We start from the raw sequence: 144,179 nt of genomic DNA on the forward strand, positions 1-144,179 counted from the left end.
CAGTTAACCTGAAGCTCTCTGATTTGACTTAAGACACAGTGAAGACTGGGCGGTGGTGGTGCACGCCTTTAATCCCAGCACTCTGGAGGCAGAGGCAGGCAGATCTTTGTGAGTTCAAGGCCAGCCTGGTCTACAAGAGGTAGTTCCAGGACAGGCTCCAAACTACAGAGAAACACTGTCTCGATAAAAACAACAACAAAAAACAAAACAAAACAAAAGACACAGTGAAGAAGAAAGAAATCATGCCTGGTACTGGAAACCTAGCCAAGTAGCCAGGGCTAATCAAGTTAAGGATCTTGAAGAACCTACAACCACACTTTATTAAACTGGCATAAACCCTAACTACATTACTTATGCTCACAGATAAGTTTCCTCATTACAGAAACTTTTCTTTACAACAGTCAGAGATCATTACAGAAAATATCAACTGATCAAAATGCAGGGTTGTGGAGCCCCGTTCCAACTGACACATCTCCCACGCAACTCCTACACCTGACGCTCAGACATCATCAGCAAAAGTCAGAAAGGTTGTAGGAACCACAAGAGCAGGGGGCTTGCTGTGATGTTGTGCCTCACATAAATATCAGAAGCCACACTCATGCTGTCTCACCAAGATGACTGCCTAAACCTGGACTGAACAAGGGGAACACCAAAAGTCATGCGAATGTGAATGGGGAATCTCACGAGGCTCAATCCTAGAGAGAGAACTATAGGCAGCTAAGAAGTACTGAGAGCAGGAAAATTAGCCTTTCCCCAGGAAAAGCACACAAGCAGTTATCCAAATGGTCAGCCTTAAAAACATGTTGCTGGGCGGTGGTGGCGCACGCCTTTAATCCCAGCACTCGGGAGGCAGAGGCAGGCGGATCTCTGTGAGTTCGAGGCCAGCCTGGTCTACAAGAGCTAGTTCCAGGACAGGCTCTAAAAAAGCTGCAGAGAAACCCTGTCTCGAAAAACCAAAAAAAAAAAAAAAAAAAAAAAAAAAAAAAAAAAAAAAAAAGAAAACATGTGCATACAGGTACCATTATACAGAATGAGCAGGTTGTGTGTTGTGTATGTATTTAGGAAACACACACATATAATAATAACAACAATTAAAAAGAGACCATGAATTTATATAATATATATATATATAAATCATTAAAAATTTTTTGTGTATGTATGTGGGTGTGTGGGTGTGTACATGTGTGTGTGCAGAAAAGGGTGTCAGATGCCACAGAGCTAGAGTCATATATGGTTCTGAGCCACCTGACATGAGGGCTGGGAAGCAAACTCAGGTCCTCTGCAAGGGCAGTCTATGCTTTTAATTGCTGAGCCATCTCTCCAGCACGCCCCCCCCCCATATTTGTCTTTTTATAACTGGTTTGTTTCATTTAGCAGACTGTCCTCAAGGTTTATGCATGTTGCGGCATACACACATTGCACAAGCTCCTTCCTTTTAGAAGCCCAGCAATAGACCACTGTATGCACATACCACAGTTTTGCTTGTCTGTTTGCCTGGTGATGGACAACTAGATTGTTTCATCCTTTTGACTATTGTAAATAGTGCTGCTGTAAATGTAGGGGTAGACCCTGCTTTTGGTTCTCTTGGATGCATACCCTCAAGTAGAACTGCTGAACCATGTGGTACTTTTACTTAAACTTTTTTTTGAGAAGTAGCCTTACTATTTTCTACAGTGGATACAGCATTTGGCTTTCCGCAACAGTGCACACAGCTTCCAGTTTCTCTATATTCTTGCTGGCACTTGTCACTTTCGGGCTATGAGTCTTTGGTTTCATTTTCATGGTGGCCATTCTAATGAGTGTAAGGCACAAGCTCACTGTGGTTTATTTATTATTTATAGCAACTATTTGCTAAAATAGCAAAACATTAAGTATCCTGGATACCACCAACTATTTTTTTTTCTTTTTAATCTTTTGTTTTGTTTTGGTTTGGTTTTTAGAGACAGGGTTTCTCTGTGTAGTCCTAGCTGTCCTGGAACTCGCTCTGTAGGTCAAGCTGGTCTTGAACTCACAGATCTCTGCCTGCCTCTATCTCCCAATGCTGGGATTAAGGACATGTGCCACCTCCCGGCCATCCACTGTTTATAATAGCTCAAGCCATCTAGATTTAAGGCACTTTAGGGTGCATCCTTTTAACATGTATTTGCTATACTCAAATATTTTAGAGCTAGTTGTGAGCACTTGAGAGGCAGAACAAACAGGAGGATCATTCTTCACTGTATATTAAGTCTGGAGCTAGCTTTGGCAACGTAAAACTCTATCTCAAAAACTAAAGAAGAAAAAAAGAACTTTATAACCTTGCTGTAAAGAAGAGACAGATGTAGTCTCAAAAATGATGCACTGCTTAGGTGTTGATAAATGCCTATAATTCCAGCACTTGGGAGGTGGAACCCATGAGTTCAAGGCTAGCCTGCTCTACATAGTGGGTTCTAGACTAGCCAGAGCCAAACAGAGAGATCCTCTTTTTAAAAAATTAGCAAAAGTATTAAAATACCTACCCAATAATATTGATAAGTCATAACAGAAAATGGCAAAATTGTGGTAGGCTGGCTTCATTAGAAAAATGCTGGACAAAAGAACTAGTGCCTAAAACCATTTTGAGAGGGTGTGGGCTTAAATGATCTAAGATGAGAGAGACTGAAATTCTTCATTTGATTTATTAATTTGTACATTATTTCAGGTCCATTTACTGAACTTCATACTGGGCAGTGTGTGGAGTATGGGGGTTGCCTCTCAAAAGCAAGAAAGACATATGGGTTATGTGTAGTGAAAATCTAAGGTGCCGAGTGTATACAAGGTATATTGAACCCCTCCTTCCAGAGCCCTCTGATCTGTTAAGCATGCTATCATCTCCTTTTACAGTGAGTCAAAAAGGGGGAATATAAAACACATTTTCTTCTTGACTACATTTGCACTTAGTCATTCCAAACAGAACACAGCCGGAAGTTCCCTACTGTGTCTTAGAAATTAGGCTGTGTTCAAGAATCTAAGATGCTGGAGATTTAGCTACGAGTCCTCATATCTATCACCTCATTAGAGTTTTTCATTCATATATATGTGCTAGACTTTGGGAAAACAAAGAAAAATGAGTAATACGCAGCTCCTATCCTCCAAGATCTCAAAAACACTATTATATAATAAGGGTTGTGATAGAGTAATAGAAGAAAGAATTTTTTTTTCAAGACAGCGTTTTGCTGTGTAGCTTTGGAGCCTATCCTAAAACCTGCTGTGTAGATCAGACTGGCCCTCTGTCTCCCGAGTGCTGGGACTAAAGGAAGGCGCCACCACCACCTGGCAGAAGGAAAGATTTTTATCCCTTTCTTAAAAATAAGTTTCCTTTGACATCTGCACACATGATATGTTTGGCATGCATTCACACCCACACATCAAGTAAGTGAATAAATGTAAAAATGTTTAAAAATAATTCAAGGTGAAGGTTGGAGGATCATGGTGGTACATGCCTTTAATCCTAGCATTCCAGAAGCAGAGGTAAGTGAGTTCAAAGCCAGCCTGTTTTACAGAGCCAGGTCATTCAGCTTACACAGAGAAACCCTACCCAAGCCTGCTTGTGAGGAGCCTCACTTTATCTTCTGTCAAGGTCAACCCAAAGATGAATTTGATCTTGGCATTATAAAATGTTTTCCATTAATGTTTCAGTGCTTTTCCTCACCAACATTAACCTTTGAAGGCCCCATACAATGAGGTACTCACAGCTAAAATGGGGTAAATAGGTCTAGATTTCTGCGTGGGGTAGAATCACTACCTTACATTTTCAATAGATATATATATATATATAGGTTTTTTGAGACAGGGTTTCTCTGTGTATCTCTGACTGTCCTGGAACTCACTCTGTAGACCAGCCTGGCCTCAAATCCACAGAGATCTACCTCCCTCTGCCTCCTGAGTGCTGGGATCAAGGGCATGTACCACCATGCCCAGCTCCATAATTTCTAAGATGTGTGGGTGATATTTAACTTTTTACTTACTAAGCAAAAAGACAGACTAAAATCCATGTTTTAAATTATTGCTATTGTTATTATTATTATTATTACACACGTGTCATAGTGCACTTGTTGTCAGAGGACAAGTGTCAGGAGTCAGTTTCAGGATTGAACTCAGGGGATTAGTTTGTCAGTGACTTAGGCACTGTTCTATTGTTGTGAGGAGACACCATGACCAAGGCAACTTTTATAACAGAGCATTTAATTCGGGGCTTACAATTGCTAAGATTTAGTCCATTATCATCTTGGTGGGGAGCATGATGGCATGCAGGCAGCACTGGAGCCATAGCTGAGAGCTACAGACTGATCCATAGGCAGAGAGAGAGAGAGAGAGAGAGAGAGAGAGAGAGAGAGAGAGAGAGAGAGAGAGAGAGAGAGAGAGAGAGAGAGAGAGAGGTCATCCTTGAAACAAGAATGCCAATTTATTGCATTCCAGGGAAGCTTATAGGGCTTTCCTTGACTAATGGCCACAACCTAGCTCTAAGGATTTTTCAGCTGCAAGCCCACCAGAAACCACTCCCCTGCCATCAGGAACTCATGAGGGTCTCGTGCTCAGAGCAGCTGCAAGCACAGGAAAACAAGTTGTTTACTCCAGCAGGCAAGGGGTCATAGAAAATTCAGGGTCTGAGGGCCTGCAGGCCCCAACACTGTCACAGCTGCAAGTCATAGTTTCTACAGACCTATTTTGTGTGTTGCATAGCTTTTTCTGGAGAGACATGAACAATGTCTATTCAACCCAAATGGGTACCAATGACAGAACAACGATCCCACAAATCTAGTTTGCTGAATCAATACATTTATTAAAGCAGGAGCATTGATGACTCTCAGGCAGCTAGGTCACTGAAAAGCCCACCCCAAAATGGGTGAGCACTCACAAAAGCTGCATTCCTGGAGCTTCCTAAGGAGCTTGGAGTCAAAGCAAGCTTCATTTCCCTCAAAATTATTCCTTGCTTTTATAACTTTGGGGGAGGGGTTTTGTACCCTGTAGTGCTTTCAGAGACTTACATTTTCCTGGCACTTCTTGAGTCTTATGAACTTCTGCATTCCTCTACAAGGGAATGTTTCAGGTAGGAGAAAATAGATGTACAACATTGGACAACTGAAGAGAATAAGGATTGTCCCAAAGCCATTGAAAACATATACTTTAGGGTTGATTATCACCATTAACTTACATTTAGCTGTTCAGCAGCTAAAGAACTGCAGAGATGCTAGACATAGCATCCGGAGTAAAGAGTCCAGTAGACTACTTCCAGACTTCTCACTACTTTCGTAGAGTCCATAATTTGGCTTCTCTATTTAGAAAATAGAAAAACTATAGTGATTTCCCTCTCAGGTATGAATTGAAAATGACTAAATGTCTTATATGTTTTGATGGACCAAGACCCCCCCAAAAGGTTGCTGTGGACACCCCCAAAAATTACTTTTCCCAACAAAAAGCAGGGAGTGGTATGGAGAACTATGCCCATATTCCCAAATATTGTCTATAAATGTTTGCTTATATTTAAAGGGGGATATGCTATAGAGATTTACACTGTATGGATCTTGGTTTATTGATACAAATTTAAGGTCAATTTTGTTATATGTATATTTCTGCTCTTAAGGTGTTGTGATTGTCCAGCTCATTTAATAATGTAATGTATAATTAAGAAATATGGGTTAATAATCATCTATAGTTGTCAAGCTTGTAGTCATGTTAGTTAGATTTTCTAGACTTACAGAGATGTATTTCAGATAGATAGGTATTCTTCAAATCTTTCAGAGACATTCAGAATATGGCATTTAAATGTTTTAGGAAGTTGGGACTTTTCATGACAGTGAGACACAGCTGCTCCTGGCAGCACCAGTTATTTCAAGAGGATGATGGACATTGAAGAGGCTCCTTATGGAGTTGGCTAGCCATTTGGGCAAGAAACTGCTCTTGCCTGGATTGCTTGATGAACTGAACATACAGGACCCACAGAGAAATGACTGCTGAACTTGCCTAATGGTGAGACGATCCTTTGGGGTTCCTGCTTCATGAACGAATCTGCAAGACATTCTGCAGGGCACAGAAGAAAATGACTAACTGCCAATATAGGCGGAACTGTTTTGAAATTTCCTGCTTCTTGGAAAAGTCTGCTGAATACTATGGGCCTGTAGGCTGAAGGTGGATGTTCCAATGGTACAGAATAATGCTGGGTGACTGTCCAGGCAGCGAGAGGTCTCTGTCAATTCTAGTTTGGGAAGTTTCTTACAATGAACTTATTGTTTACTTAGGTAATATTATATCCTTCTGGAGCCTGTGATGGAGTTGAAGAATAGATATTGTTTTCCTTAGTTATGATAAAAGATAAAGTAGATATAAATATTGTAACTGTAATTCTTGCTTGATAACTGTTTTGTCATATGTAATTTTACTATGTTAAAGTTAAAACCTTCCTTTTTTATTTAAACAGAAAAGGGGAGGTGATGTGGGATTCCCCTCTGTATGCTGTGAACACCATTAGTTAATAACAAAACTGGCTTGGCCTGACAGGGTATAGCAGAACTAGGTGGGAAAAACTAAACTGAATGCTGGGAGAAAGAAGGAGGAGTTGGGAGAAGCCATGTTGCCCCACTGGAGACAGATGCTGAAACTTTAGCCGGTAAGCCACAGCCACGTGGCAATACACAGATTAAAGGAGATGGGTTAAATTAATATGTAAGTGTTAGCCAATAAGAAGCTAGAGCTAATGGGACAAGCAGTGATTTAAATAATATGGCTTCTGTGTTATTATTTTGGGGCTGAGCTGCCAGGAACCAACAAGCGGCTTCCAACAACAGCCACCAGTATCAAATTGTCCTGGGTTCTCTTTTTGTTATCTGTATATAACAGTGGCTATGTTTTTCAATGCTTCATTCAGAAAAAGAGGCTAATAACATATCTCCCTCACTAAATTATAGGCTCCTTCGAGGTCAGGACAGGCTGTGCTTAGATTAGGAATGGATATGCAGCAGGGAGTAACTAATATTTATGGGTTGTCTCAGTTATTATAAGGCAAAAAAGCAGAGAACATTATGGCTCATAATGAGGAGAATAGCCCCGGATAGAGGGGAGGTATCCTGATATTATCATCTAGAGTGTGATGAACTAATAATTCCATAGAATATTGTTTTAATTTGGTTTACTTTAGTAGTTCACAGCAAAAGGATTGGTAACAAGATACTAAGATAATCTTTTTCTTATTCTTTCCTTCTTTCTTTCTTTCTTTTCTTTTCCTTTCTTCTCTTCTCTCTCTCTCTCTCTCTCTCTCTCTCTCTCTCTCTCTCTCTCTCTCTCTATCTTTTCCCCTCTCTCTTTGTCTCTCTTTAAGACAAGATCTTATATAGTCTAGACTGGCCATGAAATTCTGATATTCCTGCCCTTATCTCTCAAGTGCTAGGATGGTAAGTGCCACCACGCCCAGCTCAGACAGACCACTCTGTTATTTCAGTAGACAAGAACAGAGACAAACAGATGCTGTAATCGTGTATGAATTGATGTGGGGTTTCCCTCTGTAGGCTGTGAATACCATTGGTTGATAAAGAAACTGTCTTGAGCAGAATAGAGGTAGGCAGGGAAAACTAGACTGAAGGCTGTGAGAAAGAAAGCGGAGTCAGGGGAACCACTGAAGACAGACACCAGAAGTCACATGGAGATACTCAGATTAACGGAGATGAGTTAGTTTAGGATATAAGAGCCATAAATACGCTTAAGCTACTGGCCAAACAGTATTGCAAATAATACAGTTTCTGTGTGATTATTTCGGGGCTGAGCAGCCAGGAACAAACAAGCAGCCTCCCTCCTACAATAATGAATACAAAAAAATAAAACCAAAAGAACATTAGTGCAAACCACAAAAATAACTAACTATTCCCCATTTTATGTACTACGAGGGGCCTTTTCACCAATCCTCACTTGACTCTTCTTATGCAAGAAGCATTACAACCCTAATAATCACTCCCACCTCTTGATAGTGTCTGCTTACTTGAACCCTCTCCTTAATCACCTGAGAAGTCCAAACAGCTTTCTTTCAGATAGTTTTGCTTTGCTGTTCTTCGTGGTTACAAGCCCGATTTGTCTAACTACAAGGGTAGTCTCCAGGATCTTTGTTTGTTTTTGAGACAGGGTGTCTCTGTGTAAGTATCCTGGCTGGCCTCGAACTCGCGTTGTAGACCAGCCTAGCCTCGAACTCACAGACATCTGCCTGCTCCTGCCTTCCGAGTGCTGGCATAAAAGGCGTATGCCACCACCGCCCGGCTCTCCATGATCTTTGACTGGATAGCGCTGAAGATAGTGGCGGCTGTACCTCCCCAGGGAAATGGGATGATGCATCCAGAATTGTCAAAGACTTCATAAACAAGTAGTCATGCACTATAGAAGGAAGCCTTCGCCAAAAAGAACATATGACCACCGTCGTGTCTTTTCTGGTGTGGTATGAGGCTCGTCAACAAGTTAATTACCTACTCTGCACATTTCTCAACATATCCCCTTCATTAAACAAGTTATGACTGTATTTCGAAGCTTCAGGTCAAAACAGTCGCTTGCTGGGCTGTTTTTCGGTCTACCTCAGGGGAACCAGGGAAGACACTTCTGAAGTAAAAAGTCAGCCGCTCAAGCTTCCCACAAAGTAAAACGTCTTTAATGAGGTGCATGCCTCCGGCTCCCCTAGAATTCCTCGAATACTAGAATACCCCAGGAGCGCGCTGGAAATCAGTCCCTCGGGTTCCTATTAGAGTCTCACTAACCTAACTCCGGAGGAATGACCCCAGACTCACTCGAGCAATCCAGCGCTTTCTGAACCGCCGAGGCAACACATGAAACCGAACCTCCTGACTGAAGCTGAAAAAGTGACTCACTACCTCAGGAACTGCTGCAGTTCAAGCGCGCTCTTCTTCTACGCAAACTACAAGTCCCAGCTTGCCCAGCGCCGAAATGTCGCCTGGTAACTCGCGCCACAAGAAGCACGCGCGGTTGTCTCTGGTGTGCGCCTGCGCAGATCTCGCCAACGCGCAGGCGCACTTCCAACGTTTGAGAGGAGGGCGGGGTGTCGCTCCCTTTCGCTGATGCAAGAGCCTAGCGCGGTGCTGGGAGAGGTATCGGTAGGAGTTGCGCTCACTCCGGGCTCTGAAGCTGACTGGTGTGATTTCCCGTCCGTGCCCAACGCGTTCGAGCCGCAGCCATGTCCGGGGACGAGGTGAGAAACTGAGCACGGACCTAGGGCTGAGGACTGAGGCAGGAAGCCGAACCCACGCCGGTGTGGAAAGCCGGGCCTGCGGCCTAGCGGTCGGCGGCCGCCATGTGGAGCAGCCGGGCCTAGGCGGCCCGGAGTTGTGGAGCCGGCGAGGACTCCGGATCCTCAGATTTGGCCGCACCCAGCTCTCCTCAGAGCGACGGCGTCGAGGCCGGCTTCCTACCGAGATCGGCGTTCCGGAAGGGAAAGCATGTTGGGTCGCCCTCTCCGAAAGGGTTTGGATGGCCACTTAGTTTCCCCGGTTAAACAAAATTAGGGCAGGCGGCCTGGCGCTCTTTTCACTCCCGCCGCAATACTCGTGCTGAGTGCTCCCGGTACTTTCACGCTTCCCTCGGTTCCGGTGGAGCGCCGTGCTGAGAAACTTTGTAGGCTGCCTTTTCCGGGCGAATCGCGCTCCCTTTCCCCAAGCTCGAGACTTTATTCCTTAGGACAGGGAGTGAGGACCAGAGGAAAAGATAATCTTAGTTTCAAAAAGTGACCACCCTTCGAGGAAAGTTTCCGGGCGCGAGTTCCTAAGTTTCTTTTAACGGGCGGGGCGAGGTGAGCAGGGAGTTCCGGACGGCTTCGAAACTGACTGGGTCTTTTCCCACTGGTCTTGGATCTCAGTAAAATTTTCAAGCCCCCTTAGTCGTTTTATTTTATTTTCCTTTTTGCCCTTCCGGGTTTATTCCAGTTAACATAAATGACTTAAAAAGGATTGCAGTTGTCTCAGTTACATGTTGCTTAACATTGGACCTAGAGGCTTCATCTTCCTTCCCCCCAAAAAAGTACTTTATGAAAAAATTTGTGAATTACTTGACCTACAGGGCCTTGGAAAGGATAGGAGGAACAGCTGGAGGCTCACAGTTGTCTTTTGAGTAGACTCCAGAAATGATTAGAATTTTCTCAACTAGTGAGAAAACTGGTTACAAGGCATTTATGATCAAGAAAGGAAGAAAGTGCTTAAAGAAACCGAAGTTTGGTTGAAAGAGATACTGGCTTGTTCATGGGGGGCTTAGAAAACTGCATTAAGGAATTTGAGATTGATCCTGGAGGGAACCAAGTCCTATTCTCAGTTTTTTGTAAGATGAGGTCTTGTTGGTCTGTTTTTAGAGATGAGAAAACTAGAGTTGTACAGCGCTGATAATGTTGTAGAGCCCCGGTCTGTGCAATCCTGCCTCTGTCCAGATGACCAGGAGGCTCTCCCAAGCTTACTGAGTAGTTCAGATTGGTTCTTACTTGAAAGACATTGTAGATATTGCTCTCAGCTACTTCATTATGCATGAGAGGAAGTGTTCCAAACTTCATAACTTAATAATAACCACCTATATACTGTTGTGTCCTGTCTATTGCTTCTGTGGTAAAGTGCTACGGTGTAGTAACAGGTAGTAGCTAACACCTGTAGTGGTTTGAGAGGTCATTTTTGGTAATGAGATCTTTTGAAAGGTGTGGGGTTAGAATTTATTTCTAGAGGATGAACAGGATTTTATCAAGCAGAGATGGTGGAACCAGCGTTCATACCAGCAGTAGTCTCTTGAAAGTCTAAAATATGTAGCTTTGTCTTTAGACCTGTCAGTACAACTTCATCTTATAAATGGAAAATTAGGGCCCAGGGAGGTTAGGCCATGCAGTAAATTGAATGGTACCAGAACCCTAGCCTTTACTCTCAGGTGGAATTTACTGATCCAGGAGAGAGAGCTGAACATGGGGTGTGAATCTGGTTTCCCTAGTACTGTTGACTAGGGAAGTGTTGTAAGGCAAACACTTCCGCCTCCCCTCCTTCCCTGAGTCAGGCTTTCATCTAAGCTTTGGAGCCTGTCCTGGACTAACTAGCTTTTGTAGACCAGGCTGGCCTCGAACTCACAGAGATCCACCTACCTCTGCCTCCCAAGTGCTGGGATTAAAACGCCACCATTGCCCAGCTGTGAACACTTTTTTTTTTCTTTTAAATCTGGTAATTAAGCCCCAAACTCACTAAAACATGACTCCTTTTAATCTGGTAAACCATTATCTTTAAAAAGTGTCTAGGAATGTGGATGCTTTTTGGTAAGGAGGGGAAGAGTCTCAAACATTCAGGTATTCAAAAAATGTTCAGACCATATTAAAAGTTTATTGTTTTGAGACAGTCTTATTGTGTACCTAGTCTGGATCTAAATTTATCATGAAGTTAGACCCCAGCGCCACCTCCGTCCAAGCATGTCAGTATCCAAGCCATTCTTACTCCCAAGTCCCATTCACAAGATGTTGGAGTGTTGGGTTTTCAGATCCAGTGAGGTATTTTGCAAGAGAAACTTAAACATTAAAAATTACAATTATAGCCAGAACATTAATCCCAGAACTCAGGAGTGCACAGAGACAAGTGGATCTTTGAGTATGAGGCCAGGCAGGACAACATAGTGAGACACTAACTGCCCCCCCTCCCCCCCAAACACCAAAGGGGTAAAAAGAAGGTTGAATTCTTTTCAGAGCGCCAAGCACAAGGCCCCAGACCCCAGTATCACTGAAGCTAAACTTAAAAAAAGCTTAAATGGTTTTAATAGTTTAATAGTTTCTTATAAGTACACTGTCAGCAACCATTTTCTTTGCAAATCCAAACCAATCTCAAAACATTTGAAATGCAGTCAGCTGCTAATTTGAAAGTTAGGTATGAACTTTTATTTTTTGGTTTTTCAAGACAGGGTTTTTCTGTTCTAACAGTCTTGGCTGTTCTGGAACTCACAGAGATCCACTTGCCTCTGCCTTCAGAATGCTGGAATTAAAGCTGTATATCACCACCACCTGGGCAGATATGGGATTGTTTTGTTTTGAAGACAGTTTCTCAAGACAGGGTTTCTTTGTAGTCCTGGCTGTACTGGATACTCACTTTGTAGACCAGACTGGCCTCAAACTCACAGAGATCCGCCTGCCTCTGCCTCCCGAGTGCTGGGATTAAAGGCGTGCACCACCACTGCCCAGCCAGATGTGAAACTTTTTAAGTCAAAGTCTCAATGTATATCCCAAACTGGCAAATACAGTCTTGTGATTTGGGGTGTTCTGCTTTGGATGCTGACTTAGGATCCATAAAGATTTTCTTATGTAACTATTTTACAGGGTTTTGTGAACACAATTAATTATTAGTATATTAAACATGTAAGTGGTATGTATTGGGGAAAGTAATTGCAATATGTGTTATTTTGGCATAAGGTACTTTGCCTATTACTACTTGTCTTTACTAGGCTATAGTCTACCTATTATAGACCTAAATCGGAAGTTTCTTCAGGGGTGAAAAGGTAATTGTGGAACTATCATCTGACCACTTTAGGATCTCTCTCATATCTGATCTATCTTGAATAGTATTGATGAAAAGGCAGTTAAGCCAGGTGTTGTAGTGAGTGCCTGTAATCTCAGCACTTCGGTTTCAAGTTCAAGACCAGCCTGTTCTGCATAAGACTACATAAGACTATTCACAAATCACAAACACAAACTCAGAAAAAGCTACTAGTAGGTCAGGCAAACTTAGACTTTGAAGAAAATGAATGGATTGTAAGACTGCCAGTGCCTGGAGTCTTATCTGCCCTTGTGCCAAGTCTTCTAGTTCAAGAACACAGCTCATCTGCTAAAATGGGATGTGATTCTGGTTTGAATTGTAGCATTCCTAATGGTGCACTATGAAAACTTCCAACATGCCTCACAGACACTTGATTCCTGTGAGGACAGCAACCCCAGATAGAGCTTGGTTTCAGTCCTGCTTACTAGTTTCTTTTACTGTACTTGAGACATAAACAAATTACAGTTAATTATTAGAAGCAATTTTGGAATTTCTTTTTACCAGTTTATGTTATGTCTGATAAATGAAATCACCCTAAGTTGAGGATGTTTCAGTGACAGTATTGTGTAAGTTAGAGTTGCAATCAGATATTTAATTCTCCCAGCAGATTTCTTGGCTTCAGTTATCTCCGCTGTACAGGTGAAGCACAGGATGATCCACATAAGAGTCAGAGTCAGGATTGGACTCAAGGTGATTTCAAGAGATCAGTGCAAACAATCTACAGGCTATCATTAATTTTTCACTTGTTCTATAGCTTGTGAACATTTCACGTAACAGAAAATAGTAAAGGATTCGTTAGAAATTCAGGGTTGCTGATAGGTTTCCTTACCAGTTCAGATTGATGTGAACTTCAGCATAAATTTGAATTTTTTTTAAAAATAATTTATTTTTTTTTTGTTGTTGTTGTTTTTTAATTTAATTGTTTTTGTTCTTTGAGACAGGGTTTCTCTGTGTAGTCCTGGCTGTCCTGGAACTTACTCTATAGACCTGGCTGCCCTCGAACTCATAGAGATCCACCTGTGTCTGCCTTTCAAGTACTGGGATTAAAGGAGTGTGCCACCACCAGTTGCCACTCCGACAGTTTCGTACATATATACAATAGATTTTGATTGTATTTACCTCTAACTCCCCCAAACACTCTTCAACTGATAAAAAAATTAAAAACCAAGTCTCAGGTCACCTGGTTTAGCCACTCTAGAGCATAAATCTTTTTTTTTTTTTTTTTTTGGTTTTTCGAGACAGGGTTTCTCTGCAGCTTTAGAGCCTGTCCTGGAACTAGCTCTTGTAGACCAGGCTGGTCTCGAACTCACAGAGATCCGCCTGCCTCCCGAGTGCTGGGATTAAAGGCGTGCTCCACCACCGCCCGGCTAGAGCATAAATCTTAAATAAAACGTTTATCATCTGCTTAGACATTGTTGATCTCACCCATAAATGAGGAATACAACATAGGTTTTCCTAAGGTCCTTTTCTTAAACTTCATGATTCATTCAGATCTAAATTTGCTCAAGAAAATTAAAATGAAGTTATTATAGCTTATGATATAAATTAAAAGGCACATGTGAGGTATTCTCCATGTTTAATAATGTAAAGAAAGTTAGATGGATATTTTTTTGTAAATCTGTTTTGTTTTGTGTTTTTGTTGTGTGTATTTGCCTTTTATTGCATTCCAAAGAGTATGCAATACAAGCAAGTGGTGAGGGAAAGTGCTTTTATACTTTGAGGCATTTCCCAGCCCCTTTTTTGGGTTTTTAGTGTGTCCAATTCTTTAAGAATAGAACATATTTGGAATGTGAGCATCATTAAAAATAATCACTGATCTTTTTAAATTTAAACAGATGATTTTTGATCCTACTATGAGCAAAAAGAAAAAGAAGAAGAAGAAGCCTTTTATGTTAGATGAAGAAGGTGATGCCCAGACAGAAGAAACCCAGCCCTCAGAAACAAAAGAAGTAGAGCCAGAACCAACTGAAGACAAGGATGTGGAGGCTGATGAAGAGGACAGTAGGAAAAAAGGTGAGGAGTTGTGTCAATCACAGTTGTTATGGAAGCCTTAGTTCCTCCACTGGGTTAGTAGAGCTGGAGCCAGAGACTGAAGGGTATGGAGGGTGGAGACCAAGGGGTAGCCAAAAGTAAAGAGATACAATGGATAGTTCCGGAGATTGTGTTAGAGAGCGCTTTCTGACATTGCAGTGTCAGATTATTGAGTTTGTTCTCAGCCAGGACCCCTAACTAGATTTTTCTAGAAAGCTTTGAGTTGGTGTGTTCTTCAGAACCATAATTTTGGTAGTAGTGGTAGGACTACCATAAGAATACATGAAAGGAGTTGGTGTGACTCATCTTAATGGCTTGCCTTCTAATTGTTAATAACTGGAAATCTTTAATCTATTTTTAGATGCTTCTGATGACTTAGATGACTTGAACTTCTTTAATCAAAAGAAAAAGAAGAAAAAAACAAAAAAGATATTTGATATTGATGAAGCTGAAGAAGGTGTAAAGGTAGTATAGCTTTCTTATTGAAGGTAAAATTGGAATTCTGGAAAGGCTGCTAATAGTTGTTTTCTTCCTTCATCTCATCTCTTAGCTTTGGTTGTTTAACATTTAGTCACTACTATTAAGGTAATTTTCTTAGGAATGTATATGACTACATGGTATAAAAGATTATAATAGGAGCCAGGCAGTGGTGGCGTATGCCTTTAATTCTATCACTCAGGAGGTAAGTGTAGGCTGGTCTCATCTCTGGGTACTGATGTGAGAGATTTGAAATAACCAAAAATAGTCCTTTTAGAATAAATCAGTTTTAATAAAAGGAGAAAGAGGGACACTTACAAAGCCAAGGCTCCAGCGAAGCAGAGGGTGACGGGGGGGGGGGGGGGGGGGGTAGATGGGGGGACGGACAGGGCCGTCTATCCCCAGCCGGGTTCTTTTTAAAGGTACCTTTTTCCCCTGGAGCCGCCACGCCCCTGAAAGCAGGGATTGGCCAGCTGCCCCAACAGGGTACCAGGCCAGCCTGGTCTATAGATTGAGTTCCCGAACAGCCAGAGCTACACAAAGAAACCCTGTTATCAATCCCTGTTTTTTTGTTTGTTTGTTTTTTCTAGACAGGGTTTCTCTGTGTAACAGCCCTAGCTGTCCTAAAACTAGCTCTTGTAGACCAGGCTGGCCCTGATCTCAGAGATCTTCCTGCCTCTGCCTCCTATGTGCTTAGATTAAAGATGTGTGCCACCACTGCCTGGCTGGGCATTGTCTTTAATCATGCCAAAATTGTTTGGCTGAGAAAAAGTGTCTCTGTAATTGAGAAATCTTGAGGAACAAATATTAATACAGCTTTTTGTGTTAAACTTTCAGTACCAGCACAGAATATCCCACAGTGTGGCAGCTGGTAGCTGATGGCAGTAATTCTGTAGGAAAGCTAGACTTCTCTGGGTAATTCTGTGGAGGATGCTCTTGATCTTGAAGGGACTTGAAACCTTATGGTTGTCATTCTTTTGTATTGATTTTCAATACAAAAAAATCTGAAAATTATTTGAATAAAACGTAGATAGGTAAGTAGGAAGGTGAATGGGTGGGTAAATGGATGAACAGAGTAGCTAAGAGACTTATTCCTTGCTCAAGAGCTACCATTTTAAAGATGGGCTAGGAAGAGTTCTTGGTGGCTGAGGTGTCTACTGAGCAACCATGAGGACCTGAATTTGGATCACCAGGACTGGTATAAATGCCTGTCTGGCAGCATGCACTTGTAATGCTGACACTGGGCAGGGTGGAAACAGATAGTTCCCTGAACTCACTGACTGTTAGTTCAGACATCAATTAAAATAATGTGGAGAAGCATTTGAGGAAAATATCCAGAAGTCAGTCTTGGGCTTCTACACATAAATATGGGCAAGTGTATATTGGCACACATTATGTACACACATATACATACTCTGCAGAAATGATTTTAACAAAGCCCACATATTATTTATAGTAATTTTGTGTGTGTATAAGTGTCTGTATTCACAAATATATGTTCATAGTGAAAACAGCAATCATATATCAAGGACTCTTGTTTTTTACTATGTACTGAAGTTTCTCTTTAGTAGTTTGTTCAAACACAAATAAGTGATGTGTAGCCTACGTGTAACAGGTAATTTACTCAGTAATCTATTTGGAAACAAGTTCGCAGTTTAGATGACAGTCCATTTAGCAAATTGTATTGGTGATTACTGTAAGTTGGTGTGCTCAATTTATGTTGAAATAAGGTTTGTTTTTTTTTAAGCTGATGGTTTTGCATTGTTTTTTCCCCCAGAGGTATTACAAGGATAATTTAAGAGTATTTAAAAAATATTTTTTGAGATTATTTTATGTGTATGGTGCTTTGTCTGATTGTGCAGCACATGCTGCACAGTGTCCTCAGAGGGCATTAGCTCCCCTAGAACTGGAGTTGGAGATGGTTGGGATTTTGGTTAAATGCTGTGATACTTTTCTCTACTTCTGGAGTTAGAGCCTGAAAGGATGTTACAAGTATCCTAGTTAGGCACAGTGTGGATGACTACAGCTTTGCTGGTGTGTGCTTGCTTATATTTACCATTTCTAAGTTTCGGATTTACTGGTCATCATCATAGACTGGGTCTGTTTGGTCTTTTATTTGTAAGGTATCTAGTTAATACTATAGGTTGATTAATGCGGCACCAAAACTACACAACTATATTTAGGATCTCATATTTGAGTTCCACTTATTCCCACCAATTTCAGTTTATCTGCTATGATCTGTGAAATTATTATAGCCATTATCAACAAGTCATTCAAGACATAACACAGATCGTGTTGGTAATGTACTTGAGTTAGGGAGCAGGATAGGCTGGTGAGAAACTAGAAGCCAAGAAACAGGCTGAGCCTCTGTTTTGTGGACCTTATGATTCAATTCATCTCTTAAGACCTAAGGTGCCGCCGGGCGGTGGTGGCGCACGCCTTTAATCCCAGCACTCGGGAGGCAGAGGCAGGCGGATCTCTGTGAGTTCGAAACCAGCCTGGTCTACAAGAGCTAGTTCCAGGACAGGCTCCAAAGCCACAGAGAAACCCTGTCTCGAAAAACCAAAAAAAAAAAAAAAAAAAAAAAAAAAACCTAAGGTGCCTTTTTCACATTCAAGCCTACAGCAAGTAAACTTGGAGTCAGGCTGTACCATGTCTGTCCATATTCATCACATGACCCTGATTCCCCATAAATTGTTCTTTCCCTGTTTCGTGATGTCATCTATTGAACTGATGCCCAGCAACTTTTTCACAATTTTTTGGTGCTAAGGTGATATGATAACCATAATAAAAATTAATTAGGTCTTTACCTCTGGTACCCCATGTTCAACTCTGCAGTCTTCAAGGGTAATAACCTGTCTTTTGCTCTTGAAATCTGGTGTCCATATAGCTTCTCAGGATAGTTAACCACTAGGAAGATTAAACCATTATTAGGGTTTGGAACATTGAATGACCCCTGCTACCTCTGTGAATGGACAGTGGACACTGAATTCTGTCATCCCTACATGATGCCATTCAAAGAGCTTGTAGGTTGGTTACCTCACAGAAGTGCTGATAGGGTAGCTTGTTTACATAACTTGACTTTCCTTGAGTTCTCTTAACTCCCTATTCCCCATAGCTTGTCCTATGCATTATTTCCATTTGGTTGTTCTTCAGTTAATCTTATATAAGAAACTGATGATAGTAAGTAAAACTTTACTGCGTGCTGTGAGTTTTAGCAAATTAATAAATAGGGGCCAAAGGTCTCTGAGTTGTAGCTTAGTAAAGATGTAGATGAAACTCACCACTTGTGTATGAAATGAAAGCCCTATGAAGTCAAGTTCTTAAACCTGGAGTTTCTGACTAATTATTCCAGGTAATCAGTATTATACCTGATTGGGGAGTTTGAGAACTGTGTAAAATATAACTGTGTATTTGGTGCCAGTAGGAAAATTCCTTCTTTTGACCCATATTTAGAAACTTAAAGGGGATGGTAAGGAGCTGAGGGCAAGTATCAGCAAAGAAAAGTATACCTGAAAATCAGTAATGAAATCCATTACCTTGAAGCAAGAAAGTTTATTAAGGTATAATTCACTTAGCATATAATTCATCCATTTAAAGCAAATGGTTTTTAACATAAAGTTCTGTAACTGTCATCAATTTAAACAATTAAATCCTCTTGAAAACAAAGCCCGTGATCATTGTCGCTCTCCAGTTTTTTTCATTAAGCCCTAACCTTAGGCCTTAACTACTGCTAATCTACTGCACGTTTAATATGAGTAAGATGCAGTACGGGACAAACAGAGAGACTTAAAATACTCTTGAGTTTTGCTCCTGCTAAATTTGGCCATTCAGAAGATTGAAGAAGCTTAAAAGTTTCTCCAGTGATTCAGGTAGAGCCTGGTTTAGAATATAGATAGCAATAACAAGATCCTAAGACTAATAAAGAGGAAGAGCTGCAGAAAGGGAAACAATCCTACAAAATTGTCTTGAAGAATTGTTTAAAGATTTGGAGGCAGTTTGGCTTATCTGAGAGGCATTTCTCATCTATATTTTTAGCTTTGAATATGTGAATATTCTAAAGTGATGCTTGCTCATGTCATTAAAATAGTTCTAGTATCAAAATATTGAAACTTATTTTTAATTTCTTAGGAACTTAAGATTGAAGGTGATGCTCAAGAGCCGGCTGAGCCAGAGGATGACCTGGATATTATGCTTGGCAATAAAAAGAAGAAAAAGAAGAATGTCAAATTCCCAGATGAAGATGAAATACTAGAAAAAGATGAAGGTAATGTTGGGAACTTCAACATCTTGGTTTTAGGTTACATAACCCTTTGATCTGGGTGTCTTCTGCTGGCTTGAGGAACATTTTAAAAACTATTTGTCCTGCTTTTGATTTTCACTACATAATAATGGAATCTGAAAAGAGTGTCTTAACTTGATAATGGTAGACAAAAAATTTCATTTTATTTAAGTATAGGAAGATATTGTAATTGGGTTTTAAATATTTAAAATTTTTAATATAGTTTTATATGCTGTAGGGTTTTTTTTTTTTTAAGAAATTTTTAAAACAAACATGGGTTTTTATAGATAGAAGTTTTTCAAAGATTTGAAAACAGTTGGACTTTCCTTTTGGTACTTAATGCTTTGTCCTGTTTGCCAAGAAACATTTCACTGTTACCATGGACGTCCCATTAAAGATCTTGTGTGAAGCTGTAATATTTCTGTTTATAAAGGAAAGGAGACTTCTCTGTGGTCCCTTTGTACTTGAAGCTATTGCAGCTATCACTGTGACAGGAAAAAGCAATATCTGAAGCTTTCATTCTCTGGATCTGTACCCCCCTTGTTGGATCAAAGCCCATTGCTCATTCGTACTCTTTGTTATCTGTAGCTTTAGAAGATGAAGACAGCAAAAAAGACGATGGCATTTCATTCAGTAACCAGACTGGGCCTGCTTGGGCAGGCTCTGAAAGAGACTACACATATGAGGAGGTGAGACAAACTCTTTTTTGAGTAGGGAGTTAAGTCTATTATTTGAGCTCAGAGAAAAATTGGTATAGATCTCCTGCATTAGAAGAGCCACTGGTGATAAAACAGATTTTAGTAGGCCATGTAGCCAGTGCATGGCAATTCCTGATACCAACTTGTGGGGTGCTCAAAGCTTGGCTGTCACTATAGTATTCATCAGAGGGTGTGGAGCCCTCTGGGAATCAGTGGGGCTTTGGTGACAAGTATCCACTTTGTGGTCAGGGTAGTCTGGAGTTTGCTCACTTACAGTTTCTTCAGTTTTTCCCATGTGTCATATGGTTTCCTGTAAAGTGGTAGAATGATTGGGGCTTATTTTCTTAACTGTTAACAATGAATAACTGAGCATTCTTGATGGTCCAGATCTTGGCAAGTAATGAACTGCTGCCCTCAAGAAGTTCCCAGAACATGTAGAGATTTGTGTGTATATTATAAAAATATAATTTTATGGGCTGGAGAGATGGCTCAGAGGTTAAGAGCACTGGCTATTCTTCCAGAGGTCCTGAGTTCAGTTCCCAGCAACTGCATGATGGCTCACAACCATCTGTAATGAGATCTGGCGCCCTCTTCTGACCTGCAGACAGAACACTGTATACATAATATATAGATTAAAAAAAGAAAAACAAAACCAAATTTTATATATATATATATATATATATATATATACTTTATTTAAACAAGATATCCCAGACGGTAATTTACACTCTTGTTATTACTAAGATTTGCTTCAATTCCCATTCCTTATAGTTGCTGAACCGAGTGTTCAACATCATGAGAGAAAAGAATCCCGATATGGTTGCTGGAGAGAAGAGGAAATTTGTTATGAAACCTCCACAGGTTGTCCGAGTAGGAACCAAGAAAACATCTTTTGTCAATTTTACAGATATCTGTAAACTGTAAGTGGGCTAGTGGGCCACATTTTGTTGTTAAATGTCTTTTAAATGTTTGTTAAAGTAATCTTTTTCTGTAGGTTGAAAAAGTACATAGGGGGATATATAATGACAGACGTCACAGTTCGTGTTTAAGCCAATATTGACTGAGAATAGATCTTAGGGGCTGGAGTGACTCTGGCACCTGCATGGCAGCTCACAACTGTCTCTAACTCTAGTTCCAAGGAATATGATGTGCAGGCAAAACACTCATACACATCGTGAGTAGGGATGAAGTAGATCATAACCAGAGTCAGGAATGAAGAGGCTGGATATAATTCTCCACAAACAAGGATTGTGTCTCAGTCAGGCAGGGGTGGGCCTGCCAAATAAGCTGAACTTAAGCTTCCTTGATTGTCAGGACCCAATGGATGAGGATTTTTAGTTTTTAATCACCTTGCATCCTGTGCTGGGGTCACTTCCAGGTCACTGCCTGAGTCTGGCTTTTCTCAGATTTGTTAAGCTGTGCCCTTTCTGGCAGGTTTTCTCCATCTACTTACTTTATCCTACTGTTTGTTTTTCAATTTCATATGTCATTCTTGCTTGTTATAAAATAAGTAATCCATTCTCATTAGTTTCAGCATTTTTCAAAATATTTTTTGTTTTTGATGACAGCAATAGTATACGTTTACTAGAAATTAGAAAAGTAAGATACAGTAAGAAAATGAAAGGTTATGTGGAAATCCACTCTTAGAAGGTAATCATAGCTTAACTATGATTTTAATGTTTTGTTTTGCTTTCATGCTTTTAGGTATTTACTTGGAAGGTGTGTTGAGAAACAACATGTAATAGTTTATGAGTACCAAACTATAAATATGTAAATATAGTTCATTTTCTGGAAGAGCAGCTAATTTTTTTAACCATTGAGCTGTTTATTCAGCCTATTTGTTTTTGAAACAGGCACTCACTGCCCCAGGCTAGGTTTGAAATTAAGGTTGATTATCCTGCTTCAGCCTCTTGGGTGTTGGGGTTACAGCCAGTGCCTAACTGTGCTACTTCCTTCTGTGCACAAGTGAGCTTACACTGAGTTTCACCTAATAACTGAGTAATCACAGTGAATAATAAAGAGTATGTTTCTGTTTTGTTTTCTAATTTCTATGAAATATTTAAGTTTTTTATTTTCTTTTTAGATTACATCGTCAGCCCAAACATCTCCTTGCATTTTTATTGGCAGAGTTGGGTACAAGGTAAGAAACTGTATGCAAAATGAGTACTATTTGATACTTCAAAAGAACCACTTGTGTAATTTGAACATACTCAGAAAAAAAACATTCATCCTAATTACCAGTGGATTATTACACTCATTGTTTAAGCATAAGGAGGAAAGCTAGCCATGTATTTAACTTCTCAGAATAATCTGCACTTGGTATAGAAAAAATGAAATTTATGCCCTGGCAATGCAGAAGTATCCATGGACAAGCCCGTATGTGGTAGTTCTGTTGAACTTCTCCATATTGGGTTTCATGGTCTAAGTTGTTAACTGACCAGGTGTCTTCCTCACTTGATATAGAGGTGAGGTAAATTCTAGCAAGTTGTAACTAGCGAATTTATGATCAGTGAGTTAAATATTTCAGAGTTGTTGGGAAAATTCCCATTTGTTTTCCTTTTCTTTTTGGATGGTGAAAAATGCCCTAGGAATCAGGGTAGCCTAGGTAGGGAGGAATCACATGTTACAATTCATGGTATGTGATATTAGATCCTCAAAGGAAAATCAGTTTCAGCAAAAGTCCGCTTTATGTTGCAAACAAAAATAAATTTAACTCTACTAGACTTTAGTTTTACTTTGCAATTTATCTTTTTTGTTTTACACTGTAATTTATTATTTTTCGTGGCAGGGTTTCTCTGTAGCTTTGGAGCCTGTCCTGGAACTAGCTCTTGTAAACCAGGCTGGCCTCGAACTCACAGAGATCCACCTGCCTCTGCTTCCCAAGTGCTAGGATTAAAGGTATGCACCACCACCACTTGGCGTGATTCCTTTTTAGAAAGCAATAATGTCTATCTAACAAGGATCTTTATCAAGTGTTTGTCAGCCGCTTTTAAGTTTATCACTGACAGTTTGTGGCATGGAATTTCAGTTTTACTTTTTTGGTGACAGTTTTTTGACATACGACTCTCAATTTGAGTATATTTTCAGTTGTACCATCATATGATTCTGTCAAACTGTAGTGCTTTGATTTTTATTTTGTGATAGGGTCTTACTGTGTTCCCAGGCTGGTTCTGAACTCCTAGGCTCATGTAGTGATCCTCTTGTCTAAGCTAGTGGATGACTGGGATTACTGGTTCGGAACACTGTATCTGGCTTAGCTTATTTAAATATTGACATTTTGAGAAGAGTCACAGTGGAGCCCATGCTTGCCTTAAACCTGTAGCAGCCCTCCTGTTTCTGCCTCCCACATGCTGGGAGTACATGTGTGTACCTTCATGCTTGGCTTCAGAAATTTAAAAATAACATACAACCTTTTTTATGTTTATACTTTTCTCATATTTGCAGTTAGTTTGCATTCAGTAAATGTTTTTTTCTTATGTTGAACAGGCAATCAAACCCACACAATTAAGAGCTCAGTTTGTTTCAACATAGTCAATTATAAATCTTATTGTTACTAGAAATAGCTGAAGTTGGATTAAATGTTAGGAAGTTATTAATTTTGAGGGCTGGAGAGATGATTTCAGAGGTTAAGAGCACTGGCTGCTCTTCCAGAGGTCCCGAGTTCAAATCCCAGCAACCATAAGGTAGCTGACAACCACCCGTAATGAGATTTGGTGCCCTCTTTTGGTCTGCAGAGGACACCAGAACATGCAGGCAGAAAACACTGTATACATAAATAAATTTTATAAAAATGAAAATAATTTTGAGTAGATTGGCAGTGATAGCACACATCTTTAATTCCATCATTCAGGAAGCAGAGGTAGGTGGATCTCAGAATTCAAGGCCAACCTGGTCTACAGAGCAAGTTCCAGGACAGCCAGGACTACATAAAGGAACCTTATCTAGAAATAATAATTGTGAGGGGCTGGAGAGCTAACAGCTAAAAGCAGATAACTGCTCTTGCAGAGGACTTGAGTGAGTTAAGGTTTCCAACACTCTTTTTGGGTAGCTCACAACCACCTTATAGGAGATCCAATACCTGGCCTCCAGGAACCAGCACTCACACGCACAAAACCCTACAGAGACGTACACGTAATTAAGAATAAAATTTTCCTGGGCGGTGGTGGCGCACACCTTTAACCCCAGCACTTGGGAGGCAGAAACAGGTGGATCTCAATTTTGAGGCCAGCCTGGTCTACAGAGGGAGTTCCAGGACAGGCTCTAAAGCTACACAAAAAAACCAAAATGAATGAATGAATAAAATCTTTGTGGAAGATAAAACTCTTAAAAAATTTTTGAGGCCAAGTATGGCAGGGCCTACAAGTAATGCTAGCACCTGGAAGGCCAAGGAGTTTCAAGGAGCTCAAGGGCTCGTCTGGGACACATAAGTTCCTATCACAAAAAAACAAATAAAATTTGAGTAACAGGATAGTATAACACACCTGAAAAACGATCATTATTGAATATATTTTAAGTTCATTAAGTATGCTGGAATTGAACTCCTTCAGGAAAACAAAAATAATGGGATATTTATGCTTTCTTTCATAGTGGCTCTATAGATGGTAATAACCAACTTGTAATCAAAGGAAGATTCCAACAGAAACAGATAGAAAATGTCTTGAGAAGATATATCAGTAAGTGTATAACTGGATTTTATCGTATTATTTTGAAATATTCTCTTTTGGCTGTGGCGTTTTGAGGAGATCCATTTGTAATGAACCTGGGAAAAAGTAAGCCTTAAAAAGATGTAAAATGGGCCGGGCGGTGGTGGCGCACGCCTTTAATCCCAGCACTTGGGAGGCAGAGGCAGGCGGATCTCTTGAGTTCGAGACCAGCCTGGACAGGCTCTAAAGCTGCAGAGAAACCCTGTCTCGAAAAACCAAAAAGATGTAAAATGGAGCTGGGCATGGTAGCACACACAGTACCAGTACTTGAGGGATCTTTGAGTCTGATGCCAGCCTGATACACATAGAGAAACCCTGTCTCAAACCTCTCCTCTCCACCTGTACCCCACCGCCCCACAAAGTGGGGAGAAGATGGAAAATGATAGTAAAGTGGTAGAAAGCCTCTGCTGGCTGATTCTGGCTTGGCTTGCCTCGACCCTCTTGTGTTACCTAATCGTTTAAAATTGGCATTTCCTGCCTTTTCTCACCTAAGGCAAAAGTGGATCATCCATAAATGGCACCAAGAATACCCATCTGGCAAACTTCCCTAACTGGGGCATTTGAAGTTCTTTTAATATGTATTTTACTACACCAAAAGCATTATAGCAGACAGCTAATAGCCATTAGCTAGACTTCCCTGTCTGGTACGGTAAACTGTACTCTCTGGTCTTCAGCTTATGAGGTAGATGCATTTCTGTGGGCAAGCAGGAGCTTCTGCCTTACTTTACCTAACAGATAATACTGTGTTGCTTTTTCCACAGAGGAATACGTCACTTGTCACACATGCCGATCACCGGACACAATCCTACAGAAAGACACCCGACTCTATTTCTTACAGTGTGAAACTTGTCATTCTCGATGCTCTGTTGCCAGTATCAAAACTGGTTTCCAGGCTGTCACAGGCAAGCGAGCACAGCTCCGTGCCAAAGCTAACTAATTTGCTAATCATCATTGATTTTTTCCAAAATGTGTGGTGGAGATTTGGCTGGACAGGTTACCATCAGAGTGGACGTACCATTGAGTTAAAAACAAGATAGAAAATCTGCCAAGTTCTTTGGTGAGTGATTGATCTGAAATCCTTGCAAGATGCTGATACTCAAGCTGTTGACATACTCGTTGCCTACTTTAACAACTGTCAGAGAAACGTGATGGGGTAAGGAGGTGCTTTTTAAAATCGTTCATAGACTTCTGTAAAGTGCAAGATAAATTAAAGTTATTATAACAGTGATTCTTTCAATTTGATCTGTCCTTTAGTTTTCTTTTCTATAATAAAATGCTCATTGAATTTAGCAAAAAACAAAACAACAAACTTGGTTCCTGGACTTTGGCAAGTTCTCTCTGTCCTCAGAAACTGAATATTGGCAGATACTAGAGCTGGGCAGCCATCTTCCCTTTCAGCTTCTCTTGAGCTACATGGCTAGAATAGGTATGACTTGAGTGGTTGGAACGTAAGACATGGCAGAGCAGCCTGTTTTAGTATCCACAGAGTGAAGGTTTTATTTCCTTTTGTGAGGATTGTTGCTACTACCTCACTGCCAATTCCTCATTTCCCTGGTGTGACAGCAGTTGAAACTGACTCAACTTATTGCACAAGGGAACTATCAGGTGCTAGACCTTGGAATTCTTGTTACAGGCCTGTCTGTCCTATTCCTGGCATACTAATGATGTTAGGCTTTTTGTTGTTGAGAAAGCATGCACAGTACAAACAAGTCTTCTTAGGGTCTAAAATAGCACTTAAGGAAGCTTCTCCAACCTGTGTTCTAGGTCAGTAAAAGAACCCCCCCCCCCATGCTTTTCTGTACTAAACTAACTTGAATGTGGCCGAGAAACCAAGAGATACTGCTGCGTGTGTGGTCTTGCTGTTACCTCCAGCTTTGCTTCTGAGGACTGAGCTAGCGAGGTATTCTCCATCGGTGCACAGGAGGGTCCATCTTGTGGGTCTGTGCTATATTCTGCCTTACTTGCACCCACCAGGATAAGGACCTACACGATACTCCTCACTTTCCTGCTACCAGACTGTTAATCTTGCTAAGTGGCCCAAGAACAGTCAGTTAGCCAGCCCTATGTCTTGGCTATGTTGTTTTTAATTACTGTGACCCTGAATTTTCAAGTATAGGCCAAGTGTTACCAAATAACTTGGCTGTGAAGTGGTAGAGGGAACCTTCCCTAGACCAAGTAGGTCAAGAGATGGGCCATACACTGGCTGACATGCCACCACTCACTGCCATGTTGATCACAATTGTTTATTGACTACAATTTTTCTTTTTTTCTTTTTTGTACTTCTGCCCCAAATTCCCAATGTTGGCTATTATTGCGTGAATAAAGCAAGGATCGGTGCCTCTTGTATAACTAGTGCTCCATTGCTTTTGTGTGTTGTATGTATGTTTTGTACAGTTCTTTTCTTGGTGGGACTCCTTAGGGGATGACATGGGACAGTTTATCTGCTAGTGACGTCAACCACAATTTTCAACTTCATAACAGTGAACATTAAGGGACTGGTAAAAGCTGGGTTTGGTAGCACACACCTTAATTCCCAGTACTTTGGAGGCCTAGGCAGTACCAACAAGAGCTCATATAGATGGGATAGACAGACAAGTATCTAAGATCTCAAAAAAAGGAGGGAGAGCAGCAGAGGCCTCGTACAAAGTAAATATGGAGACCAGGTTATTGTAAAAAGAGTCTAGGGCTGGAAAGGTGGCTCAGTGCTCTCTGAGAGGACTCAAGTTTGATTCCCAGTACTAACTCACATGGCAGCTCATAACTATTTAACTCCAGTTCCCAATGCTCTCTTTTGTATGTGATGTGATAAGGTCTACACAGGTCATACACCTAAAAACAAACTAAACTCTTAAAAATCTAATATGAAAAAGGACCGAAGCCGGGCGGTGGTGGCGCACGCCTTTAATCCCAGCACTCGGGAGGCAGAGGCAGGTGGATCTCTGAGTTCGAGGCCAGCCTGGGCTACAAGAACTAGTTCCAGGACAGGCTCAGAAACTACAGGGAAACCCTGTCTCGAGGAAAAAAAGAAAAAGGACCGAGGTGTGTTTAACCTGTGACCAGCAAGCAGGCCAGTAAAACATAACCATGAATGTTGGTATAGCACAAAAATTACAAGCTTGCTTTTAAAACATGACATTTTGTCTTATGCAACTGAATCACATGGTTCTTTATAGATGGTTACCTCTTGTTGGAATGTCAAGAAATGGAACGTGTCTGAAACTTAATGAGTTAAGGTCCAGACTACAATGGGAAAATTAGAGTGGAGGACGCGAACTGGGGCTGGACGTGTGATACTGAAGTCATTGCAGTCTGATGTCATAGGTTAGGTTCCATAAAGGAAAAAGGTAGAGGTATAGGCATTAGAGGGAGTCGGCAAAGGACACTGGGAATATACAGAGGAGGAAAGCCCAAGAGACTCAAAAATCAGGAGCAGTAGTACTTCCGAGTCATTTTAAGCAACAAGTGGAGATTTGCATCATGGCTCCCAAGTGACATGAGCTTCTACAAATAACTCAGTTCCAAATAAGCTAAGAGGATGACTCCACTTCTGGGAGAAGATACCTATAAAGAATTTAGCAGAATACTCACAAAATCTCTAGCCTGTTTTTCAACACACACATTCCTACAGAGCCAATACTACAAAAGCAGAGTATAGCTAAAGCAAAAAGTGAGGCAGATATGGAGGCCTATTCCTGTGATCCCAGACTAGATAACAATCTAAAAAGCCCCACTCATACGAGGACGTGAGCCACTTTCCAGATGTTTCCATAACCAGGGGGCCCACATTTAGCACTTGTTCTCTACCAAAACTTAAGTTGTGGTGTGGCTGATAGCTAGAATTGGAAATGTTCAAGAAAGGATCCAGCTGGGCAGGCTTGCAAACTTGAGTAGGAACCCAAGCCCGCCCTTTCTGATGGTGCTGCATCCTGAGGTGGGGAGTCCTTTCTGAGAACATTTAGTTCCTAAGGAGCAATAAACTAGTATAGAAACATCCCTGAAATCAAGAGGCCATTTCCCAAAAAGGAGATAGGAACAAGACACTGCCAGCTCAGAACAATGTCTTGAGTGTAATTTTACAGCCCAAACTGGCAGTGATAGAGTAGAACAAATGGCCTAAGGTTACCAAAAGGGAAAAATAATTTAGGGCTTGTATTTCACAACTCCTATGTCATACTGTCAGGAAAGAAACAGGGCTTTTCTTGCTTCAAGCTATTTAGAGTCTAGAGTTTGCATAGATGCTCCAAAAATGATTTGTACATTTGTGGGGTTTTGGTTTTGTTTGAGACAAGGTCTCAGGGAGTCCTGACCAGCTGAGATGATAGGCATGTGCCATCACACCTAACTTAAGTGATTTAGCAGAGAAATACTGGTGCAAATGGATCAAGTATGGGACCCTGGAGAGTGTTCCCTGGAGAACAGAAGGGTTGAGCTTACCAGCTCTCTGGTGGGCAGGAAGGCCAGAATGCTACTGTGAGAAAGGCCACAGGTTAGTGTGCTACTGCTTTTGTCAATTTGACACAACCTAGAGTCTTAGGAAAGAAGAGAACCTCAACTGTGAGAAAGTTCTCCCACCAGACTGGCCTATGCTGCATTCTTTTGACTGCAGGTCTAGCCCAACTGCTTTGAGAAAGCTGAGCAAACCATGAGAAGCACACCTGGAAGTCTGTGTCAGTTTCTGCCCTGATTTCCCCAAATGATGTTACCTGGAAGTAGACAATAAAATTCACCCTTTACTCCCATAGTGTTTTATCATAGAAGTGGAGACAGTGAGAAGGCCCAGTGGGCAAAATGTTTCCTGCGCAAGCCTGACAATCTCAAAAATTCATATAAAGATGGAAAGATCAAAGTGTCTCCACAAAGTTGTCCTTTGATCCCCCCAATGGTCTACCATACCATACATGCGCAGTGACAATAAATGTAAACAGAACCAACCAAATAAACAAGCAAACCATTCCATCTCAGAGCATATTTGGACCAATCTTTTTATTCTCAGGTTCCCCCCACCCATCCCAACCCTCCCTACTTTCAAACCTATAGAAAAAACCCCAAGCCTGGGAATGCCCTGGGGAAAAAGGGCAGAATGTGTTCTGCCCCTTGGCCCAGGCAGTGCAGACAGGAAGAGTGCATGGGGTAAGGGGTAGGCCAGCAACTCCACTTGCAAATGATGTAGCACTCACTGGCTGGGATGCATGGGGAGAGGAGTGCCTACTGTCAGCTTTCCTCTGGTACCCGCTACAAACTGGCATCCAGAGATGGGTGCCTGTCTTGAGGCCTGAGACAGTGATGCTCTTCTGCTGGTGGCCATTTCTCCTGTTAAGGCAAAGAAGAAACTAAGGCTGAGAGACAGAAACTCTTATCACAGTAGTAAAGAAAAGGGATGAACTATCTGCAGAGCTATATCTGTACCTTGCCCAATTTCCTGACCAATCATGAGAAAGGCTCAACCTCTGCTCAGAGCTATCTCCCCACCTGAGCCTTAATACCACAGCATATAATAAACAGCATTCTGGGTAAAAAGAAATTCATCAAGTTCAAAGACCTACACAAAGAGTTTTCTGAACTAATCTGGGAGCTCTTAATGGTAGAGATCCTGTATTACAAACATGTGACTTATCAAAGTACCTCTCTGTCACCTATAGATCTCTAGAGTAGGGCAGAACAGGAAAACAGTGGCCAGAGTGGAGACTTTGGGGTTGCATGTTACTGAATTCAAATTTAAGCTCCAAATTTCAAGAGACATGCTGATATTTCATTTTACCATTCAACACCTGCATTTCCACTTCTATGATATACACACAGTTCTAATCTTTCAGGGTATAGGAGGAGATCAGATAAACTAACAGCTTCTGTCATACAGGCTTACAGGACGTCTCCCATTAACAAGATCAAGCTGAACTAACCAGGGTCCATGAGATACTTCATAGTCACCCCCTCTGAAAATGAATGGCACCTTTTCCCTAGTCTTCAGAGCAGGGCTACAGAACAGGCAACTCTTGTCCTTATTGCACCATGAAGACTGGCCAATAACAGAGGGCTGTCTCTTCTTTCTATGGAATACTTCTCCCTCAGTAATACGCACACTAAGCTGCACAGTATTTTTCTACCACCCCTAGTCCGCAGTTTTCCTCCACTGTCATCCTGCTCCCAAGGGAACACGTCCTGAGTGGCCCTGATATGCTGGCTACAGGAATAAGTCTGCATCTGAGAACCTTCAACCTTGGCACAGTATGATTCTCTAGACCCACACCAGGAAGAAATTACAGCCTCCACTTCGTTAATTTCCTGTGCTTCTTGGTCATCCCATACCTGCTTACTGCAAAGCCCCATCTTCTGCATCTGTGTCCTGGCTGTGCTCCTGAGAGGAAGAAGACAAGCACAGATCATTCACTTCAGGTCCCAAACCTGAGCTTTCTGTCCAGGAAGGTTCTGTGGGTCAGAGCACTACCTGGAGAACCATGTAAAAGGAGATCCAACTAAAAACCAGCCAAAAAAACTGGCTTAGTATTCTGAGAGGGTCATTTGACAATTGCATAGGAAAGGGAAGAAACCATGGGATTTGCTGGTGTAACGGACACATTTCTATGCATGGAAAGACCAGGGACTACAGTAAGCTTAAAGCCACACAGCTCAGTGGGCTGCCCACCTTTGGAGTACTTTTTAGTCCTTTAGAGCTTTCACTGAGAGCACTATGCCTAAGAAAGTAAGATATAGTACCAGGCTAGGCTTAAAATGAAGAAAAAAGAAATGAGGGGTATAAGGAGCATTTACATCTACCACAAAGTCCATCCTCGTGCTGTAAGCCAGCAGTGATTTTAAAAAAAGCTCCAGACCCAGTCAAGTTTTTAGGCTTCAGGACAGGGTTTGCTCTTACTTGCTGTAAGGTTCTGAGCAGTACTTGGTAACTCTGAGCTTTAGCTTCTTCAGGGTAAATGTGGCCATTCTAATGTAATGTGTAGTTCAAGACTATTGTTAAGGTTGTTAAGTTACAAAGTGTGATATTCAATTCAGTGTTCACTAAACAAGCAGCAAACACACTGTAACAGGCATCTGGAATTTTGAAAGAATTGGTTGGACCTTTTCACACAATTTAGGCCCACTCTCATGGCTCCTAACCTCACTCTGAATACTTCCAGTATATACAGGAGTTCATTCCTTTAAGAGACAGCCTGCTAGACGCTTGAAAGGCAATAGCTTTTTAGAAAATTCTCATGTGAAATTAAAATTCCTGTCTTCCATTGGCTTTCCTCCCTGTGAGGCTGTGTGTAATTCTTAGGCCCAATTCTCTTCAATACACTTAGAGTAGAAGACAGATTGGACCCTGGGCTCTGTTGAGGCCTGCCCCAGTCTACAGTGGGACTTCTAATCAGCAGCTCAAACAGTGAGCGATACACTGCTCACTCATTCTTCCCCATCCTCATAGGATTGACACTCTGAAAAGCAAAAAGGAATGAGCTCACAGGGGGAACAGCCCCAGCCCTTCCAAGTCACACACAGCTAGCCAGGCCCTTACCAGTTCTTCCTCACTATGTGTTAGCAGTCCCTCCTCATCACCATCATCTCGAGTTTGGACTTCTCCTTGGGGTGTGCCTGCCTCAGAAGCTGTGTCGTCTTGGGGGGCTGGTGGCCGGCTGCTGCTACTGCAGCTGCCACTGCCACCACTGGCATTGCCACTGCCGCCGCCGCTACCACCAGCATTGCCACTGCTGCCTCCACCACTGCTGCCACCTCCTCCACCACTGCTGCTGTCGCCCTTCTTCTTGCCATCTTGAAGGATAAAAGAAGTGGAAAAGGAACTAATCAGCTAGAGAAGCTACTCAGCACACCTTAGTGAAAGCTAGTCACTATACAGCAGGTCTTAGGGCCCTGGAACTTCAAGTTCCTAACCCTTGAGGATACCATCTTCCCAAAAGCTGACCTGGGTTGGCCTTTTGTTCCTCAGCGATCTGTTCCAAGCGACCCAATAGGGCATCAATGTTGGATTTGATCTGTGTCAGTTCTGTTTTGATGGTCTGTAGCTCGCTGCTCTTTACTGCAAGTGGAAAGGAGACAGGGTTATCACTTAGGGGTGATGCAAACAAAACCTAGCTTCATTCTGTCAGCTAGGGAGGCCATTCTCTTTTGGGTCTTTTCCTGCTAAGGGAAAAGATCTCTTCTTGAGAGAACCAAGATCTCCAGGGGTGACCAATCCATACATAGGAACCTGGCCTAGAACTCCCAATCCTATAGGGATTACAGATGAATAGTATATAGATGTTAGTTTGTGTCCTGCACAGTCCCACAGCTATTCAGTCCCAAATAAACACAGAGGCTTGTATTAAATTATAAACTGTTTGGCCTATTGTTCAGGCTTATTACTAACTAGCTCTTATGATATAAATTCACCTGTAATTCTTGTCTATGTTTAGCCATGTGGCATTCTCATCTTGCTTCCTCTGTGTCTGGTTGGTGACTGACTCTCTGCCTTTCCTCTTCCCAGAATTGTCCTAGTTTGCTTGCCCCGCCTAATATGTCCTGCCTGGCTACGGTCCAATCAGCATTTTATTAAATTAATATGAATGACAAATCTTTACAGTGTACAAGAGCATTATCCCACAGCATAGGAATGAAGTATATTTAAGAATACGACACCCACATCCCAAAGAGGTAGGGTGGGATGTTTTGGTCATTCATGGGTTATGGATATTTGTCATTTTGGGGGGTTGGGGTGCAGGGGGTTGCAAGTTGTTATTGGTAATGATCAGGAGAGCCGGGCAGTGGTGGCGCATGCCTTTAATCCCAGCACTCGGGAGGCAGAGGCAGGCGGATCTCTGAGTTCGAGGCCAGCCTGGTCTACAAGAGCTAGCTCCAGGACAGGCTCTAAAAAAGCTGCAGAGAAACCCTGTCTCAAAAAACCAAAACCAAAACAAAACAAAACAAAAAAAAAAACAACAACAAAAAACTGTAACAACTGTCCAGTCCCAGAGGATCCCTCCCCTTCTTCTAGTCTCCACAGGCACTGAATATACATGGTGCAGAGGTACACATGCAGGTAAACACCCATACACATAAAATAAAAACAAAGTGGTGGCTTGGAGTCAGAAGCAGGCAGATCTCTGAGTTTGAGGCCAGTCAGGTCTACAGAGTGAGTGCCAGGACAGCCAGGACTGTGACACAGAGAAACCCTGTCTTGAAAAACAAAAAGAAACTAAAGTTTAAAATTTTAAAAATCAATTGCTAAAAATGTGATTCTATCATTTTAGTGATAAAACCCAAAACATCTAGAGCAGTGCTTCTCAACCTTCCTAATGCTGCAACCCTTTAATATAGTTCCTCATGTTATAGTAAACCTGAACCATAAACTTATTTCATTGCTTCTTCTTAACTGTAATTTTGCTATTATTATGAATCGTAATGTAAATATCTGATATGCAGGATATACAACCCCAAAGGGGTTCAAGATCCAACAATCTGGAAAGGCTGATAGATGTCACCAGGATGTGGTGGCACACATCTTTAATTCCAGCACCCAGGAGGCAGAGGTAGAAGAATTTCTATGAGTTTTAGGTCAGTCTGGTTTACATGGTGAATTCCAAGCCAACCAGAGATACACAGTAAGACCCTGTCTCAAAATAAAAATAAAAATGAAAGAGAGAAAGAGAGAGGAAGGAGGGAGGGAGGGAGGGAGGGAGGGAGGGAGGGAGGGAGGGAGGGAGGGAGGGAGGGAGGAAGGAGTCTACTCACACTTGATCTTGGCTGAGCCAGTAGTGATGGCTGTGGAACGGGCAAAGAGCTTGACAGGTATTGTAGTTTTGACACGGCGAACCAAAGGAACCGTGACACGAGGTCGCTTCACCGGGACTGCCCTGGGCACAGGCACTGGAGAAAGGCGGCCTCGATAATCAAACAGCCTGCAAAGGCAAATAAAACAGAGGCTGCAGCATGGCCTGTGACCACCAGGAGGCACTACAACACTAGCTTTACTCGTCTAACCTGAAAGGGCCAGAAAGAAGTATCTGCTTTCAGCGAGCCCTGGTATGAAAGGGGCTTTCTTTACTGGATGCTAAAGTCTAATGAAAGCCTTACTATTTCCACCTTATCCCCAGTCAGGCCAGGAGAAGCAGTATGGATGCCCAGTCTCAAGAGACTGACATCTAGACTTGCCTTCTACTCAGATAACTACCACCCCCAACCTTTGATCAATCTGTAAATGTCAAAGCCTAAATCCCCACCTGGAAACAGAGGTTTGAAAACAGGTGGCCAACCCTTGAACCTTGATTTTCTCATCTACTTAATGAGCGAGTGTCCAAGTTCGCTGTCTACCTAAGTGTGCAGTAAGGGTAGAGCATGAGAACCTGATTTAAAACACTTGAGAAAGTATGACAGGCAAAAGCTGGATACACACTCAACCATAGCCTCAGACTCTAAGCCCCTTTTTTCTCCCCACCCCTGACCCCAAGACAGGGTAGGGTTTCTCTGTGTAACTGTCCTGGATCTTGCCTTGAACTCACAAAGATTCACCTCCCTCTGCCTCCCAAGTGCTGGGATTAAAGGCGTGTGTCACCACCGCCCAGCTAAAACCCTTTTTTTCTTTTTGACCACTTCAATGCCTTTTATACTTCAGAGATATGGGTCAAGCACTCAACAGTATTTAAAGGGTGGGTAATAAATTAGACCCAAAGCTCCCAGGCTATCTGCTGTTACTCTAACTTATAACCTGGTCCTCTCCAGAAGGGCTTCTCTTCCTGAAAATGAGACAGAGACTGAAGGCTGAGTAGGAGAACTGTCCCGCCACATCTGCTTTAACCTCGGCTCTGAAAGGAACCACAGCCGTGTCAGGGATATACTCTATAACTACTTTTTGGAGTCATAATACCTGCCATCACCAAGAAACTCAAGGTTCCATTTTTTGGTGCTCTTGTTCAAAGCGTAACAGCTAGGGATCAGTCTCTGGGAATGAACCAATCCCTGACCCACATGGGGAGGTGATGGCTTTGACCCTGGTCAGAAATCACTGAACCAGTCAATCTCAAGAGCTTCAGGAGGCCTGAGAGATCATTTGGTAGAAGCCTATCTCACTGGCTAGTATTTTGCCCAAAGATAGACAACCCATTCAGTGACTTGGCTGAGATCAGCATGCAATTCTCCTGACTTCCAGTTGTAAGACTTTCCACTGTACCACACTATTTCCTGAACACGCACAGCAGAGACCATGGTTCAGAAAAGGTGTTTTCCTTAGAATGTCTGGAGAAGGAAGGAGTGGTTTTGATTTAATCTTTACCACAACCACTAGTCAAGCATATGACCAGAAGCTGGCATTGTGGTTAGTCTTATAATCTCTGCACTCAACAGGCAGATGTAGAAGGATAATGAGTTCTTAAAACTGTTCTCAACAAATGTGGCTGAGGCCTCTGAAATAGACTTCAAGGTTGAAGTCTAGGTAGGACTGACTGGGGATAGAAGGCAGATCACAACCCATCAGGGACTAATTCAGGCCTCCAAATAACTGTGGCCTCTTAGTCCTAAGTGTCAGATCAAACTATCCGTAAGCTTTCATTTTGGCTGGGTGAGACTGAACAGTTTAAGGGCTCAAGAACTACCTGTGAAAGCACTGGGACTGCTTCTGTGCCCCAGCTAGCCAGCTGTGTTCATCCTTAAGCTATACACTCCCCTACATTATAGGACTAGAAAGAGGCAAGGCAGTCAGAGTGTGAAAGTTTGGTCTGACAGTAAGTGCTCTGGTCCTAGCTCTGTCTCTGATTTGTGAAGCAATCCTGAAGCAAAGACCCATTCACACTTCTGTGCTTCAGTTCCCAATCAGGACTTTGTGTGCTATACCAGCAATCTCTTAAGACCCTTCCAGTTTGGGTATTTAATGCCTAGACATGCCCCTTCCCTGCTCACCTGGCATAGAAGTAGTCTTGATAGTAATCATAGTCAAAGCTGTAGCCACTGGGAAAACAAAGGGAGATGGCCACTCAGCCCACTTCTCCAAATGTCTTCCTGAATTCTAAACTCAGCACTGTCACTATCAGCATTTACACCCTCTGTGAAAAGAGGAACCCAACCAATACAGACAAAAAACCATAGAGCCTCACCTGTATATGGCAGTTGCTGCTCTCTTTAGCCCCTTGGGTCTATTGGGCTTGGGCTCTCCGGCCATGTTGATGTCTGTGTGGAGGGAAGAAGCAGAGTTGGAATGCTGACATGACAACAATATGCCCACACATATCATCATCATGCCTCCATGTAGTTACACAATGCACACATGGAACTGAGGTATCCAAAGGTCTTCATTTAATTTTCAAACATTAGAAGAATACTAGGACATCACAGAGATATGCCTAGTTGTATATTCATATACATTCTAATACATACATAAGTCTTCAATACATACTTCAAGTACGTTCATATAAATCAGATATATATGAACACATACACACCCTCATATATTATATACATATCCAGGTAAGAAAGTCATATACATAGATAAATAACCCTTATATTCAAGGGTAATCAGGCTGCCTATAGGCAAAGAAGCCAATGAATACTTATGGGTATTACACTAAACATCTTTATGCCTACCATAGTGCTTAGCCTATAAGAAATATTCAATAAAAAATATAAGCACATCTGCTTCCACACTCAAATATTCTCACACATTATACATATACATGTAAAACTATGTGCTCACATTCTCTACACATTCAATCACATCTACACATCTCATATTCACTAATACACACATATAGATATACTTCTATACAAAGTATGTGAGCGAGCAAGCAAGCACGCATGCACACATACACACATAAAAACACTGTGAGGTAGACAACAGTTACTTCATATGTATGTAATCAATAATGCCAAGAGCACATGCCTTCCCTTTAGTCCTTGTGTTCACAGCTCCTCACAGCTTTTAGAAAGAATTCTAACCAATATCTTCTAAATATTGGGGTAACAGGATATACTAGTCCATTTTGTTCCTTTTTGCTTTTAACTGGACCCATAAAGCTTGTTATTAAGATGTTATGACGGTGGATCAGTGAGTGCATTGCTCAACCCACATCCATCTGAGAAGCTGCTTCTTGCAATAGACAGGAATTAAAAGACAGACACCCAGGACTGAACAATGTGAGTTCTAAATAGGATGTCTTCATCAAACCACTCCCCTCAAGGCACACTGATCTATGTAGAAGAGGAGGTGAAAAGGCCCCCGGAGCCAGAAGTGATAGATGATTTCAAAGACACAATGTCTTCCAGACACAACAGGACTAATGCACATCTGAACTCAGAGGCTGTGGCAGCACACATAGGACCTACACAGGTTCGAGCCCAACCAGGTTGTAGCACTTAAAGGGGTTAATTGAACGAAGTGTCCCTACTCCTAAACAAAAAGTTATTTTCAACTGATATCTGCCAGCAAAAGAAAAATTAGTTTGCTCCAGTTGGGTCTATCACGTACCAGGGCAGGCCCCTGCCCAGGAGGAGTTGGCCAACACAAAACTAAATTCATGGTTTTTTGTTTGTTTTTCCTGGAGGGGGGCTTTTTGCTTCATTTTTATCTCTCTGGGGGTTTTGTTTTGTTTTGTGGCTTATTTAATTTTCTTTGTTTTTATTCATATCTTTCTTTGAGAGAAAGAGGGGAAAAAAAAAACAAAATTAGATGGGTGGGTATGATTTGGGAGGAAGCCGGGTGGTGGTGGCGCACACCTTTAATCCCAGCAGTTGGGAGGCAGAGGCTAGAGATCTCTGAGTTTGAGGCCAACCTGGTCTACAGAGCAAGTCCCATGATAGACTCCAAAGATACAGAGAAACCCTGTCTCAGAAAAAAACAAAATCTGAGCCAGGCGGTGGTGGCGCACGCCTTTAATCCCAGCACTCGGGAGGCAGAGGCAGGCAGATCTCTGTGAGTTCGAGACCAGCCTGGTCTACAAGAGCTAGTTCCAGGACAGGCTCTAAAGCTGCAGAGAAACCCTGTCTCGAAAAACCAAAAAAAAAAAAAAAAACAAAAAAAAAAAAAAAAAAAAAAAAAAAAAAAAAAAAAAAGAGGCTATGAAGAACAGGGAGAAAGGTTTTGTCTAGTAAGTCTGATGGCCTGAGTCTGATCCTAAGAACCTGCATAAAGGTGGGAACAGAGAACCAACTCCATAAAAGCTGTCCTCTGACGTCTCTCTACACAGGAGCCATGATTTACATATTCATGTGTACGTGTATACAAACCTTGTTTGTTTGTTTGTTTGTTTTGAGGCAGGATCCCCCTGTGCAGGCCTGGTTGCCCTGGAACTCACTCTGTAGAGCAGGCTGGCCCTAAACTCACAGAGATCCACTTGCCTCTGGCTGGGATTAAAGGCACAAGCCATCATATCCAGAAACACAAATATTTTTTTAAAAAGGACTCATTGGGAAAGCAAAGACAGGAGAAAAGAGGCCTCTCTAATAATCCCTTATAGGCACTCATTTAAGAATTACAAACATAACTTATATACGTTGAAATCATAAAATCCCAGACAGTAGCTACATAGAGGACAGCAGAGGGTAACTTACCCAGAGTCTGTCCCGCCAGCACTCGTCCATTCTCTCCCAGCACAGCTGCCCGGGCATGGCGCTCATTTGCATACTGGACAAAAGCATAGCCTTTGTGCACAGAACAGCCAGCCACACGGCCATACTTGGAAAAGATGGTTTCCACATCTGACTTCTTTACCACAGCCGTGTTTAGGTTTCCAATGAAGACCCGAGAGTTGATGGACTTGGGGTCATTCTTGTTGGTTACATTGCTGGTCTGAATCTTCAAGGACATGGTATCCACCTGAAAAGATAATGCCAATGTGAAACTGGGCTCCCAGGCTAGGCTGGGGGAATGTTCGTGGCCCATATCGTGACTAACCTGGATTGTTCCTTGCCTTGCTCACATTCTCATCCCTATGACACCCATCCTCCCTGTCCCTGTAGCCTGTTTTCTTGTTACATTATCAACAGTTGCCACTTCCTGGCTGCTAGTCTTATACTAGATGGTTTACAATATTCCCTTATTTTACATATTCACTCACATGGGAAAAACCAACACTGGAAGTTCAAAATGCTAGTCAACAGCAAGGCTGGTTTTAACCAGCCTCTTGACTCCATTTTTTAATTAGCATTGGTGTTTTTCGGCAGGAAACTAGAAGTTACAGAGAGCTGCGAGCCACCATGTGAGTGCTGGGGGTAAAATCCGGGTCCTCTGGAAGAACAGCCAGCCAGAGCCATCTTTCCAGCCCTGACTCCATTTTTCTTAAACCCTTTATCTTTTAAAATATTTATCACAAATGTTACCCCGTTTAAAAACTAAATTTAGTATTTTTCTACAGCATTTCTGTTCCTTCAATGCAGAGCCATAACAAAGAGGACATAAGCTATTTCAAGGGATTTTTGCTGGAGAGAAGCCCCCATTATAAAAATTGCTTAGTCTGATCTAGATGTACCTCATCTTTACAAACCCAGTCAATAAAGTCTTTATTGTGCCAGCCACTCTACAAAAGATGCACTTACTGTAGGCTAAGGGTAGCATATAATACTGACTGATCCCAAAAACTTGTGGATGAATATATAGATTATTTTACCAGAAACTGAGACTCAGCTTTTTTAAAGCTTGTTAACCTGCATTTAAACACTTTTAAAGCCCATTTCTGTCAGTTTCATCACTGCCTCCTAGAGTTAAAGCCAATTTAAATAGTTAAGATAACAAATTTACCTAAGTAAGTCTTTAGTAATTTAAATTACTAAGTCTTTAGTAATTTAATTTATTAGTTATTCACTTTATACTGATTCAAAATCAGTTCAGTTTATAAACGAGTTTGCAACTCCTCTCGTACGTGTGTCTATATGCAGGTCAGTAGACAAACTGAATTATCATGCCTCAGGTACAGTCTGCCTGCTTGTTTGTTTTGTGAGACTGTCTTTTTAATCTTCACTAAGTAGGCTGACCTCGCTAACCAGTAAGCCTACCTCTGCTTCTTCTAGCACTTCTATTACAAGTGCAAACCCCTATACTTGACTTTTTAAAATATAAGTCCTGTTGATGACTTTGGAGCATGCCTTTAATCCTAGCACTCAGGAGGCAGAGGCAGGTGAGTTCAAGGCCAACCTGGTCTACACAGTAAATTTCAGGCCAGCTAATTAGACTTGGTCTCTGAAAGGGGGAAAAAAAATCTGTACCCCACAGAGCCCCTCTGCAGAACAGCTGCACTTTGGCATAAGCCCCAAGAGATGTTAATTCTAGCAAGCAAAGTTGCGGTTTCGTCTTGGCATTTGTACTTACTGGCCCTGTGTTCTGTGTGCAACTCCAATCTCATATTCTAGGGCAATTTCAAAAGGTACTAAATAGTCTCTAAGCAAAATATATAAAAACCTTCACCAGCCTGCCTGATTATTCTACCTAATACGGGGGGGGGGGGGGGGGGAACGACTTTTTCCCCCCAGAAAATTAAGACTGCAAGCTGAAGAAATGTGTAATCTTTTTGTACTATCCTAAAGCAAGGTCTCAAAGCTTATCTTGCTGCTAAGGAAGAGGCTGGTGTGAGCTTTAGAACTGACTTGGCTCATTACTAAGTTTACTTTTACACTAACATTTACAAATCAGTGAAGGACACAAGGAGATACCCATGAACACACCAAATACACTCTCCATAAGCAATAGGAAATGTTTAATGGTCCCCATTTTTCAGTTACAACAATCCTCCTACCTGGACGGTAAGTCATTCAAAGGTTAATTCTGTGTCCCTCCACAAATACAAAGAAACTATAAGCTGCCTATGTGACACTAGGTGATTGATCCTGCTCAAAATTATGCAGAGATGCCACTTTGTTTGGCAGGAGAAAGCCAGCCAGGCCTAGAGCGTGGACGGAGAAAAGAGGGAAGGCAGAGATGGTAGTTCAGATGCAATAGCTGCTGGCTCTGCCGTTTACCTGACAAAGACAGGCAGTAGTGGGTTCCCTCAGACTGCTAGGAGTGTCTAACATGCTATAAGGAGAAAGCATTCACTGAGTACCCTTGTGTAGCACTGTGGAGAGATTAGCACTCACTGGTTTACTGGAGAAGTCTTTCGGGTTTGGCCCTGCCAATCTTTTCTCAACTCACTTGAGCTTTGGGACAATAAATATAAAAGAACCTTGCAAACTGTGGAGGCTTTTACAAGATCAAATATTAGTACAACCCATATATCTGTCTATTCTATTAACACCACTGCTAGTGGGACCACCCTCAATGAGAGTCATGAGCAGATGGAGCACATTCTTAGGATACCACGAGTCAAGAGTCAACTGTGTCGCCTAGTTCTGCTCTGTGGAAAGGACACACAAAGTTTATGCATGTGGCTGCTAAATGAACATGTTCTGGTACCCCAATCTCAAACTCTCAATCTATATCCTCCCAGCTGAATTTAAGTATTGCAGGATACTTTGGTATGTAGGCTGTATGCTATTCTAAGCCCAAGAGGACAGACACATGTCTAGGGAGTTGTAGAACATTTGAATCGTATCACAGAGGTGTATGCCATAAAGCCTAGCTTTCAGGTCTGGTTTGCTGGTCTGGTCCAAACGCCCACCCTCACAAACTAACAACCCCCAACTTAATAAATATCCCTCTTTTATATTTCCCCCTTTATTCCTCTGACCTTTTAAAAAAGACAAAGTAACAAGTAACTAAGGCTGGTTTTGAATGGCTATATAGCCATGGGTGATGACAAACTCCAGACCCTCCTGCTTCTCAAGTGCTGGGATCAACAGCATGTGCCACCACATCTAGCCTCTTTCTGGATTTTTCAAGATTAACATGTCTCAGAGTGGGAATCCTAAAAATATCAATATCCATTTCAGCAAAAAACTATCTCATTTGATAAACTATTCCCTACTGCGAGGCAAACCTTGCTTTATAAACTGTGTGACTAAGAGCAAAGTACCCAAAACTCCAAGACTTTTTTTTTTTTAACAATACAACTGAGGAGAGGTGGGTGGGAGCATGGGGAGGGCAGAGGTCATACAACAACCACATGTGTTATTAGAGAAATCTGTAATGACAGATTAGCTGGAACTTTGTTTTTATGTTCTTACCGTGGCAAAAAATAAAATAAAATAAAATAATGGAGAAGAACCTGGCCAGAATACTACAGAACAGCTTGGGTTGGGATGTCCTCTAGCTCTAAGTCTAGGGTTTTTTGTTGTGTTTTGCCTTGGCCCTTTGATATCCTCTCTCCCACTCCATCCCTCCTAGCCCCTCTCTCCCACCTCTCTTTAAAGACAAAGTCTCATATAGCTCAGTCTGGCCTTGAAGTCTCCCTACTTTCCACTTCCCAAGTGCTGAAATTACAGGGATGCTATCATACCCCATAAGATCAGGATTTTTGTATCCTATTTTTCCTTTAAGTGAGATGGGAATTCAGGAAAGCATGGAACAAAAAACAAAGACAGCATCTCAAAAACACTGCTATGCTGGAGGAAACTAGAGGGACTGCCTCCTAGGCCACTGTCTTCACTTTCACTTGCTAGACAAACAACTGCTTAAAAGCTGGAGCCTTACTAATTAAATCCCACCAGGAACAAAGGCTTTGAAATGCAATTACAGCTCGAAGGGATGGGGCAGCTTCTTCAAGTTAGTAAGAAAGAAAATTTGGCAAAAAAAAAAAAAAAAAATTGACCATTTTCCCAAGTTCAAACATTTCAGGCAGAAACTATGTTCTAGAACACAAAGCCAACACTTGGGGGTGGGAGGAGAGCTTTGCAAACATACAAAAGTCCTAAAAAGTATGGACAACTCCTAAATTTTTGGTAACTGAGAATCTCCCCAAATTCACTGCAGTAAAAAGAGCCTCTGATTCTGAGTACCAGTGCTTCATACATCTCTTCCCATTTAACCTTCACATAAGATTTGTTTTCTAAATAGGAAAATGAGACAAAGTAATTAGTTAATAAAACAAAGCCACAACTGGAATTCAGGTTTGTCTGACTGAAAAACAAAAACAAAACAGAACAAAAAAGTAGGCATCTACAGGGGCCAGATTGTGTGCGGAAAAATTCTTGAGGTAATAATTTCTAGGGCAAGAATATTCATCTGAGTCAAACACACACACCCACACCCACACACCAACCCCCTTTTCCTCCCCCCCTTGTACAATTCTTCAATTTGCATAGGACTTTTGTGAATGCCATAGATGTCTGTCTGTAAGGCATTTAGAATCTCATTCTTCCTTCAAATTCTATATTGAAATCTAATTCCAAGAGTTTAAGAGATAGATCAAGAGGCCTTCTGCCCATCCCTCGCTGCCTGGTAACCAAGAGCAGCTGAGCCACAGAAGCAGCAGAACTTATGGGCAAACTGCTTAGCTTTCTCCAGAAATGGTTATCCTTATCATTGACAGCAACTTTCTTTCTAAACCACTCAAATAACACCAGGGTTATCTAAGGACAGAAGACAATGGAGTCTTTAGAAGGTTATTAGGGCATAAGAGCCAACTCTGTATAAATGGGTTTTAGTATCTTTATAATATAAAGAACCTGAGAACTACCTTTCCCTTTCCACAATGTAAGATGAGAACAAAAAGACTTGCCCTGGAACCAAGCACACTTACCAGATACCTTCATTTTGAACTCTAGAACTTGAAGAAATAAATTTATTGTTCATAAAATAACAATTTTGTCATAGAATCACAAAAGGACTAAAATAATATCATTGCTAGTCATCCCCCCAATCCCTTTTAAAGACTGCAGTTTTTTAAGTTATATGATTTATGTAAGGTAAACAGCCAGTGTGGGGACCTGACATTCTACAGATTATCTGTAGACCTGACTCTGATTCAGCCATGACTCCCTCATTAGGCTTCAATCCTAATCTTGGATTAAATTAAGCCGAGTGTTTAAACCTGCCCAGGACTAAACCTGTTCCTCATGGAATATTCACCTCTAAGAAGGGGCTGCTATTCTTGGTCTTGTTGCCTGATGCTGCTTAGTCAGTTTTAGCCAGTCATGTTGGGTTACTTCTGGCTTCATCTTCCTGCCTTTGCCCTGAGATAACTCTAGGGCAGCAAGTTGGTAAATAGCCATCAGTGATAGACTATCTCTGGAAAAAGCTAAGCAATTAGATGGGTCAGTCTAGGGACTCTTTTTAGCACAGAGATTCTGGTTACCAGGCACCCATGGATGACAGAACATCTATTAATCTCATTAAACTCATCAGGCCCCCACTCATTAACACTGCCCAAATGATCACTACTGGCCACACAGAACTAATTTCAAGTAGCACTGACAATTTCCACTCCCATGAGGAACTTCAGCTCTCATCTAGCCAACCACAGAAGGCTTCTAAAAGCATGGAAGTGCAAGCTGAACTGGCTACAGATCCATAAGGCTCCGCTGTGGCTTAGCTGTTCATGTGACCTGACAAGTCATGTGATTTCAAAAAAAAATTTTTAAACATTCTTTTTCTGAAAACAGAAAGCATCTCCCTGATTATTTTTTCAAATCTGCATAGTAATCAAGTAGGCTAATCAATTTGAAAGTGCTCTGTTGTATCTTTAATAAATTATGAAAAGATATAGGGCTGGGCAGTGGTGGCGTACACCTTTAATCCCAGCACTCGGGAGGCAGAGGCAGGAGAATCTCTGAGTTCGGGGCCAGCTTGGTCTACAGAGTGAGTTACAGGACAAGCTCCAAAGCTACAGAGAAACCCTGTCTTCACCCCCCATAATAAAATAAGTAAAAGATATAGAATTTACATATTTCTATTACTGCCCAAATTCTTTTTTATTAATTAATTAACTAATATAGTTTTTCAAGACAGGATTTCTCTGTTTAGTCCTTGCTGTTCTGGAACTCACTTTGTAGACCAGACCAGGCTGGCCTCAAACTCAGATCTGCCTGCCTCTGTGCTGGGATCAAAAGTGTGCACCACCAACACCTGGCTACCACCCAACTTCTATACCTCACATTCAAAACCCATTTTGGAGTGTTTTCTGTACTGGCCTTGCTGAAACCAAGTAGAGACTGCTCTCTTGCTTGTCAAGAAGCCCTCCTTCACCATGGTGGCATGGGCTTTTAATCCCACCACTTAAAAGACCAAAGCAGGTATATTTCAGTAAGTCGAGGCCAGCCTGATCTAAACAGTGAGCTTCAGGGCATCCAGGGTTACATGGTTAAAAATTAAAAAAGCCATCTTGGCACCTGGTTTTTATTATTGTTGTTAGTTTTGTTTCTCCTCCGACATGGTGAAATAGCAAAGCAGCCCAGACTCCGGAGTTGTGCAGGAGGACTGGGTTCCAAACCTAGTCCTGTCAATTCATGAGCTTGCCCATGTCCCTCTCCCTCACACTTGCTAGGCCTCAGAATCCTCAACTACTGAGCAGGTTTAAACTATTCTGCTATGGCCAGACAGTACCCAGGGGACCAGTGACATGGCTCAGCTCGTCATGGCCACTAAGCCTGAAGACCTGAGTTTGTTAGACCCACAGGACATTTACAGCAGAGCAAGAGAATCAGTTCTCGAATGCTGCCCTCTAAACTCCAAATGTGCACCCACAGACTGACTAAATAAGCGAATAAATGTAATTTCTAAGAAAATAGAAGCTGGGGGCTAGAGAGATGGCTCAGCAGTTAAAGAATAATGACTGCTCTTCTGGAAGACCCAAATTCAACTCCCAGCATCCACTTGGGAACGCATATCTGTCTGCAACTCCAGTTTCAGGGCTTCTGACACATATACATAGAGGCAAAACACCAATGAACATAAAATAAAAATAAATTATGTTTTTAAAGTGTTTAAAATTTAAGAGATTAAGTCAGGCATGGTGATAGACAATTCCAGCATTCTGGAGGCAGAGGAAGGCTGATCTCTGTGAGTTCAAGGCTAGCCCAATGTGATGGCTATTTTTGGTTGTTAACGTAACTATATCTGGAATTAACTAAGTCCAAGTGGTCGGGCACACCTATGAGAGAGAACTTTCTTAACTAAACCATCTGAAGTGGGAAGGCCCACTTCTAATCTGAATTTTTTGAGGTAGGAAGATTCACTTTTAATCTGTGCCACGTCTTCTGCTAGCTGCCTATATAAATAACATGGAAGGAAGCTCACGTTCTCTTTGCCTGCTTGCTCTCACTTTTGCTGGCAAGTCCATTCCTTCACTGGCATTAGAGCCTACTTCTTTGGAATTCCAGTGTATACTGGGGACCAGCTGAGACATTCAGTCTCTTGGACTGAACAACTACTGGATTCCTTGACCTTCTGTTCATAGGCAGCCATTGTTGGATTAGGCATTCTAATAAATCCCCTTTCTACATATATAGATTCATGTTACAAGTTCTGTTCTTCTATTATCTAGTTTATACAGCAAGTTCTAAGACACTCAGGGCTACACGGAGATCCTGCCTCAAAAATAATGAATGAATGAATGAATGAATGAATGAATGAATGAATGAATGAATGGGTATGTGAGGGGGGGGAGAAAGAAAAGGGGGTGTATCAGTCTAATGTTAGGGACTAGTAGGTATTAAGAAACAGAATGTGGCTGGGTGGCGGTGGCAATGCACGCTTTTAATCACAGTACTCAGGAGGCAGAGTCACGTTGATCTCTGTGAGTTCAATGCCAACCCAGTCTACAAAGTGAGTTCCAGGCTAAGTGAGTTCCAGGACAGCCAGGGAAACACAGAGAAATCCTGCCTAGGAAAAAAATAAAAAGAAACAAAACAAAACAACAAAACACACAAAGAAACAAACAATGTTATGGTTTGGATATCAACAGCCCCAAAGATTCATATACTGAAGTCTTATTCCCCAACTAGAAGCACTATTTTTTAATAACTTTACTATGAGGATGTCAGTCAGTCTATCAAGGATTTTAACCCACCCACTGATAACCTCATGGCAGAAATGGCTGTAAGGAGGCAGCACCTGACTGGAGGCTGGAAGTCATCACCAACACATCTTTGAAGCATGTATCTCACTCATCTTCTGCCCTTTTGTCTCTCGGCATCTGGCCACCTTGAGATGAGTACTTTGCTTTACTATGTCCTCTACCATGACATTCTGCTTTACCAGACCCAGAAACAAAGAACCAAAAATGAGTTGAAACTATGTACCCAAACAAACCCTCACTTTCCTTAACTGATTTATTATTATGATGATGATTTATTCATCTATTTTGTCACAGTGACAGAAACTAACACCTCGGGTAACCCAATGTCCCATGAACACAGACTAATCCAGTCACACACTCTCGGTGCTCCACAGTCCAGTTCTGACGGTTTTCACCCGTGTTTCCCAATGCAGTATTAGTTAACCAGATCATCAGAGTTAGAACAGAAAGTCTATATAATCCTCTTATCCCTTGTCTTAGTGTCTAGCAAGTACCTACGAATGTCAACAGTGTCTCCTCTCCATGCCTGTCAAACTGTCACAGCGAAAGAAGGGATTCCAGGCTTTGCATAGGCCACCCTCACTCACTGGTGCCCTAAGGCCCTAGTTCTGTCCTAGTTCACTGTGGTCAGTATGTGAAGGCCCTGAAGGGACAATGTAAAGCAGAAACAGAAGGCTTCAGTCACACTCACTCCACACCATGGTCCAAGTGTGTATCCCATCTCTGTTAGCTTATACACAAATTCGACTTTTGACTGTGGCTTTGGGTGGAAGCTTAGAATTTATGAAACGTGCTCCTTAACAATTATGGGGAAATGCAACAAATAGTGGGTAGGTAACTATCTTAATAATCTCTAAAACTGACTTAAGTTCCTAAGAGAAGTCACCCACAACCCTACCTATCCATCTAATAATCACTAAAACTCCAAATTCTAAGCTAATTATAGACCAAATACTAGCAAATAAACTATGTGTTTATTCATCTAGTAATCAGTCTGGTAACTAGACTCAAACAGGGGATACCTTCATGGTCACAAAGCAGATGTGCCCTGGTAAAAGTCCACTGTCTCAGAAGTAGCCTAAGCAAAAGTTTGGGTTACCAGACAGGAGGAGAAACATGAAAGATCTACCAAAAGGGAGACTGTCTAAGATGAATCACCACTGGGTGGTGGCAAGAAACTAAACTGTGGGAACAATATCTGGAATCGTCTTTCAAACCTATCCTCCCGCACCTGCTTCTGTAAATACATATACAGAGTAGGGCTGGAAAGTGTTTGAAATGGGAGAACATCTGTTACTGTCTCCTAGTCCCTTGACAGATGCATACTTACTCTTGTCTTGAGGGAATACACAACACAGAGACTTTAACCAAAATATGTGGAAGCTTTATACAAGTGATTCCTCAGGATCCTGACCAACCTAAAAAATTAGCATAAATATCCTCTTCACTCTGCAGATTAAAAAACTGAGTCTCTGGCTGGGGACGTAGCTCAGTAGTAGAGTACTTGTTTATTAGTGTGCATGCATAAAGTCCTGGATTCTCTCCCCGTACCACAAAGGAAGAAAATAAAAAACTAAAAGCAACTGAGTCTAAGAGTCACAGCAATTGGCATGATGGGAGTGAGAAGACTGCAGCTTGTCTGATCATTCATGTTTCTTCCTTCTCCATGAGATCATTCTCGGTGATTTCTCCATCCACAAGAATGATCCTGGCTTTACCAGTAATGTACATACAACCTTATACAATCTACTGTATACTGTAAACTGCTATGTGCCACTTGTGCTCACTGAGAAGCTAGTCTTGGAATCAGGGTTTCCTTGCTGTTTCAGACCCAAGGATGTTCATATCAAAGTGTCCTCCACAGCCCCTATCTGGAGATAAGTTGGTCCTCTTACCTGTGCTGTAACAGAGAAAGAGTATAATGAAACAACCCCATAGCAGCTATTTTACTTTGAGAATAGCTAGAAGGTAAAACATTCCCAACAGAGGTAATGCTACCATTTATCCCACAATATACAACTACCTACAATGGGAAAGAAAGGCTGAAAGAAAGGCCACAGAGAGAAACCCCAACTGGTTTCTGCTAGATGTGTGAGTACCCAATTTGATATTTTCTCTATCTGCTGCTATTTGTTCTTTGACTTGGCACCCTCACTCAAGAGAACGCACTCTATTGGGAACTCTAGCAGACTTGACTGACTTAAAGAGGCTTCCCCAGTCAATTTCTGCTGATGTTTTGAGAACCTGATATAATGTTTTGCTTGGCTATCTATCACTTATCTGTGTATCTATCATCTGCTATTTAGTCTTTTATCTTGGATTGCTATATACTTAGCTCATTTGTTCAAAACCAAAAATTTGGCTCTCATAGGTCACTCTCTGGAACACATAAAACATTAGATTTTAGACCACAAAAGACCCTTCAGGTCTGTATATATGGCTAATCACATAAAGAGCCCTGACTACATACCTGAACTGTCTTGTCTTTTAAGCCTCTTCCTGAGGCAAATGACGATGTATGTTCCATGTAACCAAAGACAAGTTATTACTTAGTCCTATTTAAGATAGAGATGGCACAAATCTGAGAGACCAGAGTTGGTTTTTTTAACCTTGGAAAAGAATGGCTTCAATACTGAGTCTAGGGTTGGTCAGCTTCTGATCCTTCAGGCAAATTTACGTGGTCTTTCCTATAGTATGCTCACAAGCCCAAGAGCCAATCAGCACTTGCTGGGAAACTGCAAAATGCCCCCCTCCCACTTCTCATGCCTCATGAGGCTGGCTCCTCACAGTGATAATGTGGCAAGATTAGTCACTGCTTGCTGTTGCTTGATTATAGCTATTCTTTGCTGTAAATGAAGTTTAAAAGTCATCAAAGGGTTTGTCAGCTGTGACTTATGAGCCTTTCTCCTGCAGGGAAGTCAGGCAGTGACAAATGCCCTTCTCGTTCTGCTATCCATTATAAGTTGGAAAGTGCCATGTTCCAATTACTGGAGACCCCAGTACAGCACATGGAAAACCTTGCTCCAGGCTTCAGCCATTACTCAGGCCTGGCAGGGTTGCCCTAGGCCCAAATCCCATAGAATAAGAGTAGACAAACATACTTTTCCTGACTTTTGAGCCAGCCCCTTCCAACCCTTACCTTATATTAACCCTGGTGGTTTACTTCAGACACATTTCATTGTACCATATTGGCTGTCTTAAAGTAGTAGGTTAGAGACATGAGGAAATAAGATCGACTATACATACATATATATTAGGTAAACTATTGAAACATGATCCCTTCAGAGGAAAGGCAAGACGATAAAGTACCTAAGATGTTCAGATAAAACAAACTGAAAGGACCTTTAGAAAAACCTCTATTATAATCAGTGGTCACAGTATTCAACATCCATAATATGCTAAGCCCTGTCATGCTAGATGATAAGGAATGTAAAATGATAAAATATGGTTCCTCTCTCATGGCAGGAAAAAATTAAGAACCAGACAAAGTGACTTCCTTAAAGTCAAAACTAAGTTAGATTTGTTTTATACGTATTAGTGTTTTGCTTGTATGTATATTATGTATGTATGTATATAATGTATGTATGTATGTATGTATGTATGTATGTATGTATGTGTATCACTTGTTTCCTGGTGCCCTCAGAGTCAGAAGATGATGTGGGGACACCCAGACCCCAGCAGATCTGTAGCCACAGCACAATCCCTGAACACCCTGACTCTGAACCCAGAGCCAGTGAAAGAAATACACCCAGTATCTGGAACCTGAGCCAGTTAAACAGACACCTTATCCCTGAACCTTGAACTAGCAAAAAACACCCTGACCCTGAAACCAGAGCCAAAGAAACACACTTGCCCCTAGAATCAGAGCCAGTTAAAGAAATATGCCCTGACCCTAAAATTAGAGCCAAAAGGCTAAAAAAAAAAAAAAAAGGACCAGAAAAAGAAACAAAGTTTGGCCCTGAAATCAGAGCCAACTCTACCCCTGACCAACTGAAATACAAAACCAACCAATACGTAAGCAGGAAAACCCAACCAATCCTCTAGCAGGAGACAGTCCCCCTAGTCTAGAGGTGTGACCTCTCCATGACCCCAGACATCATGGGCTCCTCCCCTTAATAAGAAGGGTCAATCAGAAGCAGGCAACTCCTCACCCAATAGGGAGCAGCCAACCCCAAGTCCCTGGCCAAGCAGGTTTGGAATTCCCTAAGTCCTTCCCTCTTTGCCTGATCACTATAAAAAACAAAAACCTTCCCTGCACTGCTGGGGGTCTCTCCTGCTCTGCTGCAGATGCTGCTTCCAACAGTCAGAGAGGCCCAAGTTAATTCACCATAAAGACTCTTTGCTTTGGCATCATCGGTCTCATGGCGTGGTATTTGGGGATCTGTACTTTGGGCATAACAGGGTCCCCTGAAACTGGAGTTACAGACGGTTGTGAGCCCCATGTAGGTGCTGGGAAGTTCACTCATGTCCTCTCCAAGAGCAACAAGTGTACTAAACTACCAAGTCATCTTTCCAGCCTCCAAAATACGTTACACTGCTTGTGCAGATATGAGTAGTTGTACATATTAGTAGGGTTGTTGGAAGATAAAAAAACAACTTAATTCAAGAAGCTTCGAAAACATTACAAAGCATGCAAATAAGGTTAGGTTTGGTAATCCCAGCACTCAAAATCAAACGAACAAGGCATGCATACATTGGTTCCTCCTATCATGGTTATTACTGTTAGAACTCAAAAAATTTTTCCTTGTGATTATGATGAGACAGGTGGTTCAGCTCTACTTTAACAGTAATCTGAGCCAAACTATGATGAATGGAACAGTACTATCACCGGATACAATCAAGATTCTTCAAATGAGTCACCAAAGTCTAGGAGAGACTTATCTTTTAACGTCACAGGGATGGTTCTGAATGTCACACAGGAGTGGATGTCCATCAAGTGTTCAAAGAATAAATAATGAGTATCTGAAATAAAAAAAGAACCTATAGGACCTACAAAGAATTCAAGTTGTAGAGAATAGAAAAAGTGCCTTTAAGCCAAGCTCCCCAAAAAAAGTCTACCTCGTGCACTGAGAACCAGACACACAGATTAGTCGCTATATGGACAAGAAAGCCTTGAGGGTTGAAGTGCAAGGCATCCTGTTCACGCATACTCTGTATCTGCGGGAATCTACTCCAATTACAGCACAGGGCTGTGCCACAGTTGTGCACATGTCACCCCTTTGGGTCTATAATAGAGAAAGCAAAGAGTAACAGAGAAGATGACTAACTCACCCCTTACTAGGCCAGGCCAAAGGTGAACCCCTAGGGCCTAAATCCCACCTCTACTAGCTAAGAAACCTTGGGAAGGTACTTTACTTCTTCAAAGATTGCCTCCCCTCAAGGTGTGGTAGTGCAGACTTCTAATCCCAGTGTGGATCCCAACTTCTTCCCCACCCCCTCAAGACTAAGGCAGATAGATTACTAGATCCAGCGACACAATGCGACCTTGTCTCAAAACAATGAAAACCTCAAGGTTCCCCACCTGTAAAGGGAAAATAAATTTCTGTCCTGTCCCGATGCAGTACAGGAACTGTAAAAGTAGAAAGAGATCTCGCGCTGAATGTGCAATGCAGCTTCTGGCAAGAAGACCCCGTAAGGGTGGGAAGTCTGCACAGGCAGAGCCACCCATGCAGGCAGGCAATTAGCTGGAAGCAGGACAGGACAGTACAAATTGGCACTGCAACCAAGTGTGTTGCCTCTCAAGTAGAAGGGTTGATTAAAATCCTTTCAAGTAGAATCAATATTTTCCACATCACAACAATCCTTCCCCCTGGAAATTCTGACCACCGTCCCTAACAGCCTCACAAAAGGCTCGGTCCTAAAGATAACAAGTGCACTCACTTGCTATGGTTTTGGTTTTAATTCCCACATTCAGGTAGAGATATGGGTGCTGAGTCAAATATAATTTACGACTCTGCTATAGTTTAAATGGTGAACGCCCCCACATACCCCTCCCCACCCCAAAGATCCATGCATAAAAGGCTTGGTCCTGGGAATGGTATCACTGGGAGGTGACTGAACTTTCTTTGCTACCTGGATTGTCCTGTCAGCAATTTTGGTTCATCGTGCACTCTTGCCATGGACACAAAGCAGAAGGACAACTGACTATGAGTTTGAACCTCTAAACTGCAAGACTTTTTTTTAAATAAATTAAGCTAGCTTAGGTTTATTCTAAGAACTGACTAACACAGGCTCTAAGAAATCATCCCATAGTGTCACGTTTGGCACAAAGAGGACCACTCAGAATAATGCCAGTTATTTTATTTCATTAGTTTATTGCAATAAGAGTTTCTTTTTTAAAAAGATAAAATGAAAAAATGGTGTGTGTGTGTGTGTGTGTGTGTGTGTGTGTTTGGGCATGTGAATGCAGTGCCTACAAATGCCACAGAAGGTATTAGATCCCTTAGAGCTGGAGTTATAGGTGGTTGTAAACACACCAACATAGGTGCTGTGAACTGAGTTCAGATTTTCAATAAGATCAGTGAGCACTCTAAATCAACAAGCCATCTCTCCAGCCCTCTCTGTTGTATAGCTATTGCCTCCAAACTGAAGCATGGGAGGTGGGGGTGACTCCATTCTTGGGGGAAGGGGCAATACCAATAATGACCCATAGACTCATGAAGCAAAGGAAATTCACAAGGCTCAGAAAGATCCTAAAACCTTTGAGATTCACATGGTCTGTGTCCTGGTTTTTATAAATAGTAACCAGTAGCCAGGGAGAGAATTCTGTCTCACTGAGCTACCTATAAATTGTGCAGGGAGCTCCAGAATCACCATCTATGCAGGGATGGGTTTATCCCCACACTGCTACTGCCTTGAGTCATTCACACTCCCATAAACAACCCAGCACCCTCAGCTACCTACACTCTGGTAAACTACCCACAATGAATTCATTGTTTCACTAAACTCGTCTGTAAGACTTTGGTTCACATTACCCCACAAAAAAAAAAGTCAGACAACAGGGATTCACTCTGTGGTCAGGATAGCCTTGAATTTGTAGTGATCCTGTTTCAGACAGCTAGCTAAGGGCTGGGATTGCAGCTATGACCTACAGGCCCAGCTCCTATTGTTCGCTGTGTAACTAACTCCACAAATACTAAGTATCTCCTATTGTGATCAGACAAACATGCACCTACTGTACTGTCTAAAACCTTTCAGAGCTTCCCGACTATCAATAATCAAGTCCAAATCTCTGATAAAACTATAAGGACTGTTACTAAGGCCACCAAATTCATATGCAACAATCTTAAGCAATTACAAGCCACTCATTTTACACACGAGTAGATCACAGTACAAAGACAAAATTAGTTGCTCTATGTAACACAGTGAACAAGTCAGTATGAACTGGATCTGAAGGAATGGACTTCAATGTAAAGTTCAAAACTTCCTTTGTTCAATTAGTCTACATGGGGTAGGTATAGGAATGCAGCACTGTGTAGCTCAGGAAACCTTCTCCTTTCAGGAATAACTTTGTTTGAGGCTACCATCCTGAACAACAGAACTGGAGCAATGACCGAGATGGACATTTGTGCTTGGCATGATGTATTTCTTCATACTTATGTTGAAAAGCTGTCATGAACATCAAAGTAAGGCCAAATAACGAAGCACTACAACTTTGGCAAAACCAGCTAGCTCCTATTACTAGCCCTGCACCTTCCCAAAGTTCCAAACTATTCAGTTCAACTGACAGGGCTGGAAGCAACTGTGGTAGCTATGGTTCTTTTACCCCTGTTATTATTGTATAATTAGAGATTATACTAAACAAACTTTTATGCTCTAACAATTGAATTAAAAATAAATAAAAGTAGCTGGGCACCATCCTAGCAATCAGGAGGGAGAGGCAGGCAATCTCTGCGAGTTCAAGGCTAGCCTGTTCTACATGATCTAGTTCCAGGACAGCCAGGGCTGTTAAAAAGAGAAACCCTGCGAAAGAAAAGGAAAGGAAAAGGAAAAGAAAAAAAAAAAAGAAAAAAGACAGACAGAAAGGAGAGGGAGGGAGGGAGACTAAGTCACTGGGTTCTTTCCCCAGCCTCCCCATCAAAGTTCCCTTCAACTGAGAGAGATCTCAATTGCAGAAGAAAGGGAACAGGCTTCTAGGATGCACCGGTGTGTAAACCCAAGAACAAATACTTACTAGTTATGTCTCTTTGGTTGTATCAATAAACTTCCTGTATCTCCACATGGCATATACATATTCTCACTACATACTAGGTCATTCACCAAGCTCTGCTGATTTGCCTTCTTAAATTATTTTAAAAATGTGATTCATACTTCACACTCTGGGCTTCTGTAAGAGCAGTAAGTACTCTTAAGCACGAAATGTCTCTCTAGCCCCCACCTCTTTTCTTTCCTTGATTTCTCCCGAGAGGGTTTTTCTGTGTACATATAATAGCATCTTTATTTGTTTATAGTTTTCAATAAGCATCATCCAGTAGAACTACTGCTTTAATAACTAAATGAATTTATAATAGTCTAGGCTGGTGGTCACTGCAGAATTTTTCCAACTTCTCACTATTATAAATAATATCATCTGAGAGAAAGCTTATTCTAGATACTATATATTTTCTTGGGATAGATTTCCAGAAGCAGAATTACTGATCATATGTATGAACATTTTTACAGCTCAAGATATACAACCTAATTGCTTCCCAAACGGCTATATCAACTTACAGTGCTCTCTTGAATGACTGCCACTTTCATGACAAACAGGACCACATATTATATTGTGCTTGTGTACAAGATGTGAATTAGTAGGGGAAAACAAATCCTCGTTGTTGTTCTGCCCATGTGAAAGTGAATAGTTTTCTGATTATGTTTACTAGTTTTGTTTTGTTTTGTTTTGTTTTTTACTTCACAGAGTTCTGAATGATACAAGGAAATAATTATAGATCCTTAGGCAAAGGAACAAGAAAAAGATTTATTTACTAATTTATCAATAAACCATTTATTAGGGCCGGAGAGGTGGCTCTGGGGTTAAGAATGCTTATTCTTTTGCAGTGAATGCAAGTTTGATTCCCAGCACCCATTTCAGGCAGCTCACAACCCACTAATTCTCCAGTTCCAGGGTATCCAAACCTGTGTGCACTCCTTAGAGAAATCATCAAGAAATTCTAATCTTGTTAAAAGAAACAAAATGAAGTCAGTCCACATCTATGGGAAGTTGAAACAGCAATAAGTTATAGAAGCTTGAAAGCACGTAGTCTGGGATGCATAAGGATTCATACTGCAGAAATGACACCAGAGAAACCGGATGACAGTACATCAGAACTTTGTGGCCACCAAAGAGTATGAGAGCCAATATTTATTCCTGTGTGATAAGCCACAGTGCTCTTTAAGAAGGCACACATTAAGTGCTCTTCAGAGTCTAACCCACCAACTCATCAACTGGACAGAGTGTCCTATTCTCATGCTGACTCCTCTTTCTCTCATGTTAAGTCTTCTCTCACCAAGCCGCAGAGAACTTTCCTACTATTTTCTGTTTAGCACAGTGCTAGACATAGCAGGGGTGCTAAGAATGCTCACAGATGGATTATTTGGAAGTTCATGCATTAATACTCAATAAACCCTCGATGCCTTGGCATAGCCTCTAATCTTAGAAACCACTCAGTTCATTGTCTGACCTCAGAAATCTTCCTACTTCTTGTTCATTCTGCCAAATTAAAAAAGAAAAAAAGTGCTTGAGTACAAAAAGCTATAAAGTATGATAACTAAAAAACACATCAGGTAGCCAGACAGGAAGACCAGGGAGACATGAATCCTTCCCTAAAGCACAGTTTTCAAGCCAAGGACTCTCTTCTCAGTCTTACCAGCATTGTAACATTAAAACAGAATTTACCAACTGAGTGTTACAAGTCTCTTTTGAGGAAACTCAAACAATACCTTAAGGTATTACTGCTTTCTACACTAATCACAGTACCTCAAAGAAGGCAAGAATATTAACGGGATGATTATTTTTAACAACCAATATGAATGCCTTGCTGGCTGTGGTATGAGGCATGGGCTGTGGATATTATGTGCTGGCTAAAGTCCATCCTAAGAGACTGTTATCAAAATGATGCCTCGGTGTCATCTCTTCCTAGCCTGACTTCTTCCCGATACAACAGCATCGCCATTTATTTTATATCAGCATCCTCACTGCCTTTCAGGACAGACCCACAGGAGGTGCTCAAGGACTATCTACTGAACTGAACTGAGCTACAAACCATGCACTATGACCCCTAAACCTCCCTTCCCCCATTCCTGCTTTTTAAGCAACAAAGAAGCTGGGGAGAGAAAATGTGAAGACATCTTTGCAAAAGTTCAAGCAAGCTACACCAGCCTTTAGGAAACACTTTTTATAATAAAAAATAATTATTGCTTATCACATGGTGTCAGAACACAGTCCAAGAGTGAAGTCATGGGGGGGGGGGGAATGATTCTGAATTCTTAAGAAAACTATAAGAAGTCCTCAAACTTCAGCTGCAGTATCTGCTGCAATTCTGTATTTATACATCTGCCTCCCTGTACTAAATTCTAAAGTCTAAAGAAGAGACTACTACATTAATCACTGCAATACTGGCCTCCAACTCTACTACCCTGAAACCAGCAGGTGTTTGCTAAAATTTATGCCAACAAATAAGTATAAGAATCCTACCAAAGCTGGGCGTGGTGGTACATGTCTTTAATCCCAGCACTCAGATAACTGTTAACTCAATAGTCTAGTCTACATAGTGAGTTTCAAGCCAGCCAGGACTACAAAGTGAGACCCTATCTTTTTATTTTAGAATCCTCCCCAAGTCCTGTTAAAATAAATGATTCCTCACAGTTTCTGACAGAGAAATTCCTTAATGTGAAATATACGGCTATAATTTCTAAGATGTACCCAAGCACTTCACTCTTCATTAGGACAGAGGGAGAGACAAGGCAGTGACAAGAGAAAACAAAATTGGAGCAAAAGTATAAATTGGGTTCATTATATTATTTTGAGCAAAGGAAAGGAGAGGTCGAGTATTCAGACCAGACTTCTGGATCTGGGCTTTCTGTGGTACGAAGGTGTACAAGGTCTTCACCAAGCAGATAATAGCAAAAGCCAGAAAACACCTATCTGTCAGCAATCAACAAAGAGAGGGAGACCCGGTCCTCCTTCTCTATATTACCCAGTGATCTTCAGTTTGACCAACTATACTACGTGGTGTCCCATTATGCAGAAACAAATACAAAGCAATGTTTTAAAAAAAAAAAAAATTAAGTTCATCCATAAGACTGTAATGGTTTTTCAATTAATAACTATTTCTTAAACATTAATCACACATCAAGATCACACTAAGCAACTGTGAAATAATAGTAAACCTACAAATGACTACCCTTTTTTCCCATCGTAATGGACTATGACAATGGAAATAATAATCTCAATGTCACTACACCTATTTTGAACATAAGGTTAGTTTTTGGAGCTGGAGGCCTGGCTCAGTGGTTGAGAGTCTTGACTTCCCTTCCAGTGGACCGGAGTTCAATTCCCAGCTCCATACAGCAGCTCGCAATCGTCTGTAACTCCAGCTCTAGAGAACCCCCCAACCTCACACAGATATATGTGCAGGGAAACCAAAAGTAAATAAATTTTAAGAAGAAAAAAAAAAAAAAAAAACAGGCTTTGAAGAGTCTTTTCTTTAGAGAGTCAATCAATGTAAGGGAGATTTTTGTTTGTTTTGGTTTTGAGACAGGGCTTCTCTGTGTTACCTTGGCTGCTCTGAAACTTGCTCTGTAGACCAAGCTGTCCTGGAATTTTCAAAGATCCGCCACCTGCCTCTGCCTCCTAAATTCTGGGATTAAAGGTGTGCACTACCACCAACCAGCTAAGGAAGTATTTTTTATTAACTAGACCCAACCTAAAAGGATTAGAAAACCATAAAGACAGTCCCTACCAATTGCCAAAACAACTCCCAGGAACTGGATAAAACTTCTAAAGCATAGATGGGCATAATGTGTAGACAGATGCAGGTGGATCTCTATGAGTTTGAGACAGTCTAGTAGCCTAGTCTATACACTGAGTTCCAGGACAGCCAGAGCTACACAGTAAAAACCTGGTGGGTAGGGGGCAGACAGGACCCCAAAATCACATTCCCATTCTATAAACTTCATGATAGAGATGATGACAAAGGAGCAGAAAACTGGTAGATTCTCTTCAAAGTAGTGGTGTTTTAATTACTGATGCCAGAGTGGTCTGCATTGGGAACTGAATGGTGGAACCCCAAGATCCCTGAAATGCAATCTAAAATTACAGGAAGAACTGAATTTGCCCAAGGTTCTTACCCCTTAGCTTAGTAGGTTAGAGAAAGAAGCAAGACAGTGATGGGAGAAGCAGCCTTGTGGGTGAGATGCACCATTGCAGACACTAAGCTAATTACCTGATGAGGACTCTGGTCCTTCAACTGTTTGGAAACATTTGGTGGCCATTAAATCTGTTGTTTATGTATTTTCCTGCCCACTGGAATAAACAAATCAAAACAGAAAGCTTGATGCTCAAACAATGTGCTCTGATTAGTGGCTGCAGAAATGCCTGTAATTTCAGGATCTGCTGGTTAGAAAAGGATGATGTAATACAAATAAATAATGTTGTGGTCCAGAGGGAGTTGCCCCTCTCCCAGCCTTATATAGTGGTTCTGAAAGCTCAATTGCAAACCTTACTCACCTGATCTTAAACCTAGGAATAATAACAGGTATAGAGGAAGAAGAACCCCAGTTCAAAGGCACAAAAATGTTTTCAACAAAATCACAAAAGAAAACTTTCCCAAACTAAGGAAAGAAATGCTCTTTTCTTTCGATTTTAAAAACTTAGAACATTCTTGCAGGCATTCCAAGTAATGCGTCCCTTAATACTTACTAAAATTTGACAGGATTTTCGATAATCAAGAAACATCAGTTTCTCTCAGTACTGATTATTCTTGGGGCTGTTTAGCAGTAATACTAAGCACTAATCTAATTCTTAAGAAGTTGGAAATGAAAAGAGAGTGGGTGGAAGCCTGGGTGAAGGCCTATAGCCAGAGTGATCTAAATAAAGTAGTTGTCATGACGGCTTTGTGACCAGACTCGTTAACCTCATCTTGAGACATGCCTGGGAAATAGGTTCAAAGGGTCCTTGAGACAGCAGATCCCAGGAGCCCTTACACTGAGGTCAGTATAAGATAACTATATGGGACTAGGAGAAGGATGGGTGGGAGTGGGAAGCTAGAGATGGAAAACAGACTGAGTTAGCTAATTTTGCTTTATTCTGAGATAGAGAATAGCTTGGGAGGAGCCTAGTTTAAAACATCAAAAATAAAAAAAGCAAGTAACTGGGTATAGAGCTCTCAATGTATCTTATAGCCCTGTCTGAGATCATACCCTCATGATCCAAACTGCTGAGATGGCCATCTGTTCTCCATGCTTTTAACAACTAAAGCCGAGAACTACAGCAAAGTGTTCTTTAATCTAGGCCCTGGCTGGGAACAGTGAAGAAAACAATGTCTAGGTTCTTAATGAAGGAACGATACCTAATCTCTGGACTGAGACACAAGGCCCTGCAACCTTAACATCCCTATATACATCTCTCGTGAACAAATTCCTCATCAGTAGTAGTCATTCCTTTTCCTCTTGTCTGTTATTCTTTCTGTGAAATGTGCTCATGTAGGTGTGAATGAATGTATGTATGCAAGTGGTTGATGAGGATGGCAACCGGAAGTCAATCTCAAGATGTCTTTCTTCAGTAGCTACCCTCCTTGTTTGCCTTTTTCAAACAGGGCATCTCACTGGCCTGGAGCTCACCAAGTTGGCCAATGAACCACAGGACCTGCCCATCTCTACTTCCCTAGCATTGGGATTATAAGGGCATGCCACCACACTCAGCTTTTGTTTGTTTGTTTGTTTGTTTACTTACTATGTCTTTTTGAGACAGTCTCACTATATAGCCTTGACTGACCTGGAGCTGTTATGTAGACCTGGCTGGCCTTGACTCTGCCTATCTCTGCCTATCTCTGCCCACAATTAAAGGCATATGCCAACAGGCCCAACAAGTACTTTTTTGTTTGTTTGGGAAGCGGGTGTTTGTTATTCAATACAGGGCTTTTCTGTGTAGCCTTAGCTGTCCTGGAACTTGCTCTATAAGACCAGACTGGCCTCAACCAGCAAGATTTAACGTTGGCTTGGGGAACTGAACTTGGGGTCATTATGCTTCCATGGCAAGCACTTTACCAACAGAATTATTTCCTTAGTCCACGAGGTGGTCTTTCTAATCTCTAATATGGGAAAGGGACTTGACTCCCATCTTCTACCCTCACCTAACCCCATGCTTATTTTATCACAGAATCTTAGCACACTAAATGGGTACTATATTTTAAGAACTGAAGAGATGGTTCAGTGGTTAAAGGCATTGGTTGTTTTTCCAGAAGACAAGGGTCCAATTCCTAGCGCCCACATGGCAGCTCCCAACTGTCTATAATTCCAGTCCCAGGAATTCAATGCCCTTTTCTGGTCTCCTCAAGCACCATGAAGACAAAATGCCCATACACATAAAAATTAAATAAATGTTTTATAACTGAATGAATAGCATTCTGACTCTAAAAATTCAAAATGGGTTCAAGGGAAATATTCTTGGCTCAAAGTCAGACTATGTGAATGTAATTTCACCATTAAAGTGCCTGGTGATCTTAAGAGCAAACTCCAGCCATTCTTTGGACCATCTGTAAATGACTTATCACTTATGATCTCAGAAGGTCCTTTCAATGCTGAAAATATGTAAGACTTAGACTCATGAAATCCCAGGGATGATGTGTTTCTCAAACTATCTGTATATTCCATAGAATATATAGGAGGCACAACCAACACCTGCAGCCCCAAGACTACCAAATAGAACTCAGCTGTCAGCAGCATCACAGACTGTCAGTTTACTTAATTCCTTCTGATGAACTGCCAAAAATAAACTGAAGGTGAGCAGCAGAGCATTTTAATGAGTCCAGGGCATAATGAATCTTTTCCTCCCGTGTCAATTAATATTTCAAAGCTAGGATCTCCAAGGACCAATTTATTGGGAACAGAGAGAAAGCCTTTTGTTCATCGGCTGCTGCTTCCTGAGCCACCTGCCCTGCCCTTGGTATCTGCCAGGTAACAGTCCTGCTTGTTCAAGTATGACGAATGGTGTGATAGAACCTGACCTGAGGGGCTTTTTTTTTTTTTTTTTTTTTTTTTCCCAAGACCTCTGGGGCATAAAACTGAGAAAGAAAATGAGATCCAGCATTTCTTAGGATAATGGTGGTTAGAGAAGAACTGACTTTACTGCCATCTCCTAGTCTTCAAAGAGCTAATAGAAATAAGCAGGTCAGTTTGCCTTGGCTTTTACTCAAGCAAGTTTTGTAGATTATGCTATTTACTCAAATATTTTGAACTCTCATACTAATCTGTTAGTTCATCTGTCACAATGATAAATCACCTGAAAGTCAACTAAGGGACAAAGATTTATTTTGGTCTATGGTTTCAGTCCATGGCTAACTAGCTCCATTGCTACAGGCCTGTGACAAATGAGGCTGCTCACCTTGTGGCAGCTAGGAAACAGAACAAAGACAGAGGGACCAGATTTATCCTTCAAAATCATGTCTTCAGTGACCTACATCTTCCAATCAGGCCTACTTCCTAAAAGGCCATTTAGTATGAACCTATCAGTAGATTTAATCCATTATGAAGTCATTACCTTTGTGGTCTAAGCACCTCAAAGTGCCATCAGCTAGAGAACCAAACTGTCAAGTCACTGGGGAGGCATGGAGTGACCCACAATCACACATTCATATCTAAAAACTTCAACAATCTCAAAGGCAGTTATCAACAGTAGTATTATTACTAGACATAAAAAACAAATGCTCTTAAGAGGAAAAGAACTAACCTAGGAACACAACTAGTAAACTAGTAGGAAGGAATCAAGACTCTTATCAGTATAATTCTGAAGACAAGGTTCTTCCTATCAAACTACAATAACCTTGTTTAGACCCCTGAGATGATGTCCAAAACAGCAGAGGTGGCCTCCAAGCAGCCTCAGCAACATTTGAACACTTGTTAATTCACTATCTTTTACACAAGTAAAGGGAAAGTGTGCACCTATGTTGTGGAATATTCCTTTACACTGTGTGAAGAAGATATTTCACTGTGATTGGTTTAATAAAAAGCTAAATGGCCAATAGCTAGGCAAGATTTTGGGGGCAGAGAGAATGTTGGGAGAATGAAAGGCAGAGTCACAAGGAGTTGCCAGTCAGACACAGAGAAAGCAGGAAAGCAGTTCCTGATCCGACAACGATGTTGAGATAGGAAAACTACTTTAAAAAAAGGATGGAGACCAGCAAAAGTAGGAAGGAAACAAAAAAAGAGTGAATAATATGCCCAAATATGTAATTATAGACATATATAAAAAGTCATAAAATTCAATGTTATATAAAACATGTTATATATAGTATATGCTAATCAAGACATTTTTTAAAGTTAACTGTTGAATTAACTACAGATTCACATGCTTAAAGCACTGAGTATACAAAAACCCCCCTCTACTATTAGCTGGTAATTAACTAGGGAAAAGGGAGAGGCTATCCTAGAAGGAACATTTGAGAAGTATTCCTAGGGCCTCAAATCCAGATATAGTCAACTTCAAAAATCTCAATTTTCTTCCACATTGCTTCTGTGGAAGTCAAGAATGGAGCCATGCTTCAAACAATTCTGCACACTGGCTAGAGTAGAGATCAAGCTGCTGGTTTAAGTGTGGGAGTAGCATGAATAAGAGTGGAAAACTAGCACCTTACTATCTTTGCACCACGTGGTAGGTCTAAGACAATGGCTAAAATAGTATATTCCCATGACAAAGACAAAAAAAAAGCTAACGTAAGAAAATTTGGCAAAAAAAAAAAACCACAAACCCTACTTGCTCTTTCCAACCACGTGGGTTGACAGCTAAAGATTAAAGGGAGGCCATATGTAGAGAATTATGAGTCAGAGGCTATGGCAGAAGAAAAGCTGGGAAAGAAAATCAAGTTATTTCTCCAACGTCAGAAGTGACTCAATGACTAACGCACTTCTTGAGGAAGGAAGAGGATCAGAGTTCAGATCCACAGAACCCATGTAAATGCTAGTTACACATGGTCCCCAACCCCCAGGCCCCCCCCCAAAAAAATAATTCCAGGTTATATTTTCAAGAAGGTATTAACTAATTTTGGACCTAATTTGGAAATCATGATTCTGCTGGTTTCCACACTGAGTTAAACAAAGCTTGACACGCTTCCAGAAAAAGTTGGTTAACTTAGGAGACTATAAGACATTAGGGAAATTCAGACCCTAGTATTTGCCTCCCCTTCTAACCTGTCCCCCAACCTTCTGTTTACTTTGGCTCCCCTTCAAACTTTTTTCCTTATCTTTAAGATCCATTCCTTCTGCATATCACCCTATGTAACACCTCTGCTTCTTCATATGAACAGAAAAGCAAACATGACCAAAAAGAAAATGTGGATGTTGGTTCCAGCAGACTGGGATTGCCTTTCAAGAAAAAGAAGTGGTACAGCAGGGACTGAAGAGATGGCTCAATGGTTAAGGGAACTGACTGTTCTTTCAGAGAACCCGGGTTCAATTCCCAGCACCTACATGGAGACTCACAATGATCTGTAACTCCAGTTCTAGGGCACCCGATACCCTCAAACAGACATACATGTGGGCAAAACACCAATGCACTTAAGATAAATCTTTTGTGTGGTAGCACAAGAGAGAAAGAAGCTGCCTACTGTGCTTAAAAATAAAGACTTGGCAAGTGAGATAGCTCCAGGTAAAGGCACTTGCTCTGCCAGCCTGCCAATCTGTTCAATCTCTGGAACCCACAAAAAGATTGAAGGAGAAAAAAAATCAATTCCATGAAGCTGTCCCCTGATCTCAACATGTACGATGGCATACACCATACACATATACCATGCACATACACATACATATAAATTTTAGAATTTGACATGCTTGTTATATTATGTATTAAATTACACACAGGCAAAACACATATATCCACAGGCCTGCCTCCTTCACAGGAACAAGATGTCAGAAGACAAGAGAATCCTAAGACCCAGCCCAAGTTAAGGAAAGGAGGTCGATTAAGATTAAGTGTGGCACCTAGACAACAACACAGTAACATAAAGCCATATGTAGTTCAAATGGCCTGGGGTGAGAGTTATTGCATCTGTCACTTATATACAGTGTAACTTTAGACTCATTTTTAAATTCTTTACTGGGTTTAGATTTCACAATTATAAAATGCGAATGCTAGTTGAGGTCTCTGTTATTTTTAAAATGGTGCCCTGGAACTTAGATAGTTTAAGACCTTAGGGATAATCTTTTGGAAAGTGGGAAAATAAGCCACTAGACTAACTGTAAAGTTACAATAAAGAAAGCAGCTATGCTGGGCGTTAAACTTCTATAAAAAGCTCTTCTGTAAAAGCTGCAATTGTCTGTTAAGGACCCTTGACTCTAATATCCTAAAATTCCATGATTTTATGACAAATGGTAGTGAGAAATAAAAATGAAGAAACAAAATATATCCACCCTTTCAGCCCTATTCCTAAAAGTATACCATTACAAAGGGGCTCCATTAAGAAGTTGCTAACAGATGATATAAGAGTTCAAGGCCAGGCTCGGCTTCCTATTAAGCAAAATGCCAGCCTGGACATGAAACCTCATCCTTAATTTAAAAAAAGAAAGAAAAAAAAAAAGAGGAGGAGGAGGAGGAAGTATGGGGGCGGGGGAGATGAGGTGGGAGGATGGTGGCATACACCTATAATCCCAGCACTAGGGAAGCAGAGGCAGGCAGATCTCTGTGATTCGAGGCCAGCCTGGTTCACAGAATGAGTTCCAGATCAGTCAGGACTGTTACACAGAGAAACCCCGTCTCGGAAACTCCTAGCCACGCATGGTGAGGCACGCCTTTAATCCCAGCACTTGGGAGGCAGAGGCAAGCAGATATCTATGAGTTTGAAGCCAGTTTGGTCTATAAAGTAAGCTCCAGGACAGCCAAAGCTACACAGAGACACTGTCTCGGAACAAACAAAAAAGTGGTTACCTCCTTCCCCCTATATTTTCTTTGCCCTTTTCTTTTAAAACCAGCCAATTTCCACAGTCTGTGAGGTTGACTCTCAGGCAATGGGGAAAAGACACAGTCCCTATGTTAAAATAAAAACCAAGTACACTTCCTGTCTCTGTGAACTTGCTTCTCAGTTTTGTGAACAATACATCCTCTTGATCAAGAGTAAAATCTTCCCGGGCGGTGGTGGCGCACGCCTTTAATCCCAGCACTCGGGAGGCAGAGGCAGGCGGATCTCTGTGAGTTCGAGGCCAGCCTGGTCTACAAGTGCTAGGTCCAGGACAGGCTCTAAAAAAGCTGCAGAGAAACCCTGTCTTGAAAAACCAAAAAAAAAAAAAAAAAAAGTAAAATCTTGCCTTGCTCATAGGTGTTGCAAGGACGTTGCTTGTTAGCAAGGAGGTCGCTTGTAAGTTCCTGGCTGACCGGCTGGCCGAAATAATCAAACAGAAACTGTATTAATTAAATCACTGCTTGGCCCATTAGCTCTAGCTTCTTATTGGCTAAATCTCATATATTAATTTAACTGATTTCTATTAATCTGTATATAACCATGAGGTCGTGGCCTACCAGCAAAGTTTCAACATGCCTATCTCTGGCAGCGGCTCCATGGCGGGTCTCTGACTCAGCCCTTCTTTCTCCCAGCATTCAGCTTAGTTCCCCCCCCCCCCCGCCCTAGCTAAGTTCTGCTCTGCTATGGGTCCAAAGCAGTTTCTTTATTCATTAATGGTAATCACAGCACACAGCACACATATATTTAAATTTTTTTAAGAGAGAAGGGGCAAACAATGTGATTCACATGACAGGTAAGGACAACTCAGGAACAAACCCCAGCCAGCAGATCAGAGTGCAGTGCAATGGGAATGGGCCGATTTAGGGAATCTATTTAGCAATGCTATTCTAAAAGCATCTGGATCTTGTACAATCCAAAGTAAATCAAACAGAAGTGCTTATGGGGCACTTTTTTTTTTTCCTAAAAACAAGTTCAACCTATGCTATTGATATGCACCATAGGGGACCTGAGAAGGCTATTGATGGAGATGTAAGGAAAGCTGACACGCTTTTTGTTCCAATCTTTGCAACTACATATATGTGGTTGCAATTGGTCTTAGCTCAGGAGAAGAAAACCCTGGAATGAGACAGAAGAGATCTGGAATCTGGTCTGAGCAAGTGACTTCACTGCTTAATCCTCACTTTTTCTTTCTTTTTCTCAGTATTATTTCTCTACATGTCTACTCTATTATCACCATCCCCTCTTTCAGAAAATAGTATGGTTCTAAAAGAGTAAGAAATTGTAGAAACTCTGAGTCTATCTTTCTATTCTGCTTCATTATCTGTTATACAAAAGGGCTGGATCAGAGAACCAAGGCATTTCCAGAGCTAATCAAACAAAACAAACAACAACAACAACAAAATAAACATAAAACTATTTTTGGTGCCTGAAACTGTTTTCAGTAAGATTTTAAGTATCCTAGGGCTAGACAAAGCCTTTTTTAAAAAAAAAGGTATACAGGTGTTTTACCTGCATGCAGTTTCTATGCTCCACTTGTGTGCCTAGTACAGATTGCGGACAAAGAGGCCTGAGACCTCTGAAAAGCAGGGGTCATCTCTCCAGCCCCTAAAACTCAACTCCGGAAAAGCCTTCTCGTGGAGCTAGAAAGATTTTTTTCCATGGTAAACAGTGCTTGCTGTTCTTGCAGAGGACCTGGGTTTAGATCCCAGCACCCACATCATGCAGCTCAAATTACCAACACCAGTTCCCACCTGGCATACACATAAATGCAAACAAAGAAAAGCCTTCTCACAAATAAAATCTTCTCAACTGAGGAAAAACTAGAACACAAATACAGCTTAAGAACAAGATAGTGGGTTCTCTAAAGCTTTCTGCCTTTGTTCATCCTTTTATAGCTAAGGAAACTGAAATTCAGGAATGAATTGCTTTCCAAAGGTTGGGCAGACTAAAGTTCAGAACCTAAACTGCCACATTCCCCTTTCTAAATCTAATGATTTAACACATGGTTTGAGAACTTATTTCAGTCACTGACAGATGAATACTACTCTACATCCCAAGGTTCTTCCCTTTCCTCTCTCTCTCTGCTCTCCTTCACTGCTCTTTCTCTATCTTTAAAAGAGAAAGATGTCTGTTGATTTAAGGTTGCATCTTGCTGAAAGAAAATGTGGCAGAGCAGAGCAGTTTACATCCTGGCAGACAAGAAGCAGAGAATAAGTGACTAAGGGAGCCTGGGATACACAGTCCAAAGACACCTCAGTAGGCCACCTCCTCCAGTTAGCCAGGGGGGTTATTTCCATCATCCATCAGCATCATAATAACCACAATTCAACCTAACTGCAGATAAGGAAAACTACAGGTCAGTGAAGTCAGTCACACAGGAGATAAAGTCAGCACAAAGACTAAATATTAGTATAAATTTGACTCCTTTAAAATCACATAGTTTCAGGTTTTTGAAAAATATATTCAACAATGTGAAAGAAACACTATCAGACCCCCAACAGTTATATCCAAAGCTACACAGAGAAACCCTGTCTCGAAAAACTAACAAACAAAACACACACACACAAAAACTATAAAGTAGGATTTATTTTAGGGATACAAGGTTGATTTAGCATCTGAAAAAAAAAAATCAATAATACCATGCTGATTTTATTTAAAAAGAATATAAGAAAATACTACAAATAATTTTAAGTGAACAAATCAGACAACCTATAAATAAGTATCTAGAAATTAAAAAGCATTAAGTGACTAAAAAAGGAAATAGAAAATGTAAGCATAACTATATGAAAAACTAAAACATTTTTTTTTTTTTTTGGTTTTTTCGAGACAGGGTTTCTCTGTAGCTTTAGAGCCTGTCCTGGAGCTAGCTCTTGTAGACCAGGCTGGTCTCGAACTCACAGAGATCCGCCTGCCTCTGCCTCCCGAGTGCTGGGATTAAAGGCGTGCGCCACCACCGCCCGGCTCTGAAACATTTTTATAATGAATTAGTAATTTAAAAATATTTTAGGAAAATTTCATGTCCACATGGCTTCAGTGGTAAATTCTATCAAACTTCTAAAGAAATAATACTAATTCTTTATTATAGACTATAATTCAGACTATAGAAAAGAATATGATTCTACTTTCATTTAGCCTTTGAGGCCACTATTACTAATACCTATGCAAAACAAAGACATCATAAAAATACTACAATCAAATTTAATATCTGGCACACACCTTTAATCCCAGCACTCAGGAGGCAGTCAGGTGGATCTTTATGAGTTTGAGGCTAGCCTGGTCTACAGAGTGAGTTCCAAAACAGACTCCAAAGCTACACAGAGAAACCATCTCAAAAAAGCAAAAGCATAAAAATAAAAATTATACATTACTACAAAGTGGGATTTATTCTAGGATACAAGGTTGGTTTAGCATCTGAAAATCAATAAAATACCATGCTGACAGAATAAAGGGTAAAAAATCACATTAGCAACAAAATCTAACCAGTCATAATTAAACCTCAATAAACTTGGGAGTACAAGGGACTTTTCTTAGCTTAATAAGTCACTCACAAACAGAGTAACTGAATAATGAATGCATTGTAAAATAAATGGACAAGGTAAGGCTCCCATCAGTTCTTTCCAACACCATACTACAGAGTGAGAGGTACAACTGGCGTCGTCAGCCAGAACTAATCTCGACATTCCTCTACCTATTTTACTCAAAAGCCTTACATAACTTCCCTATGTATTCTTTAAGACAACTTCTCCATAGTCTAATGTCTCTTGCTTGCTTTCTAGACACTAAGGCCGACTTTGGTTTCTTCAAACATAACCGAGCTTCTGTTTCAGGACTTGTGACCTTGCTTCTGCAGCATCCTTATTTTCTCAGACAGTCCTTCTTAATCTGTAGTTCTCCTTATTCCCTTCACCTACATTATTTTTCTTTACATTTATTCATTCTTCTGCTTTCTTCCACTAGAAAATATACTATGAAATCAAACTATTTTATTTACTGCTAGATCTCAAAACCTAAAGCCATGCAAAGTACATAGAAAATACCAATAAGTACTAAATAAATGAATGTCTTCAAAACAGAAAATTCATATAGTAGGATAAATAAAAAAAAAAAAAAGAAGAGCTATTGATCCAAAAGGCTGAAAAAGACAACAGTTTAGAAACTCAAATCCACGTATGACAGAAAAGGTTGGGTCTCTGCAGCCAGATTCCATTACATTCTAAGATTAGCTCTTCCAATCAATGCCTACATGCCTTCTCTAAGTCTCAGTAATTTATAAAACAAGAGTATCACCACATATCTCCCAAGCTGCTATGAAAATGAAATAAATTTATGTATAAATTAACTCGATTCAGGAAATAACCAAGCCAGCTTAAAGATAAACAATTATATTTGACTTAGGCTGTTTTGCTTGTCCCTTCTGTCTACTTAGGAGGTATAGAGAAATATAATGTCCATATGGTTCTCTTGAATTTAGTGCTGGCAAGTTCCAGTTTTTCTTTCTATCCTGAATCTTCAGGTTTTTACTAACACCTTTCTGTCTCGGTGGTTTAAAGTTACACAGATTGTGATCTTTCCATGGCTTGTGTGCCAAGCTTATAACTTACTGCCCTATGAAAACATTTCATTATTACTTAAAAATGTGAATGGTTCCTTGTAGGTAAGTGTGCAGTATACAAGTTTATTTATCTAGCAGTCATTGACCAGGGGGAAAAACCGAGACAGTGGAATGACCATATCTCCAGTATGGTATGCACCTTCAATAAAAGTATCCTCTGTTTCACTAACAGTGGGAGTGGGAGTAGGCTGAGACAACAGGAAACAATGTACACAACTGGTTAGTGCTAAAATGGATTCTTAAAAAGAGCTGCTTTGAGGTTACACCACAACAGAGGCCTTGCAGCTTGGGCACCTGAGTACATTTAAACCTAACTCTGCAAAGCATGTGGTGCCGACTACGACTGACAGTGTTGCGTGGTTCTGTCACCTGTGCCCTGGAATCTAGTTCTTGATGACAAAATTGCTCTGGGTAGGTCCTGCAGGAGAAGAGGGAAATAAAGATAGGGAAAGACTTATAGCAGAAATTCCCTAAGGAAAACCCTCCCTTTTGACTTTGGGGATTAGGGTAGCAAACAGGTCTCATTTTTATGTTTCATTCATGCTACTTAACAATTTGCAAAATTTTTCTGACTTAGATTTCTCATTTGATTCTCTACATTATCACTGAATGGTTGTACACACATATGGCAACATATGGCAGGGAGTTGGGGATTTAGCTTGATAGTAGAATGCTTGCCAAGCAAGTGCAATATCCTGGGTTCAGCCCTCAACACACACACACACAAATGCAGCAGAAAAACAGGAAGTTACAATTTTATAAATTGGGGGATTAAGACTGCCCAAAGACACATGTTGAGAGATAAGATTAAAGATTAAAAACTCAGGTATCTCAGGGCAGTGGGGGAGCATGCCTTTAATCCCCAGGATTTGGGAGTCAGAGGCAGGCAGATCTCTTGTGTTTGAAGCCAGCCTGGTCTACAAAACTTGTTCCAGGACAGTCAGGGCTGTTACACAGAAAGACCCTGTCTCCCAACATCAACCCATCTGTCTAGGTCCCTAACTCCTGTCAGTGCATCTTCTTCTGAGATCCCTTTAGTTCTAGGTATTTTCTTCTTCCAATCACAGTAAGCAGCCTGCTTAAGGTCCTACACACTTTGATCCCCTCATTGATCACATTGCTGGTCACAAGGAACCTGAATTCTTCCCTGTCCTGCTGGGTTTCCTTAAATAATTTTAATTTCTAAAAAGGGCTGTCTCTTTAAAATTTCTTTAAAAAGAAAAAAAGAAACTGCAGAATTCCAGGAAAACTAGCAAGCAGCTCATGAAAAAGTGTGTCCCATCATAATCAGCTTTATAGGTTTCTAGATTATTTGTACTTCCTGAGCCTCAATTTCTTCATCTATAAAATGGAGTTGTCTAGATAAAGGGAGCAAGCACAATAAATTCTCAATGTGATTTCCCTTCCTATCTGAGCTGCCCAATGTCCACTTTACACAGCTCTACTGGATCAATTCATCCTTACCCACCCATAATCACATTCTGCAGGACAGAGACTTCCTGATGCTAACCTGGGGCTTGGTAGATCAAAGAGACTTAAGTCAAGAAGATTCCCCACACACACCAATGGTTGTTAGAATACATCAAAAGAGTTCATGAGAAGATAGCTATTGGTTCTAGGTCCTGAGATTTACCCTCCCCCACAGCACTGGCAAAAGCAAGGAGGAGGAAGCCTTTTTTTTTTTCCCCTGGCAAATGACCCCAAACATTCTTATGGCAACTCCAAGAAATCCTCAATCCTCCTCAATCCTCCTCCCAGGCCAGCAGGCCACCTAGGCTCATATCCAATCTCTAGAATAATCCAACACCTAGTAAAAAAGTTAATTGTAAGTTATCAGTACAAAAGTTGAAAGGAAGCCGGGCGGTGGTGGCGCACACCTTTAATCCCAGCACTCGGGAGGCAGAGACAGGCGAATCTCTGATTTCGAGGCCAGCCTGGTCTACAAGAGCTAGTTCCAGGACAGACTCTAGAAACTACAGGGAAACCCTGTCTCAAAAAAAAAAGTTGAAAGGAATCCCCAAACTAGTTACCCTATGTCTGCCCAAGGTTGCCCCAATCTGCCCAAATATCCTCACTTACCTGTACCAAGAATGAGTTTAGCAAGCTATTTTGTCCTTAGGGTTACAGGGTCAGCAGCAACTGTCTCTAGAACCAGGGCTCACCTGTAACAGAGAAAAGAGGTCTGTCAGGGTCTTATCCCTTACACATGTTGAATCTTGATTTCTATCATTTCAGAACATGTTGAGTGCTACAAAGAAAATTTAAACACTGTCATGAAGGGGGGTGAGGGGAAAGAATAGAACCTACTTCAGATAAAATGGCCAGGAAAAACCTTTCAAAGGATGCCATGAAAGCAGAGTGGGAAAACCCAAGGACTTTACTTTTTAAAAGAACAGCAATAATGGTCTATTACATAAATCTTACTTATTTTTTTGAGTTCAGGCTGGGCTTCAATTCACTATGTAACCAACTCCTAGTCCTCCTGCCTCCACTTCCCAATCCTGGTTAGGCATAGACAGGCACCACACCAAACCCTGGACTCTAGTGCTGTTGGTCTACTGTTTTTGGCTTTTTGGTGTTTGTTTTTTGTTTCTGGAGTTTCTCTGTGTAACAGTCCTGGCTGTCCTGGAACCCTTTGTAGACAACCAGGCTGGCTTTGAACTCACAAAGATCCACCTGCTTCTGCCTCCTGAATGCTGGGATTAAAGAAAGAAGCCTATGCCTGGTCAGCTATCAGCCCATTGTTACACAGAGTTCACAAAGACACATTACTTTTCTGTAACCACTTTCTTACTTTTCTGTGACAAATACCTGACAAAAAGTCACTTAAGGGAAGGCTCAGTAGTTAAAAGCACTTGCTGCTCTTGCAGAGGACCAGTGTTTAGTTCCAGGCACCCACAAGGCAGTTTACAACCACCCATAACTTCAGTTCCAGGTGATCCAATGCCCTCTTCTGGCCTCTGCAGGCCACCAGGCACATACGTGGTACAATACATACATGCAGACAAAGACATATAAAATAAAAATAAATCTGCTTTTTAAAAGCCAGTTATGGGAAGAAGAGTCTATTTTGGCTTTAAGATGGAATACAGGGAGCTGAAGAGATGGCTCAGAGGTTAAGAGCACTTGCTCTTGCAGAGGACCAAGGTCCAATTCCTAACACCCACATGGTGACACACAATCATCCATACCTCCAGTCTAAAACCCAGCAGGAACCTGGCACACATAAGATACAAAGACATATATGTAAGCAAAACATTCTCACACATAAAATATTTTTTTAAAAAAGGCAGATAGACAGATAGATAGGCTGAGAGACAGACAAAGGGATACAGAACAGGCAAAACAGTTTAGTAGATAAAGGCACTTTATGGAACCTGACCACCTGAGTTTCATCCACAGGAACCAAAAGGCGGAAGAGGAAAGCTGACTTACCGAGAGGCTTGTCCTCTGACCTATATGCACACTCACACATACACAATTAAATTAATAAATCAACATTAGAAAGAAATAAGGAGAGTTCACCATGGAGAGAGAAGGGGGCATAACAGCATACCCTGTCAGGAAGCAGAGGACAGGAAAGGGGGCTAGGCTATATAACCTCAAGCTCTCCCACAGTAACCTGCTTCCTCTAGGGAGGCTCCAGTTACAAAAGTTTCTACACCCTTCCAAAACAGCATCACCAGTTTGGTCAAATACATGAACTTACAAGGGACATTTCACTTGCAAACCACAACACAACTGGACCACATTTCTTTTCAAACCATTTACTTATTTATGTGGGGGTGGCAGTATCTTGCACATGAGTATGCTATGGTGCATGTGTGGGGGTTGGAAGACAACTTGCAGGAGTCAGTTCTCTCCTCTTAGCATGTGGGCCCCAGGTATTAAACTCAGGTTGTCATAGTTGACAGCAAGTTCCCTTAGCAACTGAGTCATTTTACTGTCCCCCCACCAATTAAAGACTGATTTTATTTGGGGGCTAGAGAGGTGGCTGAGTGCTTAAGAGTATTTACTTGCTGTTTTTCCAAAGGGACCCATTTGTTTCCTAAAACCTGTATCAGACATAAACACTTGTCAAATGCAGCTCCAAGGCCCTCTTCTGACCTCTGTGGATATCCACACACACATATGGCATTCACTCACACAAACATATACACACAAATAAAAATAAGAAAAATAAATCTTAACACACAAAAAACAAAAATCATAAAGTATTATGATTTATTTTTCTTACTTTTATTTATGTGTTTTATGTGAATGTCAAATGTGTGCAGGTACCCACAGAAGCCAGAAAACATCAAAACCACTAAACCAACAGTTACAGGTAATTGTAAATCACTGGATGTGGGTGCTAGGGGCCTTTGTGCTACTCTGAAAGAACAGCAAGTATTCTCAGTCACTTAATCACTAAGCTATTTCTTCAGCCCCTGAAGACTATATTCTAAAGGTTTAGATTATTAACAAGTAGGCCAGTCCTGAATTATCTGATCAAAGCACCTTATACAGTAATATGGAGAACTTTCTGAAAATTAGCATTTACTGTGTCTTGGATGTGTATGCTACCCACTTCTGGGAACCACATTACTATAACCTATTTAACTGCAAGTTAAGACTGAAGAGAATCACTCCTCCCTTAGGCCATGCTATTTATTTTAGAGCATTCCATCTAAAAATAGGGAACAGATTCTACAAAAGAATAAGGAAACAGGAATATATAAGTAGAGACTAAGGGAAAATAAGTTATAAAGTAATATAAAATTATGGAAACACTAGAGCTTGGACAGCAAAGGTAGGATAATCAAGCAAAAGCCCAGGGAGGGAGAACGGGAATACTTCAAGGGGCAGAAGGCTATAAACTTGACAGAAACAATCATTTCTATATTTGTAAACAAATATTTAAATTAAAATGTCTTTACAGATCCCTTGGTTGTTTATAATAAATGATTTCCAAAGTCTAAAGAAAGGCTACTTGAAAGAAGGTACTGAAGCTATCTTCCTGAGGAAAGGGGAAGAAGGAGTAACCAGAGCGGGAGAGAACAGCTCCAAGCTCTCTCCAGCAATGCTCACCAGCAGAGGGCCTCCTCCAATCTACTTCTGCTATAATCAGTACTTCTGAGCTCACAACTGCCCACATGCAGGGAATGAAAGATTAAAACAGAGCAAACAGTCATTGTCCATAGACAAGCTGGCATATGGATTTGCTAGTTCTAGTCCAGCTGCCCCAACCTCCCACTTTCAAAGCTGCCCTCAACTCTTTTTTTCTGTGAGTCCTGATTTTCTTAGCCTTGCAGTTCTTATAAGACTCCTCCCATTCACAAAGACACCTAACCTTGACTAGAATAATAAATCTAAATGCTGTATTGCTTCAAGAAGATCTCACAATATAAAAATTCAGTCAGGTAACAAAGTCATCCAGCAAAATCCTACCCTACTCCCTAATGAAGATGGGTGTCAGAATGCCTGGCAAAACCAGTAACAACATCAGATAATAAGAACATAATATATGCCACAAAGATTGAAATTCAATCCAGGTAGCCTCCAGTCTGCCTGGAGGAATGCCCTAAGAATACAACAGATGTGCAAATTCTTGCCTTTGCATATTCTGGGAACTAAGTAAGAACATTTTTCCTTTCTCAGCTGAAGCTGCCTCCAGTTTTCCCCTCCTCCTTCCCTAAGAACCAATCCTGCAGAAATTATCAAGGGAGGCACAAGTAATTACTGTTTTCTTTTCTCCATGCTAATGAGACAGTTGGATGGTTCCCCTCCCCCTCTAGAGCTAGAAGGAGAATCTCAGGCTTTATAATCAGAAACCAACACACCAAAGCTCATGCCAGACAGTCTTCTGTGCAACTGAGACTATACAGAAGATAGCTTTTCTATCTCTGATGAGAGCAGAACTGAAGGGCTGTACCACTTAACAAGTGAGGTCAGGTCATCAATGAACCTCCTTATTTCCAAACAGCATGCTTTCCCCATTATCCAGACTTTGTGATGTAGAACCAATGTGGGGTTCCCTCAATGTGGAAGCTGGAACTGTAGGTTTCAAAGTTCATGTCAATCTTGAACCAACAATAACAATGTTATGTAAGCTGGGCGGTGGTGGCGCACGCCTTTAATCCCAGTACTCGGGAGGCAGAGGCAGGCGGATCTCTGAGTTTGAGGCCAGCCTGGTCTACAAGAGCTAGTTCCAGGACAGGCTCTAGAAACTACAGGGAAACCCTGTCTCGAAAAAACAAACAAACAAACAAAACAAAACAACAACAAAAAAAACAATGTTATGTAGATGTGAACTCAACCCAAGAAGGCCTGGGGTAAAAGACCAGGATCTGAGACAATAATAATCTTATACTCCTCTACCAAATTAACACCAAAGGGGAAAAGGATAGTTGCACAAAACTTAAAAATAGAATGTGTAGATTTTAGTTGGGATTCAGGTCACTTATATGAAGGGAAGACTATCTTACAGGAAGGAACCCTAGGTATAGTAAGACCCTAAAGTGTCTATTCCAGGATCTCAGGCTGCTCGATTCCAGATGCAGAAACTGGGAGGGGGTATTTGCTTTTTGAGACTCATTTCTTGCCTCTCCCTAGCTACCATAGCTCTATCATTTCAGGTTGGGACTGAAAATTTTAAATTCAATTATCAAACTAATTATAATTTCTTCCCCTCCCCATAAGGGCTGGGTATCAACCTTTCCTCCCATTATCTTATACTAGGCTATCTGTAGAGCAAGATCTTACAGAGCTCTAGCAGCCATTCAGGACGGTCAGCTGACCATCAATCGGGCTTTACTACTAAAACAGGCTCAGGTCCATTTGAAAGCCCCTACCTTTGTCAACTGCCTTGAACTTAGATCCTTCCTAATAAGACAAAAGCACATCTCTGAACTCCAGGCCAGCCTTGCCCAAATGCCAGTCTCCAAAGGCTATTTATTTGCTACCATTTCCATTTCCATTACCATTTCCATTTCCATTCATTCTTTTTCCAAGCTCCTGTAAGAAAAGGTAGCAAAGTACAGTTGAAATAGCAAGAAAATAGATCTCACTGACCCCTGGCAGGAGCGCCCAAACTGGTGACAGTGCTTCCATCACTCCTGTTTTCTTGTCTCTCTCCTCTACCACTTCCCTACTCCCAATGACTCAATCAATGGAAAACACTGTCTACAGCAAATGATAAACTATAAAATGAAGTTCTGTGCGTGTGCATGTGTGTGTATGTGTGTGTACACAAGGAGGAGGAGGAATACATAATTTGCCCAGTTCTGTACCTGGTTGTTCTTCCTGTATCTCGGATTTTCAAGGCCAAGTGTCTACCTACGCTGAACTAAACTGCCCACTCTGGAAACATGTTTTGCTGAAACTCTTCGCAACAGCTGGATCTGACTCCCAGGGTTGGTTCCACTCCAAGTAACTGAGTTCTGCCAATTCCTAGACTATTGCTATTAAGAGCAGCTACAGACGGCCAGTTTTCAGTTAAAGGTAGTGAATCTTCAGCACACGAAAGTGCGTGCATACATAAACTCATACTCAACATTGAAGGAGAGGGGAACTTCAGAAAAAGATTAAAAAGAAAAAGGATGTGCTCTTTGACAGTGATTCCTTGAAGAGAAATCCCAAATCCCCAAAAGTGAACATCTGTACTGTAACTTAAAAGAACCAAAGATATCCACCATGATGGACTGTACCCTAAAACCATGAGCCTCTTCTTCCTGAAGTTACTTGTCAGCTACTAGCTGATTAAACTAACAGATTAAAAAAAAAAAATGGTGGGACCTGAGGCAAAGTCTCAGCAGTTAAGAGATCTTCCAGAGGACCAGAATTACAATTCTCAACACCCACAATGGGCAGCTCACAGTCACCTATATATAACCTCAACTCCAGGAGATTCAACACCCTCTTCTAGTCTCTGCAGATACCCACATGCATATGTGCATACACACATAATATATACACATAAGTAAAAATAAATAATCCTTTTAAAAAACCAAATGGAAATCATTGCTGCATTAAACCTGACCCACGTGGTTTGCAGGATTTGGAAGAGATTTGCAGGAGCTATACGAGAAAAGAACTGAAGACTAGAAAAGAACTGGAATGATATAAGCAGAGCTTAATGGGTCATTGTGGAAGGTTATACCAAAGGAGCTCCAAAGAGTGGAAAGAAAACAAGAGAAAGGCCTGGTCAAATGGCTCAGTAGGCAAGACATTTGCCACACAAGCCTGATAACTCAAGATTCAATCCCCAGAACCAATATAAAGGTGGAACTAGGAATCAACTCCACAAAGCTGCCTCTGACATCCACACTTGCACTAAAGACACTGTATGCCCCGCTCATTCTTCAGTATATATTTGTTTTAAAGAATTTATTTTGGCTCAAAGTTTCAGGGTAGACACTACAGCAAGAGCATGAGGCAACTGTGCACACTATAACCATAACTAGAGGTGGGGCTGAAACTAATACCGGTGCTTAGTTTACTTTTTCCTTCGTATTCAGTCTGGGACCCTCAGCCTGTAAAATGATGCTATCCACATGCTGTTGGTCTTTCCGAAAACACCTTCAAAAATATACCCAGAGGTATGTTCCCATGGCGATTCTAAATCCCAAACTGACAATGAAGATTAGCTACCTCTACAGGAATGGACTAGAAACCATTAGTGTTTCACTCTGGTAAAACATCTGGCTACATTTTGTCTATGTCCTAAAAAACATGAATATGGTGAATTTAAATAATAAACTAATGTGGTAGAAGAAATTTCATGACAGTATAACACTCAGGTTGTGCTATGGTTACTGCTTGTTTCACCTAGGTTTACAGCAAGAGAAAGCAAGAAGTAAAGCAAAAAGATGGAAAATAAGAAAAGGAGCTTGAATCTGGTTAAAGTTGAGAAGAAAGTTATGTGGACAACACAGCTGTCCGTTGTTGAAAATATTAGCACTGTGTTAAAGAGAAACCTCGTGTTCTGCACTGGGACACTAAGAAAGATGGCATGAGTGCAGGACTCAGTCTATTGACCACTCTGGGCAATCCTGCCCAAGTGTCACTCAGGGAAGCGTTTTCTGCACATCAAGAACAGAAGCAGCAGTTACAATCCAAGAGGACCATGCTTTATCTCAAGCTGGAAGAACCTTGTGTCACCTACTGGTGCTGGTTTACTAATATGCAAAGTACAAATTCAAATCAGTTAAAGCACAGGTCATAATCCCAGCACTAAACATAGGCTGTAAGGTTTGTTGTTTGCCCTACTGGGTTTTCAGTCTTACTTCTAGCCCATCACTGTTTACTATCCTCTCAACCTACACTTTTAAAATGGAAATGTTTCCTTTGTGCCACTGTATATATTGGAAGTATGTAACTTTGTTTTTTTAATATTTACAAGGGCTCACAGCTAAGAGTGTGTCTCACGGCTCAGGTGAGAATTTGGACTTACAAGGACTTTTGAAGATATACAGAATATAGTTCTCATTTTTAAATGTAAAAAAAAGACCATCACACTGATCCACCCCATCTGATGGTACTGTCTAGGGGGACTGTGGTACCTTCAGAAGGTGAAGCCTAGCTGGAAGAGGTAGAGCTATCTAGAAGAGGATCACTGTGATGTGGGCCCTAAGGCTTCATCGGGTTACTTACACTCTTATTGCTCTGCTGAGAGCCACTTCCACCTTGCCATTCCATGATGGGACTGTACCTTGAAATGTTAAGCAAAATAAACTCTTCCTATAACTTCCTTTGTCAGGTAAGCTAGTTTTCTTTTGTTGCTGTGATAAACACTCTGACTAAAGCAACACAGGAGAGGAAAGGATTTATTTGGTTATTCTTCCAGGTCACAATCCATCCCTGAGGAGAGTCAGGGCCAGAGCCACAGAGGAACGCTGCTTGCTGACTCTCACTCTGGCTCATGTTTAACTAGCTTTCTTACACAGCCCAAGACCACCTGTCTAGTGGCAGTGCTGCTCTTGGTGGGCTGATCCCTCCTGCATCAATTATTAAGACAATCTACCACAAGCATAACCACAAACCAATCTGTAGACAATTCTTCAACTGAAGTTTTCCAGTCACATGACTGACTACAGACTGCATTGACAACTGATGCTAACAATACAAATGTCAATTAGTGCTTATGATAGTTTCTGGCTAGGGATAAATTCAGCCTTTGGATTTTGGCAGTTGAAGGATAGAAACAAATTCAATCTGGCTACAACAAATGTCAGCAGTAATGAAGAAAAGGGTACATGGTATTTCAAAATTACTATGAGCTCTTCCCCCACACCTCCAGACACTTTCATTCACCAAACCCTCTGACCAACTTCTTTTTGAGAAAGGGTCTCACTATGTATCCCTGGCGGGCCTTGAACTCAGAGAGGTCCACCTGCCTCTGCCTCTCAACTGCTGTGATTAAATGTAACACCATACCCACCATTCCTAACTTAACTATTTTCTATGACATTTGTTTTTCCAACTGGAGGATTTACAAAATTCCATAAGGAAGAATCAAACCAGTGAGGCTTTTCTATATCCTACTTACTACATTATACTCATCTGAGCCTCTAAGCAGTTAGATGACTGGGACACAGTTATACAGTTAATAAAACTACATTAGTAGTTGCCCACATATCAAATGCCCTTCAACAAAGTTGGTTTTTACGAACTTGAGAGGCAGATAGGACAAGTGTTATCTGTTAAATCACATTGTTTCTTTTAATATTACCAACCTATTTCAGGCTTAGTTCTAACATTTATCTTCTCTCAGAAATCCTATATAATTAACTAACTCAGATATCAGCCAATCTTTTCTGTGTAGGGCTGGACAGCTAAACTGTTGGGCTCCATGGGCGACAACAGCAGTTTCTGTAGTATTCAACACACCACTACGATGCAAAATCAGTTGTAGGTGGACACAAGTTCTGTGGGTCTGTGGCTGCACCCCAGCCTGTAATCATAGTTTACTGACACTTGTTCTAACTGACCTACTTGTCTCCAATCACTTCTGCCTGAGAATATGCCATGCACACTGCCATCTCAGCTATGTGCCTTCTCAATACATTCAATTCTCCTTGCCTACTAGGTAAAGTTTAAATTCTACCCTCATCTACCACATCCTTTCCCTGTGCACTACTCATATCACACCAGACTGCTATCTCCTGACAACACCTAACTTGGCCAAGCTATTTCCTAAGACCTGCAGTGCTTTTCTCCATTCCTCTGTTATTCTCCATTTAAGGACAGGCTCAATGAAAACAGCTGTGGTGAGTCTTTGTGGGTGATCGGTAGAAAAAAGGAATCCTTTCTCACTTTCCTGACCATCTTCTCCAGGTAAATCTGTCTAGCAGTTATCACCTACATGTTGAGTATTACAACTTTTCACATGCCTACATGTCTTAATTTACTAGGCACTCTTGAAAGCAGAACCTGTATCTGAAGTATCTATATACTCATTTCAGTACGTCATATATATAAGACACTCAAACTTTCTAACATTGAGTGAGGTTTATTCTGCCCTGTACAATTTGTCATATACAAATGACTGTCACTGCCTCATCTTGGGAGCAGGGACTGTGTCTTACTCAATTACATCTCTACCTATTAGCATAAAACACAGCAGTCAGTGTCAGGTGACTTAAAAGGCTTCTCTGATTCTAGCAGAATTTCTGACTCAGTAGTATCAACTGATTTTTCAGTTTCATGGGCATGGACCTAGTCCTCACCCCAAGATCTTTTTTGAGGCTAGTCAGGTAACTAGTTAAGACTAGGCGTCCATCAAGATTGTACAAAGCTAGAGGAACTGGAGATCTATGAAAAGACTTCTGTTTTCAGACTTCCTTGTTCCTAAACTCAAATTGTTAATGGTTTTGTTTGCTTGCTTTCTGAAGGCTAGTCTTAACTAGCCTTGAATTCCTGGTGATCCTCTTGCCATCAGCCTCCTGTGTGCAAGGATTGCAGGTGCTCATTACCACAGATGGTTAAACAATGTCCTCAATACTAGTCTTAAACTTACCCAAGAACAAGGTCTAGCCCTAGATCAACAGTTCTCTAACTAGTGTCATTTCCTTGATCTTCAAAGCAGAGAATTTCATTCAAAAGCACAATTTCAACCGAAGGAAAAAAATTAGATGCATGTGGTGACAACCATCTTGATGCACCTCCAAGGCACACTTCTACAGAGACTGTGTCCAGGGTAAGCCTACAGCACACCACTACAGCTCCCCTAGCTTGGTAAATCTGTGGGAGCAAAGACTAAGCAGCTGAGAAAAAATAAAAGAATTTTTCTCAGAAAAGAACACCATTTCATCTGGGTAAACGAGCCTGTCACAGGCCTGGGTACTTACTATAGCTGCCATTTCAGGATTACGGCTGTCAAGTTCTAATTAGGGTAATTAGAGTTAAAAATGTAATTTCATTTCAGAGGTATTTTGAACAGATTCCATTAATTTCTTTTTTAAAAAGCACACAGAGAGGAGGGGCAGACTATATGGAGCTAATGGGATTTTGCCAGAAAAACCAAACAATTTGCCCAGGCCAGAATTTTCAAATCACTGCCAAGAACGCAGTACCTCTGGCAGGCTTGGTACAAAAGACTGCTGGTTTTCAGCTTTTCTCTCTCTTTCCTTCTACAGGATTCTAGAAATTTCGATTGGTACCTGCTAATCTGTTACTCCACCTGAAGCCCGACATCACTGCCATCCAATGGCTACAGCTGAAATGTGGCAAAGGCAAGGACTCTAATGTCCACTCCTTTACCCTGTGTTCTTGAACAAAACTATGCTTTTGTTTGTGTTGGTCCTTTCCCTACCTTAACTCTTACTTTTCCTTCAAACCACAAGTAAAGCCTGGCATTGTAGCACACACCTTTAAATTCCAGCACTAGTTCAAGGCCAGTCTGGTCTACAGGGAGCATTCCAAAAAGAAAAAAGGAGAGAGAGAAAACAAAGAAACAAAAAACAAAAACAAAACAAAACAAAAATAGGTATGGAGAGATGTTTCATCAGTTAAGAGCACTGACTGCTCTTCCTAAGGATCTAAGTTCAAATCCCAGCACTCTCATGGCAGCTCGAAACTGTTTCTAACTCCAGTTCCATGGGATCTGATTCCCTCACATGGACACACATGCAAAACACCAATGCACATAAAAATAAATCCTAAAACAAAACAAAAAAGAAACAGGTAAGACCCAAGTGTGGTGGCATATACTTGTCATCCCAGCACTTGGGAGGTAAGGTAGGAGGCCAACCTGGACTACATGAAATTCCATCTCAAAAAAACAAAAGCACAAATCATTTGTGTCCCCCAGGAAAGCCCATTTTTATCGTTATACATGATCCTATTAAGGGGCACATAGCATCTACTATGGTTTGTATCCTTCCCTAAATGATGCTGGATTGTGAAGTTATCTAGGATTTTTAGCACTAGCCAAAGTCCTAATGCATAAGACAACACTCATCAAATACTTGTTGAAAGACCAACAATAGGAAGAATTGGGTCTGGCACAACACAGGTAACAGAACATGCTAAGCCTTCAAATTCTCAATACCTAAAAGTATCCTTTACAATTTGGCATCACTCTGAAAGACCATCCATTGATCCCAAATGACTGATCACTCCCATTAGAGCCTGCTCATTCCTTAGACCTTAAAAAGTAGTTAAGAAAGCAAAAATGCAAGCAGAGCTCTCCCTAATAACTATATTACCACTGGCTTTAAAAGAAATTTCCTCCAGTCTTTAAAGGGTTACAAGGACAGGACCTGATCTTCAACAGAATATATGTATGAAGAAAAAGGCAGGCCCTGGTTTAAAAAAAATTCAGCAGCTGGAATTACAGTTGTCTCAAATGTTATTAGACATCACAGACAATGTGCTACGTAACAAGGAACAGTCAAGTCTTTTTGCTTTGACTTCTATAAGCTTCCATTTCCTTTTCTAACCTACTCTGGTAAATTGTAAGAAACAACCATGCAAAAGAGCTTACCCTACCTACTATATAAGATTTATTAAGTATTTTTTAAATATTTATTTATTATGTATACAATATTTTGTGTCTGTGTGTATGTCTGCAGGCCAGAAGAGGGCACCAGACCTCATTACAGATGGTTGTGAGCCACCATGTGGTTGCTGGGAATTGAACTCAGGACCTTTGGAAGAGCAGGCAATGCTCTTAACCTCTGAGTCATCTCTCCAGCCCCCATTTATTAAGTATTAAATAAGTGACTTCCATATCAGAGGTAGTTGATAACTAGGCACTAGCATGATTTATAAGGTGAAGAAAAAAGTAACAAAGAAGGATACAAGTTCACCATCCTTTTCACAATCTGTTCAGGGGAGCACTGATCTCAGGAGACTACACTTTCAGAACAATGGTGCTAACAATTATAACCAGATCCATTTCATAGTAATCAAGAGTCTCCCCAGGTCTGGCTACAAGCCCATATAGATCCATTTCTAATTAGGAACCACTGCAACACTTCTGACAGATCAGGCTCTAGATAGCCTCTATTGAATGTCCTGAAATGCCCTGTCCATAGGAGACTCTTGTGAGGTAGAAGATTCTAGACTACTCTAGTGAACGTGTAAAACAAAAATCTGAACTAAATTCTTCATAAAGCAGTCAGATGTGGTAGCACAGGCATTTAATTCCAGCACTTGGGAAGCACAGGCATGTGACTTCAAGGCCAACCTTATCTACATAGTGCAGTGGTTCTCAACCTTCCTAATGCTGAGACCCTTTAATATCTCATGTTGTGGTGACCCCAACCATAAAACTATATTTGTTGCTACTTTGTAACTGTAATTTCACTAATTACAGATACAAATCTATGATATGCAGCTATCTGATATGACACCCTTGTTGAAGGGAACTTCCAAAGGGGCCCCAACCCACAGGTAGAGAACTGCTAATCCAGCCTTCCTTCTCCTCCACCCTATTTCCAAAAGATCTGTCACAAATGACTCAGCCGACAAACAGTACACCACTAACTAAGCTGTCAGCAGGCATTTCTTTCTTTTTTTTTTTTTTTTTTTTTTTGGTTTTTTGAGACAGGGTTTCTCTGCAGCTTTAGAGCCTGTCCTGGAGCTAGCTCTTGTAGACCAGGCTGGTCTCGAACTCACAGAGATCCGCCTGCCTCTGCCTCCCGAGTGCTGGGATTAAAGGCGTGCGCCACCACCGCCCGGCAGGCATTTCTTTTAGAAACTAGTTTTTGAAATTAATATGTCTGCTTGGTCCAGGCCAGTGATGGATACAATTTGAGATACTGTCTCAGGGGGAAAATAATTTTAAATTTTAAAGTCTGCTAGGAAGACAGGCAAACTCAAGGAAGAGAATAGTTGCACCTCAGTGGAAGGCGTGTATAAAACATTATTGCATTAAGTGTGTGGGGCTGTGCTCAAGTGTCAACATATGTGCAAGAGGGGAGGATAGCCTGCAAGAAGAGGGTGATGCTCAGTATAACAATTTGTTCTACCTACCATGATGTGGGATTTCCCTCTGTATGCTGTGATCACCATTAATTAATAAAGAAACTGCCTTAGACCTATAGCAGGGCAGAACAGAGCTAGGCAAGGAAAACTGAATGCTGGAGAAAGAAGACGGAGTTAGCGAGACAACATTGTAGCCCCTGCCAGGAACAGACGAGCGGGAACCTTGCCAGTAAACCACAGCCACGTGGCAATATACAGATTAATAGAAATGGATTAAATTAAGATGTAAGAGCTAGCCAATAAGAAATCAGAGCTAATAGGCCAATCAGTGATTTAAATAATATAGTTTCTGTATGATTATTTTGGGTCTGAGCTGCTGGGAACAAACAAGTGGCCTGGGGGAGGGGGGGGGGCTGGAGAGATGGCTCAGCCGTTAAGAGCACTGACTGCTCTTGCAGAGGTCTTGAGTTTAATTCCCAGCAACCACGTGGTGGCTCACAACCACCAATAATGAGATCTGGTGCCCTCTTCTGGCCTATAGGCAGGATACTGCAAAAATAAATAAATAAATAAATAAATAAATAAATAAATAAATAAATAAATCTTTAAAAAAAAAAAAACAAACAAGTGGCCTCCTACTACACTATCAAGTCTCTTAGCTTCATTCTTTCTGTAGAACTCATTCAAAACCAAAAAGAAAAACATTTTAATTGGCTTTTTCAGCCCCAGCTCCCAATAAGAAACATCATGCTGATAGCAGAGACAGCCTGCTCAGAAGCCTTGACTAGGTTAAACAGGAAACAGAATTAGAACACTAGTGACTGCCACCTGTCCTAGTTCAACTCAATGAGAACCACATAAACCTACACAGACCTAGCTCTTAGTTGTATCTTTTCTATTCAATTTTAACACTTCTATGGGGAAGACAGAGACAAATTGAGCATGGCTTTGTCTCCAGTTTGGGCCAAAACTGTAAGTTTTTCTTTTATATATTTTATATAATTTTTCTTTGTGAGGGCAAGGACCAAACTCAGAGCCAGGCCTCTGGCTAAGAGCTCCAGTAACAGCCTGCCATCTGTGACATCATTACCTATTTAGCCATGTCAAAAGTCTAATTCCTTAGCAGACCGGTAGTATATTAATAAGTCACTAACAGGTATCTCTGATCCACAGATATCTGGCTAAAAAAATCCCAGGTTAGTGCCAACATTCATGCTTTTTAAAACTAGGCAGTGTGGTGAAACACACCTTTAATTCTAGCACTCAGGAAGCAGAGGCTAGTGATGGATCTCTGTGAGCTCAAAGCCAGCCTTAGTCTACACAGGGAATTCCAGGCCAACTAGAGCTATAATAAACTGTCTTTTTAAAAAATTTCCAACTGTTCTTAAATTGTCAAGATCTAGTAACATTATATCCACTGGAAAGTCAAAAGGCTTCCTAGGGATAAGAAATGTGACATTAACAAAGATAAAGTCTACTAAGCCTTGGCTAGTTTGCTATTTCTGTCAAGTCTATGATAGGTCAGGACACAAACTGACTAGCCAATAGTGGCAACTGAAGGTTCCTCGTAAAATAAGGAGACCTCAGTTAGGGCCAGATTTAACAGCATGATAACTAGCTGAAGCCTCTTTAGATTTCAGCCAGACACACCTATAATCTTAGCCTAGCACTTAGTAGAAGCAGGAAAAATAAAAGGTTCAGGGTTATCCTTGGCTATAAAACAAATTAGAGGTTAAACAGGTAACAAAATGAATCCACCGAAGTTTCAAAGATAAAAGAGGAAGAAAAAAACAAAAAGAGCAACAGGCACACAGCTTGGGTACCAATGAGATAAGTAGTAAGTGTGGTTCTCACAAACTTGAGGACAAATACATTACTGTCTAAAGAAGCTTACCCATATGGAAGCACTAAGAGGAAACATGAAGATTATAAAGTTGTAAACTCAAGGTTTCTTCCATGCTAGGGTGATGTTACAGAAGATTTCCCAAAGAACACAGCCCCAAAACAGAGTCCCAAAAAAGTCATGTCAAACTATACACAGTCAAGGCAATAAAGAATCACAGGACAGGAAGCCCTGGTGGAAGACTCAATGAATAAACCCTTCTGAAGAATAAACAGCCAGGGCCTATTCCCACTCTTGTAACGGGAACTGCTCATGATTCATATCAGATTCCAGCCCCTGCTACTCTTTATCCCAAGGCACGTGCACGCGCGCGCACGCGCGCTCGCACACACAAACACACACACACACAGAGAGAGAGAGAGAGAGAGAGAGAGAGAGAGAGAGAGAGAGAGAGAATGTTGATATATTAATACAGGTATCAGGCAGTTCCCCAATACATACAACTCCAGCTCCAATGAATCTTCTGAAGGCACTCACATGCGCGTGCACACACACACACCCCTTTTTTTTTTAAAGATTTATTTATTATATATACAACATTCTGCCTCCATGTATGCCCATATGCCAGAAGAGGGCACCAGATCTCATTACAGATGGTTGTGAGCCACCATCATGTGGTTGCTGGGAATTGAACTCAGGACCTCTGGAAGAGCAGTCAGTGCTCTTAACCGCTGAGCCATCTCTCCAGCCCACACACACACACACACACACACACACACACACACACACACACACACCTTTTAAAGGAAGCTCCTGTTTCTAAAAACATAGTTTGACTTCAACTATAGACAATGATTTCTTAAAAGGTTCCAATAATACCAAAACTTGACAAATTTTTAAATTTCAGCAAAACAATTACCAGAGTGAAGCAATAGCCTACAAAATGGGAAGTCACTGCCAACTATACATTAAACAAAAATATACCTAAAATATGTAAAGAACTATAAAAATTAAATATAAAAACCCCATCTAGTCAATAAACAAGCCAATGAACTGAATAAAGTTCTCAAATACAAATGAACAAGAAATACCTGAAAAAGTAATAGCTACTCTTAGCCAGAGGAAAAGAGACAAGTGCTAAGAAGAATGTGGGGAGAGACAGACCAACATGTTGGTGAAAATGCAAACTGGTGTACCCACTATGCAGAAGTCAGTGTGGAGGCCACAGAGGGTGGGAAAACTAAAAACAGAGCTAGCGTGTGGCCGAGCTGTTTCACTCCTAGGTGTACAACAAAAGGACTCTAAGTTAACATACTACACAAAGATACTTGAGCATCAGTGTTTACTGCTGCACTACTAAAAATAGCCAGGAAATGGAACCAGCCTAGCTATGGACAGATGAATGGATAAAAAAAAGTGTTACATACACACAATGGAATTTATTCAACCACAAAGAAAAGCAAAATCACGACAAGTGCAATAAAAATGGTTATAACTAGAGATCATTACGTTTGGATAAGTGAGACTCAACCACATTTTATCTTAGATAAAAAAAAAAAAAACTAGGTGTAGGTGTGTGTGTATGTGTTAAAAGTAGAAAGACCAAGTTACTGGAAGAGACTGGAAAGGGAAAGAGGCAAGGGAAGGACAAAAGTAGAAATGGGGACTCTGAGGGGAAGGACAGGGACCAGTAAAAGGAGGGCAGAGACCATAAGGAAAAGCAGTAGGGAAGTAGGGTAAGAAAGAATAAATTATAATATATGGATAAAAATGAAATGAGACCCATTCATTAATTTGTAAAATAACAACAAAAAAATCTATTCACATGTTATCAGTCACTCTTGTAATACACATGCCACAGTTACCTCAGGGTCTAACTCACAATAAAAATGCCACAGATCAAAGATAACAATTACTTAGGGCCTAACAACCCAGGGGCTGCCAGTTTTGATCTCTGATCTAGAGAATAAGACACTCTGGAGAGATCTAGAAAAGAAAGCACTTGGTGTCCCCAAAGTTAAAAGAACTGTTTTCTCTCAAAGGGGCTGCTTCTCTACTAAAATTCACACCTAAAATTTTCTTTGCAAAAGAGCAAAACTGGCAGGCATCGCCAGGCGGCGGTGGCGCACGCCTTTAATCCCAGCACTCGGGAGGCAGAGGCAGGCGGATCTCTTGAGTTCGAGGCCAGCCTGGTCTACAAGAGCTAGTTCCAGGACAGGCTCTAGAAACTACAGGGAAACCCTGTCTCGAAAAACCAAAAAAAAAAAAAAAAAAAAAAAAAAAAAACCTGGCAGGCATCATTAGATGCCATTGGGAGTGAAAGTCCCACCTAAATGTTTGCTACCCCTTGAAGCAGGATTGCACTCCATTATTCTACTGTCTCTGGATTCCTTTAATATTTCCACAAAAGCAAAAACACCTTTGCCCGACAAGAGAAAAAGATTAGTTACCCATGAAATAGTAACTTGATCCCAGGAAGGCTTATTGCTAGAAAAACATTTGTTTTTTATTTACCAGGTTTCCCAAGCTATATTTATGGTTACAGAAAACATACACAGACACAGACACAGACACAGACAGACAGACAGACAGACACACACACACACACACTTATAGAACTCAGCAGAATCTACCTATTAGGGCTGAGGCAGAACTAAAAAGATTTTAAAGGGCTTAACACATAGCTTTGAGTACCAGCTCTACTAACAAATACATGATATTAAGTATGGCATAATTACAAAACGGGCACATAATTCACTATAGCTATTAATATGAAGGCAGATTCAGAACTCAGGTCAGAACTTTGTTTGTTTGTTTTTCGAGACAGAGATTCTCTGTGTAGCTTTGAAGCCTAACCTGAACTCACTCTGTAGACCAGGTTGGCCTCAAACTCACAGAGATCCACTTGCCTCTGCTGGAATTAAAGATGGGCACCACCACTGCCCGGCTTAAAAACAAAACAAACAAACAAACCTAATAGCCCTCTGGTTAGTATCTCTAGCCGCTCCAGCACCCCCAGACTTTAACAAATGTCCTACAAACACAGAATCAAGAGCTGACTGACTAAATTTTTTTTTTTTTTTTTTTTTTTTTTTGGTTTTTCGAGACAGGGTTTCCCTGTAGTTTCTAGAGCCTGTCCTGGAACTAGCTCTTGTAGACCAGGCTGGCCTCGAACTCAGAGATCCGCCTGCCTCTGCCTCCCGAGTGCTGGGATTAAAGGCTAAATTTTAACATTAGGGATCAGCCAGGATCATCTATTTCCCCCAGCCAGGTAATTTAAGGTACATTTTCTAATATTTGCTCATAGAACAAAGAAGAAAAGCTCTAAGACATGATCTATGTTTATGCCAGCCTTCAAAGTGATTTGGTAAAACCACAGAAAATAAACACCCAGCAAGGTTCCACTGGCAGAATAAAAGCTAACAAAGAAATGGTTATTTTTCCCTGAGCAAATTACACAAGTAATAGGTGGGCTGAGACTGACATCTTTAGGTCTCAGTGTTTCCTTTCCTCCTCCTCCTGCACTTTAAAAGAAAACGAACCCTCTACATACATAGAAAGAAGGAATTCTAACTGAGAAAAAAGATACACAGACTGACATATAGGCAAGTCTACAGAGCATTACCTTGATTAATTACTAACGTGGGGGGGCAGGTCACTGAAGATGATGCCACTCTGTGCAGGTGGTGCTAAGCAGATATATAAATGCAGGCTGGGGGCTGGAGAGATAGATAGCTCAGCAGTTAAAAGCACTTGTTACTCCTGCAGAGGATCTGGGTTCAGTTTCCAGCACCCAGTCCACAACCATCTGTATCTCTAGATCCAGGGGAGTCTTCACTCTTTCAGATCTCCATGCACCCACAGTTCACATACACACACACGCACGCACGCACGCACGTAAGCAAAACAGGCATATACACAAAATTTCATACACATATATGTATATATGGTGTACATGTATGTATATATGTTTTTTTGAGACAGAGTTTCTCTTTGTGTAGCCCTAACTCTCCTAAAACTAAAAAACAGCAAAGAAAGGGGGCTGAGCAGGCTGAAGAGATGGCTCAGTGGTTAAGAGCACTGACTGCTCTTCCAGAGGACCTAGGTTCAATTCCCAGCACTCCACATGGCTGCTAACAATTGTCTGTAACTCCAAGATCTAACACCCTCACAGACAAAACACCAAGGCACATAAAATAAAAATAAATAATTTTTAGAAAAGGGGGGGTGCTGAACAAGCCAGTAAGTTTCTCTGTGGCCTCTGTATCATTTCCTACCTTCAGGTTCACGCCCTGACTTCCCTGGTAATGAACTAGAAGCTGTAAAAGTAGAGGGAGGAAAAGATTTACTTTAACTGAAAAAAAGTATTTGGATGTTGCTTCTGGGTAGAGTCCGGGGAATATAATCCAAAAACAGAAATACTGGCATTTAATCATTTGTAAGCAAAATCAGACAGAATATTAGAAAGGAGGAGCATCTCCAACAACTGTCACTATCCTTATACTACAAGACCAACCCAGCTCAGATATTCAAGTGATTTCTCCTAATCCTAGAGACTGGCTCAGATAGCTCTTGCTCTTCACTACAGCCCAAAGAGTTTCCTGTGGAAACCTCTGACAAATGACTCATGGATTCTTCACTTAAAAACTGTCTCACCATTTCACTTTGTGTACTTTTAATAACATTACCAAATCTCCCCCATATATGGGAAGGAAAGCAAGATATAGAATATTAACCCCACCTTATAAGAAAATGAGTTCAGTATGAAAAAATGATTTCTCCAGTTTACCTTATTAGTGCCATATAAGAATAGACCTTCCTGTTCCAAGTTTAGTTGTCCAAGACACTACCTCATTATCAGCTTTTTAATCTCCCCCACAGAGAATATATACTCACTGAAGACCAGAGTGCCTCAGTGGTCACCAGTTTGGCACACTACCTTCAACATTATCCATAACCTTTAAGAGTTGACAAAGGCATACTTCTTAATCTTTTTTGAAAAATGTGTTTTCAAGATTTACTTTTTTAATTACTTAATTATTGTATTTTATGTGTATGAATATTCTGCTTGCATGTTTGTGTGTCACTTTCATGCCTGGTGACACAGAGACCAGAAGAGGGCACTGAATCCCCTGGAATTGGATTTACAGACAGCTGTGAACCACATGTGGATGGTGGGTATCAAACCGGCTTCTAGCAGAACAAATTTTCTTAACCACTGAGCCATCTCTGTGGGGTAAGGGGGGGGGGGGGGACAGACACGGAAGAGAGGAAGAGAATGAGCAAGAGGGAGGGGGAAGTGGGGAGATGGGTAGGGGGAGGGAGGGAAGGAGGGAGGGAGAGAGGGAGGGAGGGATGTTCTAGAAGCTAGTTCTGTCCTTAAACCTTTACATGGGAAGCAATGGAATTTAGGATGCCAGGCTTGTACCCACTGAATCATCTCAAGAAACCACTTATCCCTTTAGAACCCTCAGGCAATGCTAAATTGTTAGAAGAAATCATGACCATAATATAATATCCCAAGTAACTTTTCTTCCTGAAGAGAAAGGAGTCCTTCAAGATGAGGTGAACCAGCTGGGCAGTGGTGGCATATGCCTTTAATCCCAGCACTTGGGAGGCAGAGGGAGGTGGATCTCTGTGAGTTCAAAGCCAACCTGGTCAACAAGAGCTAGTTCCAGGAAAGGCTCAAAAAAAAAAAAAAAAAAAAAAAAAAAAGGTAAGGGGAACCTTTATGTTCCCGCCATTCATTTTCTAAGACTCCATGTAGCAAAGCAGTCAAAGAAGGCAGTCACAGTGATGAGCTTTGAGAATCCCAAATAGTAACAACAAATTGATCAAATTCCAAAAAAATTAAAAAAAAACTACTGCAAACAAAACAGAGACCTATTTTCTATCAAAAGAAAGTAGAAACTCAATATGAAATTTGTTTACCCTTATTTTTAAAAGCAGAAGCTAGACACCACCAAAGCTTTCTGGAAGCCAATGATATTAAGAGTTAGAGAAGGTGCGAGGTGGTGGACCGACCTTCAACAAGGCCAGCATTCTCCCCAAGCTTAGTGTTCTTGACTTTACTTGCTAGGGACTGGGCACTTTACCTATGGACACATTGGACACGAAAGATAAACAACGGAATAACAGGGAAAAGAAAAGGAGAGGCAAGAAAATATCAAAAACATATCAATACACTACAAAACAAAATCAAAGCCTCCTTACCTAGAGGTGTTATCTACCAATTACGCTATTTCCAGTCTGATCTTACGACTCTGGGCCAGAGAAGCAAAGATAGGAAAGGGATACAAACTGTCAGTGTTTTTAATTTTATTTAGAGGATGTGTGCATAGTGTTCTCACCATGATGCCCATGTGGAAGTCAAAGGACAATTTGCAGGAGTTGGTTCTTTACCACATGTGGTTCCCAGGAATCACACTCGGGTTGGTCATCAGGTTTAGCAGCAAATTTCTTTATATAATGAGCCATTTAGCCCCCTCTGATTTGTTTTACTTACCTGTCTCCCTCCCCGTCTTACTTGGTTTTGGTATTCTCTACTAGATACACTAACTGCTGCAATGACTAGCTGGGCACAGGGATGGAAGACAGCTGCTGGATTTCCAGGCATAATCGTATTACACCATCAAGTAACACCATAACCCTATCTACAAACCTAACTATAAAAAGGGCTATTTTAATTTATGTGAAAAATTAATTTAAGGTGAGATTTTAAGATTTTAAGGAAAGTTATTCTTGTGTTCCACTGACTCATGCACAGCCCTCATTATTATGCTGACAGTACCATTCCTCAGTGACAGTTTACAGCTGTCTAGAAGAACAAGGCCCAAAAGCCTGGAAATGGTCTGTCTGTGGGAACAAGCAACATCTGACTTCTCAGTACAGCATGATCAGACCTAACACAAGGAAAACCTAGATCTACACAATGATGAGTTACAGAAATGACCCTTTCCAATCTGACGCTGGGCTTGCTTTCACTCGCACAAAGAACTACAAAGCAAACTAGACAAACATATGAAGAAAAACCATGCAAACATCACCTTTAACTGAGCTTACTAAAATCTTTAATAAACAGGAGACAGCTAAATACCAGATAAATGCCTCTAGAATGAAGAAAACCTGGCCACAAACATTCAGCTGCTAAACTTGGCCTTCTACAAGAGAATATTTATTTGAAGTAAAGCAATCATTCTTGGCTTGACAAACTGAACTATTCATTTTCTATAGATGTCATTTCAAGGGCCAGGTGTCTTGAAGTAGGGGTACCTACCTCATAAGGCTAAATAAAGCTCTGTAAAAATACTTTGTTTGGAGACCAGGCATGGTGGCACATACCTTTAATCCCAGCACTAAGGAGGCAGATTCAGATGGATCTCTGTGAGTTTGAGGCCAGCATGTTCTGCCTAGTGATATCCAGGACAGCTAGAGCTACAGAGACCCTATCTCAAAAACAAACAACAAAAGCAAAACATGTTCTAGAACTAGTATTTTCCACTACTACTGTTTCTATTTTCCTTTCATTATGTGATTTTCAGACAGTTGGTCACATATTTAAATTTAATGCTCTATATAATCTTAGGCTCCCAAGTTTGTCCCTTAGAGTTTCAGCTACAAGATTATAATGGAACTCAACAGTTAATTTGGTAAATTAACCTCATATTTTTTCAGTTATCTGTCTACTCTTAAAAGCAATATCCATCTGTTTATATAGCAAAAGGTATATTTGATGACCCCAGAATTTAACCCTAAGATATCTTTTAACACTTTAGGTAAACCCCTTTCTCCTTCCAGAGAAAAACTCCCCAACCATTTCCATAAAACTGTAGTAGAAGTATCACAAGATTATTAATGCGGTGGCAATAACCTTTAATCCCAGCACTTAGAAGGCAGAGGCAGGCTGATCTCTGTGAGGACAAACTTGCCTACAGACTGAGTTACAGGACAGCCAAGGCTATAACAGAGAAAACACTGGGCGGGGGGGGGGGGGGGGGGGAAATATCTATTCCAGAACCAGCTAGATGGCTCAGCAAGTCAAAGTACCTGCAATGCAGAGCCTGATGACGTGATGGGATCCTCAGAACCCAGGGTAAAAGGAATCAACTCCCAAAACATCTCCACACTTGAGCCATGACAAAGAAAAACCAACTGACACACGTACATCATACTCAGACATACACACACACACACACACGCTCTCACACACACACACACACACACACACACACACACTAGTAAATAGTAAAATTAAAAAGATTACCTAGCCCTGTCACATTGTTTTACAGAAGGAAGACTAAAATTCCAGCCTTAGGTAATTGTAACTAAAATGATTCAGAACACATCAAAAGTCCACCAAATGTTATTTTAATCCTAATGAACTCACCAGACATGGTGAGAGGACTGCTAGATTTACACTTTCACCAACTCCAACATTCCAAATACACAAGCCCTCTGGGAAACCTATGTATTCAACCACAACCCTGATTCCTTACCCTACCATCCAAAGCAGGACACGGTAGACAGCTTCAAGTGCTCTTCTAAGAATGGAAACTAGAAAAAGGGACCACATTTCATCTTCCTTTTTTTCCTCCACAAAAAGTATTTTTACTACAAAAGCAATTATGAAATGACAAGAAACTTAACATGAAAGAAAAAGAATGGGCCAATGAGAAAAGTTAACAGTGGTGCCTGGGCACAGCCCTATGTATTCAACTAAGGGGAAAGAGAAAGAGGGAGTGTAGCATGATTAATAAAAGCACAGAGACAGATATTGGGGTTCAACCTGAAGATCAGAAAAGCAAAAAGCACCCAGCCACTGGCTCTTACACCTCTACCTCAGACTGAAATGGCGATCCAGCCTCCACGAATCCTCAGAATGAGACTGAGCTGAGATGGGTCTCCTGTCTTATATTCCTCTCTGGTGCTGGGATTAAAGGCATGCGCCACTACCACCGGCTTCTATGGAGAACCAGTGTGGCTACTGGGTTTAAAAGTGTGTGCCACCACTGCCTGGTTTGTAAGGCTGTAGGGACCTTAGTTATGCAGATGAACAAACCTGAACATTTGCCACCTAACAGAAAGTCTGGAAAACACATCTTTGGACTCCTATCCCTAATAAAAGTAATTCCTCATACAGCCCCATCCTGTCCTGTCCTGCTCGATCCCACTATCCTCTCCTCTCCCCACTCCGTTGCTCATCACAGTCACAAAGATCAGCCGCTCTTCTAGAAAGGGAGTTCCATGGGGTCCTTTACTCACTTTTTGGTTTTCTGGTGCCTAGCTAAGGTGATACTATATATATTATCTATCTATTAGATAGTTCTATATACTTACAGAGCAGCACAATGGAACATAGTGTTACAAGACATTGTCTAGAGAAAAGAAGATTATTCTGGCTTACCAGTCTCTGCAGCTGGACAGAATCTACATGCCTAGCAACTAACATTTTCCTTTCTAAAAATAGTGTTTGTATTACTCAATTTAGCCCAGTGGTTCTCAACCATCCTAACACTTCGAACCTTTAATACAGTTCCTCACGTTGTGGTGATCCCCTATCATAAAATTATTTTTGTTGCTACTTCATAACTGATTTTGCTTGAGTAGTGTCTCAGTTCCTAAGGCCATCAGATAACACGTATTTCCAATGGCTGTGACCCACAGGTTGATAACCACTGGTTTAGAGAAATTAGATTTTGAAGCACACTAACCGCCATCTCCCTTCACCACTGGCTCCAGCTCTGATAGAGAACCGGTATCTATAACAGAGATTAAATGAAAGCAGATTTAAGATAACCAACTCTAGGGAGGGGAGGGGAGGGGAAGGAGGAGGGGAGAAGATGGAAATCTTTAATAAAAAAATGAGGGGAAAAAAAAGATAACCAACTCTATATGACAAATCTCACCCTTCCCCTCTATATATATTCCCTTTTTTTAGTCCCCATTTATAATCTCACCTATATGTGAGATTAAAATGTGCTGCTTTCCATATCCTCCATTCCAACAATCTTTCTCATACTATTGGTTCACTTTTTTCATGTACACATAACACTATGGTTTCTGCCATCTGAAACACCAGAACCTTGGGTCAGGGATACTGCACCTGGTTAATTAGTCTCTACCCAAAGTGTGCTAGATCTCAGTCCACTCCCCTACTAAGTTATCAGAGATAGTTTCCAAAAGATGCACAAAGTCACAGGCAGGCTCCTCACCTCAAGATGTCATTCAAAGTCCTTCACAGGGTCAACAGGGCCTGTCTGTGAGCTGACTTCTACTCTGCAAGTCTTGCTATCATCATAACCACTCATCTGAGGTTTTACACTTGACCTGAGATCTTGAGAAATTCATTTAATCCCTCTGAGATGGTTTCCTTGCCTACAGGATAGCAATAATAATTTCAGGGAAGAGGTTAACAAATGTTAAATGCCTACAATTGTATCTGATACAGTAAGTAACTAAAAGTCTCACATAACATCACCATCCCTAGAATTACAGTTCTTTCCGCCTTGAATAGACCTATCTCTGCCTCTTCTGTGGCTCCCCAAATTTCATTTTCCTGGCTTACGTTTAAGCCTAGCCTGCTTCTCCACGAATGCCCTCTTGACCCAACAATGCTGGGCTAGACGTCATCCTCTACATCTTCATGGGACTGTCCTTGTCACAACACTTCTTATACGCCTGTTTCTTTGCCTAACTATATGTACCAAATCCTCAAGCCTAATATCATGCTTAGTAAATGCCTCAAAACTAGTATATGAAGGCAGGCATTAGTTCCAACACAGTCTTAGCTATACAGTAAAACCCTTTCTCAAAAATGTTTTAATTCAGTAAATGAAGAAAACTTTCCAATAATGATATATCCATGAAACATGCAGTCACCTGGAATGTTAAAAAGAACTCTGGTCTAAATAGCCATGCAGACGTACCCAAGGTCTATGCAAGGTCGGGAGACTGCTCAGTAGTTAAGAGCACTTGTTGCTCTTCAGAGGTCCTGGGTTCAATTCTCACCACCCACATGGCAGCTCACAACTACCTGAAACTCCAATTAATCTAGAGAATGACATCATCTTCTGGCCTCCTTGGGTACTGCATACATGGTATATAGACATATATGCAGGCAAAACACCCATACACATAAAATAAAAACAAATCCATGCATGAACTCCATGCTCAATCTCAAGCACCACAAAAGAAAAGAAAAAAGGAAGAATGGCACTTTATCAAATGTACTACTCAACACTCTGACTTTAGTATACAGACCACGTGGGCTAGCAGAGGTTTAGAGGGCACAACGTAAGCACACTTGCTGTTCTATTCCCCTTCTCTGCAACACTCCCTACTCCCAGCCACATTTACCATCAGAACAAAATTGCAGCCAACTCTCATAAAAATCTCACTACGAGACACAAAAACAGATTAAGTGAAGTGAATTTTGAAAAGCTAAATATAACACCTAACCCACCCTAACCCAAAGCAGTGAGGATCCATAAGAACTTCTAAGACTCCAAACTCCAATCCTTTCTGTGCGCCTTTATGGAAAGAGAGGGGCACAAAAGGAGAGCTTGGCATTGCGGTAATTAATCCACCTAATCAGCTGACAAATCTTAATCCAGGTTACTCTCACAGTCCTGCTATTTCTGATCACTACAGCCTGAATGGCCAAGTAAGTATGCACAAACAGAGAATATGGAGTAATTTTGTCTTCAAGGATAGGTCTTCTCTGAAAATACAGGGACTAGTGTAATTCCAGAACTGGTTTTACCAATAAAGCTTAAACTGTAGTGTGGAGCCAGAGACACAACCAGGCCTGGATTCCTGCTCTAGGGATGCCATTCTCTGCAACAGATGAGAACTAGTAAATCATTCTACATTAATGAACACTGAAACGAAGGCAGGCAATGCTAGCCTTGGCAATCGCAAAAGGACCAAGACTGAATTATCTCACTTCACTGTGAAGGTCCTACAGAGTCAAATTTACACCAGAAAACACAATGTGTTTGCCTGGAGAGTTTCAGTTAGGGAAGGTAAGATAATTTGGGAATGTCACAGCTGTACGACCATATACTTAATCCCAAAGAATTGTACACCGTAAAACTGTTGCAATGCCAACTGTTTAAAATATGACATACATATGACTCCACAATTTCTGAGAGAATCTGACTTTAATGCTACTGTCTGCACAGTGAATCCTGCTTGAGCAATTACATGGCCCTGAGCAAGTCATGTAACCTTTCTCTAAGCCTGTTTCTTCTGTAACGCAGGGATAATACTTAGTTCATAGACTGTTCCAAGGATCAAAAGATATGGTCCACTAAAAACCTTCAGTCCTGTGCCTGATTAACAGATGTCAGTTATTATCACTGTAACTAGCACTTTCACACCCATTTTCTAGTCTCCACAGCACCCTATGAGACTACAGAAAGAAACACTTTCAAAGGGCCACAAGGAATGGCCCAGTTCCTTGTAGAAGTCAACACCCGTTAAATCCTATGATCCGAAGGCGAACGTCCTAATCTGTGTCTACCGGCTGACACGACAAAGGCATACATCAAGCCTTGCACACTACTTCACACTAAATCAGAACTCAGATAACAGTCACAGAAGAGTACCTAAACCATTAGGAAACCAAGAAAAAAACACCTAGCTCTTCAGACACAGAAAATGACAGACTACACAAGGTCTTTTGAGATGTCCAATAACCAGAGACTCCTGATTTTGGGCCTGAAAAAGCAGTTCACGTTCAACAAATGACAACGTATGGGAGGGGAGAAGAAAAAATAATAAAACCTAGAGTGAAAGAAAGGCTGCCGGGAATTCCAGCAGTCACCAAGGTAGTCAATTTAGACAGCCTTCCCCTTTCGAGGATCAGTAAAAAGCAAAGAAGGGGTGTCCATTGAGCCATCCACCTCCTATATTCCACCACTACTAAATCTAGACTTAAGGGCCGGGTGAAGCACAGACCCACAGGTCGGAAGAACTAATGCAAACAGGAGCACCTCAAGCCCCGGCCCTGAGTTTTCAGGTGATCCCCACAACTAACATCAAACTCACTGCCGAAGGAAAACAGCTGCTGAAGTTAATTTTAGTTCACTTTAACCCCTAAAGGCCCTATTGGGAAACAAAGAAAAATAACACTATTAGAAGGCTGGGAGTTGAAGCAGCTGATCTGAGCTACCTCCATCCCTCAGCTTCCAACTATCATGGAGAACATACGAGATCTGAGTTTGGAGGAAGAGGGAGACATGCAATAAAGTAAAAAGTGGGCTTCAGTGAGGTCCTTGAGCTCAGAACTTCACTCGTGTTTGAGGCTAGGAGATCTCTGGATCTGTCTACCACAACACCAGCAACAAAATTCATTGCAATCACTTCCCTCTCCGTTCTGGTACCAAAAAAGGGGGATTTTATCTGGGACAGATAGGTCGCTGTCTCAGGGAGGAACCCAGAGTTACGTTTCTTAACTATAAGCTGTTAATCCTAACGGTGAATCAAAACGCCCTCTGCACAAGAGATGACACATGCTCCTATCAGCAAAGAAGTAAACAGTTACTAACAGCTTCGCACTTCTACGGCTGTGCTTCTCTGCACCTCGATTTCGGCTCCTTTGAGCAGGGACAACTCCGGAAGACCGCTGTGGCCATTAGGCGATACATTCACGAAGTTCCTGGGTCAGTCTCATCGAACGTTACCTGTTGGCATTTAACGCTTCTGTCAAGCACTAACTCCCTCCCTGAATTCACTAACACCCTGCGAGGCTGCGTCTCTTCTTGACCCCTTGCGTCTTTTCTTGAGAAAACTGAGGCTCGGCCGCATAGAGGGCCGGAGTAAAGTGTGAGTCCCAGTCCCAGTTCGACTGGCTGGTCTTTCCCTTCCGCGCGCCCAGGTGACAACAACCAAAGGATAGGCAAGGGTGGCGGGCGAGGCTCTCACAGCTGTGAAGGGGGGAAGGAATGACCAGGTCTGCGCGCCTAAGGAAACCCAAAGAGATGGCCCGGGCTGGAAAGCCGGAAGAAGCCCGGATCCCCGAGCGAGGCCAGGGCCAGGCCCCAGCCCGCCCGAGGCCTCCCCGGCGCAACCTCCGCTCCCTCCCCTCCTCCCCTCGCCGGCCGGGGCGGGGCGCGAACACAAAAGACTCCAACTTCCGAGCGGGCGCCGGCCCACCCCCAACTCCTGGCCCCGGCCAGGCTTGCCGACCAGGAGCAAGCTGCGAACGCCAGGCGGCCAGGGGCGAGCGCGGGCGGCCCCGGGCAAGGCGCCCCGGAGAGGGCGGCCTGGGAGGGGGGGGGATCTCAGAGGGAGGGGGCCGAGAGTTACTCCGGCTCCCGGGACTCCGGAACGGCCGAAAGAAAGAGTTTCTAAAAATAGGCAGCGGCCCGCCGGAGGAGGTGAGGAAGGAAAAGGCACCAGGAACAGCTCGCCCCACTCCTCCCGAGCGGCCCGCGGCCCCCACTCACCCGCGCCGAGGTCTGGAGGAAGCCGCGCGGCGCGGAAGGCGACGGCGCGGCAGCTCTCGGAGAGCGAGCGAGCGTGCGGGAGGGAGGAAGCGGCCCCGGCCGCCTCGTGAGGAGCCCGGAGCACACGCGCGACAGTCGCCACCGCTTCCGCCCCCTCGGCTTCCCTCGGCTCCGCGCCCCGCGCCGCTCGCGCGCCCCGCCGCACTGACAGAAGCGCGAGCCCCGCAGCCACGAGTCCTTCTCTCGGCCGCCACCACTTGGGCGCGCGCGGGGAGGGGCGGGAAAGACAGGCCCGTGCCCGCCGCCTCGGCTCCGGCCCGCTTCTCGTCCGCGTCCTCGTGGACGGACTGTGCCACCGGAGCCACCCGAACACTCAGTCCCCAGCGCCGCTCTGCCCGGGCCGGGCTCTCAGAACGGGGGAGCTCCCTGAACAACCCCCCGCGCCCCGCTTTGGAAAGGTCCGGAGCTTCGGCGCCGAGAGGAGGAGGAGGAGGAGGGCGGGCCCGGGGCGGGGCCTGACGGAAGGAGGGGCGGAGGCGGCTGGAGGGGCGGCCGGGGAGGAGCTGGTGGCTTCCACCCGGGCGAAGTGGGGGTCCCGGGGGCTGACGGACCCGACGCCACTGGGGAGGAGCAGGCTGAGGGCGGAGCGTGCCCAGAGGAGGAGCCTTGGGGACCGGGCGGGGGCCTTCGGAAGCGGAGGCGGTGCTCAGAGACTGCGCGGAGCCGCGGGGTGGCCGCGGGCTTGGAGGAGGTGGGCCTGGGGGCGCAGCGGCCGGGAGGGGGGGTCTGAGGTAGACCCCGGAGCAGGAGCCGGAAGGAGGAGGATCCTGAAGGAGGGGCCCCGGGGTGGTGCTTGAGTGGGCGAGGCCAGAAGATGGGGGCCCTCTCGGGAGAAGCTCGGGCGGTGCGGGCAGGGTCCTGAAGTAATTGGAGCCGGGTTATTTCACTTTCTAGGAATCTATAGTGCTGCCACTCTCTGCGCTGGCCGGCACTAGGCGCAGAGGCTTCGTGTCCGGGGTCTGGGTGCCGCTCCTCAAAGGAAAAAAAAAAAAAAAAAAAGCTTAGTCGAGTAGTTTTGCCCATACGGGATGAAATGTTTTCTTACTTAATCTGGGTGTTGGCTTTCCCTCCTAAATATTTCTTGTGCCAGGATCTCCCGTTTGAATCAACATTTCAGTCTCCCAGCCACATCCCCACTCTGGTCTCTGAGCACAAGAGAACCATTGTCAACTGGAGCTCCAGACCTCCCAGAAGGCTGGATTCCCCATCCCTTTCAGACCTGTGATTTAATGACCTTTTGCTGCAGGAGACGGAGTTTGAGGCAGGGACTCAGTGTAGCTCAGTCTGGCCTTGCACTTGCTCTGAGGCCGAGGATGATGTTGAACTCCTGATGCTCCTGCCTCTACCTTCCATCCGCTGGAATCTCGGCGACAGCCAGGCCTCTTTAGGTGGGGAATGGGTGATTCAAACAGGCTATACAGTGAAACACTAACCTTTAGATAGATAGATAGATAGATGTCCTACCTGTTCACATTTTAGATAGCAACCCTTCCCTACTTACATCCATTCTCTCTGCATTCTTTTCCATATCAATGTCCCATCTGAATACTGTTTTTTTAAGATTTATTTATTTATTATGTATACAACATTCTGCCTCGATGTAGGCCTGCAGGCCAGAAGAGGGCACCAGATCTCAGTACACACGGTTGTGAGCCACCATGTAGTTGCTGGGAATTGAACTCAGGACCTCTGGAAGAGCAGCCAGTGCTCTTAACCTCTGAGCCATCTCTCCAACCCGCTGAATCCTGTTTATGTGCATTTTGTCTCTCTGCCACACCCCACTTTCCACTACAGTGTAATCGACATAAAGACAGGGTTTTGTTGTCTGTTTTATTTGCTCTTTAGTGCATAAAATAGTAGACTCCTCATTTAGTGTTTATTTTTATGGTTGACTATAACAAATTCAACAAAGAACTGTCCAGAAGAGTCATTGATGCCCAAAAGAATCTAACAAGCTGGGCGGTGGTGGCACACGCCTTTAATTCCAGCACTTGGGAGGCAGAAGCAGGCTGATCTCTGTGAGTTCGAGACCAGCCTGGTCTACAAGAGCTAGCTCCAGGCCAGGCTCTAAAGCTGCAGAGAAACCCTGTCTCTAAAAAAAAAAAAAAAAAAAGAAGAAGAATCTAACAAGATGAGAATTTGAAGGGAGATGTTTCTAAGGAAATATGCTGGCAATGCTAGCTAACAGTTATGGAGCACTAACTAGTTGCCAGGCAGTGTAATGACTGCTTTTCAAAAAGTTTATGTAATCCCCATATCAGCCTTATGAAATAAGTACTATTAAAATCCCCATAGATGAGGAAGCAGTCATGAAAGAGGTTAACATTCCCAAAGCCATACAGCTAGAAAATAATGGAGTCCAATTTTAGAGTCTACATGCTAAATGACTATGCCATGTCCTCCCTAATTATTTTTAACACTCATTTTATGTGTACGAGTATATATGTATGTATATATGTGAAACCACATACAAGCCTCGTGTCTGAAGGGGTCAGAAGAGGGCATCAGATCCACAGAACTGGAGTTACAGATGGTTGTGAGCCACCTTTTGGGTATTGAAAAATGAACTCAGGTCCTCTGCAGGAGCAACAAGTGCTTAACTGCTGAGCCAGATCTCCAGTCTTCCTAATTGTTAAAAACCCAGGGAAGAAGGCTGGGCGGTGGTGGCGCACGCCTTTAATCCCAGCACTCGGGAGGCAGAGGCAGGCGGATCTCTGAGTTCGAGGCCAGCCTAGTCTACAAGAGCTAGTTCCAGGACAGGCTCTAGAAACTACAGGGAAACCCTGTCTCGAAAAAAAAAAAAAAAACAAAACAAAACAAAAAAAAAACAGGGAAGGGCCAGTTGATGGTGGTGCATGCCTCTTATCTGCAACTGGGAGTCAGATGCAGGCAGATCTCTGTGAATTTGAAGCCAGCCTGGTCTACATAGTGAGTTCTGAGACAGCTAGAGCTATATAGAGAGATCCTGTCTCAAAATAAATAAACATTTAAAAAATCCAGGGCAACTTATCAATAAAAGAGAAGAATGAAGATTTTTTTTCTCAGTTACCATGAGGGACAACAGCCAAAAGACAAGATGTTGTAGAAGTTTTGGAAGACAGTACCTAGAAAAATATTTCTAAAAATTGAACCAAAAATCTAATGAAACCGTTCAGAAGATTCACTCATTTCTGGACTTATTACTTGGGGGGTAATGGTTGTGTGTGTGTGTGTGTGTGTGTGTGTGTGTGTGTACAGAGGTTGACATGCATGTTTTCCATGATCTCTCCCCACCTTTAAAAAGAATCTTTTATGCTGCATTTGTTACTGTACTGTAAGTCTTTGTTTCTTCTGGGATCTTTTTCTTCTCTTTGTTCCAGGAGCTTGTAGACGGGTTAATCTGACCCTGAGCTCTGTAAATTCAGGGCTGCCCCTTGGGTACTTTGTTCATCTGGACGTGTTCAAAGACCAGAGACTCCACATTCAGACAGTTAAGTTCAGCTTTGCTCTCTGAGTTTTTAAGCATGTGCAGCAAAAATTCAACCCCTTTTTCAGGCCATCGTGTCCAGCCAGTGTTTGTCCTTGGCACGCCTCCCAGTGCCACCGTTATCCCGACAGAATGGCACACACTGTTTCTTTAAAGTAACATTGTTCAGACTTGGTGGCTCTTCAGATATGCATAGCCTTGATCACCTGCTCGGGCAGCTTCACAGGTCTTCCTATCACATGCATGAAGGCTTGACCTGCTTGGTTTGCATAGATTTGTAGTGTTTTCTTGGTTGAGAATGTATCCGACCATTTCACAGGTCATTTTGGACCACTTTTACTGTAAATCTTATAGGAAGAGCCTTTTTTAAAAAGATTTTTTTTAATTTTTATTTCTGTGTTATGTGTGTGGGTATTTTGCCTGCTTGTATGTCTGTGCACTACATGTATGCAGTGCCCTCGGAGGCTAGAAGAGGGCACCAGATACCCCTGGAACCATACAGGTGCTGGGAATCAAATCAGGGTCCTCTGGGATATCAGATGTATTCCTAACCACCAAACCACATTCAGTGCCCGCCCACCTAATCTTTTGAGATAGAGTTTCTGAACCTGGAGCTCACAATTTGGCTAGACAGATTCTGCCTCCAAGCACTGGGATTACAGATATGTGCCATTTTGCTCAGCTTTTTATGTGGTGTGGAAGGTCCAAACTCAGGCCCCCTGCTTGCAGGACAAGCATGCTAATGACCCAGCCCTCGCCTCAGCCCGCCTCTGACTTCAGCCATAACAGATACACCTCTGGATGGTTTTTCTAACTTGAAGCTGTACTTTTCTGACTAAAACTAAAGATGAGTAGGGCCCAATGAGGTTCACATGTTTTATGGGTACAGAAGGCTGCCTACACCACACAGAAGGAAAAGCAAGCGTGAAGATGGGCATAAAAGAGCTGCAGGGCTCCAGAGAGTGGTGTGTGGGTTGAAAAAAATAAGAGTAAGAAGCAGACTAGCTCTAGGGACTGGTTTCCTACATTCAACTGGCTACAAAAAGGGTTTTTTAAAGTGTCAAGGTTGGGAAAACGTTTCAAACTAATTTTATTCAACTGTCTTTTTAAATCATATCAACCCTACAAAGTCAGTTTCTCCCCTATTTCAAGAATGAGGAAATGTGACATGGTCAGCATCTTACAGATGGTAGGCAAGGGAACTAGAATTTAAACCCAGAACTATCTGAGCCCCATGGCATACAGCCAGCCACTTTCTCTCCCCAACATCTGAGTGCTGCTCATTAACCTATCCTACTGTATGGGGAAGAGGGAGAAACAGGGAGATCTCAGCGGCTCAATTAGAACCTTACAGTCAGGAAAAGGGAAGGCGCATTTCCCACAAGATGGAGTTCATGGCTCTGGACAGACTGAAGAATAGATTTTTTACTACACATGCCCAGAGTCGCCCCCACCGATGCGTTACTCACTGCTCAGCTCTTATCCTTCCTCCTCTCCTCAGAAGCCTCCAGTGCCTTCCCATTGCCATGCCAACAGCATGAATCAAAAATTCAAATGCCTGCAGGGGTCAGAAAGCATGTTAGGAGCAGGATAACCAGGAGGGGGGGGACTGTAGGAAACTAGAGAGTGCGCATGGATAGGTGACAGCCTGCCAGCTGTTGCTAGGACGCGGTGTAAGATGCATGATTTTTCAAAAGCACCTCTAAATATGGATTTTCACATAAAATCTCCCAGTTTCTAAGTATCAGATCATGTTTTTAAAATAACCCTATGCAGCCGGGCGGTGGTGGCGCACGCCTTTAATCCCAGCACTCGGGAGGCAGAGGCAGGCGGATCTCTGTGAGTTCGAGACCAGCCTGGTCTACAAGAGCTAGTTCCAGGACAGGCTCCAAAGCCACAGAGAAACCCTGTCTCGAAAAACCAAAAAAAAAAAAAAATAAATAAAATAAAATAAAATAAAATAACCCTATGCAAACCAAATAAATTATGTCTGCAAATCAGTAATTGTAGGTTGTGGTCTAAAAACTGGCAATCTCTTACTGTTAAAGTCTGTAACTAGACACCTTTGAGGTTTGTATTATCTATTGCTGCAAAATAAACCACCTCAAGCTTGGTGACTTAAACAGTGATTTGCTACTGTTTTTAAATGTATTCTATGGCATATGAGGGTTTGGCCTGTATGTATATGTGTATGTATACCATGTGCAAGCAGGGCCCGTGGAGGGCAAAAGAAGGCCTCAGATCTCCTTAGAACTGGACTTAGCCAGATGTGGGTGATGGGTTCTCCAGAAGAGCAGTCGTTGTTCTTGATCTCTGAGCCATCTCTCTAACCCCTGATTTGTTATTTCTTATAAATTATGGGCCAGTGATCTTCTGTTTCACATGGTTTGGGCTGGAAAACTCCCTTCTATTTCTACCTCCATGTGTTCTGGTTCTTTTTCAAGTTCAAGTGCCAATGGTGCCTCTTCCAGGAATCCCACCTTACCAGCCCTACCACACACACGCTACTGGCTATGTTAAATGAGAAGTCTTCCCAGGTTTGTGTCATCTTTATATACAACTACTAGAGCATATGTGTCCGGCTGTCCCAGGACCAAGGCCTGGTGTCTCTTTGTGTCCTTCCTCACACCCACACAAGATGTTCCCAGGAAGTGCTGTCAGATTGCATTGAGATGAATGAGAACTCCAAATGCCCTTAGAATAGTTAGTCCAACTTTCCCATTGTACAGAGACACGAGGTCCACAGAAGGGAGTTCATTTAGACTGAAAGCTGCCTATCCAAATAATCACAGAACAGGGCAGGAGCGTCGTGTCTTGACTCCTGTATAATGCAGGCCAGTCTGTGTTGAATCCTTGTCACTGTCAATGTCTGAAACTGGAAGGCATTTCTCATTTCAGATGCATCCATTAGCAAGCCTTAGCCAGGAACTTGGCCCTCCCTGCTGTTCAATAATTGACGACACTGGAGCCAGAAATCGAAATGAGCAGGCCTCTTATGGGACAAGCTCCTGTGGTTCTGTGGACCCCAATTTTGTCCTCTATACACAAAGTGGATACATATAACATTTACCTAGAAAGTTATTTTGGAAACTAGCAATGACGTATTTATTATCCCCTGACGTACAGAAGGTGCTCTCAGGTTCATAATGATTGTCATGAGATGAAAAGCAAGAGCTCTGACTTGCTAAAGGGAGAAAATCATTCTGAAGCTTGACTCTTGGAGAATACAAAGCCATATTCTTTTCCTAAACAAACCCTCTGGGGTGAAGGGAGGGAGGGAAGCAGGAGAGGAGGAGGAAGGTTTGGCAGGCTGTGACCATTTCTCTCTAAACCTGGCTCTGCTCTCTCAGCCCCACCTACTCACCACCATGCTATCCTCAGGCAGACGCACTGGTATGAGACCACTAGCCCTGAGCCATCTTGGCTGAGAGAGAGAAAAGTATATGTGGCAGAAGCAGGGCACCCGAGGATAACAAACTTGTAGCCCACGGCCTCCACCTCTGTGGCTGGTTGCTGGGGTCTCAGGGTCAGCGAGACAGTTCTCCTAAGTCACGCAAGGCATGTGTCTCTCATTCTTCACTAACTGGGCTCGGAGCCTTCGCGCTGTTCTCTGCCTTGCCTGTGGTCTCCACGTTTGTTTTCTGTTAACCAGGAGGCAGGCCGGCATCTTTCGAGTCTGGTCTTCATTAAGGAGGCAGTAAATCATCCCACATTTTCCCTTCTTAGCCAGGGCCTGTTAGCGCCCTAACGAGAGCATTACTGCCTCCCACACCCTAGTGACCTCCCTCACCCTACACTGCATCCAACAGCAGCAGCCACAGATCAGAGGCAGCCGCATTAATTGGAACGGACATTAAGGGCTTGCTTGCTCAGGCAGAAGCACATTAGAAGGAATATAAACAACGACACGCTGCATTCTGTGGCATTTGTTTTAACAAGAAAACCCATTCCTGAAGGTTCTTTTTAAAAAGAGAAGGCTGAGCGTCCAGGAAATGACAGCTGCATAGGTCTCCGCCCCCACCCTACTCCTAGTGTTCAGGAGAGGCATGTAAGCACCAGGAACTTTCCAGTCGTCTTGGTTTCTGCCCTCGCCTTCCAGGGGCACGCCTGCAGTCTCCCGCACCATTGTTGCCATCTGCTTCTCCAAACCCGCTTCTCCGAATTATTTTAAGAGTTCGTGACTGGATGCTGGCCCCAGATTGTTTCATTTGCTGCACTTCAGCAGTTCTTGACCAAGTAGCCTCAAACATCTCAGTTTTGAATCCAGTCAGGGGGCTCAGATGGTGCCTGATTCAGGCCTTGCCAATCAGAGCGAATGTCCTCCTACCCATAGTGGAATTCATCTCCTCACAAAAAAACATCATGGCAATCCAAAGGATTAAACACTAGGTCAAACTCAGTCTGGCTCTCTGAAAGCCTGAACTTTCCAGGCAGAGTTGCAAAATTTAAATCTGGGCTAGTTCAGAGAAGAAAACTCTGAGAATGGAGACACAGACCATCAAATTTCACCCTAAAGGTGAAGGCGAACCCCTTCTAGCCATTATCATGACAATAATGTGGTGGCCACCAGTGCCATGCTCCAGTATTACAGTCCATCTTGTGAAGCTGAGGTTCGAACTCAGGGCCTTGTATGTATGAGACAGGGACTCTACCACTGAGCGACATCTTCAGCCTGGCACTCACACTCTAATGAGGATGGGCCAGTGGGACCTTAGCCAGCATAAGTCATGCAGAAACATGATAAATGTTTGCACATCAGAACTCATCCTCCTGGAATTGGGAACCCTGGGCAAGATGTCTAGCTTCCCTAATGAGAGATCATATGAGAGAACACATAAGAGAAGAAACTCTAAAGTCATGGGGAGAATCATGGCAGCTTCCCTGCCGAACCCAAGGCTCAACCAGTGCAACCATAAGAATGATCATATGCTGGGCAGCAATGGTGCACACCTTTAATCCCAGCACTGGGGAGGCAGAAACAGGTGGATCTCTGTGAGTTCGAGACCAGCCTGGTCTGCAGAGTGAGTTCTAGAACAGCCAGGGCTACACAGAGAAACCTTGTCTCCAAGAAAGAAAGGAAGGAAGGAAGGAAGGAAGGAAGGGAAAAGACTACCACCAACAACAAAGAATGCCCATCAGCAAAGTCAATTGTAAAGCCATTCAGCTGAGCCCAGCCCATACTGAAACTCAGGAGCAAATCAAGTTGTATTTTAAACCTCAAAGCTGCAGGAGAGTGCTTTGTTACAGAGCAATAGGCCACCAAAGCAACAGTCACGCTCTGCAATGTCGCCTAGCTCCTCGGTTCTCAAAACCTTCTTACTTGGGCCTGGGAGGATGGCTCAATGGTTAAGAGCACCTCCCGCTCTTATAAATGGACCCCGGTTCAGTTCGCAGCACACATAGGACAGCTCACAGCTGTCTGTAACTCCAGTTCCTGGGGATCTGACACTCTCTTCTGGCTTCTGTGGTACAGACAGTTTTTTTGTTGTTAAAGAAAACAAAAAAAGCAAAAACCTCCCCCTCCTGAAAAAATGGTATTGTTAAAGTCTTCATTTTATAGGTGAGGAAGCTGCGGCCAAGCAGGAGCAGAGCTTTCTAACCCCTGTGTTTCTGGTCGGCTCTTTTGAATGTGAGAGCTCCCACCAGGTGAGGACGCTGAACAACAGCTACAATGGAGGCTCACTGGGGGTCACTGTGACCTGGGTCCCAGTTGCCCCATTCTATGGCTGTATGAGCATAAACAACTCAAGCAACTTTGCTCTTAAAGCTCCAGTCTTCCCAATTGTCTGGGGAATAAAAATGCTTCGAAAGCAGCAGTTAGTCAGACAAGGGAAGCGGGGGCAGGGTGCGTACTGTTCTGGTGACTACATGATCCCTGAAGAGGAGTGAGTGATCACTGCCCAGTTCCAGCAAAGGGTCACTATGTGGATCCTCGGTCCCACATGACCAGGTTAACTCTTTTGTTTTGCTAGTTTTTCTCCGAGAGAAACAGGAAACTTAGCTTACAACATGAAATTTCCTCTGGAAGAACAGTCCAGGGCTCTTAACCTCTGAGCCATCTCTCAGCCCCCTGGTTATCGTCATTCTTTGGATTCTCATCTCCGGTTTTCCCCTCCCTGTGACTGTAGGGAAAGGTGCAGAAGCCCAGGCTCAGCTGCATCAAGCTAGCGGAACCTATTGGCGAGGCAGGAGTGGAAACGAGTTAACACTCTGTAACATGGGATCATGCAGAAGGACCTGGGTTCTAATCCTGACTCTGCCACTTGGAAACTGTGTACTTCTGGGCTGGTTCTTGTTTCTCCCCGTCTCAGTTCACTCACCTGTAACAAATGATGTTTCTAGTCACTCAAGCTTTAGTAGGATCAAGCGGGAAAATGCATAGGTAACACATTATAAATTGACTGTGTCCAAACTATTTAGTCTCCCCTGCCAAAATCTGGCTCCGTTTCCTAGGTTCTCTAGCAGCTGGGGTTGCCATAATGATGAAGTCCAAGTGGTAATGTACAAGTGGAAACGGGTGTTACCCGAAAAGATTTTGGTTTTGGTTTGTTTGCTTGTTTTGTTTGAGGCAGGGTCACATTAGCTAGTCTGGAATTCACCATGTGGACCAGACCGGTCTTGAATTCACAGAGATCTGCCTCCTGAGTGCTGGGATTAAAGGCATGCACCACCACAGCCTGGCTGGGTTTGTGTAAACAGAGACTGGTCATTCATTTCCTGGCTGCCAAGACACGAACAATCACACAGAAACTATATTGATTACAATACTGTTTGGCCAATAGCTTAGGTGTATTTCTAGCTATCTCTTACATCTTAAATTAACTCATTTCTATTTATCTGTGTATCACCATAAGGCTGTGTCCTACCAGTAAGATTCCAGTGTCTGTTTCCTTTGGCAGCTACATGGCATCTCCCTGACTCCACCTACTCTCTCTATATATCTCTGTTCGAATTTCCCGCCTAAAAATTTTACACTTAGATGAGGGAGCTGTGTGCCAGAGAGATTGGGTTGCCAATTTTCACTGCCTCAAATTCAGCAGTCTGAGGATAGCAGGGTGTGTGTGAGTGCACAACATGGCAGAGGTATGTTAAGTGCCTCTGCAAGCCATGCTCACTGCCCCAGCTCTAGAGACATAGAGCGGGTCTATGTCACCAGTAAGCAGGTTGTAGCGCTCTGCTCACAAACCCTAAATGCTCTGTAGAAGGACCTCCTGAAAGAGCCAGAGCCATTTCATGCTCCCAGTATGAACCAGGAAGCCATTTCTTAAAAGAGCCACGCCTCTATTTGTGGCCTGCAAACAGAGCCTATCTGAAAAAAAAAATGCGGCTATCAAGAAACTGGCTTGGTTCCTGTTTTTTTTTGGGGGGGGGGAGGTCTAGAAGCCCTCTTTTTTCTTCTTAAACTTTTTTAGGCTTTTTCTGAAAATTCTTGCCCCATGTTGGCACCAATTATGTAAACAGAAAGTGCTTGTTCATTTCCTGACTGCCCAGACCTGAATAATCACACAGAAACTATATTAATTACAATACTATTTGGCCAATAGCTTAGGAATATTTCTAGCTATCTTTTACATCTTAAATTAACCCATTTTAGTAATCCATGTATCACCACAAGGCCATGGCCTACCAGTAAGGTTCTGGTGTCAGCCTTCTTTGGCAGCTATATGGTATGTCCATGACTCCACCTACTCTCTCTCTATATTTCTGTTCAGATTTCCCACCTGGCTCTACTCTGATAAGCCACTGGCCGAAACAGTTTTATTCATTATCCAATAAAAGCAGCACACATACAGAAGGACATCCCACATCAGGTTTGACTTTTAAACAAGATTCAACTGCCGTTCTTTAGCCTTTTGCATGACACCCTCATCTTCCCTCCTCTTCACCCTCTGCTCACTAGCTTCATGTATTAATTGGAACACAGATTGGATACACTGAGGCACAGCCACCATCTTGAAACCTTGGGGACAAGAATTGACCTGATGAACCTGACAGGGAAGAAATACAGAGCTTAGATTCTTTAGACTTCTTGTTATGTGAGATGAAGTCTTCTGTGTTTGTGCTGCTGTTTTGAATCTGGCTTCTTCCTGTCAAATACATTTCTGACTCATACAGCATAATATCTAGTTCATTCAAGCACTCTGTAAATATTAGCTATTGTTGCTTTCCCTGTGCTGCCTTTCAGAATCACAACCACCTATGCTAAGCAGATTGTTCATTTTAGAACGAGGGAAGGCAGATTGCCTCCCAGGGTGGCTTGAAAGTTTAGAGAAACGGGTTGTCCTAATGACAATCATTTACTCAGAGCTGACACAGTTCTAAATGCACCTCCCATCTTACTCGGCCGAATCCTCACAGCACCCCATGGGAAAAGTTGCTATTACTCCCACTTAGATGAGGGAGCTGTGTGCCAGAGAGATTGGATTGCCAATTTTCACTGCCTCAAATTCAGCAGTCTGAGGATAGCAGGGTGTGTGTGAGTGCACATGAAAATGCATAGTCATGTACACATGCATGCACTCGAGCACATACCATATGCATGCCAGGCACCATGCATCTGAGATACCAGAAGGGGTCAGAACTGGAGTTACAGATAGTTGTGAACTATCATATGGGTCCTGGGAACTGAATCCAGGTCTTTTGGAAGAGCATCCAGTGCTCTTAACCTCTGAGTCATCTCTTCAATCCCCTTATCACCTTATCACCTTATCACCAATTATCAATATTTTAAAATGACATTTATCTATCTTTTTTTAGACAGAGGTTCACTATGTATCCCTGGTTGACCTGGAAATCACCATTTAAACCAGCATGGCCTCCCAGAGATCTGCCTACTCTGTCTCCTGAGTACTGGGAGTAAACACTTATTCCACCATGCCTAGTACGTTTATTTACTTGTATGTGTATGTGTGCATGCGGCACACATGCTTGTGATGTGTCATTTCAGACACATGGAGATATAAGGCAACCTGCTGGGTTCAGTTCACTCATTCTACCATGAGGGTCCCAGGAACAGAACTCTGTCTGGCTCAGCAGCGTGTGTACCCACTGCTCCATCTCACCAGCCCTCCGTCACTTTTGAGTCAAAGAGTCTTTATGGATACCCTAGTCCTTCTACTCAAGCTGGTGTCTGGGCATCTGCCAGTTCCCTTGAGAACTCCTTACATTATCACAAGAGACCAAGGATGACATGAACTTCCATGTGTGAGTTACCCTCCTCTCCCCATTGGTTCGGTGGAGAAGTAAGAGCCAATAACACATGGTCTGAAGGGGTGGATTCACTTGTCACTGACTGGCCACTTCAGACATGATTACTGCAACCAGAACACTGCTGAGGGTATTCCTGGCCATAAGAGCATTTTTGGTAGAAGGAAGGAAGGAAGGAAGGAAGGAAAAGAGAAAGGAAAGAAAGAGAAAAAGAAAAGTAACAGACTGCTTTCCATTTGCCTCATAGTTCTGGCCTCATGGGAGCACAGGGTCTCAGGGTTTCCTCAGTGTTCCCCACCTGTATTCTGCTAATGATTGGTCCAGGCCATTAGCAAGTCATTCAAACCAGGCCAGTTAATGAATTTAGTACAGTACAAACTGTACTAACGGTGATATGATCTCTGTCCTCTAACGTTACTAAAGCCCAGAGTCTGTAATCCTGGAGTCTCCCCTGTCCTTATTCCTCTCCCTTGGAGAAGGGAAGAACCTGGAGGAGTTTAGATTTCTGAATCCAGGTATTGCTTGGATCTGCTCCACCCTGTGATACAGACCATTGAATAGATAGGTCACATATAGACCAACACATCCCCATCTTGCTCAAACTAGTAGCAATTGGGTCTCTTATCTCTTCCAACAAAGAACCTTTGACTGATACATATGCTCCCCAAAACGGGAGCAACACCTCCAGGAAGCCTCCATGGCAACACGTGTTCATCTGTTCGCTGGTATGGGAGGACAAGAGAGAAGCTTAATGATGGTCTTCAAGCACTTAATATTGTATGGACCCTCTAGGACTGCACATACCCCTGATGAATTATTCTTCACGCACACACACATGCAATGGAAAAGATCTTTAGGAAAAGGTATTAACGTAAGGCAACATTCCCCGTCAGGTGCCAGACTGTATAACTCCCCTGTTCTGCCCATCCTCTAATCTCTTCTCTCCAACCACACAAGGCAGCATAGACAACAACACCTTAGCTATTGTTCTGACTCTTATCCTCTCCTCTTTGGATCATTTCTAAATTAATTTATTACGCCTTGTAACTTTATATAATCATAAAAGCTAGAACAAAGCAGTTCTTTATGAGAGTTGCACATTGCACAATTCCTCTCCAACAGAAGACCTTGTGTGCATGTAAAAGTCTGGACAGAAAGTGCTGGGCTATTGTCAAGTCCTCTAAGAGGAAGTGCAGAGGGACAGACTCTGAGTCAATGCAGCGATGTCTAATTTCTTTATTATTGGGAAGAGATATTGGTTATTTAGAAAAATGAGTATGAATTTTTCTTTTTCCTTTTTCTTTTTTTGGTTTTTTTTTTTTTTTTTTTTTTGAGACAGGGTTGCCTCGAACTCACAGAGATCTGCCTGCCTCTGCCTTCTGAGTGCTGGGATTAAAGGCATCACCACCACCACTCGGTTTGAGTGTGAATTTTTTAAAGCCTTAGTCTGGCAGGGAGGAGAGGAAAGTATTGTGAATATTTGTTATTTTGAGGGTTAATTGTATTATGTCACTTTTGAATAGAAAGGAAATATAGGTAAGATTTATAAAGAGAACTTGAGGTCCCAGGTGAATAAAAAGCATTATAAGAAAAGATTGTTCTTTAAACATCTTGGCACACAGCAGAGGTGTTTTACACTTCTGTGACTTTCAAAGCTAATTTTGGGGCTAGGGATATCACAGTGTTAGAACACTTGCCCAGAATGCATAAGGCCTGGGGCCCAGTGACCAGCAACTTAGAAAAATAAAACACAAAAGCTCTAATGAGAGCCAGCACAAACCTGTCTGCAGTCACAGTTGGAATCCGAGGTGGGCACTGTGCCTGGCCTCATTGTGTACTTTTGTTTTGTTTTCTTTGTTTGTTGAGAAGGGATCTTGCTATGTAAGACTGGTTGACCATGACTCACTATATAAAAATGTTAGCTTGAATTCATGGCATTCGTCCAACCTCAGTCTCACAAGTTCTGGCATTACAGGCTGTCCAGATGTCATATATACTTTCTTAATATTTATTTTTATTACATATTATATGTTTGTTTATCTATTAATTTATTCATTTATTTTGTGTGTGTGTGTGTGTGTGTGTGTGTATATATATATACCACCTGTATGAGTGGAGACCAGAAGAGAGCTCGTAGGAGTTGATTCTCTCCCTTCATCATGTAGATCCAGAGGTTGGAATTTAGATTGTCAGGCCTAGAAGAAAGTATCTATCCACTGAGCCGTTTCGCTGGCCCATACAGTATTATCAATGCGCCCTCAACTTGATGACTGAAGGATCTTTTGTTACTACCAGGGATTGGACCTAGGACCTCATACATACTGGTCAGTCACTCTACTACTGAGCTACATCCTCCAGCAATCATATTATACTCTCGACTGGAAAATTAGATATAGCAAAAATGCTAGCATGTTAGCATGATATAAAGCCTCCTATGACGGCATGGCAACCGCAAGATAGAGGTGTTCACAGAGATCAGTGACACCGAATGAAGAATCCAGAAATAAACTAGCACAAGTACGCCACACTTTTGTTTTTCTTGGCAAAGGTACAAAATAATTCAGTGAAAGAAGAATGATCCCCAAACCCTCCCCCTCCCCTTTTCTTGAGACAGGGTTTCTCTATGTAGTGCTGGATGTCTTGGATCTAACTGTAGACCAAGCTGGTCTCAAACTCACAGAGATCTGTCTGCCTCTGCTTCCTGAGTGCCGGGATTAAAGACATGCACCACCACCACCCAGCCCCAACCTCCCCTTTTTAAAGACAAAAATTGAGGACGGCCTTCAACTTCTGGTCCTCTTGCTTGCCCATCCCAAGGGCTAGGATGGCACGCATGTGCCACCATGCCTGCTTTTGAAGTCTTTTAAACAAATGGTGCTGGAGCAGCAATGACTGATTATGCAAAAGGAAAATAAAGAGATGTTGTAGGGGAGAAGGAAAAGAGGAAGAGATTAAGGGGAAGGAAAATAACCAACGTAAACCCGACACAATATTAACAATATTAACTCAAAACAGATTGCCAAATAGTTCCAAGACTTAACCCCCAGAAGTATGATCAATAAGGATAAAATTGAGAAGTTAGACTTTATTAAAATTAATGACATTTTCAGCTGGGTATGATAGCACATGCCTTTAGTCCCCAGCACTTGGAATGCAGAGGCAAGCAGACCTATATGAGTTCAAGGCCAGCCTGGTCTACAGAGCGAGTGAGTTCTGGTGGGGGGATAAACAAAGAAACCCTGTCTGAAAACAAAACAAAACAAAACAAAATAACAATTTCTCTGGGCCTTTGAGATGGCTCTATGGCAAAGGTGCTTGCTGTGTAAGCGGTGATGACCTGAGTTTGTTTCCTGGAGCCCACATAATGGGGGAAGGAGGGAACATGTGGCAAATACATGCCCACACTCACATCACACATACACTCATACACACACGCGCGCGCACACACACACACACACACACACACACACACTAGTATAATAACAATAATCAAAGCATTTATCTGTGGAAGACCCTGTTAAAAAATGTTTTCAACTCACATATCTGCAGAATCAGACTCTGGATGTGTAAACAAAACCTCTTGTCGCTGCGCACATTGAAATAGCTAAAACAAAAAACCAGGGCATTAAATGCTGATGGGGAGCCACAGAAACTGGGTCATTCCTCTATCGACGGTGAGAATGCAAAATAGTGACACCGAGTGTAAAGGTTTGGTATTTTCATATGTATACGTATATATGTGTGTGCATGTGTATGATATATAGATACACAGATGTGCATGCATCTAGGTGGTTGTAAGGGTCTAGGAGAAGGGGAAGGGCACGTTGCTGTGTGATGAGTGGATACAGAGTTTCAGTTTTGCAAAATAAAAATATTCTGGCAACAAATGATGGTAATGGTTGTATTGCAATGTCAGTGTGCTTAATGTCATTGACTCTACATTTAAAATGATTAAAAGGGTAAATTTTGTAATGTGCATTTTTTTTCAGGACAGGTTTTCTCTGAGCATCCCTGGCTGTCCTGGAACTCATTCTGTCAAGTAGGCTGGCCTCAAACTCAGAGATACAGCTGCCACTGCCTCCTGAGTTCTGGGATTAAAGGTGTGTTATGTGTATTTTATTGCTACTACATACGCAACTCTATATAACCCAGCAGGTGCATACTTGGGCATTTATCCTAGAGAAATGAGTGTTTATATCCTCATGAGAATTGGATAGAGTGTTCATGCAGTTTTGTTAATAACAGTTCAAAACTTCATTACATATATATATGCTTGTTTCTTATTTATGCATTGAGTATGTTCATGGGCAAGAATATGCTGTGGTATGTATGTGGAGGTCAGAGGACAACTGGCAAGGTCGTGGAGGCTGGAAACATACCTTAGTGGTAGAGCACTTGCATGGCATGTGTAAGCCCCTGAAAACAATTTCCAGCACACACACACACACACACCACCAACACACAAATCCTAATTAAAGTGACTCCTTTCTATGTTGCATGTTTTTAATCCCAGCAGTCAGGAGGTAGAGGTAGACAGATCTCTTGTGAGTTCAAGATCAGCTTAGTCTACATAGTGAGTTCTAGAAACCCTGTCTTGAGAAACAAACAAACAAACAATAGACAGGCAGGCAGGCAGGCAGGCAGGCAGGCAGGCAGGCAGGCAGACAGACAGACAAAGTGATTCCTTGAAGAGGGGCTGGGAGACTGAGATGTTACTCATTGGTAGAGTGCTTGCCTAGCTTGTACAAGACCCTGAGCTGGAACCCCCACCACCTTGAGGAACCAGGAAGATCGTAAGTTTATGGTCATCTCAGCCACAATGTGAGTTTTAGGCTAGTCTAGGCTACATAAGACCCTATCTCTAAAAACCCAAAACCACAGCAATAAAAAAATGGAGATGGAGGGAGAGATGAACTCTCTAGAACGTTTGGCTTTTTTAACTGCATGCAAGACCTGCAAAGATCCCTGTAGTTTCTGTGTGGAGAGTGGGTTGGATGGCCCAGGAGTGATATTAGACCTGAAAGGGATGTCACAGTCACCTGGCTAGGAAACAGCCCAATTATATATTCTCCAATACAGCTGAAATGCTCTTTGAAGACAGAATCCAGAGCTGTTCCTGCACAGAAACCTGCATCACCTCAGGATAACGGCCAGCAGCTCAGTGTGAGCTGGAATCATTTCACAGTGTAGGAAGGCAAGGGAGTGGGGACATCATCTTCCTAGGGCTGCTTCACCGACGCTCCCAGTCACCGGAAGGAACTCCGTCCCTTGATGTTTTCACCCACATTGCTCCTGCTACTGGAGTGCTTGTCCTGTGTCCCTTAAAATATTTCTAATATTATTTTATCATTTTATGTGTCTGGGTGTTTTGAAGGCATCAGATCCCCTGGAACTGAAGTAAAAGGTGGTTGTGGGAAACAAAGTAGGTGCTGGAAATCAAACCTGGGTCCCCTGGAAGAGCAGGCAGTACTGTTAACCAATGAGTCATTCTCCAGCCCCTCATCCCCCAAATACAGAAACCTATTTTTTCTATTTTTTGTGTGTGTATGCACGCATGCATGTGGGCATGCATGCGTGTGTATATGTGGTGCTGGGCTTGCGACTCAAGGCCTCACTCATGTTGGATGAGTACTTTACCCCTGAGCACATTTCCAGCATCTGACCTTGATTGATGATGATGATGATGATGATGGTGGTGGTGGTGATGATGATGATGAGATGTATATGTGCATGATGGGAAGATATGTGCATATGTGGAGATCAGAAGACAATTTGGATGAACTAGTTCCCTCCCCCAGGTCTTTAACTCCAGTTAAAGTGCACCGCGAGCACTTTTACCCAACGGCTCATCTCACCGGCACCAGACCCCGCTTTTCTGAGCTAGTAGTTTACCATGTTACCCAAGATGGGCAGAAGCCTTGGCTTCCTGAGTACGTGGGCTCACAGGCATGGGCCTCCACAGCTGGCTACAACTTCTCTTTTTAAAAAAAAATATGAAACGCTTCACAAATTTGCATGTCATCCTTGCGCAGGGGCCATGCTAATCTTCTCTGTATCGTTCCAGTTTTAGTATATGAGCTGCCGAAGCGAGCACAACAACTTCTAACTCTTTGAGACGAAATTTGAGTCCCTCCTCTTTTCTGAATATGTCTGAGACAAATCATCTCCTGGAGCCCCAGGCAGACTGCTGGGTTAGGCTTCTCCAGCCACTTTCTCTAACTGCCGTTTGATCACTTTGCAATATTGGCATGCACTCAGATGGCCCTTTAATTAACTGTTATAAATATAGATGTTACTTCATTTATGATGGGGTTATGACCCAACAAACCCATCGTAAAGTCAAAAAAAATCACAAGTCAGCTGTAATTAGCTGAGTGGCCATTTGTTTAACATCATCTTTTCTACTAGACTGCCAGGTCTAAAAGTGCAAGGTTAGAACCTGTGTCTATCATATTAGCTCATTGGCAGACAGTGTCTAGGATCCCGGAGCTCTCCGAAGGGCCTGGGACGTGTGTGTGTGCCTGTGCATGTGTGTGCAGGTCACATGCACAAGCATATGGAGGCCAGAGATTAACTGTGGGGGTCCTTCCTTAGAGCTATCCATCTTGTTTTTGAGATGATCTCTCGCGGTACCTGGGACTCACCATTATGCTGGCCAGTGTGTCTCAGGAATCTTCCTGTTTCCACTTTCTTGGTGCTGGGATTACAAGCGTGCCAGTATGCCCAGCTTGTTAGGTGGAAGCTATGGCAAGTCCTTTGCCAAACTAGGCTTTCTCTGTAGTTCCAGCCTGACACCCTGAGCACACACTAGCTCAGCATGTTCGTGATGGACGGAAACTAATTGGCCCACAGCCCTGGATGCTGGCAAGTGTGGAGCGAAGGTGCTGGCAGATTGGGTGCCTGGAAAGAACTGTTCCCTACTTTCAGGACAGCACCATGAGCCCTTACTCAGCAGAAAGGATAGAGGGGATGAATGTGCCCACTTGGGTTCTTGTATAAAGTGCCAATTACCTCTTGAAGGTCCCACTTTTTAGGCTTCCCTGTTGCCTGGACACTAAGGTTCAATATGAATTTTGAAGAACCTCAATGTTCACACGGTAACACCCACTCATCTTACAGGGGCAGCATTTTATTCTGCATGGCACCATCCTGTGTGTCCTAATCAGCACAGGGAAAGACAGAATGAAGGACATCAGTCATCTCCTTTATTTCCTTTCTTTTTCTTTTTCTTTCTTTCTTTTTTTTCTTTCTTTTTTTTTTTTGCTGTTGTTGCTTTCTGTTTTATTTTTTCAAGATAGGGTTTCTCTGTGAAACAGCTCTGGCTGTCCTGGAACTTGCTTCATAGACCAGACTGGCATCGAACTCACAGAGATCTGCCTGTCTTTGCCTCCCAAGTGCTGGATTAAAGGCATGTGCCACCACTGCCCAGCTAGTCATTGTAAACAGAGACTATTCTTTCTTTACTGGCTGTCCCACCCAAATAATCACACAGAAACACTGTTTGGCCTATTAGCTCAGGCTTCTTATTAACTAGCTCTTACATCCTAAATTAACCCATTTCTATTATTTTATATTTTACCACAAGTCTTGTGGTTTGTTACCTCTTGCTTCTTCTTTTTTTTTTTTTTTTTTTTTTTTTTTTTTTTTTTTTTTTTTTTTTTTTTTGGTTTTTTCGAGACAGGGTTTCCCTGTAGTTTCTAGAGCCTGTCCTGGAACTAGCTCTTGTAGACCAGGCTGACCTCGAACTCAAAGATCTGCCTGCCTCCGCCTCCCGAGTGCTGGGACCTCTTGCTTCTTAAGCAGCCACGTGGCATTTGCCTGACTCCACCTTTTTAAAAAAAATTTAAAAATTTATTTATGTATATAGTATTCTGCATGCATATATGCTTGCAGACCAGAAGAAGATACCAGATCTCATTACAGATGGTTGTGAGCCACCATGTGGTTGCTGGGAATTGAACTCAGGACTTTTGGAAGAGCAGGCAATGCTCTTAACCTCTGAGCCATCTCTCCAGCTCCATGACTCCACCTTTTTTCTCCCTGCATTCAGTTTAATTTTTTTCACCTACCTCAGTTTAGTTTTCCCACCTACCTCTATTCTGTCCTGCCATAGGCCAAAGAAGCTTCTTTATTAACCAATGGTAATAAAACATACATACATAAAATAAAATAAAACATAGCATACATAGAGGAATCCCACATCAAGTCATCTCTCTTATACAACCCTATTTTATTGTTCTTGTTATGTGTGTACATCATGTGTTTTTATATGTATGTGTGCACACATATGTGCATGACTGTGGAGGTCAGAGGATAATCTCAAGTGTTGTTTTTCAAGAGCCTTCTGCCTTTGTTGAAACATGGTCTGTCACTGGAATTCACTAAGTAGTCTAGGCTAGCTGGCCAATCAGTGAGCTCCAGCAATCTAATTGTCTCTACTTCCCTGCACTAGGTTTTTTGTTGTTGTTGTTGTTGTTTGTTTGTGTTAATATGGACTCTGAGGATCCAACCCATGTCCTTATGCTTGAAAGACAAGCACTTTATCAATGTGCCATCCCTCAGCCTGGCCCTGTTCTTGGTGTTTTGTTCTGTTTTGGTTTGGTTTTGATTTTTTTTTTTTTTTTGAGCCAGGGTTTCTCTGTAGCTTTGGAGCCTTCCTGGAACTCACTCTGTAGACCAGGCTGGCCTCGAACTCACAGATCTGCCTGCCTCTGCCTCCCAAGTGCTGGGATTAAAGGCGTGCACCACCACCGCCCAGCTCAATTTTTTGTAGGTGAAGTTTTGTTATATAATATCATCATATAAATCAAACTAGCATCAAACTTGTAGCAATCCTCCTGCCTCTACCTCCGAGTGCTGAGATCATAGGTGTGAGTCATCTTGCCTGGCTGTGTGGTCCTTTGTGTTGAAGCCTTGCTAATATACATGAGCTTCCTGAGGTTGTCAGAGCTAAGTCCCTCTAGTGTGAGCAGAAAGCATCGGGGATTCTGGAGCTGCATGTCCATCAACTATATTTTAAGTAACTACAGTTAAATAAAAATTTAGGATCTTCTGTCCAACTAGCCATATTCAAACATTCAGTAGCCACTTGTGGCAAGTGGATTTTGTACCGGACAGCACAGAATTATAAAACATTTCCATTATGACAGAAAGTTCCATTGGATCTCAGAGGGCAACTTTAAGCTCTATCAGTCATTTGCTGTGTGAGCTTGAACAAGATACATCACCTCTCTGTGCCTTATTCAACTCTAAATTGAAGGATCATACATCTGTCTTATCAGGTTGCTATGGAGCTTCAATAAGAACATATGTCAAACACCTAGAATACCCTTGGTCCTTCATAAGTGCTCAGAACCCATTGTTTGTAAGCCTCAGTTAGATGGGTGTTCTTATGATTCCCACTTGCAAATATAAAATTGGCATCAGAGAGCTGGAGAATCTTATCCAAAGTCACATGATAATAAAGTGGCCAAGTTGACTTTGAATTCCAAAGTCCATGACTTTCTAGGCTTCCAGTTACCGCCCTCTTGAGGAACGAACATGGATCTGCTCCACAGACGAAGAAAAAGAAACCTGGTTTTGTTCCACGGCTCCCCGGGGCCAGGTGGGCACCTGGCAACCCTGCTGGGGCTCTAAGCACTTGACTGACAGACACCTTGACTCCATCAGGATCCACCTCCACCCTGCGATCAGCTGACCTCCATCAGAAAGCCTCCTCCTGTCCCCGTGGCTGAGACGTTGGACCCAGCTCACTGTGCAAAGAGAACATGAATTCCGCTGACAGGGTAGTAATAAGGCCCCTAAATCAGCACCTGAACTTTCTGCTTTACATATATTACTCAAATTACATGTCAGGGATTAATACACATTATAAACCAGCTGTGCCGCTGACATATTTCTCTCTGAATGTCTCTCTCAGGTGCCTCCTGGAACCGCTAGTGGTGTTAATCACACAACCGCCCCACCATCCTTGGGCCTGGGTGGAGCCCCAGAAACAGCAGGGGCGGGGGGGGGGGGGGGATAGGGGAGAACAGAACTGGGAGGGACCCAAAGCTGACATCCCAGCACTGGACAAGGCTGGCTTAGTTGAGTTTCAAAACCTCTCCCGTATCTTTCTGCTGCATAGGCTGTGGATTTCAAAACAGAGATACAACACCTCTTGTCCGCGTGGCTGAGATCCAATGCAGGCTGAGGTCTTTAGTGCTTGGCTGGGGTCTGACACGTAGTCTGCATTCAGAGGAGGCCGCAGAGGCTAAAGGTTGGTTACTCTCACTCTGGTCTCTCTGGTTCCAATTAACAGAAACCTGATGCTGTTTGGGTCTTCCATGTAACCATCTAAAAATATCCCATTCTCTTTTCCTTTGTGACCAAGTATTGATGTGGAAAACAGTTCTGGCCAGCGAAATAGAAAGAGAAATATGCTAGGGTTTCTGGAAAATGTTAGTGTATCACGTGCTTTTCTCTCTGCCTGGAACATAATCATGATGGTTGTAGTTGTAGCTATCCTTCAACCAATGAGGCAAACTTCTCTGTGTTAGGATGGAAACACTTGAGATCCTGTAGATACATTTAATCTGTGCCTTGACCCTGTTCTTCATACCTCCAGACACGGCATAATAAGATGAATCCGAGCCTGTCTTAAGCTGGCAGTTCCTGGGGACTCCCTGACACCCTGAAACATTTGCTCTCAGAGTGCATCTGACATCCACGCGGAAGCAGCTGTTGGGGTACGCCTGCAATTCTTCTCTTCTCTGCAGTGTGCCTGAGACGACACAGGAGCGTCAGGGACTGTCCATCACATTCTCTGCTAGCTCGGCGGTGGGCGTGGCTATCGCTGACAGTGCCGATGGAATAAACCCAACCCAACCGGCTTGTCACCTGGCAATCTAAAGCGGACCTGGAGACGTGCATGAAGAAACACACTCTGGCCTCCTCTGTCTGCTGTGCCTCAGGGCAGTGTTTGTGTGGCTTTTCATAAAGCACCAAACTTTCGGTAAAGCTCTGACTCTCTGGCTTTGCTTGAAATAGTGTGAAGCCTGGAATCACTGGGCTCACAGTCCACTTGGCAGTAAACGACTATTGTTGAACAGTGGCTTCCCCTGGAGACAGACATGGCTCGCACACTCTCCCCAGCTCGCACCTTGCGCCAATGTGTTTGTATAAATGACTCCCCAGCACTTGTCCCTACTGCCTGCCTGCCTGCCTCCTGCAGGTATTTGAGTTGATGGTGCCTGCTCTAAGTAGGCTCCATCAGGCCTTTGAATCACGTTGATGGTGATGATAATGGTGTGTATAAAGATAATAGCAGCTGTTATTGATGGTGAGTAGGAGCCAGGCAGCTTAGCGAGACTTCACACACAAGTTCTCTTACCCAGTCCTCAAAACAAGATCTCTCCCGCTGGACAGATAAGGAGACAAGAGAGTTCACAGAGGTGCCGTAACCTGACGGCAGCCTCACAGTGAGAAAGCTTTTCTGTGCGGGATCTGGTCCATTAAAGAGGATGCCTCCTAACTCACAGTCTGTACAGTCTTCCCGGGAGTAAAGAAGTACAGCTGGAGCAGATGTGTAGGTTCAGAGGTTTAAGGTCATTCGGCTGGGGCTACTTGAGACCCTGTGTCAAAATGCCATCCCTTCCCCAATGCACAACTGGAGAATAACACAGAGGCATGGGGAAGATTCAGGAAGGCACCAAAAAGAGAGGCAGAGGGGAGGCCTGACCACAATCTGCATTCAGGGTAGGAAACCTCCCCTAGCTGAGATTCATCAATGCGAGTTATAAGCTGACTCAAATCTAAGCAGAGTTAGGAATCAGGTGACAAGAGACTAGAGAGGGTTTTGATCCCGCTAGGAGGCAGAGGAACTTGGACCTGGACACTGATAGCAAAGGTCAATCTCAGGACAGTCTTGTGTCCCATGATTCAGGATGCTAGAACCATCAGCTGGTCCCTGTAAGAATTCCTTGGAGCTGGATGCCAGTAACAGTCACTGGCCCTACTGCCTAGGCCTACTGCCTAGGTTGTCCCTAGAGACAGGGACTACCTCCTCAATGTCCCCGTACCTCTGGATCCTTATCCAAAGTCTTGTTTGAGCCTCTGATTGACAGAGCTTGGGCCACATATCCAAACTCAAGCTGCAAGGGAGGTTAGCACTTCTGCATTCTACATGGGGAGCAAGCTCTGCTTCCCACCAAGACTCATACTGGGAGAAAAGTCTCCAGGCAAGGGGATTCTGAGCCTGTGTGGTCAAGAGAAACAATAACCCCTGGAAAGTCACAGCTGCCCGTTAAAAGACACTGGCTCCAGTGGTTGTTACTGAGTCTCATCAGGAAGTAGATGGTGCTAGATTGGAGCTATCAAGGCAAGCATTAAAGTGTAGGAAGGGTTAAGGGAATTCAGCTGTGCTGTGATGCCATCCCAGAGGTCGCAATGTTCTGAGGAGATCGGGAAGAGCCCTGGCCTGCAAGGCCAAGAAGAAAGGGTGCTTATGGGACTATATACCAACTGAGTAGGGAGAAGAGTCACCTCCGGGCTTGGCTCCAGTAGAGAGTGAGCTGGGGAAAGAAGCCTCATTCCTTGCTTCTTCCTCCTCTTACCCTACAAGTCTTCCTCAGGGCAACAGAAACTCAGAGAGCAAGAATCGTAGTTAGCCCCTGGCACAGCACTACCTGGTGCAGAGGCTGAGGGCAGCTCTGTGGAGCTAAACAGGTAGGTGTGATCTTGTCTTAGGTACTCCAGACTAATTTCCCACTCTGCCCGTGGGCCCAGGCATGTGAGTCCTCTTGGTCGTCCCCACTGCTCCACTTTCCTTCTGTTGGGCGCAAACGTAACTTAGAAAGGAAAGGGCTTATTTGGCTTACTGTTTCAGGTCACAGTCACTGAAGGAAGTCAGAACAAAAAACCCTAGCCTTGGAGAAGCAGAAACCTTGGAGTAACACTCTTCCTCGGCTCACTGACTCACACTTAGCTAGATTTCATGTAAATAGCCCAGGCCCACCTGCCCAGGGAATGGTACCATTGACAGTGGGCTGGGCCCTACTACACCAATTAAGTCAAGACACCCCCATAGACATGCCCATAGGCTAATCTGACCTAGGCTGTTCTTCAGCTGAGACCCCCTTCTCAGATGACTCCACGCTGTGTCAACTTAACAGTTAAAACCTCGGAAGACACCCTCACTAGCTCCATCACCTGCCGTCACCTTTTGTCCTACCCTAACAGCTTGTCCCTCTGACAGACTCCACGTGAAATTCAAAGCCTTCCCTTTCCAAAACGCTGGGCCTTTTCTGTGTTCACAAGGATTCTCCGTTGCAAGTGGAACAAATTCTCTGTCCTCTTTCTCAAACTCTGATCTGCGAACTCCCCAGAATTCTGCTGTACAAGCAATTTACTCTTTTCTGTACAAAATATCTGCCCGGTTTGAAAGGCTGTTTTGAGGGTGTTTTCTTTAATCCCCAAAGGCCTTAGTTGGTCTATTTGTTCTCGTACATCTTGATCCTTCAACCAAACTCCCCGTGGGCCTGTCCCAGCTCCATGAAGTGATCCCTGACCCCAATCAATGTTCCCCTCTCCTTGTAACTGTAAGAAACAGTGTCCCCACCTTGGCTGCCCTGGAGATGTCTTAACCTGGTTTGAAACTGTTCTTGCCTCTTGCCAGGTGTTATCAAAAACTGTAAATCTATTTCCTGGATTAAAGTTCCCACTCTGGCTGCATTTCTTCTCCCTCCCAGCATGAGTTTCCCATGGGACTTCCAGTTTCTTGGGATCTGTTGTCTCAATGGTCCGATCCCAGATTAAAGGACACAAGTGTGTCTTTAAAATAGTGTTACCCAGCCGGGCGGTGGTGGCACACGCCTTTAATCCCAGCACTCGGGAGGCAGAGGCAGGTGGATCTCTGTGAGTTCGAGGCCAGCCTGGTCTACAAGAGCTAGTTCCAGGACAGGCTCTAAAAAAGCTGCAGAGAAACCCTGTCTCGAAAAACCAAAAAAAAAAAAAAAAAAATAGCGTTACCCCTGCCAGGCCAGCAACAAGAGGACAGACATGCAGCAGTTGAGGGAACAAAGTCTACACATAATCAAGGCAACTCATTCAAGATCCTAAATGTCTAAGGTCTGCCTGTAGAGGAAATGGAGTTATCATGTAGAGGAAATGGAGTTAACTGGCAGCAGTGGGGTTGGAGAGATGGCTTAGTGGTTAAGAGCACTGACTGCTCTTCCAGGTAACCCAGGTTTGGTTGCCAGTACCCACAGTGATAGCTCATAACCTTCTGTAACTCCAGATCCAGAGAGCCCAACAGCCAGCTCTGGCCGCCTCAGACATCGGGTATACACACATGGCACACAGACACACATTCAAAGAAATACCCATGTGCACAAAATAATAAAATAACTTTTAAAAATTAAAAAATAGATGGGGATGGAGAGATTACTTAGCAACCAATAGCACGTGTTGCTCTTGAAGAGGACCCAGGTCCCCTTTACTCATGTGGTGGCTCACAACTACCCATTATTCCAATTCTAGGGAGTCTGATGCTTTCCTCTGACCCCTTTGGCCAACAGGCAACCACATGGTGCACATATAGACATGCAGACAAAACACTAACATACAGAAAATAAATCTAAAAAGCAACCCCCACAAAAATTAATTGGGATCAATGCTGGGCGTGGCAGTGTACAACTTGAATCCCAGCTGAGACAGAGGCAGGTGGATCCATGTGACTTTAAGAACACCTTGCTCTGCATCACCAGTTCCAAGCCATCCAAGACCATATAATGAAACCCATCTTAGCTGGAAGGTGGTGGTGCACACCTTTAATCCCAGCACTCAGGAGGCAGAGACAGGCGGACCTCTGTGTGATCGAGGCCAAACTGATCTACAGAGTTCCAGGACAGCCAGGGCTACACAGAGAAACCCTGTCTCAAAAAAAACAAATCAACACACACACACACACACACACACACACACACACACACACAAAGCAAACAATACTAGCAGCAAGAGGCAGGCGTGGGTGGTAAGTACCAGTACTCCCAGCACTTGGAAGACTGAGGCAGCAGGGTCACACTCCAGGCCAGCCTGGGTCACACAGCGATAGCCTGTTCCACCGGTCCCAGAATAATACTACAACTTAAGAACAGGTAGTGGAGAGCGTTCTGCGTCCCATACGGACAGAACGTGGAATTTAGTGCTAGGGTAACTGTTGACCAAGAGTATCAGACTCTTGAGGAATTTACTTTTCTGCTCCCTCTTTAGAGATACCTATTACTGTAATTAATCAGCTCAGAAGCAAGCCGGGGCTTTATACCTTGCACCAAATCAGGACTCCAAAGTGCTCCTTGACACCTTAGTTCATAAATGGAGGACTCCTTCCATCCTGTCCTGAAGTCTTCTTTTCCACAGGTGTCACTTCCAAGATCTCTCTCTCTCTCTCTCCTCTCTCTCTCTCTCTCTCTCTCTCTCTCTCTCTCTCTCTCTCTCTCTTTCTCTCTGTCTCTCTCTGATTATTTATTTATTTATTTATTTTTGTTTGTTTGTTTGGAGTCAGGATCTCTCCATATAGCCCTGGCTGTCCTGGAACTTTCTGTGTAACCAGGCTAGCCTCAAACTCACAGAGCTCCACCTGCTTCTGCCTTCTAAGTGCTGGGGTAAAAGGCATATGCTACTGTATTGTCCAGCTCTGTTATTTTAAATTTTGTTATATGAGTGGGGAAGGGCTGCAGGGTGGTATGTACATGTGAGAATAGGTAAATGGAGGCCAGAAGAGGGCACCAGACCCCCTGGGGCAATGAAACAATGGGGGGATGCTGGGAACAGAACTTGGGTCTTATGAAAAACCAACAAGCACTTTTTTAAAGATTATTATTTTATCTTATGTGTATTTGCTAGTTTATGTGTTATGGATTTTATGGGCATATATATGTGTGTACATGTGTGTGCATGCATGCGTGTGTGTGTGTGTGTGCGCGCGTGTGCATCATGTGTGCGTCCAGTGCTCACAGAGATCAAAAGACCCCCTGAGACTGGAGTTATGAATGGTTGTGAGCCACCACTAGGGACCGACTCCCAGTTCTCCGGAAGAGCAATGGTGCTCCTAACTGCTGAGCTGTATCTCCAACCACTGTCCAGTTCCTTAAGTCTGAACTAGACTAGAGCTGGTCACCAAAACAAGGCAGACACCATTGTGCTAGTCTGAGCCTGAGACGCCAGAAGCTCTGCAGGTTTCTGTATTTAGAGCTCTTCTGTTTGCCAGAGAACAAGCCCAGGCTAGCCCACAGAGCACAAAAGACCTAGTAATTCTACTTCTAGAAAATTTAAAAGGAATTATTATTATTATTATTATTATTATTATTATTATTATTATTATTATTTGGTTTTTCAAGACAGGATTTCCCTGTAGCTTTGGAGCCTGTCCTGGAACTAGCTTTTGTAGACCAGGCTGGCCTCGAACTCACAGAGCTCCGCCTGCCTCTGCCTCCTGAGTGCTGGGATTAAAGGTGTGTGCCACCATTACCCAGCTAACAGGAAACTCTTACACGTGTGGTCAGAAAATATATACAAGAATATCTGCTTTTTACTATATTGTTTGTCACAGAGGAAAACTTATAAAAAACCTTAACTATCTACAAGTAGAGTTTTGCATAGACAAATTTCTAAATATTCATGTGATAAACTGCTCCATAACAGTTAATATGAATGAACTGTATGTATCTGTGTCTATATATATCATCAAAGATAGCTCTCTAGAACACATTATTGCATTAAAAGCCTGTTGCAGAAAATAAAATATGATACAATTATGGGCATCTTAAAACCATGCAAGATAGGCATTTATGATACAGTAGACATATGAAAATAAGTTTCCAAAGGGTAGATACCAAGCTCCTAGTGGATTCTCTAGGGAGGTGGATATGCATGAGAGATTTCACTTTATATCCTATTAGATATTTTTTTAAATCAGATGGAAACATTGTAAAGTGGTAAACACTAAATTCTGATTTGGAGCGCGCAGGCATTTATTAGATTAGTCTCTGTTCTTGTCTGTATTTAAAATTTTTACCAGCTGAGAAAAAAAAATCTAATTATACCCATGAATGCTTTTTGTGATTTGAATTGTTATTTGTCTGTGTATGTTTCACATCTGGGTCACTGAGATTCCCACAATCAGGACCCTGGAAGGCAGATTTTACTGAACAGGAGTCCCCTGGGGGCTCCCGGCACCTGAGGAGGGAGCCTGTGACCTACAGGCCGTGGAGCTTTGCCTGAGCCCACCTTGCTGAGAGCACTCGCAGCAAGAGCCACTGGGGGACATCTGGGTTACACGTGTAATTGCATCCAGTATTGACACTGCGGTGAGCAGGCCTCATAAAGTGAGTGGAAAGAAACAAAACAAAGCCTGCTGTTCTCTCTGCTGTTTTCCCAGGATCCATGATCAGGCCGGATGCAGATAATTTCCTCTGACTGGACCATAATCCCACATAGTTCAAAGAACCTATCTTTCTGGAAATGGCTGAGAGATAAATGTTTGCTGATAAAAAAAAAAAAAAAAAAAAAAAAAAAAAAAAAAAAAGACAGATGTGGTGGGTTGTGGGTGTGGCTCTGTGGGCAGAGTGCTTGCCTGACATGCACAATGCCCTGAGTTCCATCTCAGGCACCGCATAAAACCTGGCATAGTGGTGGAGGCAGGAGGATCAAAAGTTCAAGGTCATCGTTGGCTACACAGCGGTTTAAGGCCAGCTTGATCACCGTTAGACACTGTCTCAAAATACATTCCTACAGAAAGAGTGAAAGAGCAGGAGAAAAAGAGAATTTTAAAATCAGCACTGGGTCAGATGTGAGGTTATATAGAAAGAACCTGTTTTTAAAGACAATAATGATGATAATAATAATAATCAGCACTAAAAAAGAAGTTTTAGGTGAATTAAGAATGAAGAGAAAATTCACACTAAGCAAGCTCATGATTCTCAACAGGACCCACTTTGGGTTCCTGATTCACATTCCCTAAGGTTCTCTCTGGCTGAATTTTTTTCCAAAAGCCTCCTTCCTAGGGAATGGTGCTACCCACACTAGGCTGAGACTTGCTACATTAATTAATTTAAGGTAACTGTCTTAGTTAGGGTTTCTATCACTGTGAAGACACATCATGATCACAGCAACTCCTATGAAGGAAAACATTTTATTGGGGTGTACCATTATCATCATGGTGGGACATAACAGTGTATAGGCAGATGTGGTGCTGGAGAAGGAGCTGAGTGTCCTATATCTTGATCTGAAGGCAACAGGAAGTGGTCTAAGACACTAACCGTGGCTGGACATATACAAGAGTTCAAAGCCCGCCTCCTCCACAGTGACATACTTCCTCCAACAAGGTCACACCTTCTAATAGTGTCACTCCTTATGAGCTTATGGGGGCCAATGACATTCAAGCTGTCACAGTAATCAAAACAACCCCCCCAGACATAGCCACAGTGAGAAATGTAGCCAATCCCTCACAGAGACTCACTCTCCAGGTGACAGCTTAGAGTAACCATCGTGGGAAAGTACCTGCTATGAAAACATGAGGACCTGACTTGATCCCCAGCACCAATGTAAAAGCCAGGCATGGTGGAGTGCACACTTAATCGCGATCCCCGGTGCTGGAGGGCAGAGACAGACAGACAGACAGACAGACAGACAGACAGACAGACAGACACACACACACACACACACACATACACACACACACACACACACACTTGAACCATGGTGAACTATTCTGTAGCTCTCAGGAGTAACTGTTAGACATTCTTTTTATTGTTTCTTTATCTTTATTTTTTTTATTTGGTTTTGTTGTTGTTGTTTTCTTTTTTTGAGACAGTTTCTCTGTGTACCCCTGCCTGTTCTGGAACTCACTCTGTAGACCAGGTTGGCCTCAGTTTTAGAGATCTGCCTACCTCTGCCTCCGAGTGCTGAGATCAAAGGCGTGTACCTCCATACTGGGCTCTTTTATTTCTTTAGAACAGGGATCCAGAACGGCTACTTCTGTCATTGCTCTTTCCGTCCAGGAGTTGGCGCTATCGCATTGTGATTTACGGGGCTATAAGCACTGCTGGTCTAGGCTGTGGCAACATCTTTCTAGTCCCCAGTCTCGCCTTGTATTACGGTCTTTGAAAGGAGTCTCTTTCACAGGTTTGGCGCCATGTTTTCACCCAGACACCCCAGTCATAGCCCTTGCATCTTGCCTTCCTCATCTATAGTGTAGATTCCTCAGAGGAAGGACTTAAGCCAAGGCTATTGAGATACTTTTTCTCTCCTAAAGCAACAAAAACATCTACCTGGCAGCTTCCTCCTTCGGGCTGATTACAGACTGAGACAGACGCCTACCCAGATGAGCTAAATCTGCCTCCGGGTTCAGCTGTATACAAGAGACCCGCCTCCTCTCAGAGGTATATAATAAGTTCTATTTCCCAGCTGCCGATGCTTCTCCATCAAAGTGCACGGCCCACCTGATCCCAGCTTTTCTGCGTCTGTGTATCTGTCCTTCACTCTCTCCTCGGTCAGGTTGCCAGGACCCAGCCGTGCAGGTCATGGCAAGGGATGGGGCAGAAATCTTTAAAATAAAGAAAATTAGGGGGCTGGAGAGATGGCTCAGTGGTTAAGAGCATTGCCTGCTCTTCCAAAGGTCCTGAGTTCAATTCCCAGCAACCACATGGTGGCTCACAACCATCTGTAATGGGGTCTGGTGCCCTCTTCTGGCGTGCAGGCATACACACAGACAGAATATTGTATACATAATAAATAAATATTTAAAAAAAATAAAAAAAATAAAATAAAATAAAGAAAATTAAAAGCCAAGTAGTGGTGGTGCATACCTTTAATCCCAGCACTTGGGAGTCAGAGGCAGGCGGATCTCCATGAGTTCAAGGCCAGCCTGGTCTACAGAATTTAACAAACCATATTCTATCATGTCAAATCTCAGCATGTTTTCTTCATTGTTTGGGGAAAGTGATAGAACCCTTTTATGAAGAGTCCAATGAAGCTAGGAAGAAGAGGTGAAGGGAAGAAACCACACCATATACTAGAATCTAGACCTCAGACCAAAGAAACAGCATTGTAAACATTGCTCTATGCCAGCATGGAACTAGCAAAATACTTGATTAAGCTGGGATTGTATTATAGATTCAAATTTTAATGAGATTTATAGCTTTTGCACATTTTGGTATCATTTACTAGAAGAAAAGGGAACTGAAAAAGTTAAAAATATATTGAAATTCAAAATAAATAGTTGCTATCTTAGATTATCTTTATAATAGTCATCTTAGATCGTATTTATAATAGCCTTCTTAGATTTATAACTCGAGGCTGCAAAGCCCTTGACCTTGTGGTTAGTTTTTATATTACACTTTGGTTTTGTCTGTCTGCTCATTCTGAAACCATAACAGACTTTCCTCCTCTCCTTTTACTTCCTAATTTTTTGTTATCCATATTATTTTTGCCTCATTTTGCGGAATGTTTTTTTTTGTTTTCCAGTGGTAGGTTTGATGGACTTTTTGTAAGTATTTTATTGGGATTTAAACCATGACTGGAACTCACTATTTTAAAAAGCTTTGTGGTTAATTTTTAAAATAGTTTGTTTTTATTTTATGTGTGTTAGTGTTTTGTCTGCATATATGTCTGTGTGAGGGAGGGTGTTGGATCTCCTGGAAGTGGAGTTACAGACAGTAAGTGGCATGTGGGTGATGGGAATTGAACCTGGGTCCTCTGGAAGAACAGTCAGTGATCTTAACTGCTAAGCCATTTCCCCAGCCCCTAGAATTACCACTTTAAAGTATAAAATTCAGTAGATTTAATACGTTCACAAGGCTGTGCAACCGCCACTGCTGGGTAACTCCAGAATGTTTTCACTACCCTAGAAAGAAAAAACCATGCCCTCTCTTGGCCACTTTCCATCCCTCCCCCCTGCTCTGCCTAGATACCCAGTCTCTATCCTTAATCCGCTTTCACCCTCTAGATTTGTCCCATTCTGGACATTGCACATAAATGGAATCAGATCAGCATGTTGCTTGGAGGGGATGGGGTCTAACCTCTTTTACTTAGCAAAAAAAATAAATAAATAAAAACAAGCAAACAAATAAATAAAAATTTAAAAGTTCATTCGTGTCATAGCATGTTTCAGACTTCCATCTCTCTGTCATGGTAAATAACACTCAGTGGTATATGTATTTGTTATTTTACTCACTGCTGTAACAAAAAAACCTGGCAAAAGCAACCTGAAAGAGAAGGGTTTGCTTTGGCTCCTACCCAGAGGGTTCAGTCCATCATGGTGTGGAAAGCCTGGCAGCAAGGCTGTAAGGCGCTGGTCACACCGCACCCTCAGGAAGTATAAACAGATGAACGCTGGAGCGCCACTCGATTTCCCCCTTATTCAGTCCAGGGTCCTAGCCTGTGAGTCGGGGTGATTAACAAGATTAACCGCCACAGTGCAAATATCAATACACAACTGATGAGTAGCAATTGGGTTATTTTCAGTTCGAGGCTAAAATGAATAACGTTGTCCAAACATGGGCGTGAGTTTCATTGCAAACCTGTTTCCGGTTCTTTGGGATGCACGTGCGGGGGTGGGGGGGGGGGTGGGGGGGGGAGGAGGCGTCCCCGAGTCTCTGGTCCATCTTTCAAGGAACTGCCAAGCTATTTTCTGGGCGACCTCAGCGTTTTAGATTCCCGAGAGCAGTTTTCTGAGGGTCCAATTTCTCCCCTGCACCGCTGACTGTTTGTTGTTTTTAATTTGCATTTCCCTAGTGACTAAGGATGATGAGCATCTGTCCCTAGGCTCCTTGGCAATTCGCCTCTCTTCACAGAAATGTCCATTTAAATCCTTCGCTGATTTTCATTTGATTTTTTAAATTAATTAATAGTCTTCTTTATTGGGAAGTTGAGACCATTAACATTAAGAATTATTTATTGCTGAGTGGTGGTGGCACACACCTTTAATCTCAGCACTCTGGAGCAAAAGGTGGGTAGATCTCTGTGAGTTCAAGACCATCCTGGTCTACAGAGTGAGTCCCAGAACAACTAGGGCTGTACAAGAAACCCTGTTTCAAAATATCAAAACAACAACAACAAAAAAGTCATTTATTTTCTATTTACTCTTTAGTAGTCGCATATGAATGAATACAATGTATTTAGTGTCCACTCCCCCCTCTTCTGATTGATTTTGAAGCAGCATCCTGTTGTATTGCCCAGGCTGTCCTCAGACTCAAGATTCCCCAACTGTAGCCTTTCAAGTAGGGAAAAATACAGGCATATGTCACCCCAGCTGCTTTGCCCATTTATGTTTGTTTGCACGCTATTTATTTGGTTGTTTGAGACAGGATCTCGTGATATAGCACAAGGTAGCCCCAAATTCACAATCCTCCTGCCTCAGCTTTCAGAGTGCTAGTTAAAGGCGTTCTTCACTGTTGAGTGTTAAATGTCCTTTCTGCTATCTTGAAACTGATTGTTCTGGGTGTGTGATTTACAGAGAGCTTTTTTCGTTTCATGGGCTTTTCCTACTGCAGCGTGCACATTTTAACTCTGGTGAGGTCCTGTTTATCTAGTCTGTTTGAGATGTTACACTTACAAGATTTGCCTAACACAAAGATTTTTCACCTAATTTTTTCTTCTAAGAATGTAATAGTTTTAAGTCTTAGCTCTACGAGTTTGCTTCATGGTAAATTGATTTTAATGGGCAGATGAGTTCAATACCGTTCCTTTGTGCTCTCCCTAGACACTGCTGAAATTGCTCATCTTTCCTCATGGAATGTTCTGGAGTTCTCATGACAGATTATGTCTCAGTATGAGATATTTTTAATTATACTTTCCAAAAACACTGTATTTCTTTATATTTGGGTTTTTTGCTTTGTTTTATTCCGAGAAATCTCCTTGTTTTACTATTTTGATGATATCTTCCCTTGTAGTCTCTGATTTGCTGATGTCGATTTTCTTTACATTGAATCTTTGCTTCCCATACTTGTTAAACTTGTTTTGTTTTGCAACACACTTGGGCAGAAGCAGGCCTGGCAGCAGGTGCTGTCACTGAGCCATCCTGACAGCCTCTCCAGTTTTAAGCCCATTTTCCTTTCCTCCAGGCTCATATTGGTCATCTAGACTCTTTCCTGTGGGTTAGGACTTGAGTTTTTCAGAAGTGTATTCTAAATTTATTAGTCATAATGGTGCAATTTAGGCTTTCAATTGGCCCCCTTGGGTCCTAGCCATCTAATTTTATCATCTTACCTTGTGTTCTTTTGACAACTAATAATTAAAAGACTGGAAATACAGCACAGTGGTAGTGGCTTGAATGTGTGAGGTCCTTGGTTCAATGCCTAGACCTGCCAAAAGTTTTATTTAATTAAACTTCATTATATTTTTTATCATGTATACTTTTATCTTTGAAATGTGAAGCAATTTTTATCTGTCTTTTTAATTATGCTTTCTTCCACAGAAGGTCTGAGTTGTGCTACTTTTGATTGAGGGGGTGGTGGTATCCACATACATGTTCTAGTCATCTTCAGCTGTCACCTTAACACAGCCTGCAGCCGCCTGAGAAGGGAGTCTCAACCGAGGAACCGCCTAGGTCAGACGGGCCTACAGACATGTCTGAGGGGATTCTCTTGAAGGGCTCAGCCCACTGTGGGCAGCACCATTCCCTGAGCAGAAGGTTCTAGGCTACACAAGAAAGCCAGCTGAGCATGAGCCTGGGAGTGAGCCACGAAGCAGCATTCCTCCATGGTTTTGGTTGTTGTTGTTTGTTTGTTTGTGTTTTTGTTTTTGGGGTTTTTTTTGTTTTGTTTTGTTTTAGATAGTGTCTCACTCTGTAGCTTTGGCTGGCCTAGAACTCCCTGGTAGACCAGGCTGGTCTGGAACTCACAGAGACCCACCTGCCTCTGCCTATAGAATGTTGGTATTAAACACCACTATGCCCTGCAGGCCTCAGACTTATGAGCCTCCTGCACAGCCTTCTGAGTGCTGGGATTACAAACAAGCCCCACCTCTCTCTCCATTACAATGACTCAAGTAGATACTGTTGTGCATGTGTGTGGCTGTGCACACTCATGCAGATGTGCAGAGGCCAGGACATGGCATCTTGCTCAACTGCAATGATGCAGAGAAACTACCGAACTGGACCGTCCATGGGTAGAAAGGAAAGTTTGTTGGGGATCAAACCGCCAAGGTCCTCTCTGGACTGGGAGTGAGGGGCAGAGAGAAGGACAAGATGACAGAAAGCAAGCAGATTTATGTGACATCCAGCAGGGTGGGGATCTGGGTTGATACAGACTGTTGGGATTGACCCTTGCCCAGGTTAACAAAGCTCTTGCTGATTAGGAACCCGCTATAGCAGATCTACTTTCTCTTAAACAGAAACCTTTACAGGCTTGTTTACCCTGTAACAGGTCTTCTGTTTACTGGCCCAGGTCCTTCGGTTTAGGACAATATCACCAGCACTGCTATTTGGGCTGGGGGGAGGCTTTGGACCTAACAATACACCTTTAAGACAAGTCTGTTGTTGGCCATCAAACCCCCGTGAGCGTGCTATCCTAAACTCAGGTTCACCAGGAGAGCAGTAACTGCTCTTAACCACTGTGCCATCTCCTCATCCCCTAAGAATTTCTAAATTACATGTGTGATCTGCATTTGTAGTTCATGTCACCTTCCTATTTATTCCGTACACTTCTGGTAATATATAACCATCCATTAGTATATACAGAGGCTTGGTTCCAGGACACACAGACACGTATACACCTGTCAGACCAAAATCAAAAGATGTTCATCCTCTATATAAAACAACAGGGCTAGGGCTGTAGCTCCGAGGTTCCCCACTCCCTTAGTGTGTGCAAGGCCCTGGGCTTAAGGCTGCAGTGTTTGCCTGTTACCCGCTCACATCCTCTCATAAACTTAAATGACTCCGGAACATTCGGAGGGTTCCCCTACCTTATACAAGGTAAACTCTATGTATATATTTGTGAGACTGTTGTTCAGGGAATCAGGACGAGAAAAATAGTCTATATGTGCTGAATATAAACACGGTAGGGGGTTGTGCTGTTCTAATATGTTCTACTCCGATTTGGTTGACTCCATAGCTGCTGAACCCACAGATCTAGACCAGCTGACTGTATCTTATGTTGCTGATTCTAACCTGGACTTAGGAGTTGGAAAGGTCTGGTACCTGCCCTGGTGCAGTCCAGGGTTGATGGTTGCCTGACTTACATGTCCAAGGCCGGGGTGATTTACTAGTAACTATTCTGTTGAGACAGAAACAGGTTAAATCTTTGCTGGGTTGTCGGGTGAGTTATATCTCGAGGAGGCCAGTTCAGTCTATAGCCACCAGTTCAAGGTATGGATTGGCATCACGACCTCGCGCGTTCCTTCCCCCTCCCGACCTCACCGAGCATAAGTCATTTTGGAACTGGGCCCCGAGGCTCTGATACCTAGCAGCTGGGTTTGCAGCGCCACTCTGACACAGCCTGTTTTCAGGCAATAATTTATTTTCTGAGTTGGCTCTTCCCCAGTCTCTGCAAAGGGGCTGCCAAATTGCATCTCCAGATGAGGCCAGCCTCCTCCCCCAACTCCCATTTTTTTTTCCCTTTCTATCATTTTAGAGTTTGTAAGGAAATGTAAATTTCTTTTTTCTTGATGAAAGTGTGAATGAGCGATGCCCACCAGAAAGAAAAGAAAAGAAAAAAGAAAAGAAAAGAAAAAAGAAAAGAAAGAACCGTTGAGGACCCTAAGCCTTTACACAGAGAGAGCTTGGATTATCCATGCCAGATCACACTCAGGCCACCCAGAGGGAGGCATTCGTTGTGAAATTCAATTACCAGACTTGGTTCAGCTGCTCCCTGGAAGACCAATTAATTTCCCCCTAGTCTGCATGTGGAGCCTCTCTATAAAGCTGCAATTAAGAGGCTTTCCAAAAGCAGGGCCTGTTTTACCTTTCAGGTAAATATAATGAACAGGAAATGGATTCTTATGTTTGCTCTGGGAGAGGAGTCCCAGCTCCAGGAAGCAATCCACACCCTGGAAAGAAAGTGACCAGTCCCCAAGTCTCTCCATCCCAGGAAACTGTGGAAGTCCAGCAGTTCCTTCTTCCGGGTCAGAATATTCCCTCAGAGCCAGACGCTGGTGCCGTCCTAAACAGAGGCTCAGCTCAGTGCTCATCCGGAAGTTGGAAACGAGGCTAATGGCACAATTTGTGTCGTGGGTGCTGATAGGGCAAGGGACACCTGTCTGGCCGCAGTGTCTGTGGATTCTTGTTTTGTTTTACTGGACTGATTATTGATTGTTCCTTATTTAGCAGTGAAGTGGGTCTCCTGAGGGGAAGCAGAGTATGAAACAGGAGGACAGAGGCAGGAAGACCCCAATGTGGCCAAAACGACAAGATCCGCGTTCAGCTACAGACCCTGCCTCTAGGGAACTAGGCAGACACAAAGTTGGGCATGGTGGTGCACGCCTTTAATCCCAGCACTCCGGATGCAGAGGCAGACTGATCTCTGTGAGTTTAAGACCAACTGGGTCTATATAGTAAGTCCCAGACCAGCCAGGGTTACAAAAATGAGTCTCTGTCTCAAAAAACAAAACAAACAAAAAACATGCAAAGGGGCTAGAGGGATGGATCAGAAGAGCAAGTACTGTACTTGCAGAGGATCCGCTTTCGGTTCCCAGCATCCATGTCAGATGACTCACAGCTGTCTGGAGCCCCAGTTCCAGGGATCTAGTGCCACCTACTGGCCACCACAGGCAACTGCATGCACATGCACATACCCACACACAGCCATACAGACATCACATAATTAAAAATGAAAATAAATCTTTTTTTTTGGAAACAGGGCTTCTCTGTGTATCCCTGGCTGTCCTAGAACTAGCTCTGTAGACCAGGATGGCCTTGAACTCAAACTCTTGTCTCTGTCTCCTGAGTGCTGGAATTAAAGGTGTGTGCCACCACCACACAGCAAAAATGAAAATAAATCTCAAAAACAAACAAACAAAAATTTAACCAGACAAGAACAGGCCTGCTCTGGTTGAAGGAGAGAGGTCAAAGCTCAAGTAGAAACGTTTGTCAATGTAAAGGCACGGCTCTCCCCTCAAAGGGAATGAGATCATTTATTCTGATGCCAAATGTGAGTGGCCATGACCCAGGGACACAGGTTTAGATCAGCTTAAATACCATGTTCCAGCATGGTGACAGCTTCATGGAGTTTGTATGGGAACAACACAGAGAAAACTTATAAATCAAGACATTCTCCAAATATATTGCTGGAAATACCACACAGGCAGATTTACAGCCAAGTGGGAAGTCTTGAATGTCTTCTGACGGCATTCTCCGGATTATATTTGTGTGTGTGTGTGTGTGTGTGTGTGTGTGTGTATGTGTGTGTGTGTAAATCCTCATGCGCATGTGTGCATATACGTGTGCGTAGGCCAGAGGGCAGCATCAAGTGTCTTCCTCAATGGCTCTCCACCCCTTGTTTTTTTTTGACATGGAGTCCCTCTCTGGACCAGGAGCTTGCTGATTCAGCTACACTGGCCGGCCAGCGAGCTTCTGAAACCCGTCTCCACCCCTCTCCAGGGCTGGGGATACAGATCCAGAGCACCACACCCAGCATTTGGAAAAAGGAGGCACGAGGATCAGATTCAAGGTGATCTTCCTCTTCAGTTGTATAGTGGGCTGGTGAGATGGTTCCATGAGTAAAAGGGTTTGTTGTCAAACCAGACAAGACCTGAGTTCAAATCCTGGGACCAACACGGCAGAAGTTGCTCTCTGACCTTTACGCTTGTGCTGTGACACGCACACTCCGGCCCCACCCCCACCCCACCTTCGCCCAAAATAGAAAGCTCTCGAATGCTTTTCTCGCCAGCTTTCTGAGTCAGTAGGGAACTATTTTTTCATCCGTTAATTGCCCAGATCTGTAAACACAGCCCCTAGGTGACAACGGCGGCATCTGCCTTCCTGGGTCGCCAGAGCTGAATGTGAAGCACTAGGCATAGTGTGTGGCACCCAGTAGGCTCACGGTGAGTGGCCCCTGTTGTCCTCATTATCACTTCCTGCCTCCATCTGCTCACGCTCTGAGGACGGCGCGTGTTGACCCATGTATCTGGACGCCTGTTCCAGTATCCCCCGCAGCATTAAGCCTTCGGATGTGGGCCCAGCCTTGAGAAATTCCAGACCCCCTTCAGGGAAAAGGTTGTCTTCCCAGGCTCCTTCTGGCTTAAGTTGGTGTTAGTTCTAGGTCATTTCTTACAGGCCCAGGCAGCCTCTCCTGACCATCTCTAGCCCACTTCTGTCTTACTCTGGGCTCTGTCTAACTATGCTCCAAAGGCATATGTATTCAAGGTTTAACTCCTAGCCTGCATCCATTGGGAGGAAGTAGAAAATTTCACAGAGGGGCATAGTGGG

The 144,179-nt window shown here is 42.6% G+C and overlaps 2 protein-coding genes and 1 non-coding gene across 4 annotated transcripts; 1 reads left to right on the plus strand and 2 right to left on the minus strand.

The window, feature by feature from the left end:
* The first annotated feature begins 9,042 nt into the window (after positions 1–9,042).
* Positions 9,043–25,958, plus strand: Eif2s2 (eukaryotic translation initiation factor 2 subunit beta). The gene is made up of 9 exons (XM_038331518.2): positions 9,043–9,196; positions 14,375–14,552; positions 14,932–15,035; positions 19,179–19,314; positions 19,918–20,018; positions 20,799–20,947; positions 22,111–22,167; positions 24,615–24,700; positions 25,492–25,958. Exons 1-9 carry the CDS (start codon positions 9,182–9,184, stop codon positions 25,665–25,667), a joined length of 1,002 nt encoding a protein of 333 aa, XP_038187446.1. The 5' UTR covers positions 9,043–9,181; the 3' UTR covers positions 25,668–25,958.
* Positions 25,959–29,696: 3,738 nt separating this feature from the next.
* On the minus strand, positions 29,697–103,252 carry Raly (RALY heterogeneous nuclear ribonucleoprotein). Of its 2 annotated transcripts, XM_038331727.1 has the most exons (10): positions 103,048–103,252; positions 73,423–73,505; positions 39,254–39,518; positions 36,805–36,877; positions 36,611–36,658; positions 34,451–34,617; positions 32,646–32,759; positions 32,241–32,494; positions 31,037–31,085; positions 29,697–30,040 (listed from the first exon to the last, which is right to left on the minus strand). In XM_038331727.1, the coding sequence occupies exons 3-9, from the start codon at positions 39,507–39,509 to the stop codon at positions 31,041–31,043; spliced, it is 957 nt and encodes a 318-aa protein (XP_038187655.1). In that variant the 5' UTR covers positions 39,510–39,518; positions 73,423–73,505; positions 103,048–103,252; the 3' UTR covers positions 29,697–30,040; positions 31,037–31,040. The 2 variants fall into 2 exon arrangements, with proteins under 2 accessions (XP_038187655.1, XP_038187656.1); XM_038331728.1 differs by lacking the exon at positions 36,611–36,658 and having other exon boundaries at positions 103,048–103,250.
* An 18,515-nt stretch (positions 103,253–121,767) lies between these two features.
* LOC119816002 lies at positions 121,768–121,874 on the minus strand. The gene has a single exon (XR_005285661.1). It is a non-coding gene; the product is annotated as a U6 spliceosomal RNA (small nuclear RNA).
* Positions 121,875–144,179: the final 22,305 nt, after the last annotated feature.

This window comes from Arvicola amphibius, chromosome 5 (genome assembly GCF_903992535.2).
Source record: "Arvicola amphibius chromosome 5, mArvAmp1.2, whole genome shotgun sequence".
NCBI lineage: Eukaryota > Metazoa > Chordata > Mammalia > Rodentia > Cricetidae > Arvicola > Arvicola amphibius.

What these genes read in the sequence shown, in the direction of transcription:
- Eif2s2 (XM_038331518.2), top strand. An exon ending in GAGACTACACATATGAGGAG is followed by an intron (nt 20,019 to 20,798) that starts GTGAGACAAACT and finishes CATTCCTTATAG; the next exon opens with TTGCTGAACCGAGTGTTCAA. An exon ending in TGTCTTGAGAAGATATATCA is followed by an intron (nt 24,701 to 25,491) that starts GTAAGTGTATAA and finishes CTTTTTCCACAG; the next exon opens with AGGAATACGTCACTTGTCAC.
- Raly (XM_038331727.1), bottom strand. Translation starts at nt 39,509, where the DNA reads ATGTCCTTGAAGATTCAGACCAGCAATGTAACCAACAAGAATGACCCC. An exon ending in GCTGGCGGGACAGACTCTGG is followed by an intron (nt 36,878 to 39,253) that starts GTAAGTTACCCT and finishes CCCTCCACACAG; the next exon opens with ACATCAACATGGCCGGAGAG. An exon ending in GGAACAAAAGGCCAACCCAG is followed by an intron (nt 32,495 to 32,645) that starts GTCAGCTTTTGG and finishes TTATCCTTCAAG; the next exon opens with ATGGCAAGAAGAAGGGCGAC.